The sequence below is a fragment of the Benincasa hispida genome, chromosome 7 (assembly GCF_027475165.1).
Source record: "Benincasa hispida cultivar pf3 chromosome 7, pf3_genome.v1.1, whole genome shotgun sequence".
Lineage (NCBI taxonomy): Eukaryota > Viridiplantae > Streptophyta > Magnoliopsida > Cucurbitales > Cucurbitaceae > Benincasa > Benincasa hispida.
In genome coordinates, this window is record NC_143484.1 from 7,437,047 (window position 1) to 7,581,225 (window position 144,179).

Genomic DNA, 144,179 nt, shown 5'->3' on the forward strand with positions numbered 1-144,179 from the left:
TCTATGGTATTCTAGAGTGTGTGATCTATTGGTGTTAAGGTTATATTGATATCTTGTTTTACAAGAGGAGTAGTGACAGGATGCTCTTAATCAATGTTACCTATATGAGAGTAAAGGTGGGATCGCTTCATGAGAACTTTTCAAATGACTTATGTTCTCTAAAGCTCTCATAAATTCAAGATTTTGTCCATGACCAAAATGAACACAAACGTATAGAACTCAAACAGACAAGATGAGTTGTGTGTGATATTTGTTGTCTCAATTCATCAATAGGAAGGATAGTTCCAGAGCTTAGTCTCACCATTTCTTCGGTAAATTCGATAAATATTCATTAAGGAAGGTTCAAGTCCAGAAGACACCTCTCCTAATGCAGAGCTTGTCTGTTTGCTTTCAACGGTTTTGTTTGGTTTTTTTCACTTTCTTTCATGTGGGGGATTGTTGGATATATATAGAGAAAGAAAGTGAAAGTATGGTGAATATTTGAAACATAAAAAATGGATTTAATTGTTTGAATTAAATTCATTGTTTAGAAACTTTCAAATTGAATTGAAACTTCAAATTGAAAATGAGTTTTCATGTACAAATTTAATATGTATGAAAGTTAAATTTGTACTTTTTTCAATTTGAATGAGTTATGTTTGATTTTTGTCAAGTAACAACTCAATTGAGTTAAATTTGACAAACGTTTCAATTTTTGTATTTATTTGATTTTATTTTGTATTTTGGAGATTTACTAAGTTGCTAGCATATAAATAGCAACTTGGTTCTTCATTTGTAGCATCCTATTCTAAATTGAAGAGTTCTCTCATTTCTTTCTTTTGTTCTTGAGTTGAGTTGAGAGTAAGTATCCAAGGTGTTTGTCAGATTCGAGTAGTTCGAGGTTACAGTTCCACGGGAGTTAGTCATTGTATCTTACTGAAACGATCGTTGTAGTCTGTTTGCAGCTCGTGCAGAGCGAATAATTGTCTTCAGAACAATGCTTACCAAAAGCATGCCTCGACTACGTTTTGAGTCTCCAAAGGTTTTGAAGTGCTTTCAAGTCTTTGGTTATTTTCATATCTAAGTCTTGTTACATCATCTGACTTTCGTTTGAGTTTGAATATTATACACTGAGTGTATTGTTTCTAGTAATTGAGGTATATCAGTTTGCTAGTGTTTTCAATTCTATATGTATCATTTTCCCCCAACAGGTGAGATTCAATCTCAGATCTGCAAACTGATTGCAAATCTGAGATTGGGGGTTTTTAAACCCATCATGCGACGGTCCACCCGTCAGCAGTTATGTCAAACTCCCGACGATTTCATTAATGTGCCGAGAGTTTGGTTCTATCTCCCGGCGCTTATTTGCTACCCGTCGGGAGTTGGCCAACTCCCAACGGGGACTATACGACATCAAGAGTTAGTGAATACTCCTAATGCTCACTTTATAGAGTCAGGAGAGATCCTCTCTCCCAACTATTAATCTCTCGACGATTGTTTTGGACATCGAGAGTATCTCTTTTTCTTGTAGTGTCAATTTTTGCAATATCCAACCACCACCCATTTGCAGGCAACAAAAAGGGTGTTACGATACTCCAAAGGTACCATCCATCATATCTTATTAATCCAACCTTCAAATTGATTAAGCTTGATAGATTATTGTGATGTCGATGGGGCTTATTGTTTTAGTGACAAAATCTATAGCTACATATTGTGACACCATTGTATCATAGACTTCTAGAAAGAAGCATGTTATAATTGCTAAGTCAATCTCTCACGTTAATTGCCTCAAAAATTAGTTGGCTTGAATCACTACTCAAAGAAATAAAAAATTCCCCTTCCCAATACATCCATAGTTTGATGTTATAACATGAGTGCTCTCTCTCTCGGTTGCTTCAAATAGAGTCTCACTCACGAGCCAAATATGCTGAATTTGACATACACTTTCTGCTAAATGAAGTATTAGCTAAACGATTTGATGTTGGTTATGTTCCCTCAAAGGATCCGTTGGTAGATTGTTGGACAAGTTTTTCCGGAGCTTTAAAATGAGTTCAAATACACTTTTGATCAATGAAGTTTGAGGCTCATATCTATTTAGTCCCTAAAATTTTAAAACAAACACTTTAATCCCTCATCTTCACTAAATGTTTTTAAATGATCTCTGATTTAACTTTAAGTTCACGGAATACTTAGTAGACTGTTATGTGCTCACTTGGACGTTAATTCTATTTGATGACATATTAATTGTATTAGATTAGTTTGAAAATCAATTAAAATTTAATTTAAAAATTAAAGAAAAGTTGGTTAAAATATTTTAGCACAACAAAGTTTAAATCAGCAGCAACTTAGATTCACCACAAAAATCAAAATCAGGTAGGCATAAATAAGAGTAGTTTCATAAAGTGTGTTTGTAATGCATTTTCAAGTGTTTAATTTAAAAAATAAGTCATTTTTTTGGGAGATAAATTAGAGTGTCCGACAACTACTTAAAGTAGCTTTTGGAGTGTGTTTTCAACTTTTATTAAAAGTGTTTAAATAAAAATGAGTTTTTTTAAAAACAATTTTTTCTCAAGTCAATCCAAAAGGATCCTTAATATATCACTTCGAATTTCTAGATGCACCTTAAGAAATGATTAGGCCTAATTTCTATGGAAGGCAATTGAACTCCCGAAGAGTTCGAATTTGAGAAGACGGCCATGGACAGATTGAGAACAATGTTTATGGTGATGGCTCGTTGGTTGACGGATTGTTCACCTTCTGAAAATCGTCTAACAATTAGGGCACATGTATTATTTTTAAGTTTTTAACAACATTTAGTAGAGAATCTTAAAACATAAATTTGAAAACAAGAGATTAAATGAAAACATAGTTATCTTTCATGTTTTCAAATATATGTTTGGTAGCAGAAATCATAAATTGGATTCTAATTTAAATAATGGTAAGTTAGTTGTAGTTACCCACTAAATATTAGAGGACAATAAGTTATTATTAATTTATTTACGAACATATTTTATGTTAAAAAATTGTATAATTATTGTTTTGTTATATTATATAATTTATAGGAAATTTTGAAATTTTTAGGTCTTATAGTTTATGATTAGAATTTACCCACTATTGTTTGATAAAAGGTTCCTAATAAATACTCCTTATGATAGGGACTATTAAGAGAATTGAACAAACCACCGAGATTATATATGGAGTTTTATCAAACAATAGAACCAAATTCTAAATTTTAAAATGACTAACTTTATCTAAATCATATGGACCAAACTTGGACTTTAACCTAATTTAATTTATATTATGTTACATAAGACATATTTTAATTTTTTTAAAAAAAGATTGGATTTATAATATGACATATTATATTTCTAAATATTTTTATCTTTATTTAATATAATTCTTCATTTTAAATTTTAAAATTTAAATTCTAAATACAAATAAAATATAAAAATGTTATTTTCAGAATTTGCACGATTTGGATCACACAATCCAAAAACAATTTTCAAAACAGAATTTGGGTAATCTGCCAAACATATATTCGCTAAATTCAGTGAATCTGAATACATAAAGCAAAATCCGGATTGCAAACAAAAAAGACTCTAAAAAATTCTAACTTTTCTTTATTTTTTAAATCAACTTTTAATTGATCTTCTAACTAATTCAATACAACTGACACGATAGGAAATAGAAGTAGTCCAAGCCAACATATAACCGTCTACTAAACGAATTCTGTTAACTTTTAAAGTTAAATCAAGAACCATTTAGAAGCATTTAACAAATATGAGGGATTAAAGTATCTGTTTTGAAACTTCATAAACCAAATAGACATGAGGCTCAAATTTTAGGAACCAAAAATGTCTTTTGTCCTTTATAATAGGATTATGCACATTAAAATTTCCAATTCAAAATCAAGATACACAAGAAAACATAAAATTTTGTAATCATAATTTTCACTATTTTAACTACAGAATCGGATAACAGTTTCCAAAAACACGTTTATCAAACATATGTTTTCTAAACTCAATTAATTGGAGAAGATGAAACATAACTCAAATTACCTATATCAAACATGCATTTGGTACATGTCAGTAAGATCTATGCTTAATTCTGCACATTCTCCCTTGATTTTCCTTGCCTTGGTTCCAATTTAGCCTGCCTGAACCTGATGAAATACTCCACCATCAACATTACTCACTTCCATTGAGCTTAATCTTTACTTCTAAATTATGCTCCACTCTACTTACTAAGTTTTGATTGAAATTATCATACTACAGTCTGTTTGGATTGACTTATAAAAAAGATATTTATAAAATATTTTTTAAAAATTTATTTTCATTTAAACATTTTTGATAAAAATAGTTTAAAATAAAAATATTCGTGTATTTGCCAATGTTTTCTCAAAAGTGTTTCTATATACAAGTTTGTTTGATTTGTGACATATTAAAAGTGTTTTTATTAATGTCAGATTATTATAAAGGACAACTATAAAATACTATAAACTAATAATTTAAAACAATGGTCATCATAATTGATTGTCTGTGGTGATTGTCATCGAAGTTAGTGGTGGTGGTTGTTGGAGATGGTCTCTGGACGGTAGTGGCTAGAAGTGGTCAAAGTAGTGGTGGCCGGCGGAGTTGGCTGGAGATGACCTCTCTAGCAGTGGTGGTTGGAGTTGGCCATTAACGGTGGTCGAAGGTGATTGTCGGAGTTGGTCAGTAGTGGTGGTGGCCCGAGTTGGTTGACGAAGGGTAGTAGTAGCCATGACAAACTAGTGGGGGTGAGGTAGATGACTTTTGAGGGAATTTTCATAATTTTAAGAATTATACAAAATAGGGAGAGGTTAATCATTAAATAATCAAAATTCATTTTTCTAAAATTTTATTTTTCTAAAAGTTGATTTAAGTGTTTATCTTAAATCAACTTATTTCATAATCATTTCTTTCAAAAGCTATTTTAAAGGGTTGTCAAATACTCCAATTTTTTCTAAAATAATATTTTTTTTTTTTCAAAATTAGACACTTAAAAAGTTAAATCAAACATATCCTAATTATAAGGATTAAATTTAAAATTAAATATTAATAATATATAGACCAAATTTATATATTTAAAAGTATAGAGACTAAAGTCATAAAGTAAAATAGTATTTAAATCGAAATTTTAATTACAATTTACTTATTAAAAACTCAATCATTAAACAAAAGTCTAATTTTTCACAAAATTGAGTTGGATAAATGCACAAGCAATTCAATAAATATTTCAAAACTAACAAATTTCAACAAAATCCAACCCTAGCTAGTGTCGATTTTCTTTGAAACCTTATTTGATTTTGCACTCGATATTTTTGTTATTTTCATTAAATGCATATGATAATATTTTCACTGACAATTTATCCGAATGAAAATCTAACACTCATTCAAGTGTAAGATTAACATTTCAACACATTTGAAGTTCAAAGTACATTTCAATGTTTTTTTTTTTTTTTAAAAAAAACAAGGTGCATTTTGATGAAATAAAAAGTTTAGTTTCTCATCTTTGAAATGGGTATATATTAAGGTACCAATTGTAATACGTACCTCATTAGAGTCGACACTAAGAGATGCTCCATTATCTGCAGATGTAAAATTAAGAATCATCCTGCTCGCCTTTACTGCCCTGATACATCATCATCAAATTACGGATTTAGTTGTCACGCAATCTTCCCTAATAATTTCTAACATCTTGTAACTATACATGTATACTTTTAAGGTTTAAAATAACATTTATTCTAAGTAATTTCGAAGCTAAAGGTAAAATTATAAAAGATGAGTATAGCATTGATGCTACGAGCCAAACAACCAAACCCAAAGCAAGACCGAAGCAAGATGAGTGAAGTGACATGGGTCAAATCGAAGCCCATGTCAAAAGGCTCGATTGGCCCATGTCGAGACTGACCCAATGAAAATGCCTGCAGGTGGGGGAGGACCATACAGGAGGTCCAGACCAAAGAAGGAGTTTTAGAAGGAGAAGGCTAGGTCAAGAAAAAAATTATAAATAGAGAAAGGAGACATCAAGGGAAGTAAGTCCATTCGCATCCTAAAGTTCTACACTTGTTACACGATTCTGTTAATTGAAATTAGAGATAACCAAATGGTAATTAATTTAATATAATATTTTAAAGTTTAAGGACCAAATCGAAACTAAACTTGAAATAGTAGCTAAGGTCTAAGGAACCTTTAATTAAATTTATTTGATATCTTTTAAAAGCCATGCAAACTCAATCAACATTTTATGGCTTAGTTTTTTTAAACACTAAGAAATTTTGTCATTGACGTGAATAGAGGTGTACATGGATTAGGTTGGGTTGATGCTAAATACCAAACAAATAAGAATATATATATATATAATTCGGATTGGGTTGGGTCAACCCAGATTGTTTTTAGCAAACTCCCAATCCAACCCAATAAAAATAGAAAAATCCAACCCAACCCAACCCAAGAACATCTCTAGAGGTGAAGGAAAATTAATAATTACCACTCCGGAGGATTTTGGTGGTTAGCAGCCAAATCACCAAAGCACGAGAGGAGCATATCGGTGTTTACAATGCCAGGATGAAGTGCAATAATGGCCATTCCATTTGGCAGCTCTTGTGCAATTGATTTAGTCAAACCCTCAATCGCCCACTTTGATGCACTATATGCTGAAAACTGGTGCCTCAAAAGTTAGAGCGTTTACATAATATACTCCCCTAGTTCGATAACAAATTTAAAACTTTTTATAATCGCATAAAATAATTTGATAATTCGAGCACTCACTCAAAACTTTTGTTAGAGATTTGTAAGAAAATTTAACTAACGTTAGCGCAACTAAGCTTAAAGTAGGACAATTTGAAACCAAAGATATAAATTTCTTGTATAGTGCTTGGAGCTTATCATTTTCTTGAATCTTTCCAATGTGAGACAACCATTCTTCTAATATTTTGGCTATATTAAAAGAGCGTAAGTTGTCCACATTGGAAATGATAAAGCAAGTGATGGACTCCAAGAACTATATAATGAGTCTATGATTTATGTTCAAGTGGTCCTAGTTAGAAATTCTTTAAGCTTAAGTGTGGTAACCCTAGTTAAATTCTCTTCTTGTATTTTATTATCACTAAGAGTGATACAAAAGCTTTGGTAAAGTAGAAAGCAATGCTAACTGTTCTATAAGTCTCTTGGAGTACCTACTACGTGATTTAAATGAGTATATAAACTTTCTAAAATTATGTTGAGGTGTGTAAATAAATACCTCGATAAAAAAGCTCTAGAATTATCCTAGCTTTTCTTTAGACTTTGAGGGAATTCTAGATGTCAATTCATTTAGACAGGGATAAATCTAATAGAAATGTGTAGAATAATTTAAGTCCTATCTATCTTGACCTTTACCTTTTCTTTTTGTATTAAGAAATATTGAATAATACTAATAACAACAGATCTTGTCTCCAACATTCTTTGCATTTTATGAGAAAGAGGAAAAGTTTTGAGAAAGTGCTTTTGCAATTGAGATCGGGTGAGAGTTTCGTTTGATTATAATAATTTTTTATGTACGTAGATTTCTTTTTTTTCGATAATAAAAGTGGGAGATTTTTTCCAACATTTCGTATTACTATCCAAAAGGAAACTACCAAACATACGTACCATAGGAGCACCAATTCTTCCCCACAATGAAGACATGTTCACAATAATTTTCTTCTCCCTTGCAATCATAAGAGGGATGAAATGGCGTAGTACATTTGTTGTTCCTTTGATATTTGTATCAATGACAGAATCAAATTCGTGTGGAGGAATCTCCCAAAACTTGGACTTCTCATTGACTATAGCAGCATTATTCACTACAAAAAAAAAAAATGAAATTCATACATACATAATGAAAATGTAAGAATGATAAGATTCGAAGTGGTTTTGAAATGACAACATTTGAACATAGGTTATATGTGATAAACATACTATGCACAATGTTATAAGATAGCTACTCTTTTCGTTGTCAATTGGTTTTAAGATGGAGTTCATGTTATCCTAATCTTCGTATCAGAGCCCATGAAGCCCAAACAAGCATTCAGTCTCAAAACAAAGACTGGAATCCCATCCAGAATAGTAAACCCAAGGATAAACACCATCTTGAAGAGATATTTTGAGGATCCACAATGATTATAAGATACATAGATCACTCCTCTTATTGTTAGTTTTGAGATGAAACTGATGTTATCTAAATCTAATACGGTATCAAAACTCATGAAGCCAAAATAGGCCTTCAATCTAAAAATAGAAATTAGAATACAATCTAAGAATGGTGAACCGAATGAAACACTATTTTGATGGGGCGTTTTGAGGATCCACAATGTTTATTAGATACATGGGCTATTCCTCTTATTGTCAATTGATTTTGAAATGAAACTCGTGCTATCTCAATCTAATATGATATTAGAGCCTATATGTAGGCCAAAACGGACATTTTGTTCAAAAACAAAAATTGGGATTTAATAATCCAAGAATAATGAACCCAAAGGGGCACCATCTTGAAGGGCATGTTGAGGACACATAATATTTATAAGATACATGAATTACTTCTTTCATTGTCAATTAGTTTTGAGATGAAACTCATATTATCTAAATCTAATATGGTATTAGAGCCTATATAGCTCAAACAGACACTCGATCTAAAAACAAAAATTGAAATCCCATCTAAAAATGATGAGCCAAAGAGGCAACATCTTAAGAAGACATGTTGAGAATTCACAAATTATGTAATTTAGGCCCTGTTGGTAACCATTTAGTTTTTTGTTTCTTGTTTTTTAAAATTAAGCCTATAGATACTAGTTTGGCTTCCAAATTTCTTCTTTTGTCATCGTGGTAAAAAAAACCAAGCCAAATTAAAAACTAAAAAAAAAAAAACTTTTAAAAACTTGTATTTGTTTTAGGAATTTGACTAAAAATTCAATAGTAGTACTTAAAAAATATGCAAATCATTGTAAAAAAAAATAGGTATGAAATAAGTTAGTTTTCAAAAATCAAAAACAAAAAAACGAAATGGTTACTCGACAGAACCGTAATTCTTCTTTCCATTATCTAATAGTTCTGAGATGAAACTACATGTTTGTCTAAAACAGAACACGTATAAGTACCAAGGATATCGGGAACAAGGTTTGTTTGAAGGACAGCTTGAAGTAGGCCTTCAACACCGCTATTGGAGGTCTACAAAAGCAAATGAATTGGTTGGAATGATATATATATATATATGTATATATAGTTGAATTTGAGTGAAAGAAAAGAACAAACCACATCGAGATTAAGAAGCAAGTGTCGTTGTTGGTTGTTTGTAGAGATGGAAGAGAGTTGTAATTGAAGGGAATGAAGGGCGTTGTGATTACGAGAGCACCCAATAATAGTGTGGCCATGTTTTCCCAATTCTAAGGCCAAAGCTCGTCCTAGGCCTTTGCTCACTCCGGTGATCAGAATTACAAGGCCGGACCCATCATCTTCCTTCCTACTTTCATTCATTTTCTTTTCTTAATTACCAACAATAAGAGATAGATGCCTGGTTTTGGTTGTGTATTAGTAGTTTGGGCGTTTTGTGGGTAATGTTATCACCACGTCCACACATAAACTATGCTCCCTACTTGCCTTATCCGTTTGGATCAAAAATTTATAATACTTAGATGCGTCTCCCGTAAATACCTATTTTGTATATTCCACCAAATTATCCGATCATAACTTGTCATGTGCCAAATTTTATAAGTAATGTTATCCCCACGTCCATAAATAAACTATGCTCCCTACTTCCCTTATCCAATTGGACCAGAAATTTATAACACAGTACTCTGTCTTTGGCTCAGTTTACCAAGCCTATATTTACTTAGATGCATCCTTGATAGTACCTATTTTGTATATCTTATCAAATTGTTCGATCATAACTTGTCATGTGGCAAATTTTGTTTGTATTTCTTTTCGAAATATTTTAATATTTTATTATGTGAGTGGTGAGAAGGGATGTACCTAAGTATTCTTTGTTTTTAGGTTTAATAATACTACTATGATTTTTGTCCTTTTAGTTCATTTGGTTCCTTTACTTTCAACTTTAGTTCATTTTAATTTTTGTAATTTTAAAATTTTTCATTTTGGTTTCCTTTCAAAAAGTGATCACTGGGTATGTTCACTTTCATTTTGACTTTATTTTTAAGGGATCAAATAGTCATCTTTCGAAAGCTCAATGGCTGAAATTAACATTTTGGCAGTATAGGGACTAAAATGAATAAAATTTAAAAGTATATAGGGACCAAAATGAACGTTTTAAAAGTATAACGAGAAAAAATGAACCAAAACCAAAAGTACAGGGATCAATGTAATATTTGAAGCTTGTCTTTATTGTTTACAATGTTTTGACAATAAAATACATTTTTAATCCCTAGATTTTGGGTCTAGTTTTGATCCATAACTTTCAAGATGTTACACTTTGATTTCAAGATTTATATTTCTAATATCGATCTTTAGTTAAATACTCACGTTCAATTATTGGCGTTAATGTCTATTAATTAATTTAAATAGTTATGAAATGAAAATTTAAATTTAATTCTAATAATGATGAAAAATAGTTAACCTCAATTAATTTTATTTTAATTTTTTAAAAAATAATTGATAGAAATTATCATACATACAAAATATGAGTATTTAATGAAAAATCGAGTTTAAAAGTGTAACTTTTGAAACAAAACTAAAATATCAAAGGTAAAGTTATAACATTTTGAAATCTAGAAACTATATTAAAACTAAACAAAAATTTTAAGGACTAAATGTGTAATACTTTGAATTCTATAGATTAAAAACGTATTTTCTCCGAGTTTTAATTATGTCTTCGATGCGTTAAACTTTCTGAATTTACCGAAAGAAAAATTTAATTTTGATTCTAAATTTGTTAGGGACAAAATTTTGGACCATTGAAAGTTTAAAAATATTTTTTAAAATATTTTTAAACTTTTTATTTCAAAAAATTGAATCATAAAAGACATTAAATAAAGGGCTGATTTCAAACTTACCAAAATGAATACAAATATTTATAAATATAGTAAAGTGTCACAGTCTAAATATGATAATAATGTATCAGTAATACACTGACATTTTGTTATATTTGAAAATATTTTATAACAGATATATTTAAAACAATTCTTTTAAAATAGATTATTTCAAAAAATATCGTCCCATAGTTGGTAATTGCAAAAAATGTGATGATTTTGTTTGGAATTGAGAATATGAAGGGTTTAGTTGAGCATTAAAGACTGAGTTGTTGAGAAATGTTGAAGGGATTGTGTGATGGATTGAAATGTTGCTGTGAAGAGCAGCCACAAACTATTAAATTAATTGGAATATCATTTAGTTTGCAGACTTTAGAAGACATGCGATTAAATTTTATTAAATTTTAATTTTTTACGATAGAATTTAAATTTCAAGAAATATATATATCATTTAGTTTGAATATTAAGCATTTGACATAAATTTATTAAGGATAGAAATAGTCACAAAAATTATATATATTTTGTTTTAGGTTAAATTACCAATATAAACAAAATAAATTGGATATAGATGAAAATTATTAGAATATAAATTTTTATGATGATTAAATATATTTTTCATTCAGTTGAAATTATAAATATATTTCAACTTAAATTTTGATTCTAAAAATAATAGAAGGGATAGAAATGGAAGAAGAAATATGGATAAAATTAAAATATGTAATTGAAAGAATAGCTATATAAACTAAAATTTACAAAGGGATAGCCTACCAAATTATTACCCACATGTTTTTTTTCTTTGAATTGATTGGCTTTTAGGTGGAAAAAAAATAAGAACGATGTAATGTTGAATTAGAGAATTTTAAAATAAAAAAGTAACATAGACATTAAAATTTTAAATTATTAAATTTGTATTAGTTAGATATGTACTTTGTTTCTTATTTAATGACAAGGGTTATGACTATTTAAAATGGAACAACTTTGTACTTTTCTTTAAAAAATTATTTATTTTTATTTTATGCAAATTTGTACTTAACTTCATAAAAGGATATTATGTGTCATCAATAAGTATTTAATAAATAGTTATATGTTTTAAAGTTTAAAAAATAAAATAAAAAATAATGGTTATGTGATAAAAAAATTCAACATTCATAAAATCTGACATATATTTATTAACCACTAGTTTTAGGTAGAAAAAATCTAAATAGTTTCTGTTCACACGAGATTTTCAAAGAAATGAGTTTCATGGAGTTGAACTTGAGTTGGTGTTGATGTTGGAGTTGATTTGATGCGATGTGGTTAGATCTCTAATAGTTGATCCTCTGATTCTCTCTCAGTTGGGTGAATATGCTTGACTTGGAGAAGGAAAGCACCGAACGTTCTTGAAGTAGAAGTCTTAGAAGCTTGGAGTAGAAGTCTTGGAAGAGTATTTGTGTCTTCAAAGGTCTTCTGCCTTATAGGAGTGCAGTTTTAGGAGTCTTGGAAGCTTGAAGTAGAAGTCTTGGAAGAGTATTTGTGTCTTCAAAGGTCTTCTGCCTTATAGGAGTGCAGCTTCAGGAGTCTTGGAAGCTTGAAGTAGAAGTCTTGGAAGAGTATTTGTGTCTTCAAAGGTCTTCTGCCTTATAGAAGAGCAGCTTCAGAAGTCTTGGAAGCTTGAAGTAGAAGTCTTGGAAGAATATTTGTGTCTTCAAAGGTCTTCTGCCTTATAGGAGTGCAGTTTTAGGAGTCTTGGAAGCTTGAAGTAGAAGTCTTGGAAGAGTATTTGTGTCTTCAAAGGTCTTCTGCCTTATAGGAGTACAATTTCAGGAGTCTTGGAAGCTTGAAGTAGAAGTCTTAGAAGAGTATTTGTGTCTTCAAAGGTCTTCTACCTTATAGAAGTGCAGCTTCAGGAGTCTTGGAAGTCCTCTTCTTGTTATTGAATTCTCTCTAAGTCTTCTGAGTGTAGAAAATGCTGCCCTTACAAATGAAGAGAACTTCTCTATTTATAGATTTCTCAAGTAGGCTTCATGGGCTTGGTTGGTCCATGAGCCAGACCCTTGGGTCCAATTAGTTGGTTTTGGGCCTGATCTGAAATTTGGGTCCAATTCAACTTTTTTTATAGTTTGGACTTTAAGCCCAAATAGTAATATCAAATTGGACCAATTTAATCTCATCTGATTCATCCGCGTGACGTCATCGAAACTTGTCTTCAATTCAATTCGGGACGTGTCAACTTCTAATTGGACCCAAAGTCAATGATTTAGAAATTCGTCGTTAATTTAGCAAATGACGTGGTGACTTGTGATTGGTCCAAAATTTCTCATTCAACAAATGCCCTCTTTTCAAGATTTATGCACGTATATGGGTGGATGAATCTAAAAAAAAAATGTAATTTGAGATCAAAGTATGATTTTTCGACTCTTGTAATTTGATGCATCATCATGATCAAAATATGAGAATTTAGCTCAAAATTTTGATTTGAAATCTTGTTCATTTGACACACTTTCGCTAAGTAAACTTTAATTTGAACTAAGGTAGAATTTATGTTCCACTTTAATTGCAAATTTAATTTAATTCGAATTCGGAATAGAATTTGGGGTGAAATTGAATCTTGATCAATTTTAGTTTGAGATAAAAATTTGGGATATGCTCAATTTTACTTGGAAATGAGTATAGAAACTAAGGTTGATTTAAATTTGAGATAAAATTTGGAATATAGCCAAATTTTGACTTGGCATTTTATTCATAACTCAATATCAAGGTTAACCATTCGAATATTGATAAAAATTTGGGATATGGCCAAATTTTAATTTGGGACGGATTTGACATTTATCTCACCCGATTTGGCTGGCTTGAATTTAGAATAAAAATTTGGATTAGAAGCTTTAGACTGAAATTTGAAATAACAGTTGATTTTAATTCCAATTTGAATGGAATATGAATTTGAACTTAAATGGAAGAAATTTTGGAGAGCCAACGTATTGGAAGATAGCCTTACTAGCGAGATGGCCATTACCAGCGATACCAAGCCATAATCAGCGAGATCAGGCCATTACCAGTGATACCAAACCATTACCAACGAGATCAGGCCATTACCAGCGATATCAAGCCATTACTAGCAAGATTAGGCCATTACCAGCAATACCAAGCCATTACTAGCAAGATCAGGCAAACCAGCGATACCAAACCATTACAAGCGAAATCAAGCAATTATCAGCGATACCAAGCCATTACCAGTGATACCCTACCACCTTCATGGTGATACCCTACCAACTTCACCAGGAACTTAATTTGAAAATCGAATTTGATTCGTTTAACAGCCGAAGAAGGAATGATATTCTGCTGCCGGAGACAAGAAGAAGAAGAAGACGAAGAAGAGTGTAGAAACGTAAAAGATCTACATCTTCAAGGTGCTGAAGCAAGTTCATCCAGACATCGGTATTTCCAGCAAGGCCATGGGTATCATGAACAGCTTCATCAACGATATCTTCGAGAATTGGTCAAGCACGTTGTCTCTGAAGGCACCAAGGCGATGACTAAGTTCACAAATTCCTCTCCTTTCATAATCTTCTATTTGCAGTGCTTGCAATTAGCACGTGAAGTTTGTTGGAAAGAGCGAGATTTTGAGCGAGAAAGTGGGAGAGAGCGACACTGAAGAGAGCGAGATCAACGAGAGCATTTCGAGCGAGATTGTGGGAGAGAACAAGATCAACGAGAGCATTTCGAGCGAGATTGTGGGAGAGAGCGACACCAACGAGAAAGTGGGGGAGAGAGAAAGTGGAGAGAGCGAGATTTTAGAAGAGAGCGAGATCAGCGAAAGCATTTCGAGCGAGATTGTCGGAGAGAGCGACACCAGCGAGAGGATTTCGAGCGAGATTCTCTCTTTTTATTATTATTATTAATTTTTTTCTTTTTTTTTTTTTATCTCAGGCAGCTGTCTGCTTTGTGGCTAGTGATACCAGCCTTAGCGAGATTTCATTCTCCATACTGTTGGCTTATGCTAGATTCTCTCAAGTCTTAAGCTCAAAACTCCTCGCCATTGAATCTGGGGATTCAAAACTCCACCGTGACCTCTAATTCAGGCAGCCTCCAATCGAGTATGATCTTTTTTGTTGACTCTTAACTAATTTCAGCAAGAATTGGAGTTCCACAACAAAATAAATAGTATTCAGTTCGAGTAACCCATGATTTTATCAGATTTCAACTGATTAGTAGAAAAAAATCCCATCGAACTTAACTATATAAATACTAGCAGGACGCATGCTCTTCTTCATCTTGTAGTGTGATCTCCTTCGTTCTTACGTCCTTTGTAGTTCGAATTATGATTCTCTTTCGATCTTACGTTCTTTACATCCTTTGTCAATCGGACTCGGATTGCAAATCAGCCTTGAATTGCAGTAGGAAGCTGTAAGTGAAGAGAAGGGAGAAAGAAGGAAAGATGGGGAATTAGGGCTTCTCTTCCTTTTTGTTTTCATATATATTTTTTTCTCTTTTTTTTCACATGTTTTTTTTCTCTCTCTCTCTCTCTTTTTTTTTTTTTACTAACTTGCCCCCCTACTATTTTTTTTGTAGGAGTACAGTGCAACCAAAGAAGCATAACAAAACAAGTTTTTTTTTAATCTCATCGACTCGCTTTTGGTGCGCTCGTGTATCCTAATCGTCATGGGAGGGGCCCCGCAAAAGCTTACAACTCTCCCATTTGATCACCTTAGGTTGATCCCGAAAAGGTCTACTTTATACCACCGTTCGTACATCTGATCGTCATGGGAGGGGCCCCGCAAAAGCTTACAACTCTCCCATTCGATCACCCTAGGGAGGATCTCGGAAAGGTCTACCTTGTAGCGCCGCTCCTGTATCCTGATCATCATGGAAGGGGCCCCGCAAAGGCTTACAACTCTCCCATTCAATCACCCTAGGGAGGATCTCGGAAAGGTCTACCTTGTAGCGCCGCTCGTGTATTCTGATCGTCATGGGAAAGGGCCCTACAAAGGCATATAACTCTCCCATTCAATCACCCTAAAGAGGATCCTCGAAAGGTTTGCCTTGTTATTTTACTCCTTGATCAAAATTTGAAGATAAGAGAAATATGCCATTGAGGATTTGAAGATGAGGCGGATATACCATCAAACCTTGAAGATGAGAAGAATGTGCTATTGATTTTGAATGGAGTCAGGTTGGCTAGGGTTGATCTCGCATACAAGACGGAGCCAGACGGACCGGAGTTGTCCTCGCATATGAGGTGGAGCCGGATGGACTAGAGTCGTCCTCGCATATGAGGTAAAGCTAGATAAACCAAACTTGATCTCGCATATGAGGTGGAACCACACCCACATTTTTGGAGAGGAAGCGAAGCTACACAAATTTTGGAGAAGAGGAGAAGTTGTACCAATATTTTGGAGAGGAAACGAAACCGCACCACGACTTTGAATATGGAGCGAAGTCGCGTCATCAGTTTGGAGATGAAACGAAGCCACACCATGACTTGGAGATGAAGCGAAGCCGCGTCATTAGTTTGGAGATGAAACGAAGCCACGCCACGACTTTGAAGATGAAGTGAAGCCGCATCATTAGTTTGGAGATGAAGCGAAGCTGCATCATGATTTTGTAGGCCAAGTCATTGAAGATGGAGCCGAGCCATGCACACCGACCTTGAACTTGAAGATGAAGCGGAGTCATGTATACCGACCTTTAACTTGAAGATGGAAGTGGGGCCATGCATGCCAATCTTGAACTTAAAGATGGAGAGGCATCAACGAAGCCTTTGAACTTAAAGATGAAGAAGCATCGATGAAGCCTTTGAACTTAAATATGGAGAACAATCGACGAGACCTTCGCACTTGAGTTTGACGAAGCATGAAGCTTTGGCAGTAGGCTTGATTTTATGACTTTGAGCATGAAGATGAACCATCGATGGAGCCTCTAAACTTGAATATGGAGGAGTGTATAAGTTTACTTTTAAAGAGGAAGCGAAGCGCATTCCACGTTGCCTTTTATTTACTGTGTTGGCTCCTTACGAGGGATGAACATCTTCAACCCATTGTGTTGCCCCAATAGAGATGAACATCTTCAATCTGAAGTGTCATTCTTTGACGGGGATGATCAACATTAATCTTGTAGTATTATACTTAGGTGGTTGTGGTATCTCTTCTGATGGACTAAACTTAAATTTCTTTAAGTTTCCTTCATACCTTTAAAGAAAGGGATCGAATCATGACGTAGTTCAATTTTTTTTTTTTAACTGGACTGAACTTGAAATTTCTTTCAAGCTGCCTACATACCCTTCTTAATGATAGGGACCACGTCATAATGTAGTTCGAAGAGAATTTTTTTTTCTTTTATGCGCGACTGAACTTAAATTTCTTTAAGTTGCCTACGTACCCTTTATAATGAAAGAGTTCAAGTCGTAACATAGTTCATACAAAGTTTTTTTTATGCGTAAAACTTTTTGAGAAACTTGCCATTGATTGGGCCAATCCTTAGCCCGTCCTTATCGATTATCTTATATGCGCCGTTCGTGTACACCTCCTTGACGATGTAGGGTCCATCCCATTTAGGTGTGAACTTATTCCCCGTATGTCTCGTTGTGATAATGGGTCTTCTTACGGCGAGCACTAGATCACCTACTTGAAAGGACCGAGGCTTTACATGTTTATCGAAAGCCTTAGACATTCATGCCTGGTAACATTCCAGCGCTTGCTGAGCTTCTAACCGTTTTTTATCTAATGCTTCCAACTTTTAGAGCCGCAGTTTGGCATTGTCTTCCATAGTCAGCCCTTCTTGCACTGCCATTCTCAACGATAGAATTTCTCTTTCCAAAGGAAGGACAGCTTCTACCCCATAAACGAGAGAGTACAGGGTGACTCCTGTAGGGGTACGGTGAGTGGTGCTAAGCCCACAATGCTTCACCGATCTTCTCCTGCCAATCTTTCTTCGATTTGGAGACAATTTTCTTCAGCATGTTGCACAATGTCTTGTTAAATGCGTCAATCCATTTGCGGCGGCGTTATATATGGATGGCTTGTACTGCTTGAATTTGAATTTTTCACACAACCTGTCCATCAAACTATTGGAGAATTGTCTTCCATTATCTGTTACGATCCGATGGGGAATACTGTACCAATAAATGATATGAGTGCGAATAAAATGCACCACGTTTTCTTTCTTAGCTTCCTTTAGCGTGACAGCCTCAACCCATCTTGAGAAGTAGTCAGTGGCTGCGAGGATGTAGGAGTGCCCTGCTGTCTAGGTGTTATAGGGCCGACCAGATCGAGCTCCCATGCTTCAAAAGGCCACGAGGCTATGGTCGGATGTAGAGGCTTGGGTGGTTGGTGAATGAAAATCCCATGATATTGACAGGCTTCACATTTCTTCACATAATCCATTGAGTCCTGGATCATTTCCGGCCAATAATAACCCATTCCTTTCAGCTGGAATTATAGCTTTAGTCTTGCTTGATGCGTGCCACATACGCTCGAGTGTACCTCCTTCAGAGCCTTCGCTGACTCTTCTTTACTGAGGCACCGAAGAAAAAGTCCCTCATAGGATCGATGGTATAAGACCCCTTTGTAGTAAATGAAATGTGTTGACGGTCGTACCACTACCGGCGATTGACAGATGATCTCTTTATTTTCTTCATTTAGCAGAGTTAACCTTTGAAAGACTGAGCATCGAGTATCTCTAGGAATAGTATGTGGGCTTCCCCTTTCTGTTTCTGTTATGCTTCATCTTTTGAAGACCAGGGCTCGTGCGGCAGGTGGTCTGATACGGTCGAAGGCTGAGGCTCTTTTATCTTTGCCCTCATTTTCTCCTGTATCATGAACTTCTTCCGTAGTGATATGATTGTTGTTGGCCACTTTCCCCTTCGCTTTTCTGATTATGTGGACTGGCTCTAACGGCTCATATCCAAGACCTGCCCTCGACGTGGGTATAGTGTGTCCCTCTTTCAAGAGCTTCTTTTGGGTTGGTGAGAGTCGGGGTTGCTCGTAAATCTTAAAACTTTTGAACTCAGTATGAGTTGTGAAATCGTAGCCCGCCTTCGTCAACATCTTGTAAGCTTTGGGATCGAATCCGTCTTCCGTTCGCTTCTCGGGTAGCTTTGACCCTGTCGCTTCTGCCTCCGGCATGTGGACTTCCTGCCTCGTTATCGGCGTGAGGGGTGTGACGAAACTCTCCTTTAGAATTTCTATGTCACCGACATGCAAACCCTTTGAGCATTCCGCAAAAGGCGATTCACCCTTGTTTTGTCTCGATAAAGGGACAGCGTAGAATTGGAGGTTTTGAGGCTTTCCCGCCCCTCACCATAGGGGTTTCTCTTACGCCAAGGGACATTCTGTCCTCTTTTGGGGGTGGGGCTCATACCTTGCCTACGTCTACTGGCGACTTCGATCTGGATCCATCTATTTTCTTCGTCGGAAAATTTCCCGCTGGCATAGTCTCACTGAAATTCTCGCTCTTTAAGTAAAACTTTCCATCTGCAAAGTGAGACTCGACTTCAGAAAACGGATTAGAATCTGCTTTGACCTTCTTAATCCCATCCTGGTAAAACTTGAAACACTAATGCAGTATCGACGTAATCACACCATTCCTATGAATCCAAGGGCGTCCCAATAGCAGTTTGTAGGTGGGCTTTGAGTCTATCACATGAAACAGTGCGTCGGCCTTTAGATCGCCAATGAGGAGCTCCAAGCGTATCATGCCTATCGCCCTTTGGCTGCCTTGATTGAAACCCTGAATTACTAATTTGTTGTTTGATAGTTCTTCCATGAGTATGCCCAACTATTTCATAGTCGTCTTAGGCATTATATTGACAGTGGATCCATTGTCGATGAGGATTCGACCCATTCTCTGTTCTCGCATGTATCCAGAGATGTACAGAGGTCTATTATGAAATTTGGATCCCAACAACAGACCTTCGTCTAAGAAGCCTATGGATGTGCAACACGAGGCATAAGCATGTGCTGTGGGGGTCGGTGCGCCAGAGGCATTGGATTCTAACAGTGCTTCAATCAAGGTCGTTTTAGCCTCTTGCGAGAGTGAAAGCAGATCGTCTATGTTGGATAATGACGAACCCTTTCGTTCTCTTGTTGACCTTAATGGGCCTAGAATAGTATCTTCCTCCTCTCTGATACTTACAGCAGAACATGCGGCAATCTCTAGTATATCCTCTGAACCCCAATTGCAGAAGTTCTTCGAGAAGAAATCTGCTAAGGTTATCTATCCTCTGGGACGAGAAACATCCTCGTCTTCCCCCTTGACAGCCTTGGGCCTTTGAGCCTTTTTTCTATCCTTCCTTTTTTGTGTCTTGCTCTCTTTCTTGTAGCTTCTATGAGAGCGTAGCTCTTTTTGGGTAGAGTTCAGTCTTCCCTTCTTACGGCGTGTCACAAGAATCCAGCCTTTGTTATCGTCATCGTCAGCGCGCTCTCCTCCGTTTTGAGGATCTATAGCTTGGACCTCCTGCTGAAACTGCACTACCATAGGTTCGAAGGTCCTTTCTTCATAAGATATGGTTAGTGGCGCCACGCTCGGAGTTACTGTCACTGCAGCATGATTCGTTTGGACCACCTCGTCTAGATCCAGTTCTATTTTCCTTTCACGGGCCAATTTGAGGATCAATTCTTTCAGTATGAAACATTTTTCGACCAGGCGACTGATGACCCTATGATACTTACAGTAATTGGGGTCATCCACCTTGCCGGCTTGTTTTGGTCGCCTACATTCTGGCAGTTGGATAAGGTGGTTCTCTAGTAATTGTTCAAGCATGTCCGCTACGTCAGATTCAGGGAATGGATAAACCTTCGCCTGTCTTTCTTTCAGGGTTGGGCGACGTATCTCGCCTTCTTGGTCTTTCTTCTCTATTATCTTTTCTTTCCTTTTTGAGGAGAACTTCAATGGGGTTGTGTTAATGACCATTGATTCCTTCGTGACACCTTTCACTGTTTTCTTGGCGCTCTTCACAATTTTCTCGGTGCCCTTCACCTCCTTCTTGTCTTTCCTCGGTTCGTGGTTCAAAAAGTCCCACGTTCCTCTATTGGAGATACTTAGCTTCATTTCGTGAGCACGGGTCGCTAATTCTTCAAAGGTACGGGGCTTAATCCCTTGTAGAATATAGAGGAGTTCCCAGTGCATACCTTGCATGCACATTTCCACAGCAGACAACTCGGTGAGTCGATCTTTGCAATCCATAATCAGAGCTCTCCATCGATTGATGTAGTCGATGACTGGTTCCTCTTTTCGTTGTTTGGAGTTTGTCAGCTTCATCATGCTGACGGTGCGTCTGGTGCTGTAGAAGCGATTCAAGAATTCTCTTTCAAGTTGCTCCCAGCTGTCAATCACCTCAGGCTCTAAGTCTATGTACCAGTGAAAAGCATTCCCTTTGAGGGTTTTGACGAAATGTTTGACCGGTAGATCTCCTCTTGTTCCCGCATTTTCACATGTTTCTATGAAGTGGACGATGTGTTGCTTTGGGTTGCCCTTTCCGTCGAATTGTTGGAACTTTGAAGGCTGATATCCAGTAAGCATTCTCAGGTTGTCGATCCTCTGAGTGTATGGCTTGGAGTACATGAAAGAGGTTTGGGCCGGCCCTCCATATTGAGCTCTTATGGAGGTCATAATCATGTATGTAGTTGTTGGACCGATAAAGAGGCCACCGAGGTTGACTATTACGATTGGCTTTCTTGTAGCATGGTCTTCCCCTTGTCGATTTCTTTCATCGTGGGTGCTAGGCTTGATTGAGCAGCCTCTCGAGACTGCATTTATTCCTTCAGGGCAGCGATCTCGTGGTCTCGCTCCTCGACGGCTTTCATCAGGAAGTTAATCTTCCTTTCTATTTCAACCATGGCCACTTCTGCTGTCACATCCGCCATCATGACAGAAATCACATCTGGCGGTGAATCTCTTTCCAGTTTGTCGAGCGCGAAAGTAGAGTTGTCGAACAAAGGGTTTTCCTTAATGACAATCCCACTTTGTGGGGATTCCATCATTTGTTTCAAGATGTCGTGGGCGATGGGGGAGCTCTGCTCTTGCTCTTGCGTGATTTCTTTTGAGCAGCCGCGGGTGACCGGTCCTTTGTATGAGTCATTTGTGGAGGAAGCTTTGGATGCCATCTTCTTAGGAGATTTGGATGCCACCTTCTTAGGCACCATTTGGCTTGTTTTAATGTTGAGAAAGAGATGAGAGGTAGAGAGGTTCCACTGGACGTGCCAATTTGTTCACACGAGGTTTTCGGAGAAACGTATTTCGTGAAGTTGAATTTAAGTTGGTGTTGATGTTGGAGTTGATTTGATGCGATGTGGTTCGATCTTTAATACTTGATCCTCTGATTCTCTCTCAGTTGGATGAATATGCTTGACTCAGAGAAGGAAAGCACTAAACGTTCTTGAAGTAGAAGTCTTAAAAGCTTGGAGTAGAAGTCTTGGAAGAGTATTTGTGTCTTCAAAGGTCTTCTACCTTATAGGAGTGCAGCTTGATGAGTCTTGGAAGCTTGAAGTAAAATTTTTGGAAGAGTATTTGTATCTTCAAAGGTCTTCTACCTTATAGGAGTGCAACTTCAGGAGTCTTGGGAGTCTTCTGCTTGTTAGTGAATTCTCTCTGGGTCTTCTGAGTGTAGAAAATGTTGCCGTTACAAATGAAGAGAACTTCTCTATTTATAGAGTTCTCAGGTGGGCTTCGTAGGCTTGGTTGGTCCATGGGCCTGACCCTTGGACCCAATTAGTTGGTTTTGGGCTTGATCTGGAATTTGGGTCCAATTCAACTTTTTTTTGTAGTTTGGACTTTAAGCCCAAATAGTAATATCAAATTGGACCAATTTAATCTCATTTGATTCATCCGCGTGACATCATCGAAACTTGTCTTCAATTCAATTCGGGACATGTGTCAACTTCTAATTGGACCCAAAGTCAATGATTTAGAAATTCGTCGTTAATTTAGCAAACGACGTGGTGACTTGTGATTGGTCTAAAATTTCTCATTCAATAGTTTCTTTTATATTTAACCTCGTTTTCAAGTAAGTTATAAATAAATAGTCGTATCTTTAACAATAAACAAATTAAAAAAAAATAGAGTAATTTAGCTATAAAATCTTGGCGTGAAAATTTGAACATTCATAAAATCTAAAAAATAATAAACATATTGAAAAAAAAAGCAACTAATTTTAATTTTAGTTTTAAACTAAAAGTAAAACCCTTTTCATTTAAATTCAGCCAATGATTAAAAAAGAAAAAAAGGAAAACAATAAGGCTAAAACATCACTTATGTTTTTCATTTTCTTAAAATCTTTATAAAAAAATTAAAAGTTCATAAAATGTATGAAATAAGTTACATGTAGTTTTTTTTAAAAGGAAAAATTCAAAACAAAAAAAAAATTACATTTATACATGTTCCAACCCATAATTTTGGGATGAAAAATTCCAAATATATATATATTTTTTTTGCATTATATTTAAATTCATTTGCAAATAGATTTATCAATAAACAGTTATATCTCTTTAATATAATTTTTTTATATATATAATTGTTTGAAATACACAATGTTGAATGAGAAATTTTGGACCGATCACAAATTGCCACGTCATTTACTAAATTAATGACAAAATTCTAAATAATGGAAGTCGAGACTAATTAGAAGTTGACATTTGTCCCAAATGAAGTTGCAGACATAAATTGACGAAATCCGATATGCCACATGTTTCCTTCATAACCGTTGGATTGAATAAAAGTACTTCGGACCAATTTGATATTATTATTTAGGCTAAAAGTCCAATTTAGCCCATAAATAGGCTTAATTTGACCAAAATGTCAAATAAGACCCAAATCTAATTAGTCAGGCCCATGGACCAACCAAGCCCAAGCCCATGAATTCCAGAAGAGAACTCTATAAATAGAGAAGTTCTCCTCATTTGTGGGGGCAGCAATTCTATACTCTAGAGAGTTTATAGGGAATTCTTTACAATCAGAATACTCTTTGACTTCTGAAGCTGACCACAACTGAAGTCCTTTTAAGATGCAAGCATTTTGAAGACTAAAATTCTTTGAAGATACAAGCCTTCTGAAGACTGAAGTCCTTTGAAGATACAAACATTTTCTACATTCAGAGAGCCTAGAGAGAATTCATCAACAAGCAGAAGACTCCCAAGACTCCTGAAGTTGCACTCCTAGAAGACAGAAGATCCTTGAAGACCCAAAGACTCTTCCAAGACTTCTACTTCAAGAACGTTCAGTACTTTTCTTCTTCAAGTCAAGCACATTCACCTAAATGAGAGAGAATTAGAGGATCAAGTACTAGAGATCGAACCATATTGCATCAAATCCACTTCAACATCAACACCAACTTAAGTTCAACTCCACGAAACAAGTTTCTCTAGAAGCCTTGTGCGAACACTAATCCTCCAAGAAGATCAACAAGCCCTAAGGCCGATCATCCAAAAAGATCAACAAGTCCAAAGATCGATCATCCAAGAAGATCAACAAGTCTAAAGGTCGATCATCCAAAAAGATCATCAAGCCCGAAGGTCGATCATCCAAGAAGATCAACAAGCCCAAAGGCCGATCACCGAAGAAGATCAACAAGCTCAAAGGCCGATCACTGAAGAAGATCAACAAGCCCAAAAGACGATCACCCAAGAAGATCAACAAGCCCAAAGGTCGATTATTCAAGAAGATCAACTAGCTTAAAGTTTATAGTTTATTTTAAAAGCATCAAAATATTGTGTATTAGAGATTGTACTCACTTTCCACAAAATTAATACAAATACAAAGTTCAAGTTCCACGAATAAATTTCTCTTGAAATCTCGTGCGAACAAACTACCGTCGCACCAAAGAAAGTTACATCCAAAGCTACCGTCGCAAGCAACACTTACATAAGCTCTGTTATCACGGAGGAAATCTGGGGCCAGCTGATGGAATTTCCTAGAGGCAGGATCGTCATTAGAGAAAATCCCTTGTTTGAAAACTATGCTTCTATTACTAATCTATTAGAGAAAGAATCACATTTTGATGTAATGTCTGTCATGATGACTAATGTAACGACTGAGTCGACCATGGCAGAGATGGAGGTAAAGATAAATCTCCTAATGAAGGTTGTAGATGAGCAAGATCATGAAATTGCTGCTTTAAGAGATCAAGTACAGGCTCGAGATACTGCTGAATCAAGTCAATCCCCAACTACAAAAGCCAATGACAAAGGAAAGATTGTCTTGCAGGAAAGTTAACCACCACAATCCACCTTTGTTGCCTCCCGTTAGTTCAACAGCTCCAGGATATGATCACAAACTTCATAAGAGCTAAGTACGAAGGATCGTTGCAAACCTTCTTTATGTACTCCAAGTTATACACCAAGAGCATCGACAACCTGAGAATGCCAGCTGGGTATCAACCTCCAAAGTTCCAGCAGTTCGATAGAAAGGGAAATCCAAAACAACATATTGCACACTTCATTGAAACCTATGAAAATGCAGGAACCAGAAAAGTCCAGTTAGTCAAGTAGTTCGTCCGTAGCTTGAAAGGAAATGCTTTCGATTGGTATACTGATTTGGAGCCAGAAGTGATTGACAGTTGGGAACAACTAGAAAGGGAGTTCCTGAACCGCTTCTACAGTACAAGGCATACTGTTAGCATGATGGAGCTGACAAACACCAAACAGTGGAAGGAAGAGACAGTCATCGATTACATCAACCGATGGAGAGCTTTAAGTCTGGATTGCAAAGATAGACTTACTGAATTATCTGCAATGGAGATATGCAGTTAAGGCATGCACTGGGAGTTTCTCTACATCCTATAAGGGATAAAGCCTCGCACGTTTGAGGAGCTGGCAACACGCGCTCATGATATGGAGTTGAGCATTGCCAATAGGGGAACTAAAGATTTCCTAGTCTCTGAAGGGAGAAAATACAAAAATGATGCTAAAGGCACTGAAAAGATCGTGGGTAGTGCCACAAAAGAATCTATGGTCGTTCATGTGACCCCACTGAAATTTTCCTCCAAAGAAAAATAAACAAAATTTGAAAGAAGGTACAATGAGGGCGAGAAGCGTCGTCCAACTCTTAAAGAACGACAAGAGAAGGTTTATCCATTCCCTAACTCTGATGTAGTAGATATGTTGAAGCAACTACTAGAGAAGCAACTTATTCAGCTACTGGAATGCAAGTGGCCGGAACAAGAAGGAAAAATAGATGATTCTAACTATTGCAAGTATCATCGGATCATTAGTCACCCAGTTGAAAGGTGCTTCGTGCTGAAGGAACGAATTATGAAGTTGGCTCGTGAAAAGAAGATTGAGCTAGATTTGGATGAAATAGCTCAGACAAATCACGCTACTGTAGCGTGAATTCAAATGTTCCAATACTGTTTGTGTTCCATGCTCAAAGACAAAGTCCGATCCAGTTTGGAGAATTCGAGCCTGTAGTTGTTCAGTTTCAACAAAAGATTCAAACAGCAAATTCCGAAAAGAAAGATGAGCTTGTTGAAGATGACAACGAAGGGTGGATAGTAGTGACTCATCGAAAGAAAGACAATAAACTCCACCCAAAAAGAGTCGCGTTCCTATCGAAGCTATAGAAGAAGAAACAAGACTCATAAAAAGAAAGGAAAAAAAGATTACATGGAAGCCTAAGCCTACTAAGAAAGAAGACAAACACTTCCCTCAATTTCGACGGCCGGCAACTTCGGCAGAATTTCTCCAAGAAGTTTCCTCAATAATCATCCAGAGAAAGTATCAGAAGTTATTGCATGTCACACTGTCGGCATAGTGGAAGTCGACAACAATCATGTGACTACTGAAGAAGTCAAAGACTCAGAAGAAACGAAGTAAATAACTTCCGTCTTCGATCATATTAAGCCTTCAAGTGCTCGATCTTCAGACTTTCAAAGATTGAGTATGGCCACGGTAGGAGAAGAAGACCAATGTCCAACGACTACTTCTGCTCGAACTTCAGCCTCCAAAAGGCTAAGTATATCCACATCAAAGAAAGATCAACCTCCAACATCTACTTTTGATCGTCTCAAGACAACAAGTGATCAACATAAAGGAAGGATGAAAATCTTAAAGCCAACGTCATTCCATGAAGAAAACAACGACAAAAAGATTCACAATTGTGTCCCTTCACGCAAGAAGAGGAAATTTTCTGTGGACATAAGTATAGAAGGTTCCTTGATAGTGAAGCCAAAACTCATTATATTGACGAATCCTACAAATGAAGAGGATAATCAAAACCATGATGAAATAAGAGCTTATGAAGTTTAAATGAAGAAGCTCCTCATCGCAAGAGCCTAATCTGCATGATGCTCCTGGCCCGCATGAGCTTAAAATGTGAATGGCCCAAAAAAAATTGTATGAACTACGTTACGACTTAATCCCTGTCATTATAAAGAGTACATAGGCAACTTAGAGAAATTTAAGTTCAGTCGCGCATAAAAAAAAAAAAAAAAACATTCTTTTCAAACTACATTATAACTTGATCCCTATCATTAAGAAGGGTATGTAGGTAGCTTGAAAGAAACTTCAAGTTCAGTATAGTTATATATATAAAAGGCTTGAACTACGTCATGATTTGATCCCTTTCTTTAAAGATACGAAGGAAACTTAAAGAAGAAATTTAAGTTTAGTCCATCAGAAAATGTACCATTACCACTTAAGTATAATACTACAAGATTGATGTTGATCATCCCCGTTAAAGAATGACACTCCAGATTGAAGATGTTCATCCTTATTTGGGGCAACACAATGGATTGAAGATGTTCATCCCTCATAAGGAGCCAACACAGTAAATAAAAGGCACACACTTGGAAAGCGCTTCACTTCCTCTTTAAAATCAAACTTAGATGCTTCTCCATCTTCAAGTTCAGAGGCTTCGTCGATGCTTTCAATCTTCAAGTTCAGAGGCTTCATCGATGCTCCTCCATCTTGAAGTTTAGAGGCTTCATCGATGCTTCATCTTCAAGCTCAAGTCTGGAGGTTTTATGATGCCATATTCATGCTCAAAGTCACAAAGTCAAGCCTACTGCCAAAGATTCATTGCTGCTTCATCAAACTCAAATGCGAAAGATTCGTCGATATTTCAAACTTAAATGCAAAGGATTCGCCGATACTTCAAGCTCAAGTGCAGAGGATTGGCTGATGCTTTTTCAAGCTCAGATGTCGATGATTTATCGATGCTTTATCAAATTCAAATACGAAGCATTGGCTGATGTTTCATCAAACTCAAATGCGAAGAATTTTCCGATGCTTTGTCAAACTCAAGTGCGAAGGTCTCGTCGATGCTTCTCCATCTTTAAGTTCAAAGGCTCCATTGATACTTTCCATCTTCAAGTTCGGAGGCTTCGTTGATGCCTCTCTATCTTTAAGTTCAAAATTGGCATGCATGGTCCCACTTTCATCTTCAAGTTAAAGATCGGTGTGCATGACTCTGCTCCATCTTCAAGTTCAAGGTCGGTGTGCATGGCTCGGCTTCATCTTCAATGACTTGATCTAAAAATCATGATGTAGCTTCGCTTTATCTCCAAAGTCTAGCGTGGTTTGCTTCATCTCTAAACTGATGACGCGGCTTTACTTCATTTTCAAAGTCGTGGCATGGCTTCATTTCATCTCCAAACTGATAGCGTGGCTTCGCTTCATCTCCAAAATGTTGGCGCAGTTTCGCTTTATCTCCAAAGTCTGGCGTGGTTCACTTTATATCCAAAGTTGTGGCGTGGCTTCGCTTCATCTTCAAACTAATGGCGCGAATTCGTTTCATCTCCAAAGTCGTGGTGCGGTTTCATTTCATCTCCGAACTGATGGCGCAGTTTCACTTCATCTCCAAACTGATGACGCGACTTCACTCCATCTTCAAAGTCGTGGTGCGATTTTGTTTCCTCTCCAAAATATTGGTACAACTTCACCTCTCTAAAATTGGTGTAGCTTTGATTCTTCTCCAAAAATGTGGGTGTGGTTTCCACCTCATATGCGAGATCAAGTTTGGTTTGCCTAGCTCTACCTCATATGCAAGGACAACTCTGGTCCGTCTGGCTCCACCTTGTACGCGAGATCGACTCTAACCAACCTGACTCCATTCAAAAGCTTGATGGCACATTCTTCTCATCTTCAAGGTTTGATGGAATATCTGCCTCATCTTCAATACTCGATGGCATATTTCCTTATCTTCAAATTTTGATCAAGGAGTAACATAACAAGGTAAATCTTATCAGAATCCTCCTTAGGGTGAAAGAATGGGAGAGTTGTAAGCCTTGCAGGGCCCTTCTCATGACATTAGGATATGCGAATGGTGCTATAAAGCAAACCTTTGGATCCTCCCTAGGGTGATCGAATGGGAGAGTTGTAAGCCTTTACGAGGCCCCTCCCATGACGATCAGGATGCACAAATGATGCTACAAGGTAGACCTTCCTGGGAGGATGATCAAATGGTGATCGAATGGAAGAGTTGTAAGCCTTTGGGGGGCCCTCCCATGACGTTTAGGATACACGAGCAGCACTACAAGGTAGACCTTTCCAAGATCCTCCCTAGGGTGATTGAATGGGAGAGTTGTAAGCCTTTGCGGGGCCCCTCTCATGAGGATCAGGATGTACAAACAGTGCTACAAGGTAGAACTTTTCGGGATCCACCTATGGTGATCGAATGGGAGAGTTGTAAGTCTTTGCGGGGCCCATCCCATGACGATCAGGATACACGAGCAACGCTACAAGGTAGACCTTTCCGAGATCCTCCCTAGGGTGATCAAATAGAAGAGTTGTAAGCCTTTGTGGGGCCCCTCCCATGACGATCAGGATACATGAGCGGCACTACAAGGTAGACTTTTCCGAGATCCTCCCTAGGGTGATCGAATAGGAGAGTTGTAAGTCTTTGTGGGGCCCATCCCATGACGATCAGGATACACGAGCAACGCTACAAGGTAGACCTTTCCGTCCCTAGGGTGATCAAATAGAAGAGTTGTAAGCCTTTGTGGGGCCCTCCCATGACGATCAGGATACATGAGCGGCACTACAAGCTAGACTTTTCCGAGATCCACCCTAGGGTGATCGAATAGGAGAGTTGTAAGCCTTTGTGGGGCCTCTCCCATGACGATCAGGATGTACGAATGGTGCTACAAGGTAGACCTTTTCGGGATCCTAGTGATCAAATGGGAGAGTTGTAAGCTAAAAATAATAATAATAAAAGGAGAGCCAAAAAAAAAAAAAGAAACTTCTGAAGAAAAAAAAAAGAGAAGAAAAGAAACATGCGGAAAGAAAAGAAAAGTGTGAAAAAAAAAAGCAAACAGAAGAGAAAAAGAAAGATAAAAAAACTTTGAAAAAAAAAAGGGAAAAGAAAACAAAAAAAAATAATGAAAAAAAACAATCAAAAAAAAGAAAGCAAAAAACAAACTTTGAAAAAAAAGAAAAAAGAATCGAAAAAAAAAAGGAAGAGAAGAAATTTTGGACCATAGAAGAAGAAAAGGGAAGAAAAGAAATTAAAAAAAAAAAGGAAAGTGGCTGAAAAAAAATCAGAAAAAAATAAACAACAAGAATAATAAACTTTGAAAAGAAAAGCTAAATCCTAAATTCCACTTTTTTTTTTTTCCTTCATAGTGCCACCACTCACCCCCATTTCCTCTCTCTTTCATCTTTCTCAACTCCCTCGATGCATTGCCCGCTGCCAATCAATGCCCCACCACTATGATGAGATTTCCGACAGTGTTGAGTCCACATGGAGTGCCAGATCATGACGGTAAAAAAAAATGTTGAATGAAAAGTCAATTCTGATGAGGCTCATATGACGATGACCTCAATGTCCAGTGCAAAAACACAAAAGGAAGCCCCGATTAGGTGTTGCAAAAATGGAGAAAAAAAGAGGCATTAAAAGTAAAAGGATTTTTCGACTGTGGCAAAGTTATGGTAGCAGCAGAAGCCATTCATGGCAACGCTTAACACCAACAATTGTGGATTTCCCCTTTCAACCATAAAAACAAAAAAAAAAACAAAACAATTAAAAGCTTCAAAGAGCCAAGCTTGATTTCTAATGGGTTAATTCCATCCCAATTTATAGGAGGAGAAGTGTGGTTTAGAGAGATTATGGAAAAAAAATCCTAACTAATATTAGGGTTTAACCTTCCACAAAATCCTAACTAATATTGAGGTTTAATCTTCCATAAAATCCTGAGGAAGTTAAAGTCAGGCCAAGTTTGACGGTTTTAGACAATTTGAAACTAAAAAAAAAAAAAAAAAAAGTGGGATCATTGAGGCAAAAGTAAAAGCCAAGTCCAAAATTATTTAGCTTCAAGGCCAATTGGTTAAATAAATTTAAAGTTGGGAATTGTGAAGTATATTCCAACTTTTTTTTTTTTTTATAGAGATTGGAGTTAATCCAAATCCAAACCAAATTTTTAGATTGAATACAAGTTATATTTGAAATTCAAATCTTTTTCAAGTCAAAATTTGGCATACTCCAAATTTTATGCAAAGTCAAAATTGGAACAAAATTAAAATTATATTCCAAATTCAAGTCAAGATTCGGAATTCTATCCGAATTTAGTCTTCTATCATCAAAGCCAAATTAAATTAAAAATAAAACCTCAAATTGATGTAAAATTTGAATTTGGGCATCTTCCAAATTTTTATTTCAACTTCATCCAAATTTAGATTAATCTAAAATTTCTTTCAAATTAAAATTTAGGTATATCCCAAATTTTTATCTCAAACCAAAATTGATCACCTCAAATTATATTCCAAATTCAAGCCAAGATTTGGGTACCAACAAAATTTCATCCTAATGTCAAGATCTTGGCATAATCTAAGTGTTATCTCAAATCAAAATATAGACTCATTTCAAGCATCCACCAAATCAAATTTGAAGGAAAGATAAAGACAAAATAACAAATTCTACTTCAAATTCACGTGAAATCCAAAAAAAAAATGATTGTTAGAATTTGAAATATTAAATTAAATTTGAAATTAAAGTGGAACATATTCTACTTTAGTTCAAATTAAAGTTCACTTGGCAGCAAGAAAGTCAAGGAATAAAATTCATCTTTTGTTTACTTGGCGAAAGTGTGTCAAGCAAACAAATTTCAAATCAAAATTTGAACTAAATTCTCATATTTTGATCAAAATGATACATCAAATTAAGGGAGTTAAAATCATACTTTGATTTCGAATTATCTTTTTCGAGATCCACTCACCGTATAAACGTGCATAAATCTCGAAAAGGGACATTTGTTGAATGAGAAATTTTAGACCGATGATGCCACATGTTTCCTTCGTAACCGTTGGATTGAATAAAAGTATTTCGGTCCAATTTGATATTATTATTTGGATTAAAAGTCCAATTTAGCCCATAAATAGCTTAATTTGACCAAAATGTCAAATAAGACCCAAATCCAATTAATGAGGCCCATGGACCGACCAAGCCCAAGCCCATGAATTCCAGTAGAGAACTCTATAAATAGAGAGTTCTCCTCATTTGTGGGGTAGCAATTCTATACTCTAGAGAGTTTATTGGAAATTCTTTACAATCAGAAGAAAGACTCTTTGACAGTCCTAATATACAAACATTTGAAGATACAAACAAACATTTGAAGATACAAACAAACATTTGAAGATCTTTTCTACCCAAAGACTCTACCCAAAGACTCCAAGACTTCTACTTCAAGAACGTTGGTGTTTTTCTTCTTCAAGTCAAGCACATTCACCCGACTCTTCCAAGACTTCTACTTCAAGAACGTTCGGTGTTTTTCTTCTTCAAGTCAAGCACATTCACCCAACTAAGAGAGAATCAGAGGATCAACTACTAGAGATCGAACCGGATCAACTACTAGAGATCGAACCTGATCCAAGAAGATCAACAAGCCCAAAGGCCGATCATCCAAGAAGATCAATAAGCCCAAAAGATCAACAAGTCCATCATTCAAAGAACCAAAGTCTGATCATTGAAGAAGATCAACAAGCCCAAGGCCGATCATCCAATCAACAAGCCCAAAGGCCGATCATTCAAGAAGATCAATAAGGCCAAAGGTCGATCATTAAGTTTATAGTTTATTCTGAAAGCATCAACATGTATTAGAAATTGTATTCATTTTCCACAAAATTAATACAAATACAAAGTTCAAGTTTCACGAAATAAATTTTTCTGAAAATCTCGTGTAAACACACAATAACTTGTTTTCAAGTTTTGAAGGTTTATAAAAGCTACAAAATAATAAACGTAGTCAAAAAAATGAAACACCTATTTGTATAAATATTAAAAATAAAAGTCTTAATTTAGATTCAATGTTAACACAGCTACATTTTTTTCTTAAATCTAAAAAAATTGTTTAGATACACAATTTGTATTTATTGGAAAAAAAAATTAAAGGTTCATATTATCATATAAGTTAATGTTGTTTTTTAAAAAATATTTTTTTACATTTTAAAATAAGTAATAAAAAAATAATTATATTATAGAGGAATTTTCAAAAATAGAAAAAATAAGGGAAACTATCTACTCAAAATAGCAAAATTTTAATCTTATTTGATAGAGGCAAATAGAGACGGGTAGAAGTCTACCATTGACCGACGCTAATAGATTAAAATACTGATAGAAGTCTATAAATAATTTGACATTATTTATATCTGTGAAAATTTTTCTATATTATATGTTCTTAATATGTTCTTAAATTAAGAGAATAAAACAAAAAGGAATAGTCTAGATACAAAATCTTATTTCATTTGCAAAAGAATATTGAACATTCATAAAATTAAATTCGAAAAGGAAGAACTCCAAATAATTTTTTAATTACATTTACATGCATTTTAAAATAGATTATCGATAAATGAAAACATCTTCTTAAATTGTTTAGATACATAAACTTGTTTTTAAGATTTGAATATTTATAGAATGTAAAATTATAAACATATTGAAGTGAAAATTCAATGCGAAAAATAAAACCCTTAGGCAAAACTTGGAAAATAAATAAATAATTAAAAGAATATTACAACTAAATACTGGTTTGTTTTTAGAATAATTTTTTTATAGGAAAACATTCTAGAAAATGTAATGATCAATTAAACTTATCACATGAACTAAAAAATAAATATTTTCGATGGAATAAAATAGCTTTTTTGTGAAAAGGAATAAAAATGAAAAACTTCTTTTGATATTTTTCTTCACTATCAAATCCTAAAAAAAAATAAAAATAAAAAATAGTTCTAGTGTTTAAAAACAATATCAAAATAAAATGATTTTTTTAAATAAAAATATAATTGTTTAGATATAGAATCTTGGTTTCAAGATTTTTTAATCCAATCTTAATTTCAAGATTTGAACGTTCAAAAAAGTTTTTTAGAAAAAAACAAAACAATAAACATATTCAACTAAATCAATCAAAATTTGAATACAATGCCAAAAACAAACCATTTGTTAAAAAATGTTCACTCAAATCTTCAAAAAATATATATATATTAAAGAAAGGCCCACCTAGGGTTCCAAGATCAAACACAAACAAATGAATATCAAAATAAAACGAATTTGGAATACACATTTGACTATAAAACTATATTAAAAAAAGAAAAACAAATAGATGAAATGTCTTATTTGATGATACGGTTGTCATTTGAAAAAAAAAAACCTATGAGTAAAGAGAGGCACAAAAAAATACAAATTTATTGGTTGTTCTAAGATAAAGAAATTTGAACACATCATAAAATTCAGAGAGATGATAAACAATATTTAACAAAAGAGAAAAATATATGAAATACCTTATTGGATAATATTGTTGTTGCGGTCAAATCTCTTGAAGAAAAATCTAGTGATTAAAGAGAGACACACTGAATAATACACACACAAAAAAAATACAAACTTATTAGATGTTCCAAAATGTATATGAAAATTTTAAAAAAAAATTATAAAATTGTTGAATGTATTTCAGAATGTTCCAAAAAACAAATTTAGACAATCATATTTAAGAAAAAAGAAAAAAATAGATGAAATACTCTAATTCACAATAAGTTTCACTCTAAAAAATCTCTTAAAAAAATCTGGTGATTAAAGCAAAACATACATAAAATAAACAAAAACTATCCATCATTATATGCTTTACTAAAAAAAATATAGATAATGCACATTTTTCCTTCTTTGATGATACATTTTCAATGTCAAATGTGTACATCTTGACGAAAAGATTGTTTTGTTGGAGAAAATGAGATCATGCATTGCCCTTAAGTAAAGGGCAATCATCAATGGTAGTTACTTTCTACATTTTCATGCTCATAAAGATGTGTTTTTAATCAGGATGAAGAGTAAAATAAGGGGCAAAATGGAGAGAAAAGATTCTCTCTCATTGTCCATTTTAATATGATATAATTTTATTTGAGTCATTTAGTTTACCAAACCTATGAATAATTATGAAGGAAAATGACATCTTGATATTTAAGGTGGCAAGTAGGTTGTATTTGAAGGATCGAGATGATGTCACTACTCTCGCCTCCTTAGTGGAAAAGACCTAAAGGAAGAGGGAGAACGTGGAGAGAAGGGAGAAAGATGAATTGGTGATATGGAAGGGATAAGAAAGTAAAAAAGCACTCAAAAAGTGCTTTCTTGGACTTAGAATTTCATTAGTTTTATTGTTAATTTGTGTTCATTGATACACTTTTATGTTTAATTTGTAGAAATCATGCATTTGGATAGAAAAAATGAGTTAATTTGAGTATAAAATAACGAAAATATCCCAAGGAATGTCAAAGTTTGACCTAGGCCAAGAGAAGTGGTCAAAGTTGATAAAAATTGATGAACAAAATTGGGCACGGATAGCGCATTATGGACAAAATGGAGGAAACATGGTAGTGCTGCAACATTGTCCCGTGGCGCCACAATGTTACTAAAGTTTTTTTTGCCACACATCTCTTTTTTTTTTTTTTTTTACAAAGTGCCACAACGTTGCTTATGGTGCCACGGTGCTTCGACTAAAAGTATAAATAGCATGTTTATCATCAATTCAAGGGAGGTCTTCTTATGAGGCTAGTTTTAGGTTTTATTTAGAGTTTGTCAAGGGCCTCCACTGAGAGCTGAATTCTGGCTAGAGGTTGTTGGGTGAAAATTTAATTTTAAAACATAAGAGGGAACTAACTTTTGGTTGGAGAATCCCACATTGGAAAATTTTGAGTTGGAAACCTCCTTTATGTACTCCGACCTTGAGTTTTGGATTTGGGCCCCAAGGGATACCCATGTTTTGAAGGGAGTGAAAAGATAGACCAATGTAAGTTTGGTAGATGTCCCACACGCATGCCAACGTCCATGCTGAAGGCCTATAAAAGGCGTGACCTTTAGCATTTCATTCACACAATTCTTTTTTTCACTTCCTTTTGAAAGTTCTCAGTTCTTCTCTCCTATTTTTCCACTCCACTTTCCATTTTTCGATCGAGTTTTATTTTTAGGTTTTTTTATCCTAGGGACGACGTGGCAGTATTCCGAACCTACTTGCACACTTGAGGCAAAGCCGCGAAATGTCTTAAAGAGAGTGAGCTCCGAAACTCGGCCGATAACGAGCTTCTGTTTTGCAGGTTTTATTCTTTGCTCGACCGCTGTGACCTGACCGTTTGCTATTGTCCTGTTCTTCATCTGAGGGTCTTGCCATTTCCAATAATTTTAAGACGGGTGTACCACCACATCACTAATGTCCCTCACTAAAAATAATGACGTTATGACATCTGACCTTAACCATCCATTCCAGTTCGAAGAAGCGAACTTCAAACGGTAGAAGCAAAAAATGCTATTCTTTCTCACCATCAATAAAGTTGCTGAAACTTGTACCAAAGATAAGCCGATCGTCCCTTTAGAAGAACCAACTGAACAACAGATAAAAGAAGCTGCTGACTAGGAGGAGAAAGACTTTCTTTGTAAGAACTTTATTTTAAATGGTTTGACTGATGATCTGTATGACTACTACTATACAATGAAGATAGCGAAGGAAGTCTGGGATGCCCTGAAAAAGAAGTACGACACCGAGGAGGCCGGGTCGAAGAAGTATGATGTTAGCCATTATCTCAAGTTCCAGATGACGGATGAAAAATCCGTGGAGGCCCAATCCCATGAACTCCAGAAAATAGCCCACGAGATAATTACTGAAGGTATGCCTCTAGACAAAAAATTCCAAGTTGTTGTTATTATTAATAAACTACCCCCTTTATGGAAGGACTTTAAGAACACTTTGAGGCATAAAACCAAGGAGTTCTCTTTGAAGAGTCTTATCACCCGGCTAAGGATTGATGAGGAAGCTCAAAAGAAGGACCAGAGGGAGGAGGTGAACGCAGTACATGGGAAACCCGCCTCTGCCGTGGTAAAACCTGACAAAAAATCTAAGGGGATAAAGAGGAAAGGTCAGAACCATGACTCCAGCAACCAGTGACAACAAAAAAAATAGAAGCCCTCTTCAGGAGAAACAATATAGTTCCTCTTCTTTAATTGTAATAAACCTGGGCATATGGCTAGGAACTGTAAGAACAGACGTTGTCCAGCTAATCAGGCTAACCTGACAAAAGAATCGTTAGTCGCCATGATCACAGAAGTAAATGTGATCAATGGTTGTGAAGGGTGGTGGATAGACACTGGCACTACGCGCCATGTCTGTCACGACCTTGGTCTGTTTAAAACTTATACTGAAACTAAGGATAAAAATATTCTGTTGGGGGATCACCACTCCACGAAATTTGTTGGAACCAGCAGGTGGAACTGAAGTTTACCTCTGGGAAGACCCTCATATTGAAGGATGTCCTGCACACTCTGGAGATAAGAAAGAATTTGGTCTCAAGCTATCTCCTCAACAAAGCCGGGTTTACTCAAACTATAGGGGCAGACCTATATACCCTTACCAAAAATAATATTTATGTAGGGAAAGGGTATGCAACTGAGAGAATGTTCAAATTAAATTTAGACCTCAATAAAATGAAATCTTTTGTGTATATGCTTGTTCTACAAATGTTTGGCATACTAAACTATGTCATGTGAATAAGAACTTAATTAGTAACATGACTAGGCTGGAAATGTTACCTAAGTTATCCACGAATGATTTTGATAAATATGAGTATTATAGTCAGGCTAAAATTACTAAAACTCCGCATAAATCTATACTTAGGATTTTTTATCCTCTAGATTTAATTCATTCTGATTTATGTAAATTTGATGGCATCTTGACTAGGAACAGTAAAAGATATTTCATTACTTTTATTGACGATTGCTCTGATTTTACTTTTGTATATTTGTTGAAAAACAAAAGTGATGCTTTTAATGCCTTCAAACTTTTTGTTTCTGAAATAGAGAATTAGTTTAATAGAAAGGTTAAAAGACTTTGTAGTGATAGGGGAACCGAGTACGACTCGGACAGTTTTAATGAGTTCTTTAACTCACATGGAATAATACACGAAAAGACCGCACTTTATTCTCCTAAAATGAACGAAAAATCCGAAAGAAAAAATAGAACTTTAATTGAGCCAGTAGATGTTATTTTAATTAGTTCAGGAGTCGCGTCTTATTGGTGGGGTGAAATCATCCTTACTGTGTGTTATGTCCTAAATAGAATCCCAAAGTCTAAAAACAAAACTTCACCTTATGAAATTCTCAAGAATAAGAAATCAAACTTGTCCTACTTTAAAATATGGGGTTGTCTAGCCTTTATAAGGATTCCATATCCAAAAAGGAGAAAGTTGGCTAGTAGAGCTTACGAGTGCGTCTTTATAGGTTATGCGTTAAATAGTAAAGCCTATAGGTTCTATGATCTAGTGAACCAAGTGATCATTGAGTCAAATGATGTCGACTTCTTTGAAGATAGATTTCCTTTTAAATCAAGGAATAGTGGGCTCGGGATCAAGTGGTTTAACCCTAGTTAGAAATCCTAACCTTAGAGAGAAAACTGACCCAAAACCTAGAAGAAGCAAAAGAGCTATAACTGCCAAAGATTTTGGAAATGACTCCTGACCTATAATGTAGAAGAAGATCCTAAAGATCTGAGGGCTGCCCTGTCCTCAGTAGATGTCAACCTATGGCAAGAAGCCATAAATGATGAGATTAACTCACTTGAGTCAAATAGGAATTGGCACTTAGTAGATCTACCCCCAGGTTGTAAGGCAATAGGGTGAAAATGGATCTTAAAGAGGAAACTTAAACCTAATGGAACTGTTGACAAATTTAAAGCTAGGTTAGTGGCAAAGGGCTTTAGACAAAGAGAAAACATAGATTTCTTTGATACCTTCTCCTCTACCATTAGAATTACCTCAATCTGTGTCATGTTTTCTCTCGCTACCCTTTATAACCTCGTAGTACATCAGATGGATGTAAAGACTGCTTTCCTAAATGGTGAACTTGAAGAAGAAATTTACATGTGACAATCTGAGGGTTTTGTAGTCCATGGTCAAGAAAATAAGGTGTGTAAATTAGACGAATCTCTCTATGGACTAAAACAAGCTTCTAAACAATGACATGAAAAATTTGACGACTTTATCCTATCTAAAGGTTCAAGGTTAATGAAAGTGACAAATGCATCTACTATAAGTTTGAAAATAACCTCTGCACTATCTTATGTCTATATGTAGATGATTTGTTGATCTTTGGGTTGAACTTGCACGTTATAAATGATGTGAAATCAATATTAAATGCAAACTTCGACATGAAAGACTTAGGAAAAGTTAGTGTAATCTTAGGTATAAAAGTGAATAGGTCTAAAAAGGGAATTTCTTTGGATCAATCTGACTATATAGAAAAGATTCTAAAGAAATATAATTACTTTGATTGTAAACCAGCCTATACTCCTTATGATCATAGTGTTAAGTTGTTCAAGAACATTGGTGATAGTATTAATCAATCTGAGTATGCGAGCATCATAGGCAGTCTTAGATACGCTGCTGACTGCACTGGGCCTGACATAGCTTATGTTGTAAGATTACTTTGTAGGTTTACAAGCAGACCTAGTAAAGAGCATTGGAATGATATAGAAAGTGTAATGAGGTAGTTGAAGAAAACCCAAAACATAGGATTATATTATCAAAAGGTTCCCGCTGTGCTGGAAGGGTTCAACGATGCTGACTGAAACTCTCTTTCGGATGATTCAAAGGCTACAAGTGGCTATATCTTTAATATAGCAGGCAGAGCTGTCTCTTGGAAGTCCAAGAAACAGACTATTTTAGCCCAATCTACAATGGAGTCAGAAATGATAGCACTAGCGACAGCTAGTGAAGAAACAGACTGGCTTAAAAGTCTGCTACCAGAGATTCCCTTATGGGAAAAGTCGGTACCAGCCATATTGATCCATTGCGATAGTACTGCAGCAATCGCAAAAGTCCAGAACCATTACTACAACGGAAAGAGATGACTAGAGATGTCCACGGGGCGGGGCGGGGCAGGGCCAGGGATGCCATTCCCTATCCCCATCTCCGCTCCCCATTTCATTTCCTATCCCTGTGAAATTCTCCATAGAGATCAGACCGGGGATTCCTCACGGGGAATTCACGGGGATCGGGTTCCCCGCAGGGAATTTTTCTTCGTTACTTTTTTTTTTGTAAAAAACCAATTAATTTAAATCACTAATGTGGGCAAATTTTAATTAAATAATTAACTTTATCACTAAATTGTTTATTATGGTTAGTTTTATATTACAATTTGAATTTAAAGATGAATTACTCAAATTTTGGTCTAAAAAGCCTAATTAATTTTTTTAGTAGAAAGAAATAAATATAAATCAAACTATTCACATATATAATCTAAATTTAAACATTCAATTTAAACATATTCATTGTGTTTCCCAATAAATAATCAAATTTGAAATTTAAATGTAATATTTATATAATAATAATAACACATAACATTATATAACTATACTAAATAAATATGTAAAACCTAATCGGACGGGGATGGGGAATGGGGCCGGGGTGGGGATGAGGAATGCATTCCTCGTCCCCGTCCCTGTTTAGCTCACGGGAAATTTTTTTCCCCACTCCGTCTCCCATTTTCCACCTAATCGGGGAATCGTTTGGGGGCGGGGCCCCGTCCCCGTGGGGAAATTGGATGTCTCTATAGACAACAAATACGGCATAAGCACAATACGATTAGAGAGTTTCTGTGGATCATATACGAACTGATGAAAATTTGGCAGATCCTATGATTAAAGGACTGGTCAGAGAGAAGATTTTCAGAACCTCAAAAAGGATGGGACTCATGCCTATAGAAAGATGAATCACGGTGAGAAAAATCCAACATGTAGACTGGAGATCCTAAGAAACAGGTTCAACGGGTAATAACTGATCATGAGTGATATATAGTGAATCATGCTAAACCAAACATAGAGTTCCATTCCTATGACTTATGATCTGAGCATGATATCCTGAAGCGTAAAAAATGTTGAACTCAGTTCTTAATGAAATCTATACTTGATGACAAGTGGGGTACCTAGCTACAGGAGTACTCTTGATAGATTCACCTATGTGAATGTAGAAGTGAGGGTCGTTTCCTATGGAGTTTTTAGGCAAACTCTCTAGTGCATTCACTAAACCGGGATACATATGCTAGGACTTAAAGTACAGGCTTTCGTACTACACCCTAATAACACTCTGTGTGAGATGCTGTTAGAGATAGAGTTCAAAACTAAGGGTTACTCTAGTATATTTTGAATCATCTACACTACGTATAAGTCGTAAGTCATCTTTGCTTATGCATAGTGTTGTATAAACTGAAACTGCTCGATGAAAAACTTTTTTCTCTTTTGTTTAAATTTTCAAGTGGGGGATTGTTGGGTAAAATTTTAATTTTCAAAAATAAAAGGGAACCAACATTTGGTTGGAGAATCTCACATTGGAAAATTTTGATTTAGAAGCCTCATTATGTACTCCAATCTTGAGCTTTGGGTTTGGGCTCCAAGGGGTACCCATGTTTTGGAGGGAGTGAGAAGATAGACTAATTGTAGGTTCAGTGGACATTCCACATGCGTGCCGCCATTGCCTTCGGTCGAGCGTGGCATGGCGTGGCGAGGCGCATGTGTGTGATTATTATTATTCTCTTTAATAAAAATATTATCATTTTATTATTATTATTATTATTATGTTTTAAACTTGGTCCTTCGCGCGCGTCTTCCGCGAGTCTTCTGGCCCCTCGCACATTTTGAGGTCGTCTGTCTTTTTCTCACTCGACCGTTCTACGCTGAAGGCATATAAAAGGTGTGGCCTTCAGCAGTTCATTCACATAGTTCTTCTTTTCACTTTCTTTCGAAAGTTCTCAGTTCTCCTCTTCTATTTTTCCACCCCATTTTCCATTTTCCGAGGAGTTAGTTAGAAAGGTTGTATGTTTCGATCGATGATGGTATATTTTCGACCGGGTTTTCTTTTTAGTCTGTTTTGTCTTGGAGACGACGTGACAGTATTCTTGACCTGCTTGCACACTTGGATAAAGTCGCGAAACGTCTTAAAGAGAGCGAGCTCCACGACTTAGCTTATAACGAGCTTCTATTGTTGTCATGTTCGTCGTTTGACGGTCTTGTCGTTTCCAACAAAGGCAACTTCTTGAAGCTTTCAAAGGAGCGGATGATCGAGGAGATTATTAGAGGGTGATTCTGAGCTTGAAGACGACAGTCAAGAGCTTTACTTGCATCTTTTTCCCTCTTTAATCTGCTATTTCTTTATATTTTGGATATGATATAGATTGTATTTGTTTGTATTTGTAGCCATGAGTTGCTGAGTTTGTAATCCTTAGAGTTTAAGGATTTGTTTTTGGATTGTTACAAATGTTGTTAATTGTTTCTTGGAATTGATTAATGCATAAACTATTTTAGCATGTTTAATCTTAATGTTTTTGAACAATTAATCACAGTTTGAATGATTCTTACTTAATGTCTTGCTTGAGAGAGAGCATTGGTTGGATCTAATATACTAAACTATTGATCAATTATGCACAAAAGTGATAGGAGATTGATAGAGATTGATTATGAAGGAACTTAGTGTTGCACTTAATTAATTAATTGTATGAAAATGATTTGATAATTGGGCATTACAAAGGGTCGAACTCGAAAGAGAAAATACTTAGATAAAAGACTTCTAGGTCTATAGTAAGCATAAAGTCAATCCAAGTTTAAAACACTTAACTTGGTTAATCATCAACGAAGTCATTATCCTAGGATGTGTTTTTGCTTGGTTTCACTCTGTTGCTACATTTATTTTCTTTCTAGGATTAAATTATATTGGCTTTCATCACAGTTTGATCCCCTCGATAAAATTAGAAAGATATCTAAATGTCCCCTTTGAAACATAGGGATCAAATAGACTTTACCTTTAAATTTCAAGGATTAAAAGTATATTTTATCCTTCTTTTATTTATTTTAGTCATTACAAACATGTTTGACCATTTTTTAAAATAAACTGCCCTTTGTCCAATTTTTCCAAAGATCTATTAAATAATTTTCCAAATTAACGATCTTTTACTCACAACTTACACACAAGCATATTTAAATTGACATAAGATAGACCAAAGTAAACTTAACTCATCGAAATTGGTATGACCTTCCTAAAGGTTGGACTTTTGATCCCTCATCCCCACAGTTATTGTACTAAAACAATCTGGCATAAAATTGGGATTTTTGTATATATGAAGGGGCCCAAATGAAAATTAGTCCAATGTTTAAAAATCAATGAATTTTAGTCTTTTGCTTGTGTCGGTGCCATGTGAAATTACTACTTTGACTCAAGAATGCACATGTCAGGATTTTTGCTCTTACTTCTCACTTCTCGCTCTTTCTATCCTCCTTTTCAATTCGTTTTTCTATGGTTAGAGTTCTTTTCATTTCTCGCTTCTCACTTCTTACTCCTTCTATTCAACAACTCAATTTTCTTTTCTATGGTCAGATATCTCCTCTTTTTCAAAGAATCGAATTGAAGGAACCGATCAAAGAAGAAGATCTAATTGAAGAAGAGGCTTTAGATTGAAGGCGAAGAATGGTTATATTTTTTCTATATATGTATATATATATATAAGTTGTAAATTAGATTTAAAAAGAAAAAAGAAAGTTGTAGACTAAAAAAGAATGAAGGAGCATAAAGTTGGGGTCAAAGTGGAAATTTCAAATGTCGCTGACGTAAGCAGAAGACCAAATTTCCCTCAATTTAAAACTCATAACTAATTTTCATTTGGATCCCTAAAAAAAACCCTTCTTACAAATTTTCTCCATAAAATTGTACCATTAATCTTCTCCAATGAGTCCACACGTTTCTTTTTTGACTGATTTCTTCTTCTCTCCCTCTTTTTCGTTGTGTTTGCATAGCAAGAGCCAAAAAACGAGATCGAGCATGGAGCAAGACCAAGTGTCGAAGAGCAAAACTTTAAGAGAAAAAGAGAGAGGAAGTGATCTGTTAGAGGAAAGAAAACGAGAGAGCTAGAAAATAAGAGAAGAGAAAATGAGAGAGCCAAACCACGTGCATGCAGGAGTTTCGTTTTGATAATTTTACCCAAATTTGATGTCAACAAAGGTAAAAAAAAAAATCATTTTCAAAAGGCAGAATAAATCTCATGTTTTTAAATTTGGATCTTCCATCCAAAAATCCCCGCATTTCTAGCGAGGAAAAAGAAAAAACCCTGTTATAAAAATAAGAAAAAGGCCCCCGAACATTATTACTAAAAGAATTAGTTAAAATGGGCGCGCTCTAGAATGACCGTTGGCTTCTGGACTTCACTCAGTGTTCAGTTGGCGTACGCAAAGTTCCTTCAAATTCCTCCACACAGCCTCTTCCCTCTCTGCTAGCTGCTTCCATGGCTTTTCTTCTCCACAACCACAGCCATCTTCACTACAATTCTTCTCTCTCCACACCCATTCCCAACCTCCATTGGACCCGAAATCTTCTCCCCTCCCGCCGAAGACCCAAGTTTTCTCGGAAACCTAGGGTTTTAACTTTCCGGGTAAATCATAAGGGTCGCCTCGGCGTATCCTCTTTTCCTTGCTTCTGCAGATCAGGGACCGAAGTTGAAAATTTACCTCTCCTAGAAGAAACTGAACGACGGCCCTTTGATATCAATCTCGCCGTTATTCTTGCCGGTTTCGCGTTTGAAGCATACACTAGCCCCCCTGTAATTTGATTACTGCTTACTTCGTTTATTTTTGTTGTTGTTGGTATCATTTTTTGTTTATTAGGAGAGGGTTATGAAGATGCATTTTAGTGTTTAAGTTCGATGAAAGATATTGTTTGAAATTTTTTGTGATCTTTTATTTATATATTTTTCCTTTTTTTGGTATAGGAAAATTTTGGGAAGCGTGAAGTTGATGCTGCAGGCTGTACGACTGTATATCTTTCAGAGTATGTAATTGCTATAATAAACTTTAAATTGACGAAAATTGTGCAGAAGGAAGTCTTGGATGTTTTAGTTGCATATTGGTCTTCCTGAACTCGTAATTGTTTTTGCTATTGAATGCATATAAGTTCTTTTGACTTCAACATTGGACGTGCCAATTTTTATTCATGAATCCAAATGCAGGTCATTTGTTCGAGAGATATATGATGGTCAACTGTTCATAAAATTGAAGAAGGGCATTGATTTACCTGCAATGGATCCGTGGGTAACTCCTTTCCCCTTATTATTATCATTTTTTGTTCTTTTTTGCCATATGAAATTTAGTTTTAATTTTCTAACTTCCGTGGTAAAGCAGGGTTTTAGGAAAAATTAAATTTTGTAGTGGTTCCTCCTCATCGGAAAACATAATTATGAAAAAAATGCAAGCTCTTTCACCGTTTCACCTAAACCCAGAATGACTGAGATTGCTTTATGTGAAGGAAAAAGCCAGAAATGCTGACACAGTTCCCCAAATGGCTTGAGCAGACCATAATCATCTCTTCTTCCATGTCAACCATTTGGGGAATTGTGTTAGCATTTCTGGCTTCTTTACATTTCTGCCATTGGTTCTGAAACAGGGACAAAGCCAAAATCGTCTTTGATTGACGCCATCTTTCTAGGAAGTTTGGAAAGAAACGAATAGAAATATTTTTTTTTGCACTCACTTTAAGAGTTTTTAACCCTTAAACACTTATTCCTTTTCATTATATTAATGAGAAGTTGTTTCTTGTTAAAGAAAAAGGAGAAAGAGCTTGTTATTCTTTTTCTTCTAAATTTTTCATTGTTTCTTTTGATCTCCAACACAAAACAAGGCACAATCCTTACCATCAGTATCACTTAACTATTATCAAAGTGTTCTGATAAAGAGCTCGTCCCTTTCTTACCCCTGCCCCCCCCACAGGTGAGAAGAAAAACATTTTTTTTAAAGAAATGTCTCAACTTTATACAATCACCACTTATTGTTTATCTTATTTTATTTATTTTAGTGATAAACATATTTTTTTCACTGATGAAATGGAAAATTACAGAACCATACCAACCATACAAAAAAAATAAAAAAACTAAAACTTAAGTTCTATTGCACCACTTTAAACCCAAACTTAGAACTAAATAGAATGATCTTAAGGATAACTCAAGACATCTATCCCTACTAAACAAAAGGCACAGTAAATGACAACTGCTAGATCTTTTCTTGACCAATTACTACCGTGGTCTTCTTTATAGACTTCTAATGCTTTACGTTCTTTGTATTTCCTATTTGATTGTATTTGTTCCTCATTTTGACATGCTTTCAGGGAACGAGCGATCCATATGTGGTGTTTCAATTGGATGGTCAGGTTGCTAAAAGCAAGACAAAATGGGGGTGAGCAATGTATTCATACTGAAATCCTTCATCGTGTTAAAGTGGTATTTCACGTCGTGACAGTTAACAAATAATATTGCCTTAGTAAGCAAATAACAATGAATGAATATCAGTTGGTCTTCAAGTCTTCAAACTTTGGGTCTTGGAAGAGCTTTGGTAAGGGTTTTTATGGTATGAAGCTATGTAGGTGTTCAAATGAGAGAGCTGCAAACTTTTTCTCTTCAAGGAAATGTAATCAATTTAATATATTTCATACAATCATGAAGAGCTAGATTTTTTGTGATATTTATAGCAGCATGATTATCATTGAAGAAATGGATAGAGGCTATGCTCTGAAAGTAAAAAAAAGGTTCAAAGGTAAAATATAAAAGCTTCCTAATTCAGACATATTCCTGCAAATAAAAGCCTAAAAAAATTAGACATATCTCTGAAATTAAAGCTTTGACTACATTGATCCACATAAGGTGTGATCTTGGAGGCAAGTTAATCCTAGTGAGAAGATGAAATACATTGCCCTTTTTGGGAAAAAAAAAAAAAGTGAAATACATTGCTCTCGGTGTTATTCGAAAACACCCAGTTTTGTTGTGTTAAAGATTTACTTAAGAACACACCAGAGGATTCCAAAGCCAGCTCCTTAATTCATCGTGATTATTTTACTTGGCAACTTCCAGATCTGTAAGAAGAGAATAAATCATCTATTTCTTCTTCCTTTAAGATCCATTCACAAGAAATATTCCAAGGAAGGCATGAAGAATCTTTTTTTAACAAGATACCACACTTTTCATTAAGAGAATGAAAAAAAACTATTGCTTAAAGATACTATTAAAATATAGAGATAGAGCACACAAGGTTTACGTGGAAAACCCTAGTACAAGGAGAAAAAACTACAGTAGAAAGTCTCTTTTATTATTTTTAACACACACTGAAAGTTACAATAGAAGTCATATTTATAGGCTCTAGCAAGCCCTAAAATGAAAAAGGAAATAAACCTAGGGTAAAGTAAAATACTAAAATACCCTTGAGACTATAAGCTATCAACAAAATCCCTTATTTCCAATACTCCCCCTCAAGTTGGGGTGTAGATGTAAATCAAACCCAACTTGCTAACACGAGTCTAAACTTTGCCTGAGTAACCCTTTGATGAGAACATCAACAACTTGTTGACTAGGTGGAATATACGGAATATAGATACTGTCATTGTCCAGTTTCTCTTTTATAAAGTGTCTGTCAATCTCCACATATTTCATTCTATCATGTTGTACAGGATTATTGGCTACGCTTATAGCCGCTTTATTATCACAATAGAGCTTTATAGAACACTGTCTTAGTGTAGATCAGATAGAACTTCTTCAACCAAATTTCTTCATAGATTCCCAAATTCATAGCTCTGTATTCAGCTTCAACATTGCTTCTAGCAACAACTCTTTGCTTCTTACTTCTCCAAGTAACTAGGTTACCCCATGCAAAAGTGATGAAGAAAAAGACAGAGTAGAGATAGAAAAATAGCACACACATAGTTACATGGAAAACCCTAATAAGGGAGAAAAAACCACAGGATAAAGAATTCTTATTAGAATTTGATACAAAGTATACACAGAGACTACAAGCTTAAATAGAAAAAAAAAAAAAGGAAACCCTAGGGTACAGTAGAAAAGACAAATATGCCCTTAGGGTAAAAACCCTATTTTCAACACTCTCCCCCAAGTTGGGGTGTAGATATCAATGAGACCCAACTTGCTAATACAAGAGTCAAACAATTATCTGGGCAGCCCCTTTGTCAGGACGTCTGCAATCTGTTAACTGGATGGAATATAGGGACACAAACGTTGCCACTGTCAAGCTTCTCCTTGATGAAATGCCGATCAATCTCCACATACTTTGTTCTGTCATGCTGTACTGGATTGTTTGCTATGCCTAGTGCGGCTTTGTTATCACAATAGAGTTTCATCAGACCATTGTGACCTTGATCAAGATCACTTAGAACCTTTTCTAGCCAAATTTCCTCACATATCCCCAGACTCATGGCCCTGTACTCGGCTTCGGTACTACTTCTAGCAACTACCCCGTGTTTCTTACTCCTCCATGTGACAAGGTTACCCCATACGAAGATACAATATCCTGATGTCAACTTTCTGTCTACCACAGAACCTGCCAAATCTGCATCTGTGTATGCCTCGATGCACCATCTATCGGATTTTCTGAACATCAATCTTCTACCTGGAGATGTTTTCAAATACCTCAGGATGCGTTCCACTGCCCTCATATGTTCTTCGTAAGGAGACTGCATAAACTGACTAACTACGCTAACCGCATATGAAATGTCGAGTCTAGTATGAGAGAGATAGATCAGATTCCCAACAAGCCGCTGATATCTCTCCTTATTAACTGGTACACTGTCACTCACATTACTTAGCTTAGCATTCACTTCCATAGGGGTATCAACTGGTTTGCAGCCTGTCATACCTGTCTCCATAAGCAAATCCAGAGTATATTTCCGTTGAGAAACCGAAATCCCTTCTTTCGATCGAGCCACTTTCATTCCAAGAAAGTACCTCAGCTTTCCAAGGTCATTGATTTCAAATTCCTCAGCCATTTTCGTCTTTAAGCGGTCAATCTCTGAAGCATCATCACCTGAAATGACAATATCATCTACATACACAATCAAAATTGCAAGCTTCCCGGATACTGGCCTCTTTGTGAAGAGAGTGTGATATGAGTGTCCCTGACTATACCCTTGTGACTTTACAAAGGTAGTGAATCTGCCAAACCAGGCACTTGGGGACTGTTTTAACCCATACAAGGACTTCTTTAGTCTACATACTCGGTGATTGAACTGTTTCTCTAATCCTGGGGGAGGACTCATGTAGACTTCTTCCTCCAACTCTCTGTTAAGAAAAGCATTCTCACATCAAGGTCAGTCTTTGTTAACTGCAACTGATAGCAGAACCCGTACTGTATTCAACTTTGCTATTGCTGAAAGTCGCGGAATAATCAACTCTGAAGGTCTGAGTAAAACCTCTGACAACTAATCGGGCCTTGTACCTATCAATCATTCCATCGAGCCTATACTTAACCATGAACACCCATTTACATTCAACTGCTTTGTGTCCATTTGGAAGAGTAACTTGGTCCCACGTATTATTTTTCTCAAGCGCCCCCATTTCTTCCATGATTGCGGCTTTCCATTTGAGAATCTCCATTGCTGTGTGTATACTGTTCGGTATTACAACTGTGTCTAGGCTCGTAGTGAGGGCCTTGAACCCTGGAGACAAGTTGCTATAAGACAAGTAACTCTACAGTGGGTACTTTGTACATGATCTGGTACCTTTCCTCAAGGCAATAGGGAGGTCAAGGGATGCATCACAGTCTTTATCCTCCTCGGACTCCCTACTGCACTCAACCTCCCGCTCATGGGTCTCACGCTCTGACATACCTTTTCCACTTTCAACAGTGTTCTCTACTGGAACAAATGTCCCACAATTATCACTACCTACCTCAGCCACATTGTTTTTGGTGCACTCATTCATGCTATCATTGTCTCTCCTGTCTTTGCTCTCATCATTTTCAACACAAGCATCAGTTTCAACATAAATGTTACCATTGTCAGGAATAGAAGTACTAGTACCTAGAACTGATACCTGTTCTGACTCAGGACTGGAGCCGGAGAAATAACAAGCAACACTTTCCTTTCTGAGATTCCTCCTATAATATGGGATCCATGAGACTTGTTCAGTAGGCAAAATGGGTTTGTTGATACTTATGTCAAGAATAGGTTCAGGTAAGATGGACAGACTTGGGCCCCAATTGGTTTCTTCACTAGTATTCTCCCCCTGAAGAGAACTATTGGGAAAGAAAAGATGATCTTCAAAGAATGTCACATCCATTGAGACAAAATACTTTCGGGAAGGATGGTAATACTTGTACCCACGTTGATGAAGAGGGTATCCCACAAAGACACATTTCTGGGCACGAGGAGTAAACTTGGTTCAGTTAGAACCATGAGTATGGATGAACACGATGCACCCAAACATCCGAAGGGAAACATCAGAAATAAGCCAGTTATTAGGGTAGGACTCTTTGAAGCAATCTAAGGGGGTTTGAAATTTTAGAACCCGGGACGACATTCGATTTATCAGATGAGCTGCTTGTCAAACAACATCTCCCCACAAATAGGACGGGAGAGAAGTTGACAACATAAGGGGCCGAGCAACTTTGATAAGGTGACGGTTTTTTCGTTCGACCACTCCATTTTGTTGAGGAGTGTACACACAGGAGCTCTGATGGACGATTCCTTTAGAGATTAAGAATTCCCTAAAGGAATTATTAAAGTATTCCTGACCATTGTCACTATGAAGGATAGCGATTTTTGCATTGAATTGGGTTTCTATAGAGCAATAAAACTGTTGGAAGACTGATGTGACTTTGGATTTGTCTGTTAGAAGAAAAACCCAAGTTAACCTAGTATGGTTGTCAATAAAGGGTTACAAACCACCATTTGCCAGTGGCGGTAGTAACAGGTGACGGACTCCAAACGTCGCTATGGAAGAGGGTGAATGGTTTGGAAGGCTTATAAGGTTGAAGTTTTAATGATGCACGAGGCTGTTTGGCTTGGACACACACATCACAATTTAATTTAGAAAGATTAACATTGTGGAAAAGATGAGGAAATAGATAATTCATATAATGGAAACTAGGATGCCCAAGGCGATAGTGCCATAGCATATAATCAGTTTCAGAAATAGAAAAACGAGATGAAAGTAAACTAGTCCTATCACATATGAAAGTAAACTAGTCCTATCAAATATCCTAGATGAAGCTTCTTCCATGAAGAAATAGAGCGCCCTATCATGCCGGGCAGTGCCAATCGTCGTCTCCGAGTTCAGATCCTGAAAAACAACTTCGGGTGAGAAGATAACTCGACATCTCAAATCTCTTGTAATTTTACTAACAGATAAAAGGTTGTAAGAGATTTTAGGCACTTGCAACACATCTTGACGAACTAAGCCCTCAAAGTCTGACAAATGTCCTTTTCTGGCAACAGGGGCAAAGGACCCATCAACAATTCTGATCCTCTCGTTCCTAGCACTTGGTTGATATGAAAGAAACTAGTCGGAAGAACCGGTCAAGTGGTCTGTAGCCCCTGAATCTAAAATCCACGGTTTACTACCAGTTATACTAACAAGGCCAAAGGAGTGAAGGGTACCTGATTGAGCGATTGCACCTTACTCCCACTGTACTAGAAGTGCTCTGACTGTTTTCCTAATTCTGAGATTGCAGACCTCCAGTTGCTGATTCACCTACCAGTGCTCGACCCGACTGTCGTTTTTTACCATTCAGCGGACGGCCATGCAACTTCTAGCACTGATCTTTCATGTGTTAGGGCTTCTTGCAATGTTCACACTAGAGTCGGCTTACTGTTCTGTTTATCATGGACAGGACCTGAGGTTTTGAAGGCAACGAAATCTGTCGACGACACCAGTGTATTATTCATTGCCTTGGACTTGTCTTCCTCGAGACGTACTTCAGAGCAAACCTCCATTAGGGATGGTATTGGGCGGGTTCCCAGTATACGACTCCGTACTGCATCAAACTTAGAGTTCAGCCCGGCAAGGAAATCGTATACTCGATCAGTTTCCTCATACTGATAATGCAAGACTCCTCCACATGGACAATTTCAGATCATCTCATGACATAAATCCATTTCCCAGAGAAGCGACAATTTATTAAAGTAGGCTGTAACATCCATTGCCCCTGCTTACACTCATGGACTTGCTTGCGTAAGGTATATAACCGGGAAGCGTCCTATCTTTTGGAGTAAAGCTTTTGGACTGCCTCCCAAATGTCTCGAGCCGTGGCGGCATATGGTAAGGGTTTCCTAATCTGAGGCTCCATACTCCCTGCCAAAATAGACCGAAGTAGAGAGTCTTCTCCCATCCATATTCGTTCTTGGGGGTCGCCTGGTCTTAGCTTTGGTATCTCACCCGTCAGATACCCGAATTTGTGACGACCTTCAAGGGCCATTTTAATGGATTGGGACCAGGAAAAATAATTATCACCATTTAACTTTTCTTCTACAATAAAGCTAGCAGAATTTCCTATTGCTTCAGAAAATAAATTTGAAGATGAGATAGGAAAGGAGGTTACTGAATTTCCAGCATAATTATGTTGATTCGGGTTTAGATTTGGTTGGGCACTGGATGTTGATCCCAGTGCTTCCCCAATGGCAGCTATCTGTTGCTGGAATATCTCATTTTGCTGCTTGATCTGGACTTGTAATTGAGTAAACTGGTTTTGAATTATACTCCCTTGATCTCGATGGTGAGACGATGATTCCCCACCTTCGAACCCACCGATGACCGGTGACGATTGACCCAAACTACTATTCGAATCCGGCTGGAATAGAGGATTTCGGTTGATGAAGTGGCAGCCACTGGTTGGATCAATTCTCGGCTGGTTTGGCTGATGAGACCTGCTGTGGCTCAGACCAGCTCCAACAATATTGAAGGCGGCGTCGGTCAGAGGTCTTCGGTTCGGTAGCGGCTGTGGGACCAGTGCCGATCGAGTGAGAGATACCTGATGGATTTGCGCCGACTGGTTGCAGCGGCTGGAACTGGCCAGAGAGCGTCGATCGACTGGACCGCACGTGAGGGATTGCGCTGGTCTGGAGCTGCATGACCTGGAAGGTATTGACCGGCTGAAGCTGCGTCGAACCCGAACTACGCGGCACGGAAGGGATCTGCCGCAAGGTGTCGATCGTCTGTTGCTGTAAATGGCTGCTCGGATGATCTGCTACACCGATTAATGGCGCTATGGTCACGTTGTCACGAAGCTGATCGGCTCTGGTCGGTTGATTGTCACGTTGAAGGTGTGGAAGAACGGATTGAAAATAACGATCGATGGCATTTTGGATAACAATGGCTATATCTATACCATTGGTTTCACATACTGGTAATTGGGATTCTCCCATTGGGTTTTCCTCAATGGTGACCAGGGTTTCGTTTCTATGCTCTAAACCATGATGAAAAAGACAGAGTGGAGATAGAAAAATAGCACACATAAAGTTACGTGGAAAAACCCTAATAAGGGAGAAAAAACCACGGGATAAAGAATTCTCATTAGAATTTGATACACATTATACATAGAGACTACAAGCTTAAATAGAAAAAAAGGGAAACCCTAGGGTACAGGGGAAAAGACAAATATGCCCCTAGGGTAAAATCCCTATTTTCAACAAAAAGTACAATATCCAGAGGCAAACTTTCTGTCAATAACTGGTTCTGCCCAATCAAAGTCAGTATAGGCCTCAATGCATGTCCTGTCAGTCTTTCTGAACATCAGACCTTTACCTGGTGAGCTTTTCAAATATCTTAGAATCCGATTCACAGCTTCCACATGTTTTTCGTAGGGTGCCTACATAAACTGACTAACAACACTGACAACATAGAAAATATTTGGTCTAGTGTGAGATAAGTAAATCAACTTTTCCACTAGACGTTGATACCTCTCTTTATCAACAGGAACTTTGTCAACAGAATCTCCCGGTTTCGTATTGAATTCAATAGGAGTGTCAACAGGTCTACCTCCAGTCATACCTATTTCTTTTAACAGGTCAAGAGTGTATTTCCGTTGTGAGACAGAGATCCTTTCCCTTGATCTTACCACCTCCATTCCAAGGAAATATTTTAGATTCCCTAGATCTTTGATCTCAAACTCATAAGCCATTTTCTTTTTCAGCAGCATCATCTCCTGACAGGACAATATTATCATCATACACAATTAGAACAACAATTTTCCCAGATGTCAACCTTTTTGTAAACAACGTGTGATCAGAGTGTCCCTGAGTGAAACCTTGGGACTTAACAAAGGTAGTAAATCTATTGAACCACACTCTCGGTGACTGTTTCAAACCATACAAAGACTTCCTGAGTTTACAAACCTGATGATCAAACTAAGCTTCAAAGCCTGGGGGTTCATATACACCTCTTCTTCTAATTCACCATTCAGAAATGCATTTTTCACATCAAGTTGATGGAGAGGTCAATCTTTATTGATTGCAATAGAAAGAAGGACCCAGACCATGTTTAACTTTGCTACAGGGGGGAAAGTCTCAGAATACTCTATCCCATAAGTTTGAGTATACCCTTTCGCTACAAGTCTAGCCTTGTACCTGTCTAGAGTTCCATCTAATTTATACTTCAAAGTGAACACCCACCTGCACCCAACTATTTTATGCCCTTTAGGAAGAATAACAAGGTCCCACATATTATTTTTTTCGAGAGCTCTCATATATGATGGCAGTCTTCCTCTCAGGAATTTCCATAGCCATATGTATGTTTTTCGGTATTGTTACTATATCAAGGCTAACAGTGAATGCCCTGAACTCAGAAGACAGATTATTGTAAGACATATAGCTATACATGGGGTACTTGGTGCAGGATCTGGTGGCCTTTCTCAATGCAATGGGCATGTCAAGAGAGATATCATAATCCTCTGATTTGTCTGATTCCTCATCTATAATGGGATTTTGATTACATTTTCCAGCCTGATGAAGAATCTCACCCTCTTGACCCTCTTGTGTTTCTGTCGAAGTCTCATTACTGCTTGCAACCCTGTTGTTCTCTGGAACTAACATATCATTCCTGTCATTTTCAGCCAAATCAACAATATCATCCTCAACACACAAGTTAGTATTATCAAGGCCAATAGTACCTTGAGCTTGCGTTGGTTTAGATTTATGGATCGGAGCCGACGGAGCAATATGGGACACCATTTCCTTTTTGAGATTCTTCCTGTAGTATGTTATCCAAAGGACTTGTTTAGTGCGTAAAATAGTGTCATGGGTACTCAGGATGGATTCATAAAGGAGTTCAGGAAGGTCAGTAGGGACTGAAGATGTGGACCAGTTAGTCTCTTCACTAGTACTCTCCCCTTGAAGAAAACTAATGGGGATGAAAGGCTTATCTTCAAGGAACATTACATCCATGGAGATGAAGTATTTTCGGGAAGAAGGGTGGAAAACATTTATAACCTCGCTGGTGAAGAGGATACCCAACGAAGACACATTTCTAAGCATGAGTGGTAAAATTAGTTTGGTTAGGGCCATGATTATGGATAAAGGCGGTGTGTCACGGTCATGCTTGTCCAAGGCCTGTTGCCCATGGCCGCATGCCCGATCCAACCCCCTTCTAGCATACTTTCATATCTTGTATTGTATTAGCTTAGTTAGCTTGCTTTCTTTACATTTTCATTGTAAGTGACCACTCGCCCTTTTGCATATGCAAGGGCGCCAGTTGGCTTTTTGTTCAGAATGCACTATATGGGGATAAGACTAACCATCACTTCCTCATACCCGGAGTAGTACTCTATAAAGCTGTTGTTGTTGCTTATTGCTTTCTAGTCTACTACAATCTTTCTTTCTTTATTCACACTCACAAAAACTTCTTACGAAAACCTTTTCTCCAAACCCGTTTTCTAAAACCGTTTTCCCTAAAACGGGGGTGGAGGTTGCGAGAGGCACTCGGTGTGCCATCGGCAGTCCGTATTCGAGTTGGCTGACTTGTTCGTGAGCGGGAACAAGTGCCGCACAATCGCTAAGAGAAGCTTCCGAAAGAGCGATTGTGACAGTTGGTATCAGAGCCAAGTCGGCTTATAGAGGGAAGATCAGTGATCATGTCGGCGACGAAGAACCTGAACAAGTCCCATGTGGACAGATTGGTAGAGATGGAAGAGCAAATGCTCTACCTGAGAGAGGTCCCAGATAATGTCCGTTTCCTAGAGACTCGGCTACAAGAAGTTGCTGAGAAAGCCGATGGAATTGATGCGGTAGTAGGCCGCCTAGACGGATTACCCGTCAGAGAATTGATGATGAGGGTAGAGACCCTCGAGACCAAAACAGTACGGTCCGGCAGCTTTGAACGAGGCGATAGCTCCTCGGGCTCTGTTGCCCACATAGAGGAGCGTGTCGAAGAGCTGGACAGCTCCCAAAAAGCAATACTTCAGATGGTAACCGATTTGTCTGAAGACTCGGTCCTTGACGTTGTCAAAGCCGAGATAGCGGATGTGAGTGCTAGGGTGAATCTCACCATCCGAGCGGTAGGGAACCAAGCCCCATCTGGGGGAGCAATGGCAGTAAGCAGAATAAAAATCCCAGAACCGAAACCCTTCTGTGGGGTGCGAGAAGCGAAAGCCCTGGAAAATTTTATCTTCGACCTTGAGCAATACTTCAAGGCGACGAACACAGTGACTGAAGAGTCGAAAGTCACACTAGCAACGATGCATCTAGCTGAAGATGCGAAACTGTGGTGGAGATCACGATTTACAGACATACAGGAAGGACGCTGCACTATTGATACTTAGGATAGATTGAAACAAGAACTTCGCCCGTAGTTCTTCCCTGAAAATGTCGAGATCTTGGCTCGACGAAAACTCCAAGAGCTGAAGCAAATAGGTAACATCAGGGAGTAAAACAGTTTGCACATGTTGATACGAGATCTGAAAAAGACAAGGTCTTTTGCTTTGTTGAAGGGCTGAAACTGTGGGCGAAATCAAAACTATATGCGGCAGCTGAACGAACGGCTATACGACCTTAGCACTGACTCACAAGATGTGAGGAAGCAGTCAACTTCCTCAAATGGGGGAAACAGAAACAGTCGTTCCTGTCCTCCCAGACTTGGGGGAGGAGACAAGAACATAGGAGGGACCGTAAATCATCCCAACCGAGATTAGGAAACAACTGGCGGGGGCCGCCGCAACAGCATAACAATTACAATCGCCCCCTGTCTTGTTTCATATGTAGAGGACCACACAGTGTTGGCGAATGTCCAAATCGAACCGCGTTCAATGCTTTTCAAGCCACGTTAGCCTCTACCTCCGAAGACAAGGCTGAACTGGAGGAGACGGTAACCGAGCCAGCTGCAGAAATTGAGAATCCCAGGATGGGAGCATTGAAATTCTTATCTGCGCTCCAGAAGAAGATGGGAAAGGCGACGGAGCCACTAGAGAAATGACTCATGTATGTGGACGCTTGGGTCAACCAAAGATCGGCCAAAAACACTATGGTTGACTCTGGGGCTACCATAACTTCATGGCTGAAACGGAAGCTCGCCGCCTGAATTTGACTTGGGAAAGAGATGCAGGGAAGATGAAAGCTGTGAATTCCGCAGCCCTACCAATTACGAGGATAGCGAAGAGAACTCCGGTGAAGTTAGGAGACTGGAAGGGCTTCGTTGACTTCGTGATTGTCAAGATGGATGATTTCGACGTGGTACTGGGGATGGAATTCCTACTTGAACATAAAGTCATACCAATGCCCCTCGCCAAATGTTTAGTCATTACCGGATCTACACCCACCGTAGTCCAAGCCAGTATCAAGCAGCCAAATGGGGTGAGAATGATCTCAGCCCTCCAATTGAAGAGAGGCCTGGCCCACGACGAACCCACGTTCATGGCCATCCCGATAGAATCAGTTGAGTCCACTGAAGAGGAGATCCCCCAAGACGTTCTATTTGTCTTGGAAGATTATCGGGATGTCATGCCGAAAAGCTTGCCCAAGTCCTTACCCCCACGAAGGGGGATTGACCATGAGATTGAGTTGTTACCAAGGGCAAAGCCGCCTGCCAAGAATGCATATCGGATGGCCCCGCCAGAATTGGCCGAACTCCGGAAACAGTTAGACGAGTTGTTAGATGCAGGATTTATCAGACCGGCGAAGGCCCCTTACGGAGCCCCAGTACTGTTCCAGAAGAAGAAGGATGGGAGCCTCCGGTTGTGCATCGACTATCGGGCCTTGAATAAGCTCACAGTCAGCAACAAATATCCCCTTCCTATCATTACTGACTTATTTGATCAGCTTCACGGTGCTAAGTATTTCTCAAAGCTGGACCTACGGTCTGGATATTATCAGGTCCGAATTGCTGAAGGAGACGAACCTAAGACGACCTGTGTCACGAGATATGGAGCCTTCGAATTCCTCGTGATGCCCTTTGGCCTCACCAATGCTCCAGCAACTTTTTGTACCTTAATGAACCAAGTGTTTCACGAATACCTCGACAAATTCGTCGTAGTGTATCTTGATGACATTGTGGTCTATAGTGCCTCGCTGGAGGACCATCGACATCACCTCCAACTAGTCTTCGAAAAGCTGAGGAGAAATCAGTTGTATGTAAAGAGAGAGAAGTGCTCCTTTGCCCAAGAGCGCATAAATTTCCTCGGCCACGTGATTGAGTGTGGTCAGATTGGTATGGAAGAGGGCAAAGTGGCCGCGATTAGAGACTGGAGGGTACCATCATCCGTGACCGAACTACGATCCTTCCTCGGACTAGCCAACTACTATAGGCGGTTCGTAGAAGGATTCTCGAGAAGAACAGGGCCATTAACCGAACTGTTGAAGAAGGATAGCCAATGGAGCTGGACTCCTGAATGTCAAGCCGCCTTTGAGGGCTTGAAGAAAGTGATGATTGAGGGGCCGGTCCTCGGAATTGCCGACGTGACCAAGCCATTTGAAGTAGAGACTGATGCTTCTGACTTCGCGTTGGGTGGTGTTCTCCTCCAAGACGGACACCCCATCGCGTATGAGAGTAGGAAACTAAATGATGCCGAACGGAGGTATGCCGCCTCCGAGAAAGAGATGTTAGCAGTAGTTCACTGCTTGAGGGCCTGGAGACAGTATCTCTTGGGGGCCAAGTTCGTGGTCAAGACCGACAACAACTCCATTTGTCACTTCTTCAACCAACCGAAGTTGTCGTCGAAACAGGCACGGTGGCAGGAGTGTCTAGCGGAGTTCGACTTCCAATTCGAACATAGACCGGGGAAAAGTAACCAAGCGGCCGATGCTCTTAGCCGAAAGAGCGAACATGCGGCCCTGTGCATGTTCGCCCGCCTACAAGCAAGTACGTTGAGTGCAACAGTACGAGAAACTGTCAAAACTCACTTGACAAATGTTGTTGGCCAAAGAGGGGAAGACACGCCAGTTCTGGGTGGAAGATGATCTACTATACACCAAGGGCAATCGCCTCTACATCCCCAGATCCGGGGAGTTACGAAGGTCGCTGATGAAGAGTGCCACGACACACCGTGGGCAGGACATAATGGTTGGCAGAGGACTTATGCCCTTCTGAAACAAGGCTACTATTGGCCAAGCCTTCGGGACGATGTCATGCAATTTACCAAGACTTGCCTTGTCTGCCAACAAGATAAGGTCGAAAGGGCGAAATTAGCGGGTCTGCTGGAACCCCTACCTGTGCCCTCTAGACCATGGGAGAGCGTGTCTCTCGACTTCATCACCCATTTGCCCAAGGTGGGAGAGTTTGAATCGATCCTTGTTATCATCGACCGGTTCTCAAAATATGCCACTTTCGTCCCAACGCCGAAAATGTGCACAGCCGTGATGACTGCCCAGCTGTTCTTCAAACACATCGTGAAATTATGGGGTGTCCCCGCGAGCATTGTTAGCGATCGGGACGGAAGATTCACTGGGACATTCTGGACAGAATTGTTCAAAATATTGGGGTCAACACTGATATCTCCTCTAGCTATCATCCCCAAACTGACGGCCAGACGGAACGCTTCAACAGTATGCTCGAGGAATATCTGCGTCACTTTATCGACGCTAGGCAGAAGAACTGGGTCCAGTTGTTAGATGTGGCTCAGTTCAGCTTCAATAGCCAGCAGAGTTCCGCGACCGGAAAAACGCCCTTCGAAGTGGTGTGCGGCAGACAGCCACTCATGCCACACTTGGTGGACCACCCTTATGCAGGCAAAAGTCCTCAGGCACATAACTTCACTAAAGAGTGGAGCAAAACCTCTGAGATAGCTCACGCCTACCTAGAAAGAGCATCAAGAAGGATGAAGAAGTGGGCTGATAAGAAGCGGAGGGCCCTCGAGTTTCAAGTCGGGGACAAGGTCCTGATCAAGCTACGACCGGAACAGTTTCGTTTCCGAGGCCAGAGAGACCAACGGCTAGTAAGGAAATATGAAGGTCCAGTGGAGATAATTGAGAAGGTCGGGAGAACCTCATATAAGGTTCAGTTACCCTCATGGATGAAGATTCATCCTGTCATCCATGTGAGTATCCTGAAGCCCTATCATCCCGATCCCGAGGATGAACAACGAAACATGCTAAGGCGCCCACCGGTCACGATGAAGAGTTCTGCTGAGAAAGAAGTTGCACAAATCCTGGATAAACGTACGCGCCGTATTGGAAGACCCAGACGAGAACTGACAGAGTTCTTAGTGAAATGGAAGGATCTCCCAGACGAAGAGATCAGTTGGGAGCGGGCCGAAGATTTGAAGAATGCAGCTCCAGCCATCGCAGATTTTGAACAAGGTCAGTTGACGGGGACGTCAACCAATTAAGTGGGGGAGAATGTCACGGTCATGCTTGTCCAGGGCCTGTTGCCCATGGCCGCATGCCCGATCCAACCCCCTTCTAGCATACTTTCATATCTTGTATTGTATTAGCTTAGTTAGCTTGCTTTCTTTACATTTTCATTGTAAGTGACCACTCGCCCTTTTGCATATGCAAGGGCGCCAGTTGGCTTTTTGTTCAGAATGCACTATATGGGGATAAGACTAACCATCACTTCCTCATACCTGGAGTAGTACTCTATAAAGCTGTTGTTGTTGCTTATTGCTTTCTAGTCTACTACAATCTTTCTTTCCTTATTCACACTCACAAAAACTTCTTACGAAAACCTTTTCTCCAAACCCGTTTTCTAAAACCGTTTTCCCTAAAACGGGGGTAGAGGTTGCGAGAGGCACTCGGTGTGCCATCGGCAATCCGTATTCGAGTTGGCTGACTTGTTCGTGAGCGGGAACAAGTGCCGTACAATCGCTAAGAGAAGCTTCCGAAAGAGCGATTGTGACATAGTGCACCTAAAGACTTGGAGAGGGACACCAGGAATGAGTCGCGTGGTAGGGTATGACTCCTTGTAGCATTCAAGAGGGGTTTGGAGTTGGAGGACATGGGAAAACATTCGATTAATAAGATGAGTTGTAGTAAGAATTGTATCCCCCCATAAGTAAGATGGCAGTGAAGTAGACAGCATGAGAGACCGTGCAACCTCAAGGAGGTGACGATTTTTCCTTTCAGTCACCCCATTTTGTTGAGGAGTAAAAGCACACGAGCTTTGGTGGACAATACCTTTAGAAGGCAAAAACTCATGAAGGATATTACTAAGGAACTCACGACCGTTATCACTGCGAAGAATAACAATTTTGGTGTTGAACTGAGTCTCAACAGTAGTGTAAAATTGTTAAAATATCGAATGAAACCTCAGATTTATCAGTGAGAAGAAAAACCCATGTAAGACAGGTATGATCATCAATAAAGGTCACAAACCAACGTTCCCCAAAGATGTGGTAATACTAGAGGGACCCCAAACATCACTATGAATAAAGGTGAAGGGCTGAGAAGGTTTGTAGGGTTGAGACGGAAAGGTGACCCTATGCTTTTTTTGCACGAATGCACACATCACAAGACAGAAAAGAGACATCAACTTTATTGAATAAATGAGGAAATAAATATTTCATATATTGGAAATTTGGGTGACCAAGGCAAAAATGCCACAACATACGATCTTTTTCGAAAGTTGAAAAATAAGAAAACGACAAACTAGTCCTATTACAATTCCTAGAGGAAGCATCATCATCAAGGAAATAGAGTCTCTTATTGTGTCGGGCAGTGCCAATCGTTTTCCCCAAGTTTAAGTCTTGAAAGAAAACATTATTTGGTGAGAAGGCAACTTGACAATTCAGATCTCTAGTTATCTTACTAATAGATAGTAAATTGTAAGATATTTTGGGTACATGCAACACATTTTGTAAAGTTAAACCATCAAAAGGAGAAATATGACCCTTGCCCTCAATAGGAGCAAAGGACCCATCTGCAATCCGAATCTTTTCACTACCAGCACTCGGAAGATATGAAAGAAAATTATCAGACGATCAAGTCAAATGATATGTAGCCCCTGAATCAAGTATTCATGGTTTCTTACCATTTACACTAAGGAAACTTAAGGATTGAGAAGTACCTGATTGGGCAAGAGCCCCAACGGTCCCAACAGCACCAGGGTCACTCTGGCAATTCACCTGGGGTTGTGACTAGGAGGCAACACTTGCAGATTCACTTACAATAGCCCATCCAGGATTGATCTTGTCATTCGGAGGACGACATATGCCATTCGGTAGTCGACCATGTAACTTCCAACACTGATCCTTTGTATGCCAAGGTTTCTTGCAATGTTCACAAATAGGAGTTTGTTTTCCATTTTGCTTGTCACCATCAAAACCAGATAATTTTGCACTTAAAGCAGCAAAATTAGGAGCAGCTACAACAGTGTTGTTCATAGCACTAGATCTATCTTCCTCTAGACGAACCTTAGAGCATACTTCCATAAGAGAGGGTATAGGTCTCTGTCCCAGTATACGGCCTTGCACTGCATTAAACTTGGAGTTTAGACCAGCAAGAAAATCAAAAAACGCAATCAATTTCCTCAATTTTCAATACTGAACACCTCCATAAGGATCCCAAACAATTTCACGACATAGATCCATCTCCTACCAGATTAGGGACAACTTATTAAAGTAGAAAGTAACATCCATCATTCCCTATTTGCACTCGTGAACCTGTTTACACAGAGTGTACAAACGGGACGAATTTTGCCTCTTAGAGTATAATTTCTGAGCTGCATCCCAGATATCTCGAGCAGTCGCAACATACAGTAATGGTTTTCCTATCTAAGGTTCCATACTATTAATCAGTAATGATGATCGAAGCAGGGAGTCTTCTCCTCTCCAAATGCGCTCTTGAGGATCCCCTGGCCTAGGTCTTGTTATCTCATCAGTTAGATACCCAAACTTGTGATGTCCCTCGAGAGCCATTTTAATGGACTAAGACCAGGAGAAATAATTCTGGCCATTCAACACAATTATCAATGGATATAATCCTTTTGGTATGAATAGTTTATCTTTTCTCAAGCAATGAGCCCTATGGAATTTTCCATAGATCCAGACAAATAGTTTGTAGTAGTTAAAGTAGGGAAAGGGGTTACCGAATTCTCTTGATACATCGATAGATCGGAAGAGATATCAGAATTTACTGGACTCGATTGGAAGTTTGTGGAAGTGTCGAGGGCTGCCCCAAGGGCGGCAATCTGTTGTTGAAAACTTGCCTGAAGGTTAGCCAACTGTTGTTGAAACACTACCGGAGACAGACCCACCGAGCCTGGATTTTCATGGCTAAGTGGCACATGTTGAAGGAAGTTTGCCGATGATAAGTGGGGAAAGAAGTTGGCGACACGGCTGGCAGACGTGGCTGGATGCTGTCCGTCATGGTAGGAAGATGATTCACCTACTTCAAGGAGAGTCCTTTGACTGCCGGCAGCAGGAACACCCACGAGATTGGTGGCGCTAGGGTAGGCAACACTAGGGTTAGCAGCGCTAGGGCTTCCATGGAGGAATTGTAGCGGCAGCAGGGTTGTCAAACCAATATGCAGGGATTGGAGGTATTAATCTATAGCAGCTTGGATGGCACTTGCGGTGGCAGCAGCGTCATCCATTGTCTTGGTAGAAGCGGGGTTGATGAAGACCTAGAGTTGTCTTGCACCGGTTGGTTTTCGCCGACGGCGGCTAGGGTTTTGTCACCATGCTTTGATACCATGTTAAAATATAGAGATAGAGAATACAAGGTTTATGTGGAAAACCCTAGTATAGGGAGAAAAAATCACAGTAGAAAGTCTCTTTTATTATTTTTAACCCACACTGAAAATTACAATAGAAGTCATATTTATAGGCTCTAGCAAGTCCTAAAATAAAAAAAGAAATAAACCTAGGGTAAAGTAAAATACTAAAATATCCTTGGGGCTATAAACTATCAACAAACCCCCTTATTTCCAACAGATATAAACTCCAAAAGGAGCAAAAGAAAACGAATCTGAAAATAGAAGGAATAAAGCATTAGGAAAGAAAACATAAGGAAACATAAAGTGAAAACTAAAAAGGATCATTGAAAACAGCCCCAGCTGCAATAGATATCCTGAATAGAAACCCCTGCAAACTTGCCAATAAAATCTGAAATCGAACCATCGGGTAATGAAGATATATTGAAGGGATGCGGATAACAAGATTTCCTGACCACTTGCCAAAAACTCTCTTGCCATTTCCAATTTTGAAATGATTAAAGCTTTCCTTAGGTGCTGATCCACAGGCGTCTTTCTTTCTAGCAGTATCCCAATCAAAGTGATCAAAAGATTCCAAACCATGTACACTAGCCAACACCTTTCTCAAAAGATAATTAGGTTCATTTTCTTGTCTACTTGTGGTGATGTTCAAATTTCGTCTGTTGAATCCTTAGAACTTTCTCGGTTAAATCTTTATCAGGTCATTTGGCGGCTTCATCTTTTTTGGATGATGACTTGTTTACAGCTATTTGGAAGACAAAAGTGGGGGAATCTCTCAACCACATCTTCGTTGAATGTTTATACTCTATGAAATTCTGGTTTTTATTTTTTGATCTCTTCAACCTCAGTTGGGTACTCCTAGTGTCTGCGAAGGGAAATCTGTTCTACCTTCTTTGTGGTATTAGGTGGAATTCACAAAAGCTTATTTAGTTGGGTGAATGTTGTCAAGTCATTCTTTCTGAGCTTTGGTTGGAAAGAAATCGATGCATCTTGTATTGTAGAACTCTTCTCAAACTTCTTGTGTTTGATTCAATTTGGCTTGATCAAAGTCTTCTTCATGGTGTTCTCTTACTAAGAAGTTTGAAAGGTTTTCAATTCAAGATATATGTCGTGGTTGAAACACTTCTATTGTGGCTTTTAATTTTCTAGTTTTAAATCTCTGTTTCCGTTCTGTTGCGAGATCTATGTTTTTTTTTTTTATTTTATATTTTTTATATGGGGGAATTTTGATAGTCCCAGAGCAAGTTGGTAATTTTTAAATGTATTCTTTCTTTTTTATTGGTTGGAATCCCTATATTATTTCATTTTTTTCTTAGTGAAAATATGGTTTTTCATACCCCCTCCCCCCCAAAAAAAAGAAAATGTTTACATCTTGGTGTTCTCACCATAGCTTTTGATGGATAACTTTGCTCTCATTACCATGCTAAAATGTTATGACAGGACAAAGCAGCCAACATGGAACGAGGACTTCACTCTTAACATCAAAGAGCCTTCAACTAAATATGTTCAGGTACACTAACTTGTGTCAGGCTTCATGGCAACAAATTTTTGCTCAACCATTCCATTCTTAGAAAGTATATCGTTCTGTACTTGATAATTAAGATGTTCTATGTTTGGTATTGCCAGGTAAAGTTGAGAACATTCATTATTCAACTGCTATGAGTTAACGGGTTGCCTACTTTATGATATATGATTGTCATCGGGGTATTCTGTGTCCTATCAATTACATGTTGTCTCAAGTGGTTCAAAATCCTAGGTCTTATGGTTAAAATTAGTAGAACTTTTGTCTGTTTTTTGGAAAATTGGAAAGAGATAACCAGAAGGAATTTTGCATTGTTTTGAGATTTCAGTTTATCTAGTTTATTAAAGGCATGATCAGTAGTACGTCTGCAATGAACAAGTATTTAAATATTGATCCAGTTGAGGAATCGATTGTCAGCACTAGTAGTGAAGAATCAGAGTCAGATTCTCTAAGAATAGAGATTTCAGAGCTCATTTTGGAATATTTATATGAGGAGGATTTTGAAAATTTATATGGCGGATGAAGTTGCAAATCATAGCTTAATAGAATCAAGGGTGGAACTCCCTTTCTATCCCCTTCTCAAATTCCGTCCAAATTTTCTTATTTGGTTGACATTTGTGGGCTCCAATTGAGAAGTATATCACCCAAATCTCCATCAATATCAACTTGAAAGTGCAAAGCTCTTCTAGCATGACTTGGAATAACTTCTTGGATCTCTCATGGTCTTGGGGTCAATTCAATTCGTGTAGCTTTAAAGAAATTCTCGCAAATAAGAAAGCTGTTAATTTGTTTTTGTTGCAAAGTTTCTGGATTTATGCATTGTAGGCCTTGTTCCCAGTAATTTGGTTTGCTAGGCCTGAACAACTTTTTCAAGTTTAGCTCCTCGCTTGTTTTGATCGTCTGGAGTCGGCTAGTCTCAAATTTATTCCATCATTTGCTGACTTCTCTATTCATGTTTTATGTCTTATTTGGGATGCTTAATATTCCCTCTATCAGTGTTGTATTCTTTATCATTATATTTGTTGCTTTGTGCTTCTTGTTTTTCATCTTCTTATCTTCCTTCGAGATTTATGTAAGTTGAACGTTTGTCTCTTTTCATTTCATTAGTGAAACATTTTGTTTCCTTTTCAAATAATAATAATAATAATAATAATAATTAGAAGAAGAAGAAGAAGAAGAAGAAGAAGAAGAAGCTTAATTTCCAGTAAACCATTTACATATATGTATGTATATAAGCCTATTGTACTATATAAAAAATAGATCGATTCGTAAATCTTGAATGTTTATGTATCAAGCAAATCTTAGGTTGCTGCGTGGGATGCAAACTTGGTGACTCCACATAAACGAATGGGTAATGCAGGCATCAATCTGGAATCTCTTTGTGATGGTGAGGACTTATTTCAAATTTATTACTTTATACATTTTGGAACTGGAAAAAAAAGAGAAAAAACTGAAGTTTAATATATTCTATGACTAACATCATAGATTGAATGTTGATATATGGCATTCTATAACGAGTTTTGAGATTTCAATAAGCTTTTTACTCAGCTACTCAAGTTCTTCTGCTATCAAGTCATTAGAATCATGGATTTAAATAGATTGTATTGTTGTTGAAGGGTTAATATGTTTAATTTACTGTAATTCATCTGCTAAAGCTTTTGGCTTATTGGTGATTAAACATGGTATTAGAGCAAGAGGTCCTGTTATAGTTTCCACCAAGTTGTGGTGCGACTTGCAAGCAATCTTTCATATTGCATCCATATTTCATAAACATATTGAAATTAATTGTCAATTTGTTCGTGAAAAAATACAACAAAGTTTGGTGTCTTCTAGATATGTGAACAATTAGGAGATATTTTCATGAAAGCTTTAAAAGGGGAGCTCGAATAGGTTACCTTTGCGACAAGTTGGACATGATTAACATAATATATATGTGAATATTGGAGCATATTGGTCTTTTATCCTTTCTATTTTCCATTTAAAGTTTTACATTTTGCCTATTCTGTGTCAAACTCGTGGTATGCCATAATATATTAAACTCTAAAACTCGAATGAGTGAAATTCTCTCATATTCTGGTCTCACCTCAGCTCATTCATATTTATATCGATCACTAGTATTCTATTTCCTTTTCTTTTGGCCTCTTGTAACTCTTAGTTAACTTACTTGCTGACCTCCTGCAGTATTACTTTCATATAGTCACCAACCACCAGAAAAAAGGTTTCATTTCTCCTTTTTAATAACCTTGCGCTTCTTCTTGCTTCCTTCTGTATTTTTCTAAAAATTATATTTGTTCCTTCTATCTCCCTCTGAAAATCACCAAACATTTCCCAGGGAACTTCCCAAAACGTGTTGTTTCTCTAGCATGGACTATATTGCCACTGCTTACCCCTTTGTTAAGTGGTGGCTCTACATACCAATCGTGTTGAGTTGAATTCTTCTGTTGCTAACATGTATCCCAGCAAATTTAGGGTGCTTTTTTTCACTGGTCTGAAAACATAAATTTGAAAACAAGGAAATTCAATGCAAACATAAGTTGTATTTCATGTTTTTCAATGTGTTTGGTAATAGCTTTAAAAATTGGATCCCAGTTTAAATAATTTTTCAAAATATATTTGATAATATGCTTATTAATCATGAAACTACCGGTAATTACCAACTAAATAATAGGTTGAGTTTAAAGTGTTATTAATTAATTAATATTTAAAAAAGTATCATTAATTAATCCATGGTGGTCACCTATCTAGAATTTAATATCCTACGAGTTTCCTTGACATCCAAATGTTGGAAGGTCAGGCGGGTTGTTCCGTGAGACTAGTCAAGGTGCACACCTGGACACTTACAAATATTTAAAAAAAAAAAAGAAGCTATTAATTAATTTATGAACGTTGCCTGGACACTCACAGATATTAAAAAAAAAAGAAACTATTAATTAATTTATGAACGTATTTTATGCTATAAATATTGTAGAATTTTATTTTATAATATCATATACTTTATAATAGGTTATATTATACATATTTTAATTTAACAAAAATGAATTGAGCTATGGATGTGATGAGGGGTGTTAAGGGGATGTCAACCTAGTTGAGATGTCCGGGTGCACCTGTTGATCCTTATGACTTCCTTGTAAATTGAGCATTAGTCGCACTTCATTTTCTTAATGAATAAAGAGACTTGTTTCCTTTAAAAAAAAAAAAAAACAAAAGGAAACAAAAATGAATTGAGCTTATAACATAAATACTATGTTTATTCAAGTTTTTATCCTTTTTTAAACATAATTTTACATTTTATAAATTTCAAATCCAAAATCTAGAAACACCGAAATCGTAAAAACGTTATTTTCAGAATTTTTACAATTTGAATCACAAAATTCTAAAATAGCTAATATATAGATTTAGCAAACACAATCACTGAACTCAATGAAGCTGAAACTATAAAACTGAATCTAGTTTCCTATCAAATAGACTTTTAGCATGATTGAATAACATGAAATTAATAAAACAGCATAGCAGGTCAATGAAGGCTTCTTTCAGCCAGAAGATCTTCTCTTGTGCAAGCAAATGATGAAAGCAAATAATGACGGAAGAGAATCTCATCTCTTCCACCTTAATCACACCCTAGGATCATTATCTAATATAATTGAAAATACTTATATTCATTTATACACTGATGGAAATCTATTGAATATCTTCAGCTTATACTTCATTGTTGCAATGACATGAGCGAGCAATAGAGAGAGAGCTAGAAAAGAGAATCGTCTGCATAGTGTTGTTTGTGGTTCAAGGAAAATAAACCTGTTAAACTGGTGACAAATGTGTGTTTTGCAAGGAAATTTGCATGATGTAACAGTGGAGTTAGAAGGGATGGGTGGAGGTGGAAAGTTGCTGATGGAGGTAAGCTACTCTAGCATTTTATAATAACTAAATATAGCATGCTCGTGATGTTTTCTTAATATACTGCTACTTTGTAATAACTGCTGGGTTTAGGAGCTGTACTATACTTGTGTCTGTTTTCTATGTTTGTAACTTAAGTGGTAAAGTTTCTTTTCCAATATCTGGTAGGATAACAAACTTTTGAAGGTTATTAATTTTTGTTGGTTAATTAAGTCTTGCTTTCTTAAAACCTGTTTGTTTTTATGTGATTGATATTGGTTTGTTAATGGTGTCTCTCAGATCAAGTATAGGACTTTTGATGAAATTGAAGATGACAAACGATGGTGGAGAGTTCCCTTCATTTCTGAATTTCTTCGCAGCAATGGTTTTGTATCTGCTTTAAACAAGGTTGTTGGATCTGACACCGTGCCTGTGCGTCAGTTTGTAGAATATGCTTTTGGAAAGTTAAAGTCATTCAATGACGAGTACCAATCAAGTCATCATTTATTAAGCAAGCAAAACAACGCAGAGGATATACCCTCATACGCGCAGACGAATACCAAAGTCTCTATAACTGATATAAAGTATCCCAATGAGGGAAAATCTGATGAGGTTGAAATAAATGATAATACTGTGGAAAGTGGACAGTTGCTGAAAGAAGTGACGCAAAGTCTCTTAACAAAGCAATTCGATAAACAATTTTGGACAAACTTGGCTGATGTAACAAACCAAAATATTGTCAAGAAGCTAGGTCTTCCTGCTCCTGAGAAATTCAAGTGGGATGGATTTGAGTTACTAAATAAAATTGGTTTGGAGGCACGAAAGAGTGCTGAAGCAGGTTATATCGAATCGGGGCTTGCAACGCCCAAAAGTTTGGATGTTGATCACGAACAGAAGAACATTAGAATGGTGGACTCAACACTAACTGATGTGAAGAAAGTAACAAAAGATCTATTAAGTCAAACTGAGTCTGTTTTAGGGGCATTGATGGTTCTGACAGCAACAATTTCTCAATTGAACAAGGAAGCGCGGCTTGTAGGAAAGAAAGATACTAAAGATGAGGGCTCTAAAAAAGAGGGAGAGAAGCTTGGTAGTTCAGGGGATGGATCATTGTTGGATAATAGGAATTCTGAGGAAATGAAAGCACTTTTTGCAACTGCAGAAAGTGCGATGGAAGCTTGGGCAATGCTTGCTACATCACTTGGCCATCCTAGTTTCATAAAGTCGGAATTTGAAAAGTTATGTTTCTTAGATAACGAGTCTACAGACACACAGGTAAAGTATTTGGTTTCCAGAATGGCTCTTAACATTTGTAAAGTTGTCTCTATTTTCAGTAATTCAATGACATCGCATTAGCAAATTGTCCCAAAGTTATTGTTTTCATTCCTAACTGTAGGAGTCTACAGGTTGCAATTTGGCGTGATTTTATGCGGAGGAGACTAGTTGTTGCCTTCAGGGGCACAGAACAAGTAGGTTATTATGTTATATCGATATTCTGTTCTCTGGAGAATAACTTTCCGTGTAATAAGTTCTGACCTTTTGACTTCTCCAGTCAAGATGGAAGGACTTAAGAACAGACCTGATGCTAGTCCCTGCAGGGTACTTATTTTTCTTTCCCTCGAGGATAATCCTTTAACCGTTACTTTGAATTTTTATCATTCTCCTTGTTTCTTATGGAATGATGGATAATAAAAAAGAACGTTATGCATGGGACAAAACTTTCGAATAGAAAGCCATATACCATAGAAAGGAAAACTGTGGTAGTGCAGTTTGAGTTAGCTAATTTAAATCAAGGGGAAAAAGAACTATTGAATTTTAAACGTGCTTAAAATCTTTAGCCTAATTTTCGCAATGCTTTACACTATATCTGGTTGTATATTATTTGACCAATGGATCTCAGGAGGGGCTATTTGACCCTTCATCCTTTGGTTTTAAGATAGGAAGACCCACCCTTGCTTTTGAATTTTGGGTAGAAAGAAGCTAATTAGAAAGACCCACTCTTGGTAGAAAGAAGCTAATTAGAAGAGTATATCTTTCTCCATTCCATAGTTGGCATGGTTATAACACAACTTGGATATAATATTTCAGCAAGCAAGGACCAAAAAACGGTAAATGAGTGAGCATGTGGATCTCTGAAGGCTTAAAAACTTGTGTGAATAACATGGCGTTTTGTTATGGTTTCATATCAGCTTCATTTTCACAAAATTTTAACATGTCATCTATTTTCCTTTGACTTAGGTTAAATCCTGAAAGGATAAGTGGAGATTTCAACGAGGAAGTTCAAGTAAGAAATATTTTTATTATATTACAAGATATGTATTGTTCTGAACTCCATGCACTGTAGTCTTCGTGTAATGTTTAATGATGAAGATCTGACTATTCCAGGTTCACAGTGGGTTCTTAAGTGCGTATGATTCAGTACGAATGAGAATTATTTCCCTCATTAAAATGGCCATTAATTATAAGTGAGTCTGCTTCACTTTTTTTTCTTTTACAAGAAACCAAACATTTCGTGGAGGACTGATGCTCAAATGATACAGACTTAGAGTGAAAAGTAAAACTTTAAAAAGAATTACAAAAGACTAATAAAAACATTCAAGTTTAAATAAATATCTTACAAAGAGAAATCATTGAAGGTCTATTTGTTTCACAGGTTTTCACATGAAATTTTAGACATATTTAATATCTTTGTTTAAAAGAATTTTAATTTTTAAAACTCAAGGTATTATTATCTAGGAAATTTCAAAACTATCTGACATGGGTTTTTTAATTCTCTGCAAAAGTGTGGGATTTTTATGCCTGGGAGATGACAAGTAAAAATATAGCTTAATTAATTAGTTAACATCAATGACTCATTATTATTGATTTTAATTAATTATGAAATATAAATATTCTAATTAATTTACAATAATTTAATTATTTTTAGTAATTAATTTAAATTAATTAATTATGTTTAATGTAAAAGTATTCATTTATTTTTATTTTTATTGATTAAATAATGCTAAATTTATTTGATGACTATAATAATTGGTCTATTGTATTTAATTAAGTAATTATTTAGTTTTGGTTTCCACAAACAAAATTGTAAATTTAACACACATATTTAGCTTCCAGACATTAATTATCATGCATATCCAAATACAAACATTAATTGTTCCAGACATTCAAATCCCAGATATTTGTCCTAGTGCATTTACTAATCCATTTTGTACTTTTTAGAGTGCTTGTTTGTAGTGCACTTTTTGTTTGTTTCCTTCTTGTCACTTGTAACATTTTTCATTATCTTAATGAAGTGGATTGTTTCTTGTTCAAAAAAAAAATATCTATACCCATGAAATAATGTCTACGATCCAAACGGGCTCTAAAGGTCTTAGCAAGACATTAATCTTGTGGAGGCAGTAATATGAACTGACTCAAAATGGTCCATCCAAGAACTACGCTTGTCTTACAAATTTGATTTCTCTATAACCACAATTCTTAAAGTAACAATTTGACTTCATCCATAATAATTGTGACCTCGAAGGTAATGATACTCCCTTACGAGCTGAAGAAGTCTTTAGCAAATGAGAACTCCCATTGCAAATTGAAGACTTGGATGATCTTATACTAGCAAGCTATTTAGAAGAAACAACCAATAAATAAGTGATTAGATTCCCTATCTGTATAAGAAAGACGGCAAAGAGAAAACATGATATAGGCATCTTCTAAAGCACTTCCCAAGTATACTGACTACTATTAAGTAAAATTCATGAAAGAATATTGATTCTTCTAGGACTCTCTTGTTTCCAACTAAAAGAAAACAGGTCTTTAGGCATAATCCTTTTGGGGTGAGAGGAACACTAGAATCTTTCGAGGGAAGAAGATTAATCCTTTTGATGTTTGGCCCTTGCTTGATTCCATGTTTCTTTGTGCGCTTCAAAGTTTTTTTTTTTGTGTAATTATTCTCTTTGTTTTATTTTTCTTTATTGGAGGTCTTTCTTTTAGGTAGCCTCCTTTTTTTCGGGCTGACAGGGTTCGGGCTGACAGGGTTACGGGAGATTTGAACAGAACTACAAAACCATAACAAACTGTTAGGCTTCCTCCTCCGATTATATATCAATACAAGAGGAGGGGTAAAAAGGTAACGACAAGGGAAGCAAGTAATTAGTTACGTGGGAGTGAGGAAGTGAAATGATAATGTTGGTGTGGGGATCATCGATAGTGATTCTGAAGGGTATTAGTAGGGTTGTTATTTCCTTTCGTAGTTTCCATATTATTATTTTTTTTAGTTTGAGTTCTTCTCGAGAGTGGGAGGAAGAGGGCCATATTGCCTTAGAGCAAACTATTATCATATCAATACATCTTGAGGAACCCTACATAAACCCTCTCCATGTGAATACAAGGACTCCTCCATCTGGAACGAGGAAGGCACTCATGCTTTTGAGAAGCTGAAGCAAGCGATGATGTCCTTATCCGTGCTAACTCTACTGGATTTTAACCTGCCATTCATAATTGTAATGGGTGCTTTTGAAACAAGGTTGGGAGCTTTGCCATCTCAAAATCATCGCCCCATTGCTTACTTCAGCTATACTCTTTCGGCAAGAGCGAGGTTCAAATCAATTTATGATCGTGAATTAATGATGGTTGTGGTATTGGCTATTAAAAAATGATTATATTTATTTGTTGGGATTGAAGTTTACTGTGATAGCTAATTAGAGAGCTATATAATTCTTGTTGGAACAAGGAGAAATCGAACCTCAGTATCATTGGCAAGCCCATAAATCCTTGTGATCCAAAAACATCAAACAAGCCCATAAATCCTTGTGATCCAAAAACATAAACTCTTCGACAAAATGAAGAAAATAGATAAAGAATAGACACCTTGGGTGACGTTTGATGTATTGAAAGAGGCATCATTTATTAGAATTAGAAGATTCCCTAGCCCACCATGGGCATCCCATGCAACCCAATTGGAGCTCTAAATTGTCTTGATGAAAAATTGATCAAGACTTTGAACTTTAATTTCTCAAAGGATTACAATGGCAACAAATTTTGATGAAGATAAAATCTTCCTCAAGTATTTGGCTATCTGTGTTATAATATATATTTAAATTCATATGTATAGTCGTCCTTTATCGTAATTTTGTATATCCTATACTAGGTCTTCTCATTCACCTATATGTGTATATATATATATATCTTTTGTCTAATTAAATGATAAGAATTTCATTCTCTGAAAATACAGAATACATGGTATTAGAGCATTCTTTGTTTAGGGTTTTAGAATATTCTTTGGCGGCTTTGTGAGTTAAGAGTTTGAGATTGGGTCATCAACTTTGAGTAGCTGTTTGTCGACACCACTCACCTCAGGAAGAGCACTACCACCGTCCGCCTCAGTCTGCGTTTGCTGTTCATCGAATACAGCCACACGTGAGGTACACGCACAGCCAGATCAAGTCTGTTCCATCGCCACGTGCCAACGTGTGGGAGTGCCTGAGGCCATTTTCTTCGCTTCTATCGGTTGGGTTTGTCTCAAGTTGCCTTTTCTGGTCAATCTGTGCCTTTGGTTCTACCAACATCTACTTGAGTGTGAGGCTGTTTAGAAAATACCCTTTTGTTCCTATGGTTTGTGACTGTTTTGTTCTAATTTGGGGCTGTTTTGCTCTTTGGTTTACCTTTCTTTCGATTCTCATTTGTTTAATTCTACTTGTGGGATCGTGTGTTAGTTCTTAATGGATGAAATGAAGCATATGATTGTATCCAATGTAATTCCCTTAGCATCAAAGATAACAAAACATAAGTTAAATGGAGCTAATTACCATGATTGGCATTGCACGATTTAATTTTATTTACTTAGTACTTATATGGATGATCATGTGACTAAGAATCCATCCCAAGATGATAAGAAAAAGGGTTGAATTCGTGATGATGCTCGAATTTATCTTCAGATTAAGAATTTCATTCAGAGTGAGACTATTGCTTTGGTAGATCATCGTAATTCTGTTAAGGAACTCTTAGAGTTCTTAGAATTTTTGTACTCGGGAAAAGAACACATCCATCGAATGTTTAAAGTTTGTATGCAATTGATATCTGAGCCATGCCCCGTTGGTAAAAATCTTCAGTTGTCAAACAAGATGTAGTCATGTTTAGAGTATCCGTTCATGGTTAAGCCTTTAGACGAGCAGTGTGCTCAAGTGTAATTCGAATGGATGACTAGTCTGTGGTTGAGTTAGCACGGAGATCAAATGATTGTTTGAAGGAAGGATCGGTGGTCCTTTATTCGAGGGGAGGACTGTTGGGTGGGAATGCGATTAAAGTCCCAAATTGGTTAAATAAGGGAATGATCTTGGGTTTATAAGGGAGGAAAACTATCTTCAATGGTATGAGGCCTTTTGGGGTGGTTCCAAAAGCAAAGCCATCATGGTTTATACCCAAAGTGGACAATATCATATCATTGTGGAGATATGTGGAGGTCTATTGTCCCCAACAAATTGGTATCAGAGCCATGCATCGTTAGTAAAAGTCCTCCGTTGTCGAACAAGATGTAGTCATGTTCAGAGTATCCGTTCGTGGTTGCCCCGATTGCCCTTTAAAAAGGTAAATGCACTTGTACTTACCCTATTTCTACATTTATTTCTTATGATCGGTTGTCTTCGCCCACTTATTCCTTCATTACATCTCTTGATTCCATCTCTATTCCTCACTCTGTTCATGAAGCTTTATCTCATTCTAGGTGGCGTAGTGCAATGATTAAAGAGATGACTGCTTTGGATGATAATGGTACTTAGGATTTAATCTCGTGTCCGACAGGAAAGAGGCTATTGGATGTAAATGGGTGTTTGCTATAAAAGTCAATCCTGACGGAATAGTGGCTCAGTTGAAAGCTCGTCTTGTTGCCAAAGGTTATGCCCAATTTATGGGACTGATTATTCTAATATATTTTCTCTCATTGCTAAATTAACTTCCACTCGACTATTTTTGTCCATGGCTGCTACTCACAATTGGCCTTTGCATTAACTCGACATTAAGAATGTGTTTCTGCATGGTGATCTTCAGGAGGAAGTTTACATGGAGCAACCACCTGGGTTTGTTGCGCAGGGGGAGAGTGATAAAGTGTGTCGTCTTCGAAAATCTTTGTATGGACTAAAACAAAGTCTTCGTGCATGGTTTGGTAAGTTTAGTCAAGCACTTGAATGTTTTGATATGAAGAAAAGTGCTTCTGAACATTCTGTATCCTATCAACAATCTTACAATGGTATTACTTTGCTTATTGTGTATGTTGACGATATCGTTATCACTAGAAATGATATATCAGGTATATCTTCTCTCAAGACTTTCCCTCAAGGTCAATTTCATACTAAAGATTTGGGACAATTGAAGTATTTCCTGGGTATTGAAGTACTAAGAAGTCTGTCACAACGGAAATATGTACTTGATTTATTGTCCGAGACTGGAAAACTAGGAGCCAAACCATGTAGTACTCCGATGATACCAAATTTGCAACTTGCTAAAGAAGGAGAATTATTTAAAGACCATGAGAGATATAGAAGATTAGTTGGAAAGTTGGACTATTTAACAGTGACACGACCAGATATTGCTTATTCTGTGAGTATTGTGAGTCAATTTATGTCTTCTCCTTCAGTGGATCATTGGCCTACAGTAGAACAAATTCTATATTATCTAAAAGCTGCACCTGGACATGGGATCTTTTATATAAAGATCATGATCATACAAGGATTGAATGTTTTCAAATGCTGAATGAGCTAAATCTCGAGAGGATAGGAAATCAACCTCTAGATATTATGTTTTTGTAGGAGGAAACTATGGAAAAGTAAGAAACAAAATGTAGTTTCTCGTTCGAGTGCTAAGTCAGAATATAGACTATGACACAATCTGTGTGAAATAGTGTGAATACATCAACTATTATCTGAGATGGGTTTCAGTATTACCATGCCAGCTAAATTATGATGTGATAATCAAGTTGCACTTCACATTGCATCCGATCCAGTGTTCTGTGGACGAACTAAACATATTGAAGCGAATTGTCACTTTGTTCACGATAAAATACAAGAAGGGTTAATATCTCTATAGGATATGTGAAGACTGGAGAACAGTTGGGAAATATCTTGACCAAAGCTATAAATGGAGCAAGAATAAGCTATCTATTCAACAAGTGGGCATGATTGACATATTTGCTTTAGCTTGAAGGGGAGTGTTATAATATATATTTAAATTAATATGTACAGCCGTCTTTTATCGTAATTTTGTATATCCTAGATTAGGGTTTCTCATTTACCTATATATATGTATCTTTTGTCTAATTAAATGATAAGAAATTCATTATCCAAAAGTATAGAGTTTGCACTCACCAATATTATCACTTCTCAAAATTAGAAGGGAAGCATCAAACTGTGTTCAAATTTCAGCTTGAAAATTGTAAAAGTGAACACAATTTAGAACAATTTTTTTTATAAAATATAACCAAGACTTGCGAGAGCTTAAGCTTAAGGGATGACATCAAAGAGATCTTTAATTGCAAACGAGGTAACTTTGGCTACCAAGATTGAGAATCAAAATGAGTTTTTAATATTTTGATTGAAATATCATATAAATATATATAGAACATGATCATTTGAGTGGGGCACGCTCCCCTGCCTCCAACGTGGATCCCTTTGTACAAGGGTAACCTTATGTAAGAGAGTAAAACAACATTACTAAGATCTTTGCAATAATATAACCATACTAATATAAGCACAATAACAAAAACAAACAAACTAGCGAAGTTGTAACAAACCCAATAGACACAACAAAAAGCTATGTTTGCTGCATCCCTTCTATTGTTCGATTTTCTTTGAGGTTCATGTGGGAAAACACTATTTTTTCTACGCAATATTCGAAAATCAAGATGGGTTATTCATTCAAAACTCTTTTTGTGCACTCTGTTTGACTTATATCCCTTTTCTTGCAGTGATGAATGTGCTGAGCCACCAGTCAAATGGCATGTTTATGTTACAGGTCACAGTTTGGGTGGTGCATTAGCTACACTTCTTGCTCTTGAACTTTCGTCAAGTCAACTTGCAAGGTGAGTGTTTATTTTCTACATGAATAAGTGATGCTTCGTGGGCTTTGGACGTTGTCTTGGACAACTCTCAACATATAGCATAGAAAAAGGAAGTAAAGAACATGAAACACTTAACTAAACAAATGAACAGTACAATGAGATTGTAAAAGAACAAAAGAATGAAAAACTCTTTAAAGCTTACTCCTTTATTTACGTTGATTCAATCTTTTTGCAAGATGAATTAGACCTTTACACTTGTTCGCATACAAATTTACATCAGGCAATAATCTTAGTCTGAAAAGAATGGCAATGTTACAAAAAACTAAGGATTTTGGGTCTATTCATGTTGAAATCGCTGAAGAAGACAAAAGGAGCACGATACCCTATTCCAATATAGAAAAAACAGAGCATGGAGGACATTAATTTCAGCAAGTAGTATGCCCCTATTTTAGCATCCGATAAACAGAGCAAGTTGTTTTACTGGATTCAAAAGAACTTTGACGTTTTTAAGACAGATTTTAACAATCTTTGGATTGTATCACGACTGTTTGAGTTTGATGAATGGCCAAAAATAGCGAACACACTAAAGTTATACTTTGATACAGATGTCATTAGCAATCCTCGGTCCGCGGAAAATGTTTTGATTCATTTGGATCAAGGAAATGTGGGAAAAATAATTGATTACCCCGGGAAATGGCAAGAGTGTGGTCAGTTTCATTTGAAATTTGAAAAATGGAATACGCAAGTGCACAGTCGACCGAATGTGGTGAAAGGATACAGTGGGTGGACCTCGATTAAAAATCTTCCATTAGACTATTGGAGCCAACAAACATTTGAAACTATGGGGTCTTATTTTGGCGGTTTAGAATCAATTGCATTTGAAACATTGAATCTTATTAATGTTGCTAAAGCAAAAACTCAAGTTAAAAGAAATTTTTGTGGTTTTATGCCATCTACTATTGAAATTATAGATAAAAATGGAGGAAACATTTTTCTGAATTATGGTTATATAGAATTTTTTTACCCTCCGATCAAAGTTAAAGGCGCCATGTTTCTTAAAGATTTTTCCAACCCAATTGATTTATTTCGACTAAAGCAAGTTATAAACGACAAAGAAATAGATTCTTCTAGCTTGAATCTAGATTGGGCTTTTCTTGCTGCCCCCAGTAATCCACACAATTTTTCAAGAAACCCGTTTGCATCTTGTTTGAAGATAATGCAAAAGGAAAAGTTGACACAGGGTCCACCGGAAAGTAATAACAGAGATTATCCGGCAAGTGTCTCCCTACTACAGACGAAAGAGCAAGTCAGTAGAGATCCAATCTAGGTAGATGTGAACACAGATAACATTTTAATGAGGAGAGAGATTTTGGCTGCACTTCAAAGTTTTGAAAGTAGTCCAAGGGACGCCCTTGATTGTGGTGTGTGAAATTATTTTCAAAAAATGTCCATTGATAGCTATTCGAAGGAAATCCAAAAGATAAAGGCAACTGAACACACAATTGTCCATGTAGATTGCCATTCACCTTTCAGTAATAGTCTGCAAAATAACAACACTCAAGCTCCCCCCTCATTCCTTCAAAGGTCGCAAATTGTGCTTCTTTCAATGCACCTTCTCATCTTCCTTCTATTTCGTAGTGATGTTCAAATTTTTTGAAGCTTTATCCCAAACATTTTCCTAGTAAAAAGAGAACCATCTTTAAGGCATGTGCAGTGATTAAAAATTCAATTTCGTTGATGAATCGTGGGGTCAGAGCACAAATTCCGGCCTTTGCTAACAAAAACAAAAACAAAAAGAAAAGACCTATCTTCAAGTCAAGTGTCACAGATAATAATCCAAATTTGTTAGAAGAGTGTCGTGCCTGAGCTCAGGCCCCTGCTCTTTCTAAGAGAGAGACCATACCTTCCTTCAGATTCTTTTCAGAAAAGGAAGTCTGAATTAGGTCTCCCAGCTAATCTTCCACGTAATACTCATCACAAAAAGCAAGATTCAGATTCAGATTCAAATGAAGAATCAATAGTAAGTGCTAGTAGTGAAGAGCTTGAAAGTTCTAAAATAGAGGAATTACTAGATGAGGAAGAGACAATTGATGGGTTTGGTAATGATATTTTTCAATTATTTCAACCGGAGGAAGCTCAATTGATTGGTAAGACTGATGTTTCTTTATTTACTCCTCTCAATAAGGAAGATATTCCCAAGCATCTGCATTCAATAATCGATGTTTGTGGTGTCGTTCTTGGTTGAGTTTTGGCTATAGTTGTTTGTGAGATTTTGGGGTCTCTATCTTGCTTTATCTTCTTCTTTGAAGTCCTGCCATGGAACTCAAGAGATCTTGGAGGTCTTTCTAGTTGGTGGGTGTTTTCATGTTGCTTGATAAATTATTCTGGTCTTGGAAGTGGCTTCAAATTTTATTCTCTGTAAGATGGCTAGTTCGAGAGGATTTATCGTCTTTTTGGAAGCTTCAGATGGGAGGGTCTGGTCTGTTGTTGCTTATCTGATTGTTTCATCCTTGTGTTGTCTGTCGAAGTCCTTGGATGTCCTTCTCAAGACTTCTTGTTCTTTTGTACATGGTTGCCCAGAAAGATTGGTTGGCTCTGTTTATAGGGGGCTTCTTCGATGGCAGATTTCTAGTCAATCTGGTTTAGAGTTCAGCTTCACGCTTCAATTACTTTAATCTGCTTTCAAAGTTCTTTGTCACTGATGTTTTCAAGCTTCGGTTCTTTGTCAGAATTTTTTGCTTGGAAAAGTTTGTCCCCTCCAGGAACTTGTTCAGAAATACTGTAATGAAAGGAAGATAGTTGTCGCTAGGTATTTGACCAAATAGGATCGTGTCTGTTTTTAGTTTAGTCTCATTTGTCTCTAAGGATTTGTCCTTTGTATTTGTATTTTGTTTCTGTGTATTCTTTGAATGTTTCACTGTACTCTGAGCTTTTGACTCATTTCATTATATCAATGAAAAAGTCTTGTTTCTGTTTCAAAAAAAAATAAGGCCGGGCAAGATAATAGAGAGGATGGTGCACCAACAGTCCACTAAGGATCTCGAACAAAAGAGGCTAAAGTGATGGATTTTCAAGAGATTCCTCCAAGGACTAAGCCTGATGATTTGGGGGAGTCTTGGCTGCTTATTATAGATCTCCTAGAGCTAGGATTTTTTCCAAATCAGCGTGGATATCTTTCCTTGTCGGTTCAGCTGAGAATGAAGGTGATTTGATTTGATTTCATCAAAGATTCTACAAATCTCATGATTTCTTTGTTTTTTTGTTTTGTCATCTATCGTGATTGCGGCCGCAATATGAGCGCAATTTTGACAGTTTACTGCAACACAAAAACATAAGAATACATTAAAATCCTTGACACCCAAATGTTGTACAGTCAGACAAGTTGTTCCGTGAGATTAGTCAATGTGCGCATAAGCTAGCCGTCTACTCACGGATATATAAAAATATATATATATATTAAAATAATTTGACTCTATGTACACTTTTTTTGCTCCATTTCACGGCTAAGAATGCATGCTTGTTTTATTTTTACCTAAATTCGCAATATGATATAGAATATTATGTTCAACACGTGCTTTCCAAGTAATAAACTTAGTTTTTAAGGTTCAATAACTCTCGTAGAGAACTATACAATATGATATCAGCTGTACAGAAAATTGGGTTTGCAGACTAAATAAAAAAAATTATCCTACTTGATCTTTTGATTGGCAAGAATTGGAAGTTAATCCTCTTTTCAATACCCTGCAATAGAAAGTCTTTCTTATCCTTTTCTTTTCTATTTTTTCTTTCCTTCTCTAAATTAGGCACGAGGCAGTAACTGTGACCATGTATAATTTCGGATCTCCTAGAGTTGGCAACCGGCAATTTGCAGAAATTTATAACAAGGTATGAAATTCCCTTGTTTCCTTTGTAAAATAGAAAATTCTTATCGTCTTAATTTGTTCATGTTGTTGGCTTCCGTCTTCTGGGTGGAAGTCCAATATATTTGGAGAAATGATTTTTCTTATTTCTCAAAGAACCCATTAGTAGGTAAATATGATACAAAGAGAAGTTTAAAATAAAGAAACTAATTATAAAAGGAAAGAATATTAAAAAATATTCAAAGATCAAAGAGCCCATCAAAGGTTCATCTTTAGTAATTTTAAAAGTTAGAACTTGATATTCAACTTCTGAATTACTTATTACTACAACTGTTTGCCTTTTTCTTCTCCAAATGACTAAGTTGCCCAAACATAAAAGCCTCATCTAGATGCGGTCAATTAATTTTCCAACTCAACTAGTATCAAGGTAGAGTTCAACATTATGTTTGATGACTGTTTAAACATAATCCATGATCGGCAAATGGGTTATAATTGGAGTAGTACACTGACTTCTAAAACTCTCTCCCCAATGGCTTCCCTCCCCCAACCCATCCCTAACCTTTCAACCTAATCCTAGTCTTCATCGTCAAAGTCTTCGCCATTGTCCATTTTTTGGTCTTCGTCTATCGGCTCCTTCATCCCCCGATACCATCCTCGTCAAAAACAAAACAAAACTTTGTTAAAGCTTTGGCCCATCCCCGTCAGAACCCAATCTTTCTTTCGTTGACCTTTTTGCTAAAGCCCTTAGCTCTCTTCTGTTGTCCTTTCTCGTTGCCGTTGTCGTTTGTGTTGATTTATGCAAATATTTTATTTTATTTGGTTTTATTTGCTGTTATTATTCTATAGGATTCTTTCCTTCTCTGTCAATATTTTCCTTATTTCATTAAATTTGTATTCTATTTAAATTAGGGCTTTGTACCCTTGTAATAATAAGAGAAAAAGTTAAATAATTTCATATGGTATCAGAGCCTCAAACAAAAAACTCTAACCCTAATTTTTGCTACCGTCGTACCCAGCCCCCGCCATTTTCGTCATCGATTCGCTCATTTTCTCTCGTCGTCAACTTGTGAATGTCAATTTTGCTTAGATTTGACATGATTTCGCTCCTTCAGATCTTCGCCGATCGTTGTCTCCGATTTCGCTCGTTCAGATCCGACGTTGATTTCGTCGTTGTCAATCATTGGTTTCGCTCCTTCAGATCTACCATTGATTTCGCTCATTTCCACGCCATTTTCACCTACCACCTCGGATCTGACGCAAGTGGAGGTGTTTTTCTCTCGCGATTTTATCTTAGGTCTACTCATCGACACCACTGAACGACTACCTTTCCTCTTCTATCGTCGTCAATCGTTTTCTTGGCCACCAAGATCTGATCTGCCACGAGTATTCTTGTTCTCTTCTAATGAGGCTATTGTTTCTGTGAGTAATTTTTATTTTTTAACTCTATTTTTTGTTAGTGGTGTTGTTATGATCTGATAGCACACGTCCGACAAAAAATCATCAATGGCCAAAGTTTCCAACAATCGTCAACTTCCAAATGTCCAAATCACCACAATTCGACTTAATGGAGACAACTTCCTTCGTTGGTCACAAAGCATTCAGATGTATATTCGTGAACAAGGAAAGATTGGGTATCTTACCGGTGAAAAAAAGGCACCGACCAAGACATATCCGTTGTTTGCTAGTTGGGATGAAAATTCCATGGTCATGATGTGGTTGGTCAATTCCATGAATGAGGAAATATGTTCCAATTACATGTGTTATTCTACAGCAAAGGATTTATGGGTCAATGTCAACTAAATGTATTCAGACCTTGACAATCAATCACGAGTACTGGAGTTGAATCTCAAGCTAGGTGATATCTGACAAGGAGGAGATATAGTTACACAGTATTTTCACAAGCTGACAAGAATTTGGCAAGACTTAGACCTTTTTGAAAGTTCTGAATAGGAATCGACCAAGGATCAAGCACACTACAAGAAGGCGGTGGAGGACGATCATGTTTACAAATTTCTCACTAGCCTCAATGATGAATTTGATGAGATTAGAAGTAGAGTTACTTGTAGAAAACCTCTCCCCTCCATCAATGAAGTTTTTTCTAAGGTTCGCAGGGAGGAAAGTCGTCGAAGTGTTATGTTGGACAAGAAAAGCACACACTGTTGAGACATCTGCTATGATGATTGAAACCAAAGCCAATAATGCTTCCCTGCCACCAAACAAACCCCGGATATGGTGTGATCATTGTAACAAAGCCCGCCATACTCATGAGACCTATTGGAAAATCCATGGAAAGCCTGCAAACTGGAAGAACAACAAGCCAGGTGTCAAAGGTAATAATCAATCCACACCCCCATTGCTAATAGTACCGACTCCAATCATCCAGTAAAGAGCAAGTTGATTAACTACTGAAGCTGTTGAAGATCAATTCGTCATCGGCTAATCCTAGTACCTCCTTGGCACAAACAGGTAACTGTCCTCAAGCTTTTTCTTTTCTTAATTCATCTCCTTGGATCATGGATTCCAGAGCTTCAGACCATATGACCAGTACATATCACTTTTTTTATTCATGTTTCCTATATATAGCACAGAGAAAATTCGACTTGCAGATGGTAGTTTCAATTCTATTGCAGGAAAAGGAACTATTCGTCTGACAGAAAAAATTACATTACACCTTATGCTCCATGTCCCTAAATTAACCTATAATTTTTTATTTCTGAGTAAACTTTTTAAAGACACTAACTGTCATATCATTTTCTCTACAACTCACTATTGGTTTCAGGATCAGGACTCGGAAGAGATGATTGGAACTGCCAGTCTACTTGATGGTCTTTACTACTTTGATGACTCTCTTACTAGTGATAAAAAAAATTCAGGGCTTTAGCACATGGCATTTGTGAGGGTATATGGATAAAAAGATTATTGGAAGAATTGAAGTTTATCCAGGTAATGCCTATACGGGTTTATGTGACAATAAGGCCGCCATCTCCATAGCACACAACCCAGTCCTACATGATAGGACAAAACATATGGAGGTTGATAAATACTTTATAAAGGAGAAGATTGATACTGGAGTGTTATGCACTACCTATATCCCTACAGCAGAGCAAATTATTGATGTACTGACAAAGGGGCTTCCAAAATTACAATTCGACAAATTGATTAGCAAGCTAGCAATGGATGATGTCTTTAAACCAGCTTGAGGGAGAGTGTTGATTTATGTAAATATTTTATTTTATTTGGTTTTATTTGTTGTAATTATTCTGTAGGATTCTTTCCTTCTATGTCAATATTTTCCTTATTTCATTAAATCAGTATTCTATTTAAAATAGGGCTTTGTACCCTTGTAGTAATAAAAGACAAAGTGAAATCATTTCACAGTTTGCCTCTCCCACCATGTCTGACTGCTGCAATTGCTACCTTTGACCGCCACCTCGGCCATGCAGATCTTTGTTTCCAATTCTCTTTCGATTTTCATCTATTTCATTTTTGTCCTCACTCCTTCACCTTCTTTCTCATGCCTATAACCTTGGGCCTTCTCGACCTCTCTCTTTTCCTGATGAGAATCCGATTTCTGCCATTTTGTGATGATGGAATTTCAAAGTTGTTGCATCTGTGATACTTTTTTCATATTTGGTATAAGGAGAGCGGGTATTTTGGTGGACGATATGAGCTACAAGCATAAGATTTTCCTTTCTTTCTCCCTTCTGGGTTGGTTTGAAGCTAGTTTGGATGAGCTTTGAAATCTTCCAGAGCAAGCCTTTTTTTCATAAGAAAGATCGTGGAGCTTCGGGAGTTATCCAATTATTTAAGGGTGTTTAGTATGTGATAAAAGTAGAGAGTTGAGTTGAGTTGAGTTGGGTTGGTAATTATTATATGGAGAGTTAAATTATCTAGGAAGTTAAATTGTCTGTGTTTGTTGTGCAGAGTTGAGTTGAGTTGGAGGATTTGATGCAGTTTTTTTTTAATGAGATTAGTTCTATTTTTTTGTTTGTTTTTTATTTCATTCTTTTATTTTTTTTAGTTTTATGCTTTGCTATTGTTGATTAATTTTCAAATATACACGTATTTTCTCAAATCATTTATGACATAAACTGGACGATCTCAATTTTTTTTCTCAATTTGTAGAACATAATAGATTATTTTTCATATATTCTTTTCAAAAGCTGTAATAATTCTAATTCTCTTCAATCGGTAAAACATACCAACAAAATATATTTCATATTGCTGCTCAATTAATTGGTATATTGTATATTGTATGTATATATATTGAAGGTATATATATTTCATATTGAATGTTTGTATGTATATATATCCAAAAAAAATTTACAAAATATATGTTCTTTTCGATACTTATAATATTAGTTATATTTACAAACACAAAAATTACATATTTTCAAGTATGCAAAAGTTATCATTATTTTCGACATGACAGTCCATTGTCCATTTGCTGTTATCCAAAAGAACTATAAACAAAATATAGGGTTGTGGTCAATCTACATGTTTCTTCCTAGTAGACGGAGGCAGTACCTCTTCCGTGCGTGTTCTGGTACTGCAAGGAAGCAATCTGTCTTCTGAATGTCTGTGACAACGAGGTCAATAAGGGTGACCTGATCATCCTCATCCAGGCCATCAATGCTGTATATGGCATTTACTACTTCCTTCCGACGCCCGAACTCTAGCTCATACTTCTCCTTTTGCTACGATGCAAGTCTACCCATGTGTGTGCTCTGCATTTCAACAGTCGATCTCATGATGTCGATCATTTCAGCTTGGAATGATGACCTCTTCCTCTTACTGCCTCGAGATGACTCGGTAGATACACTCGCTCTACCTGTAGATTGCTCTGCTGGCTCTTCATCTATTTCATCTTGATTTAATGGTGATTCTGTCTGGCGAACCTCAGGGATGTGACAGTCCTATGATCCAAGTTGAATCTCATCTTCAAACTCTCTGAATGCATTCGTCACCATCACGTATGGGTCCTCACTGGATTGCCCTACTGCTCTGTCTTTCCCAAATATGGTGGAGAGGTCATCGTAATGTGGGAATGGCTTGTTCCACATCCCCTTCGCATTGGGATGACTCTGCATTGATACACATACACATTATTAATATTTATATTATAACACGTATCCGTACATTTTTTTTTTCTAGAATCTTACCCGAACCCAAAGATCGAAAATCTCCCTCTTGACCTAGACACATTTGAACTCCTTGTTCCAGCCGAACCCTGACTGACTTAACATCTCTGATACTGCGTTGTATTGTTTCTTCAGACTCCTCTCCTTGCACTCAATGGTGTTCTGATTCAATGCACACTCAGGCACTTTCTCATGCAGAATTCGCTCTAAGTGTTGTAGGTATCCTGGTCGAAACGTCCCATTATCGGACCTCCAACCGGTCTCCACCAAATACAATAGAGCTTCCACCAACTTAGCGTCCTCCACCTTCGACCATACGTGTTTAGACCTCTTACCATTACCCGCCATTATGCTGCATGCATACGTTTGTTGAATGAAAAGATGCTATAAATTAAATACATGCACAAACAAAGGATAAACTGCTGAAATTATATGTTCCAATTTAACTTGTTCACACAGAGACTTGGCACAAAACATTTTCACGACATACTTGGAATGTTCCATAATTAAATTCCATTCAATAGTAAAAGAAAAGTAAGCAATGAACATTGAATAATCAGGCTCTTTGCCATTGAGTAAACATTTCGACTGCTAAGTCATCCCTGAACTTGGTCCATTCCTCTGATGATTCAACAAATTCAATATGATCCCCATCAAGATCAACTGATGCAGAATTCTCCTCATCGGGCACGTCAAGCATTGCACCGATTCCCATCTCCCTTGTGATCAAGTTGTGAATAAGGCAACATGCAGTTATTGTTTGACATTGGACTTGTATTGGGTAGAATGATTTTCCCCTAAGAATAGCCCACCGCCCCTTTAGCAACCCAAAGCTCGCTCGATAACATTCCTTGCTGAAGAATGTTTCATGTTGAAAAATTCTCTTGCAGTTGTCGGTACGTTTCTTGCTCCACGTCAATCAGAGAGATGGTATTGTTTTCCTCTGTACGGCGCCAAGAATCCTTCAGCATTGGGGTATCCAGCATCACATAGGTAATAGTATCCTGTACACGTTTCGAAATGTCATGCACATGTGTTGTGGCAGGTACGCATGTTTAAATAACGTATACGGTTATTATAATACCTTTTGGAACCCTCCATCCGTACGGTCGCGAAACCGCATCCCTAAGAACCCTTGAATTGGCTGCAAACCCTTCCCACCCTGGCAAAACAAAGACGAACTCCCCATTTTGATCACACACCGCAAGAACGTTTGTGGCAATCTCTCCCTTTCTCGTCCTATATCGAGGTCGATCAACGACACTAACATTCACTTTAACGTATGTGCCGTCTAACGCACCTAGACAATTCTGTTTCTCTCAAATGATCAGAATGAATTAAAAAAAAAAAAATCTATCGTTGCATGCATATTTATGACGTATTCATGTAAAAAACTGAGTACTTTTTGTACCTGAAACCACTTCTATCTTCCATCGGTGCATGTATTTGTGATCGGTTCTGGTTTTCTTAACAAAATAGTGTGAAGTTGTAAGACTGCCCAAAGAACTGCGTTGAAATATCTCGAAACTGTCTCACCAGACCTCGAAAAGTTTCTGCGTACCACTCGATTCTTGACATCGTGTGCAAGAATGTGTAGGAATATCACAACCATCTCTTCTACGTCCATACATCTTGTTGGTTTCAAACAACCAGTCGACCGTAGCATATTACATAGAATCGTAAAGGTACATCTATCCATTCGGGTGCTTTCACGACATGCCAAGTCACTCTCGTAAATTAGGCGAAAGAAGGTCAACTGCCTAATGCAGTGCCTAGCATATGTCGGTTGTCTCTCTATCCTTCGGTAGTTGTTCAATAACGTGGTTAGTGTTATGAACAACTGTATTTGAGAGTGTGAAATAATTCTCATGATCGAAAAGAGGTCTTCAACAGTATCCATCTTTATAGGGAAAGGGATACACAAGTTATTCCTGAAAGGGTAACGTATTTGGCGGATTATGTTTCATGATTAAGAAAGAATAGCAAACGATGTCAAGCGTCGGTATTGGGAATATTGGGTTATAGTTTAGATTTATGGTGTTATTTCCCAATGAGGATCTCGCTCATGAGGGGGATCTCGCTTATGAAGAGCGAGATCCTCCTCATGAGCGAGATCCCCCTCATGAGCGAGATCCTTATTGTTTTTCACCCATTGAAATGAACTTATTATTAGATAAAAAAATTACATAATAGTACTATTTCACCCATAATTCATAAAAAATTTGAGAAGTATCAGATTAAAAAATATAATGTCGCCAACCATTAATAAAAAAAATTGTGAACTAGTATTTCAAAAAATGTGACTAACAATTAACAAATAACATATTTCCATAAAAAAATAAGTCCTAAAAAAAAGGGAGATACTCTTGAACCTCAAAATAACAAACCTCCTCAAACTAATTAGGAATGATTTGTGCAATTAGTTTAGACCCCACAAGAAACACAAAATAATGATAGTTAGATTAGAAATAAAATAAAATAAATTGAACTAAGAAGTAACCAACAAAAAAAAAAAATAAATTGAACTAAAGAGTAACCAACAAAAACATACCTTTTTTAGTGGAGAAAGACAGTGGAAATATAAAACGTATGAGTGGGAAGTCATCTATAAATAGAAGAGGGAGAAAGAAGTGGTTGTTGGAGAGAGTTGGGTGCATTTATTAAAGAGTGAAATTAATTTAAGTGTTAGTTGAAAGTAAGTAGCAGCCACGTTGGTAGTAAAGCCAAGTAAATACAAATAGTAAAGTCAAGTAAATAGAAATAACATATTTCCAAAAAAAAAAAAAAAAAAAACAAAAAACAATGAGGATCTCGCTCATGAGGATCTTCATGAGCGAGATCCTCATTTCTAGCGAGATTTCCTTTAGAGCGAGATCTTCATCACAAAATTAGCGAGATTCGCTCATGAGAAGGATCTCGCTCACGAGGCTGCTCTCGCTCTCTCTCACTCTCGCTCTCTCTCTCAACTTTCTCGCTGGTCTTGCGCTCTCTCCCACTTTCTCGCTCAAAATCTTGCTCTCAATGATCTCGTTGGTCTCGATCTCAATGATCAACGATCTCGCTGATCTCACTCTCAACGATCTCGCTCTTAGCTCATACTTCTCATTTTGCCACGATGCAAGTCTACCCATGTGTGTGCTCTGCATTTCAACAGTCGACATTTCTAGCGAGATTTCCAGAGCGAGATATTCATCACAAAATTAGTGAGATTCAGCCCACATTTCTAGCGAGATTTTCTTCCATAGCGAGATTTAGCCCACATTTCTAGCGAGATTTCCTTCTAGAGCGAGATCCTCATCACAAAATTAGCGAGATTTCACTTGTACAAGGTTGAAGTTTCGACTTATGTACAACCCTTTATACATATTGTTTCCAAGTTTTTTTTTGTTTGTCGAGTTAGTTATGTCGAAACTTCAACCTACGACAACCTTAATATATATTGTTTCCAAGTTTTTCTTTGTTTATCGAGTTCTCAACGTTCAACCTCTACATTAATCCAATCCTCAACCCTCGACTTCTAGCAAAACAACAATATTTCTCTAATATAATAAGTTTTGAAAACAATCATATTAATATAAAAGGTCCTAGTTTTGAGGGGATAAAAAATGAGAGTTTTGAGGGGATAAAAAATGAGAGTTTTGAGTGGGTAAAAAAGGGGGTTTTAATAACCCAGGTTTTCTTTATGGGCTTAACAAACATGGGTAATAAATACCCACCCAACTCAACTCAACTCATACCCATTTATCAAACACCCCCTAAATTCAAATCTTTTTATGGAAGGTTTTATGAAAAGAAGGTTTTATGAGTGTGTTGTTTGGCTTAGTGGTGGGGGAAGAATGAATATCCATGTCCTAGTTGGTATTTGGGGAAATGGTTAGAGATTTTCTTTCTAAGGTTTACAAGATGAGAAACTTGAACATCAATTTTGTTTGAACCTTATGAGGATTTGCAGACTAGCTAGTCAAAGTTGTGAAGTTTTGCAGAAGCAGTTTGCCAAACTTGTGAGTCGAGGCAGTCTATTGGTCTAGTTGAAGCAAATTCTCACTTTCCTTGTTTTCAAGAGTCTTCCTTTTGGGTTGTGGATTTTTAGTTTGACTCTGTTACTGTAGTTATTGGACTGTTCGCACATTGTTTTTGGAAGGAAATTCATTTTGCTTTAGAGATTATTTCCGGTATCAGATTTCCATTAATCCCTTTTATGGATGACAAGGCCTTGATGAAGATTGATGAAGATTTTGCGAATCTCAGATTTATGAGAAAATGACAACTTTATAGGGACTTACATCTAGATGGGAGCATTGGTCAAGTAAGTCTCATTCTCGTATGGAATTTATTAGGAGTTACGAGGGTTTGATTAGTATTAAGAATTTACCTTTGATTTACTAGAAGAAATCAGTCTCTGAAACTATTGGCATCATTTCGGTGGTCTAGTTAGCTCCTCGTCACAAACCCTCAATTGTTTGTTCCTATGCAGTGATAGAGGTGCAAAAAACATTTGTGATTTTCTTCCTGCAGAGATGCTAAACAATTGAGGGTGATGGAAGCACAACAATCTTTGGTTCTTTCTCTCGAGATTGATGAACAGATTTTAGATCCTTCTAGGAGGTATGTTCTGACTTTTCCTCTACATTATACTCGGAGAATGGTTAATCAATTTCTTCCAAAGTTTTAGTTGATAATTCTGACTCGTTAGTGGAGAAGTGTGTACGAGCTCAAGTTCAAGTTCCTATAGTGTCTGAAGGAAATTGTCTTCACAACTCCTCAAAGAGTCATCATTCTTCAAAGGTTTTCAGTCATGACTCTTTTCATCCCAGGTTCTAAGACTCAATTTACTGGAGGTATTGCTTGTCATTCTTCATCCAATGATCTCTCTCGCTCCAATGATTCTGATGAGGACTCAGTTGTTAGTGTGAGTCTACGGCTCCTAGGCTTTTGCATTCCAGGCTCTAATTAGACAGAAAATCTAACTGGTGGCATCTGTAAGTGTTGACATTGTCTAATGTATTATGTATAAACTCATGGAAACCACCCAAATCGTAATCCCTGAATGATTAAGAGTCTGTTTACAAATTGCAATGACTTGTCAAGTATTTAAAAACTGTTCTTTTTCACTTAAAAACATTTTTCTACTTAAAATGTCATTTCAAACCGATCTTTATTCAATCTTAGTTACCTTTGCAACTTCATGAATCATCACTAAATATTGCAGAAAGTGAAAGACAGTTGGAGAGTTGTGAACCACAGAGACATTATACCAACAGTTCCTCGTTTGATGGGTTATTGCCACGTGGCTCAGCCTGTGTATCTAGCGGCTGGAGATCTGAATGACGCATTAGTGAGTACTATTATGGCCTTCTTTCTTTTATTATTATTACTATTTTCAATTTTTTTTGTGAATTTGACCTCATGGTAATAAGGGATGCATGTGATAAAATTTTCAAATCTGATATATTTGTTAGGTTAAAGAAGAAGAAAAGGGAAAATTGCAAAAAAAAAAAAAAATGATAGTAATAATTATACTCTAACCCTTTCAATTTGTATAAAATAAACCCTCGTACTTTTTAAAGTGAAATTTGTATCCATAACCTTTCAAATGTATAAAAAATAAAAAAATAAAGAATAAACTTTCAAGTTTACAAATGAAACACACTCAATCTAGATCTAAGTGCTAAACCAAAGCGAGCAAACCAATGAACAGTTAGTTGATGTCAAGTTCAATGACCTTCCTGTTTAGACTCTCATAGAAGCTTGTGAAAATCTTTTTTCAATTGAGGATAGAAAGCATTCAGATACGGCTTTATAATGAGCAGGATCAGTTGAAAAGTGTCCTTCAATCCCACCAAATTTCATTCCTTAATTGCATGTGTGCTCATAGATGAAAGAAATCATGACCACAAATTAAGATTTAACTGAGACTTTGGGGTCAATCGTTTTGTTGATCTTCAGTATTCTTTTGTCGTTATAAGCTATTCAGTTGAAGCATCTTTTGAAGCCTTTAGATTTTGCTTTTACACTCTGCAGAGGAAGCTTCATCTCTTTGTTTGTCTCGATCTATGTTTCGCTTTGCATGGCTAATTTTTAAGACCTTCATCACCTATTTATTGAGTGCAGACTTATTGGGCATTGGTTCTCCATTTTTCGCATTTAGTGGAGATTTGGTAGTTCATTTAAGAACAATGATTTTTCAGTTTAGTTGGCCATTTTAGAAGTCTTATCCTTAGATGTTTTGATCACTTGCAATTACAGTTTTTCTTGGTTTTTTTTTTTTTTTTTTTTTTTTTTTAATAAGAAACGATTTCATTGATTGAATGAAATATCCAAAGATGACAAAGGAAAATTCATCTAGTTTTTCAAGACTAGTCTAGTTTGCTTGTTTTTAGATCGCTCAAAGTTTCATCTTCTCATGGTTTTCTCTACAACGATGTTACATTTTGGTGTTCTCTCTCCAAGCGTTGTGCATTCTACTTTTTTCAAGATTTTTTTTTTTTCTTTTCTTTTTTGTATTATTTGGATTGCTATAGTTTTCTCTACACATATTTTACACTTTCTTGTATAAGGGTTTGTCAATTTGTTGTATAAGGGTTTGTCATCTTTGTATTTCGAACATGTGTCTCTTTTCATTATTTCAAATGAAAAGTTTTGTTTCTTTTCAAGAAAAGGGAAGGGAGTAAGCAAGGGAGGAAGAGGTGGAAGGTAGAGGTAGAAATTAGAGTGAGAAAAAAGAAATATGAGAGATATTGAGTAAAATGGATTTGATTTCCTTATCATGATTTGAGGGTTTATTTTTTTACATTCATCATAATTTGAGGTTTTAATTTGTACACATGAAAGGTTAATGGTACAATTTTTACACTTTTGAAAAATTTGAGGACTTTTATAATGGAAAGTTAATTATTGTACCCTTGAAAGGTTAAGGGTGTAATTCTTGTTAAAGTTAATTATTCAATAAAAGATACAAAATTAACATGGTAGCAGAGCTTTAGGGTTGTCTCATTGAATTCTAGCCACCATAGCCCCGTCTGATCTCTGCCTCAATCGATCAGCCGTCGACGGAGGCAGACTCGTCGCCCATTAAGGTTTGAGTGTAGTTATTCCTACTGTCAATCTGCCGCCTCAGATCCACGCATAGATCTAGCACCACTCAAACTATCAAGCATCACTCAGTTTTAACGTCATCGTCACCTGTTCTGACATCGGCCACATCCAGATTTGTTGACTTCTACCCAGGCCACGCAGATCCTGCCTCAAGTTCGATGTCACCTATTCAGATCTGAACAGGTCAGATCTACGTAGATCTGGTGCAACTCAACCACGTCCGTGCCTCGTCTCTGTCAGTTCGACGTCTCACCGACGTCCAAATCCACGACCAATGTCCATCCATCAACCAAATCCACTGCAATGTCACTTTGTTCACGCACAGTCGCAATAGTTCATCGTCTATCTCTGCTCCGCTGCCTCAGACCCGCCTCCTCAAATCCATGGCCACTTAGATCCTGCACTACACTGCTCCGCCCACACCGCCACTGACAAGATCCACGCCTTGATTCATCAAATTTGTATGCCCTCCACCGTAAGCCTTATACGAGGAAGAAGAATAAAACCACGTTCAGATTTTGTATGCATGCCGGTTTGGTCCAGTTGGTTTAGTCAACATTGGTTTAGTTTGGTTTAGAAGGACTAGTTTAGTGTCATTCAGACCGGTTCGGTTCAGTCAAGACTGATTTGGTTGGTTTATTCAGACCGGTTTGGTTCAGTTTGATTCACCTGCTTAGTTGATTAGTTTCGGTACGTTTTGTCTCTAGTCCAGAAGCTTTTTGTGTAAGTTCTTCATAGGTTCTATCTCTAGCTCAGATCTGTCGTGATTTGATTTGGGAGTTTCCTTCAGTTTCCATCATCAGCTTCAATCGGTCGCTTCACAAACTCAAGTTGTTTGTTACTCTACCACCTTGAGTTTGAGGGAGGGTGTTAAAGTTAATTATTCAATATATTATACAAAATTAACTACCTCCACCATACTTCAGGCTGTTTTTTGCAATTTGTCCAGAGGAGAAAAAAATGGAAAACGAACAAATAGGAATTGTAATCTTCCATATTTGGGATCAAGAAACATTCTACCTTTCCCCTTTTTTCTTTTAATTTTGACATGATTCCACTTTTTCCATTTATGAAATATCGGTGTGAAGTTACATGAGCATACTCAAATTTTATTTTCTAACGAAGCATTAGATTCTATGTTGAATTGACATTCATTTACTTCTGTAACTAACAATTGAAGTGGATTCCAGTTGTAATGCGAGCTAAGAATCCCCAAAATAACAGTAGGAAGAAACAGATTTGAGTTCAACTGAAAATTGATAAAAACAATTTCCACGTTTAATCCAGGAAAATGTGGAGCTTCAAGCAGATGGTTATCAAGGGGATGTCATTGGGGAGTCCACACCAGATGTTTTAGTCAATGAATTTGTAAGTTTTTTGCCTCTTCTTCATAATCTTGAAATGGACTGGCATTCTAATGTTCTTACTATCAATACTTCTTGGTTATTAATCTAACCATTTGCAGATGAAGGGAGAAAAGGAACTTGTTGAAAAGCTTTTGCACACAGAAATTAATATATTCCGTTCAATTAGAGATGGAAGTGCGCTAATGCAACACATGGAGGATTTCTACTACATTACATTGCTGGAGGTAAATCTCTCTCTCTCTCTCTCTCTCTCTTGCATTTGACCTTGTTAAGAGCTAAAGAAAACAAGTCCCTTTTTATTTCTTTATTAAAATAGGAGAGATCATTCATATCAATAGTGAACCGATAGAGATACCAAAAATTAGAATGTAGAGTTTGAGACTGAATTAAAACATGTAAAAATTTAGTGACCGATACGAAATAAATATGAAGTTTATGATCAAAAATAACATTAGTAGATCCGAATGCCTTCAAAAAAGTGTTTTTTTTGGCCTCTGAGCTGTTCTTGTGTGTTCAGAATGTGAGGTCAAACTACCAAAGTGTTGGCAACTTACGATCGGACCAACAGGCTTGAGTAAACTATGCATTTACGTATCTACAGTGAAGTTTTTTGAGGCATTATTCCAATTCAGCCGTCTGTTATATAGTATTGTGGCCTAGCTGTTTCAGCTTATAGCAGCATTATTCAAAGCGGACTCTTCAAACTAGTTTACAATTGTCTATGTAGCTTGTCTATCTAACATTGAGTGTGCGTGTTTTTTTTCTAAATATTGAATGTACATGCACTTTGTAGTTGATTAAAAAAAACATGGCTTAAATAGGTTTTGGTTTTGGTAAAGAGGTCCCCTCTAAATTTTTTGTTTGTTTGTTTTTGCTCTGGTGTTGATGATCATGATGCAAGCGTGGAAAACTTTGGTCAAATTGCTTATATGCGCCCACTTCATTAGATACAATAATAATTCATTTCGACCATCAATTTACCTATAGTAAATTTAATTATATAATACTTAATTTTCCTTCACTTGTGGGCCTAACAAGTAGAAATCGATATCAATTGGAGATAAAATGGGGTTGCAAGGGTTTGAGACATATCTATCCAATTAAATTATTGATTGACTCAAAAGGTTAAGTAGATGGGTTATGGTGCATTTAATTGTATCAACCGTTAATAAATCCTTAATATTTAATGGAAATTCTAGACCTATCACCTTGCTAGACTTACTTTTTTTTTTTTTTTTACACGAGAAATCTTTGTAATATTCCTTTACATATTCACTTTGCCAAAGTTTTTGAGTTATTGAGGCTTTCATCAACTTTTCTTCCATGTACAATGGTAAATAATTCATATATGGGAGCACAATATATCACATGCCTCAAGTAATTTAATCTCTCGTCAGATAAGTTTTCTTCTTTTGAAGATATAGAAGTTGGAGATATACTTATCTAAAAATGATATATGAGGTTGTTTGTTATAGCAATGAGATAATACTTTGAGTTTAGGGTTAAGAAGTTGAACAATAAATTGTACACAGCGAAACAAATTATTGAACAATGCAAATGCAAATGGAGGTTTCGGCCATTTAATTAAAGTTTTGTGATATATTTAAGATTTCTAAGTATTGTAAATTTCATATATGCAAGGATAATAATTTGACCCATGACCACAAATGTCAGAAGTTCTTGGTCAAATAATAAAGTTGAAGTATTGAAGATCTTGATCATTCTTATAAATCAGAAACATTGTGAAATACATTGTGCAAGAATTTGTTGTGAACTTAAGTATGACAAGACATGACAAACAAAATAAGAAAGTCTTAGTTTTTGTTAGGGGTCGTTAGAAGAACACGACAATTGTTATTGAAGTTTGGTGAACCTCGAAACTATAAAATTTAAGTATAGTCAAAAGTATGTAATTATGATATTTGGTGCTTCTGTTAGAGGTTTCTTGAGCTGCATTCGCATAATACTAATGTGGATGGATCCTACTCATGAAGAAAATATAGTAGTAACTTTTTACTCGCAAAGAATACTTATAGCAAAAAACCTAATATACCAAGTCAATATTAGGTTCGATGATAGAGAATTGATGCGTTGTGTTATTTTTAAATTTCGTGGTCTTATGCACTGCTTGGGTGGAAACCTATCATCATGAATGTGGATGCAATAATTGATTCATTAAATGTACATGAAGGAACTATTACAAGAAATAAGGTAAAGAAGATTTAAGAGAATTTTATATAATATTTGAAGGTTAACTAATGTACAAGAAGAGAAAGAATTCCAAGCCTAAATTTATGTAAAATGTTAGTTCAACGAGTCATGAAGATATTAGAGTGAAAATAACACTAGAAAAGTCATATAATTTGAAAGTTGGCATGGAGGACAAAACAACTGTGCAAAAATTGTGAATAAAGTGTTGTGAAGTGTGCATTGCTCGGAATTCTTGGTGTCAAACCTTATCAAACTTGTCACCTTCTAGAGGAGTTATTTAAGACTATTTAGAGCATTTTTACATTTTTAGTTTTGCAATTTTGACTTCTCAATTAATATGCAATTAAGTTTCATTTCTAGGTCTTATTTTCTACAATTTTCATTTATTAGCTTTTGAATGACTTTTGAGTTCTTAGATCTTTGAACGTCCTTTTGGTCTCTAAAATGGCTTGTAATGCTCTTGAGAACTCGAAATCTCATTAATTATATTAAAAACCTTGTATTTCTTCGACTCCTTTGGTGTTGTCTTTTTCAAATCTTGTTTAGATTTGGTGCTTAAACCGATTCGTTGGATTATTTTTATTAATCTTATTTGGGAGTGAATTATCTTTGGATCAAAGATTGGTTATCATAGATTCTAAATTCGATCTAAGAGTTATTCATCCTTTTAAATAAACTCTTGGTTGGAATCATTCATTAAGTTAGCCTTATTTATAAGGGTTAAGCTTGACAGGTCTCCAAGTCCACAAAATACTTAAAGAAATGTTGGTGTTGAATAGGGATTAAATCATTAACAATTGAAGTTCATAAACTAATATGTTAGTTTCATGAAATTTAGAGATCGAAGATGTTTTTTTAACCAGAAATTGAAAAGATATACTACATTATGGAACATTAGTAGCTAAAACATACATTTAATTGAACATATAAACTAAAAAACGTAAATTAAAAATACATAAGAAATTATTTTAAATAACAATAATCTAAAAATATTATAACTAATAGCAAAATATAACAATTTAGATGTGATTTCTATGTCTATATGTGTCATGATATTTTGCTATTATTTGTAAATATTTTGATTTATTATCCTATACCTGAAAAAACCTAAAATACATTTAGTATATGGTGTATGTACTAAAAATTCATAAATTATTATCTTCGAACACCCCAGAAATTGAAAATAAAAATAAAAATTCAAACTGAAATAAATTACTGTAGTATGTAGTAAGGTTCTGCAATCCGAAAACAGGGGCAGAAGCATCCAAATAATTTCATCCCAAAATCACCAACATATCCACAAACCTGGAAGCTTCTCGATCTTTCTCTTCTGTTTTCCGTTTGCACAATGATCGGAACGCCGAAGACCGGCTCCGGCGCCAAGTACTGCTGGTACGACGGACCGGCTACAAGCGGCGGCACGACGATTTCATCTCTGACTAGAGGTTCCGATTGCGTTGAAGGCGGCGGAAAGGTCGGATCGTCTAGCCATGGCGGAAGAGGTGGAGCAGAGGGCTGGTGGGTTGCTGCGGAGGAGCAATGGCAAGTGCAGCAATGGCACGGCGGCGGAGGGAAAAGGTATGGATTTTGGGGTTTCTTTGAGTTCTTCTTGTTTTTGGACCAGAATTTGATTTTCTTCTTCGCGGCTTTCAGCATTCTTTGGATTTTGATTTGTGAAGGAAGAAGAAGATTGGTTTTTTTGGGTTCGGATTTTGATTCTTTAGGAAAAGGGGGAATTCATTGAATATTGATTGTATTTTTTTTTTTTTTTTTTTCAAATCTTATGACCGTTGTTTTCTTCTTTTGTCTACTTTTTACACTTTTATTCTCTCTCTTCACAAAACGCTCCACTCCTTTTATTCAAACTTTGAAAATATTTTTTTATTAAATAAATGCAAAGAGCCAATTGCATATAATACAAAATCTAGGACCAGAGGATGGAGCCCATTGTTAAAGTTCTAAAATCAATACTTGAACTACTCAGCTATTTGCCTTAATTAGAAATGAATAAATTTTATCTCGTGAAATTATGTTTTTCAGTTTCCTATTTAGTCAAGAATCTAAAATGATAGGCTTATTAAATCGACTACTAAGTTCATTCTCATCCATGTAGATCAGAGATCAAACCCTTACAGACAAAAGTTCATACTCACTTAGGATTAAGATTGATTTGTGTACAATGATTATTGGAATATTAATCTTCTCAATTAACATATTTATAAAAATTTATTAAATATTTTGCAACTAGAGATGTCCACGGTAAGGCAAGGACAAAAGAGGCTTCTCCATCCGCATTTTCGCTCTTACTTCAATCCTCATTTCCGCGTAATTTCTTGGGGCGATCGGGGTGGGGAATTCGTAGGGATTAGGTTCCTCGAAGGAAAATTATTACTTTTTTTATTTAATTTATTTTCAACTAAATAAAATTTTATATATTTAAAAATAAGTATTTTTCAATACATTTTTTACTCAAAGAAAGCACTATAAAATTTCCTAATAGAGACCATAATATTTTATATGCAAATATATAATTAAAATATTTAATTTCATTATTATAAAAGTTCAAATTTAAATATTACAATATCATAGTCTAACCTTCAACTTAAATATTACAATATTCGTTGTCACAAAAGTAAGAAAGTCTTAAATATTAAAACATATATCTATACTATTTAAAAGGGGCTATGGGGAATGTTAATAACCAAAATAAAAAGGAGAAAAGAAGAAGAATGAGACAGCCTCTGAATATGTTTTTCCTTACCTCTTTTGGGTATATATTTTCACACAATGCACACACTACAGTACATTTCTTATATACACAAATTGGGTGAATAAAGACAAATAATGAAGGAATCTTTTGCAGAAAAAATAATAGCGGAGGACCGTTGCAACAGAATTGATATTTGAGAGAGAGAGATCCATGGTGGCAGAGAGGTCCAACTTAGCATCCCTGTGGCGCCTCGTCAACTGCTGATTGAGTTGGGTATTTATTCTTATCATCTCCCCTCAAGCGAGAAGGTAAGGCAGTTAATCCAAGCTTGCTCTGAAGATATGCGAATCGATCGTGAGGGAAAACTTTGGTTAGGCATCAGCAAGCTGTTCACGAAGGGAACACACCGAACATCTAAGTGACCCTGAAGAACTTGATCGCGGATATAGTGCACATCTATTTCTATGTGCTTCGTTCTCGCGTGGAAGACAGGATTAGCGGCTAGAGCGTCGGCACCCAAAGTATAGGGACACCGGTCGGGGAGAAACCAATTTCAGAGAGTAGATTTTGTACCCATGTGATTTCAGCAGCAGCGTGAGCAAGAGCTCTGTATTCAGACTCAGTGCTCAACCGGGCAACGGCCACTTGCTTTTTGGATGACCAGGAAATGAGAGTGGAGCCAAGGTAAGGACAGTAGGCAGTGGTCGATTTCCTATCATCAAGATTGGAGAGCCAATTGGAATCTGAGAAGGGAGTGATGGCGAGATTGGAATTAGGTTGTATGGTGAGGCCATGGTCTAGGGTGCCGGTGAGATAGAAGTACACGTTTAACTGCAGACCAGTGTGTATCGGTAGGAGCTTTGAGGAATTGGCTGAGTTTAATAACGATGAAGGCAATGTTTGGTCTGGTATTGGTGAGGTATTGTAGTGCACCAATCGTGCTTTTGTAGGTAAATGGATCAGCCAAGGGATTGCCACTGTTTAGGGAGAGCAGAGCACCTGGGACGGCTGGGGTTGGGCATGGTTTCAGATGTTGGAGGTATAATTTGGATAGAAGATCAGTAATGTATTGAGATTGATTGAGATGAAGGCCAGAGGGTAGATAGATGATTTGGATGCCAAGGAAGTAATCAAGTCAGCCAAGATCTTTGAGGGAGAACTTGGCATTCAGGGTGGAGACAATGTGATTTATTTAAGTTGTGTCACTATCGGTGATGATAAGATCATCGATATACACAAGCAGTATAGTGATGGAGGTGGGAGTACGAATGTAAAAAAGAAAAGTGTCAAGGGTGCTCACTTAGAAGCCAGACCGGTGAAGGAAGTTTTTCAGTTCATCATTCCATGCCCTTGGGGCTTGCTTGAGGCCATATATTGTGTGGTTGAACTTGAAAACATGATGTGGTAGGGACGAATTCTTGAAACCAGGAGGTTGGGTCATGTAGACCGTTTCTTTCAATGTGTCGTTCAGGAAGGCATTATTGAAGTCAATTTGTCGAAGTGCCCATTTATTTGATACTGCCAAAGTGAGGACAATCCGGATGGTGGAAGCCTTAACAACCAAACTGAAGGTGTCGAAGTAATCAAGACCAGGGTATTGATGGAAACCCTTAGCAACTAGGCGGGCCTTGTGCCGTTGAATCAATCCATTGGTGTCTCGCTTTAGGCAGAAAACCCATTTGCAGCCAATGACATTTTGATAAGGGGTAGACGGAACCAACATCCAGGTGTCGGTGCGTTGCAGGGCTTCAAGTTCATCAATCATGGCAGAACGCCACTGCGGAATGGCAAGGGCTTGAGAAACAGTTGTGGGTTCAATTTGAGAGGGATCGGTGATTAACGAGGCAACCCAAGCTTTGGGTCGGAAAATGCCAGACTTGCCCCTAGTGATCATAGGGTGATTATTTGTAATAGGCCGAGAGGTCGATGGCAGAAGTGGCGGAGGTGAGGGCAATGGTGAGTTTGACTAGGAAGACAGTGGATTTGGACTGAAGGTTGAGGATAAAGTCGAAGGAGGGAGAGGTAGACTGGGGGAAGATGGGGAAATGGAGGGTGAGTTTAGAGGATTTAAGTTTGAAGGCAATTGGGAAGTGATTGAGTTTGGATCGGGTATTGGTTGGGCCGGTGGAGGTTGAGCCTGAGAATTAATATTGGATGTACCATGGGCTGAGGGTTGTGAAGACGGGAGGTCCAGAGAGGGTAAAATTTGGGAGTTGGATGATTGAGACCGGGGGAACCAGGTGGTAATTGATGGAGTCGAGGATGTGGAAACTTGGGTCGGGCAGGATCCAAAACCCGATTGAAACGGAAAGTCACCTTCATTAAATCGGACATGGCGAGAGACAATCACCTTGCCGTCATTGGACAGATAGCAATACCCTTTATGAATTGGTGATGGTCCAAGATAGACGCATTTCTTGTTGTAGAAGTCGAACTCGTGAGTCTGATATGGTAGTAGATTCGGGTAGCACACACAACCAAAGACCCGAATGGATGAGAAATCCAGTGTGGTATGGAGAAGAACTTCCATGGGGCTTCTGTCCTGAAAAACGGGTGAAGGAAAAGAGTTAATTAACATAGTAGCTGTTTGAAAAGCATACCACCATAGATGTAGGGGCATTGAAGCTTGGGCAAGGAGAGTGAGGCCGGTTTCAACAACGTGGCGGTGTTTTCGTTCAGCACAGTCGTTTTGAACCGAAGTATATGGGCAAGAGACTCTGATCTGAATACCCAAACACTCACAAATGTATGCTACTGCTTTAAATTCGCCACCACCATCCATTTGTAACGACCGGAGAGTTTTATTGAACTGAGTGTGGACAAAGGATTGAAAGTGCTGAAATGCAGAGGCAGTGTCACTCTTCTGTTTCAACGGTTATATCCATGTGAATTGACTGAAGTCGTCTATAAACAGAACATAATATCGAAAGCCATCAGCGGATAGCATAGGAGCAGGTCCCTATAAGTCAGTGCGAACCAGATCAAATGGTGATTGTGCGTGGGAGGGAAAAGAGGAGAAGGGAAGATTATGAGATTTTCCAAATTGACAGGCTTCACAAAAAACAGAATTCTCATTATCAAAATGTTCAAATTACATCCACTAATTAATTTAGCCAAAATCTTAGGGGATGGATGTCCAAGTCGCCGATGAAAAAGCAATTTGGGTATTGATGTGCTGGTAGTGAAGATGAGGAGGAAAGTTGAGCAGTCGAGCTAGTACTTGGGATCCTTGGGCTGTTAAGTGCATTATTTATCGATGGGCTGACACTATCCACCTGGTAGAGTCCATCCTTAAGCTTATCTCTCAGAAGTTTTGCCCCCGATTCCTTGTCCTTAACTACACAAAATCAGCATAAAATTCAACAAAGATGTTATTGTCTTTGGCTAGCTAAGAGACACTGGCCAAATTTTTAGCTATGGCTGGAACATAAAGTATGTTTAGTAAAGAAAGAAAACCAGATTTAGTATGTATGGGTGAGGATCCATATTGAGATATATTCAGTGGAGTCCATTCCCAACAATGACTCTATCTGTACCTGTGTAGGTGGTAACTGCGGTTAGGAAGATGAGATTGCTGGTTACATGAGTCGAAGCCCCATTATCAACATACCAATTGGAGTCGGCAATAGTTTCAAGGGAGGCAATGCTGGAGTAGGTGAATAGCGTTGAAGTATTCTGTTCTTGAGGTCAACTGGCCGGGAGTTGGGTAGACTCAGCTCTGGTATCGGTTTGGCGGGGATTATTGAAGTCTTTGTTGTAGCAGAAGAAGCAGATGTCAGCGGTGTGGTCGAGCTTTCCACAGATTTGACGTGTTGGTCGACTGGTTGAAGCATTATTCCAGCGGCCCCTTCCCTTGTTTTGGCCTCCTCCTCCTCTGAAGTTCGAGGGCTGGGAATTTCCTTGAGGATTGCGGTACAAGTTTGGAGGAACGTGAGTGTTTCCTTGGACGACATTGACCGAGACTGAGTTGGGAGAAAAGGAGATGTTGGATATTCCAGATACCCCTATCTTGATTGCCAGCTGATATTCAAGTCGCTTTTCATATGAGAGAAGGTCAAACTACAAATCGGACCACCGGACTGTGCCTTTGCTTTGAATCGTCACTACCACGGGGTTATATTCTTCATCTAGTCCAGACAGCACCTGCGAAACAGGATCAAATGGGGAGACTAGGAAACCTGCAAAAGCAAGGCCTTCAGAATACTGTTTCATTAGAGTCAAATACTCACTCATCTTGAGAGCTCCTTTACGTGTTTGTTGAAATAGCCACTTGAGGTAATTAGTTTCAGCCCTTGATTGTATCCCAACCAGCTCTTGAACGGCTTCCCACAGGTCCTTGGCGGTTTGGAAACCGATTACCTGAGTTGCTACTTCCTGAGTCATCGAATTGTAGAGCCAGCCTAATAAGAGATGATCTAAAGCAATGCACGCATCATAGGCTGGATTTGGTTGTAGTTCGGTTTCAGGTGTGGCCACTACAGTTGGGTCGGAGCTCGAGCTCTTGCCGGAGTGTTCATGGGTTTGTTTGGCAATAAAACAGTTGGGATAGGGATTTTTTCCTGTTAAGTATCCCTCTAGTCTGTAACTTCTGAGGATGAGCCAGGCGAGATTTTTCCATAAAAGGAAGTTTGATCTGTCCATTTTGATGGACGTCACTTGATTTATTAGTTGATTCAGTGGGGGGCCGGTGATGTTGCCATTGTTTATAGTAGCGCCAGGGAGCATGGTAGAAGACAGAGACGACGCAGTGTTCACCATGGTTGGCTCTAATACCAAGTTAATAACCAAAATAAAAAGAAAAAAATGAGAAAAGAAGAAGGAGACAGCCTCTGAATATGTTTTTCCTTACCTCTTTTGGATATATTTTCACACAATGCACACACTACGGTACACTTCTTATATACATAAATTGGGTGAATAAAGACACAAAATGAAGGAATCTTTTGTAGAGAAAATAATAGTGGAGGACCGTTGCAATAGAATTGATATTTTAGAGAGAGAGATCCATGGTGGCAGAGAGGTCCATCTCAGCATCCTTGTGGCGCCTCGTCAGCTGCTGATTGAGCTGGATATTTATCCTTATGAGGGAGAAACTTTTGATCTCCTCTTTTGTCCTTTTTAGATAATGATCCTAGGGTTATCTTAGATAATTTAACATTTAGGTAATATTTTTAAAAAAAATCACTTTTTATTTTTAACTAAGGTCTACTTCACAGGTTAAATAAAGAAATTTTTTAAAGGAAAAAAAAAATCAATCTATCTAAATTATTTTTTAAAATCAAATTAGGATTTTAAATCTATATTTTTATATAAATAATTGAATTAAACTTTTAGTTTTCATCTGTATCTCCTATCCTTTTTATTCTTCTTTTTTATGATTTTGATTTTAATTTTATCAACCCACTCTCCCTAATTTTTAATGAATTTTTTTGTAGTTTACTTTCTTTAAGCGTCGTTCTCACATTTTTATAATTTTTTTCCTATTTTAGGACCATAAATATGTTATCTTCTTTTTTTTTCCTTCTTTTTTTCTTTTCTTCTCATCATTTAAGGTGTTTTCTTTAACATTCATGTGCGATTAAAATTTAGATTGAATAATATTTTCAACCCATATTCAATGTTAAACTAATATCTTAAAAAGCTATTAAAGTATGAAAAAAAGTAAAGTTGAAAATTAGAAGAAAAAATTATAAAATATCAAATAACTAACAAAGAGATAATTGAAGAAATAAATAAATTTCCTTTTTTTTTTGGTGGGTGTGGGGTGGGGTGGGAGAATAACAAGATAATTTAAACATAAATCTCCTTCGACCAATAGAAAAAAGCGCTTGCGTTTTTCCAATTTTAAAAGAATCATTTCCCTTTCGTTTTTAAGTTTTCAATCGGTCAAGCATGAAAGCACGAAGTACAGACACTGGAACTAAACTTGAACCAATTTCACAGTACAGGAAAGCACGAAGTTACTTTTGAAACTATGAAGTGATTTTTATAACCTAATCTTATTTACAATAATTGCAGAATACAAACCATCAAAACCATTCTAATATACAGCTATTGCAGATTGCATTAAAACCCAACACATCCATCAATATTCAACCCACATTATTCTTAAAACACATGAAAAATCCTACTTGTCTGCACCCATTGACCAGTTAGCAGTACCTCACTACCTCCAAAATCCAAATCAATACATAATCATAAATATTACATTTACATTGGAAGGATGGAAGGTGTTTTGAGCTTCTTCCTCCTCCATTGTCATTGACAACCCAATACAAAAAGAGACCCCTGCAATCAAAATGGTGAAAAAAGACAGCATCATATTTCTTATGTACAAAAATGCAACTGAAGCTGACTCACATGGTTTGAAATTCAGGAGACAGGGTAAAGCCCAAAATTAACCGAACCGAACATTATTACGTAGAAGTATTCGTTTCAACGTCTTAAAACACAGGACAGTCTTTTCTGCTAACCCACATTCCATATCGAAGTCCAAACAACTCCATTAACATATTCATTCCTCACTCTATTGATGAGCTCAGAAAGGCTTCACCAGTTACCGCGCACCACCCCCCCCCCCCCTTCTCCTCTTTCATACATGTAGCAGCACCTGCAGCTAGCTTTTCGTCGTCGGAACCTTCAGTACTTCCAAGTGAAAATACAACAACACCTCGTTCCGGATTCCACTCCATTGGCGGTCAAAAGAGAGCAGCCAACCCCTGCAAACGATACCTATCGATAAAATCTTACCGCTATATAAACCATTCCTTTTCTTCCACTTCTCCATCCCCCTGGTGAATATTCCACATTTTCTTTCTCCTCTGCCAATGACTATACGACATAGGATACGTCTCTATCAGCAATCTGATCCCACGATGGATGATTGATCATCTGTGTGGTTGGCAAACGTATCGGAATCTGGCTTGCTAAGCTTTGCCTCTCCACCCAGTGGGAGTTTTATCTTGGGCGAAAGTCTCTTCACTTCTTCTGTTGTGTAAATGAATATCTTCCTCACCATGCTGCAGAACTCGCTGCAATCATTTAGGAAAGGAATACATAAATCCAAGTCTCACACATCCACCAAAATCTCTCATTTTTTTTACAATACCACAGTCAACATTCTTAATGGAGACCGCACATGATTAAGATATCTATCAGAAAAGAGAACATTCGATTTAAGCAACTATGGCAATTAACTTGAGGATGAAAGCAAGATCGATAGTGATAGCATTTGATTTGTTCCAATATCTGTATTACTATTGAACAGGCAAAAAAGATTTCGGAATATCATGAATTTGGGTGTGTTCAAATGTACTTACTTCCAAGGATCATCTCCAACCATCATCATATCATCTTCATCATCGGTGTAAACAACCTGCCATTTCTTCGAAGAGCCACAAAGCTCGCCCTCTATGTCAAACATCTCCTCCAGTTTCTTAAGTAGATCATCATACTGATTGAACCGGGTTAAATCTACAGCCCTCCCAACAGCAATTCCTTGCATGTGAACCTGAAAATATATGCAACCTTTTACAAATTTCATATATAAATGATTGTTCTTTTTTCAAAAATAAAATATATATATATAAATAAATAAATCAGAATTGCACTAGAGCAATTAGAACAGATGGGGCAAAGTGATAAAAAGCCAATGGATTGAACCTTTGTGCAGCTGCGGATTTGTCTGCTTTGAGACTCTAATGGGGAAATCAGGCATGATTTATCAGCATCACAGCTTACTGAAGGAATATCTGATCGGTGAGCATTTGATGGTTCAGAATGGTGGTCAAATTCTGTGTCCAAAGGTGGAACCAGTCTATCCTCGCTGATCATTTTAGGTGTTGAAACAGGAGAAGCTTCATCTACATTAGAATTTCCAAGAAGCTGGATCCCAAAGAGCCTGCATCCGCTTCTAGTGTTCTGTTTCTTTTCAGTGGGTTCCCTGTTTGCTCCATGAGATGAAGTGTCCATAATATTTTCCACCCTATTGGTATTAGACCAGTAAGTGTTGCTGGACACAGCACCAAGAGAACTATTCGCATTAAAACCAAGTGAATTTGAAGCAGCAGTACTGAACTTCGGTGATGAATATAGGTCCCTTCCACGCTGTGGCTCAGTATATGAGAAAGCAGAAGATTCAACCGTAGGTTTCCACCCACCTAGTACATAAAGATGGATATCAATAATGTTCCATCTGAAAAATCAACAGTGATTACTACTATACAGAAAGGTTGTACCAAGTACAGTTGCATCTGGTGAAGATGAAGGCAAAACAGTAGGCCGTGGACGCTTGTTCCTCTGTGTAGGCTGAGAGCTTAAAGGGTTAGAAGCAACAAGTGGCTCCAATTCCCAAGCCGACACTTTATCTGGACGCAAGATGGATGAAGGTTCATCCCATTGCACCTTTATATCAACCAACAATCAGAAGTGAGTTCTTGAATTATAAATAATGCACTGATGCGAGTGAAGAGTATATCAAAACACACCATGGCATAAAAATTGTAAAGAAAATAAGGAAAAAAAAAAAGAAATGTAAAAAATTTCCAGTATACCAGGGAAGGATGACACAACTCCAACTCATTGTTTTCCATGAAACAAGGCTCGGTTGAAAATATTTTAACGCCAACCATATCAGGTAAGTAGAGCCATACATTACATGAAAATGATGAATGAGTATCTACTACCATTGCCAGAGTCATGTCTGAGAAAATAACGCTCAAGAATTTCAATTCTTTCTTATACATTTCTGATCTATTTTTTAATTAGAGTTAGTCTCAAAGTTTGGGAGGATGTACGGTATGGAAATAGTTGTTCTGCATCTCCTCCCCATATTTCTAAAATACAATTTGAATCTTTGATCACTACTCAAAAAATTAGTCCTGCGCCACCATCATCTAATTCTAATCAGGCATCAACCTTCAGAAGGAACATTAAGGTATCAGAAAGTTCTATATCTGTCAATAATATAGATCTCTCTAAAAATTATTGTGACAGAAGTCGTTAATTCTCCCAAGTGGACAGTTTTCATGAAAATTTATTCTTTTTTTACTATTCTTTCTAACATTACAAGGACTGAGGTTAGCATTTGATGCATATTTGATTGAAGGATTGTTATCAAAAGGTTACCATTCCACATGCTTATTAGTAAAAGAAAGATTCGTACTCAGCGAACCCACTATCTTAAGTCTTCCACATTGCTTTATGCACATCATGTGGCATGAACAATTTAACACTTGTTTCTCAATTGTGAGGTGGCGTAATTTATATCACCTCACGATAAGGAGTTCCTTTTTGCAGTTCTTTTTGTGTGTGGCAAGATAAAAACAAAACCTTGCTAGCATAACATAAAAATATTCAATATGCAAGCCACCATATTATTCGGTTTGCTATTTGCTCATTCCGCAAAAGGAATGTCATTCTGGGAAACAGTAGCGAAAAAGATAAATGGGATCCTAGTAAAGAGGAAGAGTGAATGTTTATGTCAAAAGAGAGTACCCTTTGCCCAAACAATATTATCTACCATAGCAACATACTATTTTTCAATCTTCAAAAAAGCAATTTGGTGATCTTTGACTCGATAACTTCATCTTACACAACAATTCTCTAATGACAAAAGGACCCGTCATGTTTTCCTCCAGAATAAAGATTTTATGCCATAAGGTGGTAACTAAATATGCAATGCAGAGAAATCAAGCTGAAGTGTGTCCTTTGTGCCATAGAGATACTGAAACTCTTGACGGTTGTATTCATTGCCTGTTCACTAGGAGGGTGGAGTTGGGTACTAAAGGAGTTCGATGTCCGTTATTCTACCACAGAGTGGAAGATTGACCGATCGAAACGCTGCAGGGTTGGTGTTTCAGAAATAGGAGAAAGGTGACGTGGTCCATGGTAGTAAGTACTACGATGTGGGGACTTTCTAACTTCGGTTAGAAGGAAACCAGACTTTCTGAAGATAAAACCTGCCTGTTTTGAGGCTTTTTTGTAGCAATGAACAGCTTCTAGTGTGTTTCTTTTGTTACTACAGCTTGTCCGTGATTCAAAACAATTGGAAAGCCCTCCATTTAGTTTTCTGGAGAGGGGTTCTCTTCCCCCTACACCCTTAGGCTGCCTCATTTGTTGGCTCTTTTTGCTGTCTAGATTACATATCCTTGTTTCTTATAAAAAATAATAATAAATAAAATAAAATAATCAAGCTGAAGCATGACCTCTTTTTCCTTTTCCTTTTTTTCGTTTTTTTTTAAACAATAAACAAGAAAATTTTCATTGAAATAACGCACGAGACTAATGTTCCAAAGATACAAGGCTTCACCGAAGAAACAAAGGAAAAAACAGAATGAATACAAAAGGAATAAATAACAACAAAGATAAATCCTCCATGAAGAACCAAAAGAAAATAATCCAGATAAAACACCAAAATAAAGGCCAAGAAGATTAGCCTCTGAGCAAATAGTTATTTATTCCCTTTAAAGTCTTAGAAACCTGAGGCACTTGCAAATTTGTGAAAAACATGTGAAAAGATTCTTGAATCCAAGGGAGTCGATAGTCCAAAAAGTTTCACACCATGAGCAATCAGCAATTAGGAAATGAGGGAAAAATGAAAAAGAAAATTTGTCCCTGAAAACTTCAGTGTATCCCTATTCCTTCCTTTTGCAATCAACTTACAATCATCCACAGTGATAAGAAGAAAAAAGAGCGAAAGACAGCATATCTCTACAGAGAAAGCTGAAAGTTCACCAATAGGATTGCTACATATAGCTAGCATATGATGGGCATCCATAAATATCTCCTCCGACTTAATTCAGAGAATTTTTTAATAAAGGACGGGTTCCAGAAACATCCACTCAACCAAAATATACACATTATCAGGCCGTAACAAAAATCTTCTCTTTTTCTTACCACCATCAGCCATTTCATGGATGCTTGTCTATGTTCAAACATGCATCTTAATATAAGGTATTGAATTCACAGAAAGAGGACGTACTCCATCAATACACATCATATCATGTTTCTAGACTGAACTTTGGAAAAACATGAGAAGCATAATTATAGGACTAGACTAGCTAACCTTTAAAGATCGCCACTCAGAATTCGCCCACCCAGGCGACGCATTATCTCCAAGACCGACAATTGTTCCACTAAAACTGTCAGAATATAACAAAAAATAATATATTAAATAAACAGTGAAAGGAAAAAAGAGCCTGGAAGCTTGGCAGAGTTACCTTCTCTCAGGTACTTCCTCGCCCTCAAACCTCATTTTGAACCTCATGCCAACAGAGAGTTTATGGTTTTGAGCTTCAAGGTACTTGTTCAGACTTACAAGAAATGTAGACCTGCTTGTTCTGTCATAAGGAAGAATATTCAATAATTTGCTAGTTGCAGGAACTTATCACAAACCAATGGCAAAAGTGAACAGCTAACTTAAATACTTACAGTGCCGAGATACAAAAGCCAATTAGCCATAAAAATAAAATTATTTTACTTGGCGAAAGGAAATGACTCACATATCATGTGCCAAAAAAAAAAAATGAGGAGCAACGTATAGATGAGAAACCTTGGCTTGTAAAAGACAGAAAAGAGTGTTCCAGTTGCAATAGCATGAGAAGCAGTGGCTAAAACTCCAAGATGCATACTGTGACTTGATATAACAGAAGATGGCATATTGTTCAGCTGTCTCATGAGTCTTCTGACCCCAACGCGAAGCTCTCCATTTTCACCTCTGTGAAGTAAATACAAGTATAACCAAAGTGATCATGCACTCGTTCATCAAGAAATCTATATCCCATAAGAAAATAGACATTCTTCTTCAATGGCATACCACAAAATTACCTTAAAAAGATAAAAGCATCTCCAGCTACTAGCTTTTTGGAACTAACAAAGACGCTCCACCCAGTTGTTAGCAAATGACGCCTTGGTTGACCTGCAATTTTGTGTACTAATTTAATATCACGATCAAGTGTGTGACAGGGGGGATGCAAAATGGACATGCTGTATGTCACACGACAAAATTTGCCAGCAACAATAAACAATATAAACCCATATAATTTTGTCCCCATTAGGTGCTAATTTTCATCAAGGCCTACCCACCTCAAGGTCAGCTTTAGGAGACACTAAGAAGCAGGGAAATTCAATTAATTCTCCTTATCTCTACCACCTGCAGCTTGAACTCAAGGACGTGAGGTTACCCAATTCCAAGTACTTGCGCAAGGACACTTCTTGAGGGGCTTAAACCCATCTAGAGTCTATCAACTCCAAAGTGTAGAAGAACATATAAAATGGAAGAGATGGAGAAACTCTTCTGGCCCAGAGAAAAAATGTGTGGCCGTGTGCATGTATGAATGTACGTATGTATGTATTTTCGTGTACATGCATGTCTAAGAGATCTTTATATGCCACGATGGCAAACATCTATAGCTAGACATGGCTGACAAGTTATACATGTTCAACTTTATTATACCTCGGAAAATGTGCCTAAAATGCCATTGATTCCCATGTAAATCAGTCGCAACCAATTCTTGCCATGGTGGCTGCTGAGACATATCCTGAAAAACAAAGAAACTTTATAACATGGAAAGACAGAGAAAATGGACGCTAGCTTGCAACATCATTTATATGTTCTAACCAGGGGTGGCAGACAGTCATCCGCATGCCTCCTAAGAACAGAAAAGCCACCATGAGTGCTAGTGTCGGAAGCAGTGAGCGTCTTACAAAATGAGTGGACATTACATCTTGTAGGCTCAGGAAGGGGAGGATCTGGGCTCATTACTTCACTTTGCTGCTTAAGAAAAATTATAGGCAAAAAAGAAGTTAGAGATATCAACAAAATTGCTATTAAAAAAATGAAAGGGATTGAGCATCACAAACAGTTCAAAAATATAATGCAAACACTGAAAATGCTTGGCTGTACATCCAAAGAGTGAAAGACTACAGAACTAACATTGCTTTCTGGTAATAGAGTAATCTGAGCATAAACTTCATCCGTGTCGGATTCCGCCTAACATCCAAAGCAGTAGACATTAGATATGATACAATGAGCACAGAAATTTCATTCAATTAGCCCAAGATATGGGTTATGTGATAAAACTCACCCGAAGAACAACATTGACAACTTTACAAAGTATTTTTGATGGAAGGTTGAACGAAGGCATTTGTTGCTCCAATCCTTGATGCATTGAGGCTTCCAGCTAAACATACAAGATAAAGCAAACTATGTGAATTTCTAACATTTTCAGCATCGATATTTTTTAATCAGAAATACTTCTCATTGATATAGTGAAAAAGCAATTATATGGTACAAGAAATCAACAGAACACGTTCTAGGAGTCAACGAGTAAAGACACGAATTCCAGTAAGTAAATTGTGAAGAAATTAATGTTACAAAGTTCAGCACTCAATGTTAATATAAAAAAGACAAATATTACTCTGGAGATCGATACCCTTTCTTTTTTACTCCAGGATCAATAATAACATGATAAATTTTCCAGCAACGAAAGAGTAATTACTGGAAAATCTGCTTAATCATACCCCACAATATTAAACTATTTCATTAGCAAAGAAAATTATTATAAATTAGTACAGAACTTATTTGAAAGTTAAAAAGATATACATATTATAAATTAATCTAGAAAAGTTGGAAGTTAAAAAAATAACAAGTTTTGACAGAATTGGCCCAAACTTTCATACAGTTTTTCTTTCTGAATATCCATTACTATATCATGTTTTATTTATTAACTAATAAGAAAGGTCCAGGCATCCAAGAAAAACACTAAGATTGCACACTAAATCCAGTTAGACTTGGGGTTCTGTTGCCTCAAGACTCCACTGGTTAACTTGAAGATGTCAACTCAGTTCCCCTATATAGTCTAAAAATCAAACAGTGAGTATACATCACCAAATCAGATACCTGTTCCATGTGACCCTGAGGAAAGTAGTATACTCGTTCATCTTGGCGAGGAAGGGTGACAAGTGGTCCTGCACAGGCATGCCATAATTCCCTATACAATGCATCGGAAGAGGGCCCTGGAAATAGAAAAACAAGGTACATGTTCCATAAGGCAACAGAAGGTTGAATAATTGCCATGATAATGGATTGAAAATTTTAAGAACACCAAATAGTTGTAACACAAAAAGCATGCACAATTCTGTATAGACTTGTCTTATAATTGATTAAACTTAAAAACATTCAACAAAATGTGATCCTACATTCTGGACTAACATAAATCGACATTTAAAATGCTTCTTGAAATTAAAATAACATTCACATATGCTGTAAAATATCATCTAGATACCATCTGAAATTAGGTGCAGCACACTCGTCGCACTTGAAAATTCAACCTGCACCATGATGTGACATTGAAGCCTGTGCTCCACAACTTAGCTCCTGCGCAACCACATATCACAGACATACTCACCCAAAGAGAAGTCTTGTAACCTTTGCTGGCAAATTTACACACCCCATCGAGACAAATGAAACATGGAAGAAGCTCAGGGCCTCTCAATGACAACAATGGTGTAATCCCACCTTCCCACAAACAACCACCATCCATGCAGAGAACCTAACCATTTACAATTTTCAGCTTCCATGACAAAGATAGAAGGAAGGGATTGCAAAGATGGAGACGGAATCAAGTGAACGTGCCTACTATAAGGCATCAATACCAATCCAACAATCCTGCCTCCTTGAAACCAATTCAACTACCATTTCCTATTCCTATCAAGAAGTTGATGACACCATGAACAGAAGATGGATATACATACTATGGAAAATAGCTTTCAACAGGTTCCTCTAGATGCCAAACAAAATAGCATTAGCATCTTATGCATTTAGCAAGTATTATACTTATGTTAATCCGGTACCATTAAGCTTAACCCTCGTAAGGAAAATACCATAACTACTGGGAAAGGAAAGCAATTTTCTAGCACTCCATGCTTACATCTGAAGGATCTAGAAGAGTGCGGCTCAACTTTTCATCCATTGGAATAATAACAAAGAACCCAGCAAGGCCATCCATGCAGAATATCCAATCTTAAGTGTTGACATGAGCAACTAAAGTTAAGATCCCAATATAAGTTTGAAGCATTTAGAACTTGCATGATAGAAAATGTTATACTGATAGAAGTACAATTAAGACTTGGATAAAGGGTTAAGAGAGTTCCACTTCCTTTCCCCAAGTCATTCCAAAATCAGGTGTTTTTTAATTTTTATACTGCTCACTATATTTCAGAAGCTACTTCAGCTTTAATAGTAAGACGTACTTCCAGAGACCGTTATTTCTTTTTTTTAATGACGAACCGAAGCGACCAAGGATACTTCCAGAGACCTTTAGAGTGATTAGCATCCAATAAGGGATAGATCACCAGCCACCTTTGGAAACTCTATATTTAGTTGCCACAAAAGGACAGGCATCTTTCTCAAAGAAGAATCTCCCCAATCAACAAAGGAGAATGATTTTTGCTGCAAACGTTGTTGAAGGTCAAACCCAAGAGAAATTTACCCAGTTCCACAAACTTATAAAATGGAACTGTCTTCAATATTATTGCACAAAGCCAAACTATCAAGCTTACTCAAGGATTCAGATTTCAGACATTCCACGTAACAAAGAAGGCAAGAATATTCATTTTTTGCAGAGTACCAGGCAAAACTATGATGTGTTAATTTTAACAGAAGATTATCCAAAACTGAAAACCCAAGGTTCATTTTTTTAGATCATCAACAACAAATCCCTCACCAAAACCAACAGTGACTAAAAATTTAATAAAATGGTCCGAACTCCCTAAACAATAACCACAAACCTGAATGGGGTCCTCCTGAGGGAAGATTTGAGGCAGCTGAAAAGGACATGATGATATCAGAGAGATATTTATGTGCCACCAATCAACCCAATCGCCGACCTGCAAAACCGGTGGTAGATGCGTTAAACAAGAACATCACAAGAGTCAGATTAAATGTCTTACCATCTACACAGAACACTTGGGATAAAGCAAAACACATTTATAACCAGGAGAACTCCTTTCAAGATATTTATTACTAACCCAGAACAACAGCAAATAATATCTATTAGATAGAGGCGGCCTTATAGATCAATAAATGCCTCAGACACTTAGCTTAGCCACGCTGTCAGCGAGGTAGCCGCACCTTGTTTTGCGTATCTTAAATGAATCAACAAAAGGCAGCCGCTATTAAAACTTTAACACCACATCCAAACAAAACAGCACGAAATGTTCACTATGTCAAAGATAAATTTGCAGCCCAACAAAGGAACACATCCATTTTGATCAACCAAAAAACTCAACAAAAAAAAAATAATAATAAAAAATAGAAGTGGATCGTCTCTTGATTCAGCAAAATAGAAGACTACCCAATTCAAATTAACAAAGACTTAAAACAGAACATTCACAACACAAGGAATTCGATCCCCATGTTCCGGATCCAAGAAAAACAACAAAAATCACAACCCCCCATATAACTTCAACAGATTCACCTAACCTCAAACGCCCAGAAACCCACCAACAAAAATTGAAACAAAACGCCCCCAAAAACTCGATCCAACACAGACCCAGTTGGGAAAAAGATAGAATTAAGAAGCAGGAACATGAAAAAAGCAAAAAGAAAGAAAGAAAAAGAAAACCCAGAAGCAAAAACACCTTAAAAAGAAGCTCCAAATCACAAACCTGAAGAAGAGAAGCAGGGAGTTGATGAAGTAAATGGAAGAGTAGTAAAAAAAGGAAGATGAGAGAGTAGGGTTTGAGAGAGAGGAAGAAGAAGCAGAAGAAGAAGAAGAAGAAGAAGAAGAAGAAGAAGGATGAAAGGGATCGAAGAAGAGAATGGAATGGAAGGGGGAAGAAGAAACGATAAGATGGTGTTTGGTCCAAGCCGACAAGGAAATTTCTTTGTTTGTGTGTAAGAGGAAAGAGAAAAAAAGGGTATATTGTTTAATTATAAAATTACAAATTTTTTATTTGTTAAGAGTAATGGGTCTATGTCTATGTGCCCTTCTCAAACAGGTGTAGACTTACTTTCAATTTACACCACAAAAATACACAAAAGAGAGAGAAAATATTATTTGGAATTAAAAAAAAAAGGAATAATAAGAATGATGATTATTTATTAATTAATGAAAATAATAATAATAATAATAATAATAAGAGGAACAGGAGAGAAGGGGGCGCCCCGAAAGGGATACATCAATTCCTTAGTCTTCCTTTACTCTCAACACCTCCTTCCGTAATCTCCTCTCTCCCTAAACTTTCTTTTTCTTTTTCCTTTTTTTCTTTCTTTCTTTTTTTATTTTCTTATGTTTTCTCTCTCTCTTTCTTTTTTCTTTTTCTTTTGCCCTCTCTTCTTCCTCTTATTTACGTCTTTGCCATTCCAAGTCCAATTTCTTCTTTCTTTCTCTTTTTTCTTTTTTTTTTTTTTAACCGTGGTTCCACGTCTAAAACATGTCAATTTTATGCTATTCTTTAGATTCTTTACTATGATTATCTCTAAAAATCACCCATGCAATTATACTTAAACATGTGTAGACTCCTTTGATTGTCGCTTTTACAAAATGAACGATTACGATAAATACGTGGTCAATTTTTAGATGAAATTTTCTCTAAGAGTCTAAATTGATTCACTTATAGATTTTAGGAGTTTAATTTATATAAGTATAAGTTCATGTCAGGTTTTTCCAAACAAACATAATGGATGGTATAATTGATACATCAACAAAAATTTATAATTTAGATTGATATGATTATTAGTTTAGGATTTAGATCGATATAACTCCAAAAGTTTAGAGACATAAATTGATATTCTTTTTTTTTTTTTGCAACTTGTAGAATGTAAGATTGAAACTCAATTCTCAAAGTTGATAATATAAATGGATGTCAATTAAACTATGGTCATACTGACTAATTCCACTTGAGCTTAACTTTTATAGAAAATAAAATAAATAGCGGTAAATGTACTTTATAATTGATTTTTGTTCATTTTAGTTACTGGTCTCTCAAAATGTCCATTGTGATCCTTGTGCTTTCAACTCTCTTTCGTTCTGATCTTTGTACTTTCATATGTTTTGTTTTGGTCCTTGTCCAATTAACTTTAGTTTATTTTTGTCCCTGCAGTTTTCAAATGAAACTGTTTTGGTCCCTTAAAAATGAAATAAATAGACTAAAATAGTCATTTTTTTAAGAAACATAGGGACCAAAACTAAAGTTTTGAAAATATAGAGATAAATAAATAATAGATGTTGATGTGTCAAAAGTAAATAATACTAATAAATTGAAGGCTATAGGTTTCAATATATAATTGAACCTCAAACCACAAGATTGATAGTATGAACAGCCAGTTGAGTTACGTTTTTGTTGGTCTAGAATCACAAAAATTATTGAAAATGACAAAAAAAAAAAAAAGCATATTAAATGAGATCATCATAATGTGCTTAATGTATTTGAGAACTTTTTGAAAAAACGTATTTGACTAAAACTTAATAAATATATCAAGATGTTATTTAAGAGAACAAGATTGATGTTATTTAAGAGAACAAGATTTTCTAACAAATATTAAAAGACAGTCGGTCTTAAAAAAATATATTAAAAGATAATTATATTGCAACAACTTCGTTGAAAACTTTCAAACAACTTACTTACATCAAAGCAAATTTTAAAAATTAAAAAGGATATTATTTCAAGAAAACTGCTGAAAATATTTATAAAATATAACAAAATTTTAGAATTATCAATAATAGACGTTGATAGACATTAATAGACTTCTATAAATGTCTATCAATGTCACTATAAACACTGATAAAAGTCTATCAGTGTCTATCAGCATCTATCATTGATAGTTATTAAATTTTTGCTATATTTTGTAAATATTTTGGTTAATTTTTTATATTTAAAAACAGCTCAATTATAAATAAATAGAATAACACATGATTTTAGATACGTATGAGAAATCTTTCTAATGGATTGAAATGAAAATTTGATCGAAGATGTAAATTGATACATGTATCCGAGTTTGAAGTTTAACTCAATGTAATTAAAAGTTTATAGTTGAAATTAATTCAATTTATCAAATTTAAATTTTAAATTGATGGAATTAAAAGATTAAATTAAATTTTATCAACCTACCAAATTCGTGGTAACTTTTTTTTCCTTTCTCTTTTGAAGTCACCTTTTAAATAACTAATTATTATTGTGCTTCTCATGTACGAGTATGAATAACTTTTTAGCATGTTTTTTACTTGCTTCTATTTAATGCGTTTTCACTCACAAATAAAGTTATTGTTGAATGAGTTTGTAAAGAATAATTTCAATATGAACAATAACATTGTTCTTCCGAAATCATTGAATCACAATTTTGAAAAACAACACATAATGCTACCGTCTAGATTTTGAATTTTAAATTTCAATCATATGCAAACATATTCTTATGTCTTGTTCACTTACCAAGAATTGGAATGAAGTGAAATTAGAATGACATCGATATCAATGAGAATTGTTGAAGCGTAGATCTCGTTGTGGGTTTGATTTCGTGGACAAACCTCCTTTTGGACTTGTGAATGTGTCTGGACCGACCTGCAAGAGAACTCACATCAATATATATGCTAAGCCAAATACACTTTGATGCTTAAGTTGTTAGATGATATAATGTTAAATTCGTGTTCACCCATCAGCTTAAGCTTTTGGGTTTATCGGTGATTTAAGATAAGTTAGTATAAGAAATATTTAGGCGAGCCAACACTTATAGTATTGTTTGCCCCTTGACGTGGTGGTGAGAGGCTATTAATAGTGTCCATTGTTTTACATCTACTTGAGATATGTGTCATACCAGTGGCACCGACACATTGGTATCAGCCTCGACGTTGCAAGCTTTCAATTGTCGAGATCAACTTGGATATTTTCCTTTTAGTGATAAGGATCGAGTTGAACATTATTGACCTAACACTCGAGGCTTTGACTTTCTCCTTAGGGACACATGGATCTCTATGCATACTCTATAGGTACCTTGGGCTTCGGCCTTACTTGGGGCAACCCTCTATTGGCTCTAAGAAAGAGCTAATATTCCACCCTTAATTCCACTATTATTTAGTGGTTCTTATGCATAATTTGTCTATTTTGTAGGTAAGTTGATCTCGAGGAGCAAAGAATTTATTTGGGTGTAAAACGAGCCACAAAGAAGATGAAATAGGGGTTGGATGCATTAAATTGAAAGAAGTCAGAAAAATTACAAGTTTGCCATCAAGGCCAGCGTTGCAACCCTCCCTTGACCCCGCGTGACGCTGAAGGGAAGTAGGAACCTCTTTTAGAACAGGCACACAGCATTGCAATGCCCCTGCAACACTCCAACGTGACGCTATAAGATAGAAGCATCAGATACAAGCCAGCGTTGCAACGCTGGTCAGGGTATCGCAACACTACGACTTCTAACTAACATGGAGCTTCCACGCACACGCAACGCATTGGGCCAGTGTTGCGCCTCTACCTCAACGCTTGGGGTCTGCTTCAACAAGAGCATTGCAACGCTCTTGACAGCATTATAACGCTACGATCCTGATATAAAGAGAAATTTTATTTTCTAGTTGAAAGGGGAGACGACTTTGAGCCGCAATTGGGAATGAATTGGAGAATTTTTCATCTGTTTTTTAGAATTCTTTCTTCCTTCCTTCCTTCAATTTCTTTCATTTTTACTTTCAATTTCTAAAACTTTAGTTGTTGATCGAAGACGATGTAATGCTAGGTAATCCCTCTATCTTGGGAATAGTAATTTAGTTCAAATTCTAGAGGATGTTAAATTGTTCATGTTGAACTTTATGAACTTTTGGGTGTGATTTGAATTTATCTTGAATGAAATTTGATAAAGTTGAACTGAAAAATCAAATTGGATTCTTGTATGCAAATTTTGCACAGCGTTTTTGCATAAGTGTAGAATGGTTGCGAGAATTAGGAATCCTTGTGTTGGCTAAGACTTTTTCTGAACTTACACTTATGTTCCCTAATTTAATTCCACCCAATTAATCATGCTATGAATATAAGCTTTCTAATTCATAGAGTGTCACAATGAAGTAACCCAATTTTTAATGGGAATTATTGATTCACCCATATTACTTCATGCCAATAATATATCATCTACATATAGTAAAATATAGATTTCTTCCTTATTCTCATACTTCCTTATGTTGACACAAGAATCATAGCTACTTCTTCTGAACTGTAGGCTCGATATAAACTCATCAAAACCCCTATACCAATAACTGGGAGACTGTTTAAGCCCATATAAGGACTTTTTCAGCAATCAAACTAGATCTTCTGACCCATTTTTCTTGTAATCTTTAGGTTGAGACATATAAATAGTTTATTCTAGCTTTCCATGTAGGAAAGTCAAGGAACTCTTATACAAGAGTATCCATGGGCGCATTCGTATCTTTCCTATTTCATTGTGATCGAATTACCACACACACATTCTAACAAACAGGTATGATATTTAACACTAATTATAGGCATGCTTTAACAATTAAATAACAACAGATTGAGTAAACGTACAGTTGAAGACTATCTTCACTCAGACTCAACCCAGCAAAAGTGACTCCTCTACTGTTCTTATCGCCCAGTAATCAGTTGGCTACCAGCACCACGATCGTCTACACTGATAGCAGTGCACAAACAAGCAACAACCGGGGTCGACACCATCACTTGAAGCCCTTGGTATTCTCGGAGTGAGAATCCAAAGAGTGGACTTTGATGGAATTTGTAGAGGAAGGAGGAAAGGGACGATCATGTAGAACGACAAGCAAGTGGGAGATAGCTATCGTATAGCTGGATGCTTATCGTTTAGGAAAAGGTACACAATTGTGTAGGTTTTACTAAGCGATCGTTTAGAAAACTCGGCACGCTAAGCGATTGTTTAGAGAATGCGTGTGATCGTTTAATGCGCGGGGTGTGCGATCGTTTAAGCGATAAGGCGCTATCGTATAGGCTCTTAGCTAAGCGATCGTGAAATTTCCATACCTTGAGCGATTTGTTCGAACTCTTTGCAAAATGAAACCAATTTTCATTTTATTCTTCAGTTACAATAACCGAAATTGATTTTCCCACTAACGCACGATTCAGGAGAAATTTCTGGCCAATTATCACATAACCAACCAATTAATTAATAAATGAATATAATCGTATTATATTCTTAACCTATAGTTTGATATTATATATCTACTATAGTAATTTCTCCTTTACTTGATATAAATCATATTTATATTTAATTTTCTCCAAAATAATGTATCTCATATATTTAGTCAATTATATCATATATAATTAACCAATTCAATTATATCATATATAATCGAACTCCCTTTTGTCAATTTGAACATTTTAAACTGACCCAAAAACCGATTCTCGACTTTATCCAAGCTACCTAGGGGACCTTGTGGACCTGTAGCTCGAAGCTCCAACGTTACGTTAATAGCTGACTAAACTCTTTAGCCACGAGATCCACCATCCGTTAATTGCCAGGCATTCCACTAAAGACCAATATCTGAACTCTTCTTACCACAGATATATTTATGTGTCCATCAAATATAACCAATTATGAGTATGATGACCCTTCACATATGCTCGTAAGTACAGCTGGGCCAATTTACCATTTTATCCCTGTAGTTACATCTCACTCCTTAAGTACCACTGATTTCTTTAATGAATAATACAACATAGTCCAACTATGTGTGAACACTTCTCGGGCCAAGAAAAGATGTGTGGCGTCACATCGTTCAATCCCTAGAATCAGCCCTTAAGGGAGCTATCTATCTACTTACCCCTACTTCGGGGAAGGAGTGAATTTCATCTTATGTAGCTGAGTTTCCAGCTCCCAAATTAGACGAATTCCTAAAATGATAGGTTTGAGTCAACGACCTGGCCACTCGCAACCATACAAATCAAATGACCGCCCTCAATAGCAGAAATTCCCAACTCACTCAGGATTGAGGTCATGTTCCTATGGTCATCCTAATGAAATGAAGTCTCTGTCATGAACGGTGTTATATAACGAGATGGTAACACTTCATGGACAGGTCTTATACAAACTCTTTATATAGAACGCCCCAGCTAGCATGTCCCCTACACGAATGATCAGGATCAGACCATCTGTGATAAGTCACAACACTTGTGACCATTTCACAAAGCAGACCGCATCTGTAGCGTTACCAGGATAAGATTTCCCTCCTATATCCATATACTACAAACCATTTTGGTTATCACTTAAGACATGATCCACTTGTATGTCACTACATACATGCTTAAGTTACATATAGATAACTAAGGCTTTTAGGTTTATTGGTTTGTGGTAAAGAAAATAAAACAATTAACTGAGCAAAATCATGAATTGAAATAAAATATCATATATTATACATCACAAACGTTCATACAAACTATTTACAAACTACAGGACACGAGACTTTAGGGCATCAACCCCAATAGAAAGTTGTGGTCACATCTAGCTGTTTTAGCTCTAAGTTTCTGCAAGCTACAATAGCTAAGAGCACTCTTATAGAAGTATGCTTCACCACAAAGGAGAAAATGTCTTTGTGGTATAGTCCTTCACTTTGAGTGTACCCCCTAGCTACTAGTCTAGCCTTGTATCTCACTCCACCTTCATCTGTCTTCCACAACTTTTTCTTAAATAACCACTTGCAAGACACAAGTTTCTATTTAGGAGGTAGAATGGTCAAAGTCCATGTCTCATTTCTATACAAGGAGCTCATTTCATTGTTCATTGCCTTTACCCATTGTTTGCTTTCCTTGTTGTTAACTACAACTTCATAGCTTTTAGGTACATCATCATTTAAGTCATCACAAAGGTTAGCAAAAGCAACATAATCATCCTCTTTGTACCTTTGTGATGGCCTTCTTTCTCTTCTACTTCTGTCACTTGTTAGAGTGTAGTCTGTTAAGTTCTGAGGTTGAGGTTCTTGGGTTTCTACCTCTATTCCTATCTGTTCTTTAGGTTGATCCGAGTGATCAGTTTGAATAGGATTGAAAGGAGTTTGAGGAACATTAGAGAATTCCATCTCATAGTGGTCTTGAATCACTGTTCCATTACTAGTTTCAGTTGGTCTAGAATCTTTAGAGTCCATATAGAGTACTTCTTCTCTGAATACAACATCTTACTAATTATGCTTTGATTAGATATGAAATCCCACAACTTAAACCCTTTAGTTCCTTCTGGATAGCCAATGAACATACATTTCATAACTCTAGGTTGAATCTTCCCCTGTTTGACATGAATATATCCCATATAACCAAAAGGCTTTAAGAACGAGAGGTTAGGAGGATACCCTGGCCAAAATTCCTCAGGTGTTTTAAAATCAATAGTTGTGCAAGAACTCCTATTGATAGTAAAACAAGCTGTAGCCACTGCCTCTGCCCAAAAATAATCTTCCACTTTAACTTCTGAAATCATGCATCTTACTCTCTCTAGGATAGTTCTATTCATCCTCTCAGCTACTATGGAGTGTAGGTTACTGTTCTATGCCTTGTAATTCTATTCTCAGCACAGAAACTATTGAAGTCATTGCGTAGGAATTGTCTATCCTTAAGTATTTTACTTTCTTACTAGATTGATTCTCAACAATAGATTTTCAGTTTTTAAATTTATCAAGTGTTTGGTCTTTAGATTTGAGCAAAAACACCCAAACTTTCCTTGAGTAATCATCTATTAGAGAAAGAAAATACCTTGAACCACTCCATGAAGGAATCTTTGTAGGTCCCAACAGGTCAGCATGTATGTAGCTTAGAATTTAAGTGGTTTTGTGAGTCCCTTTCACAAACTTCTGTCGTTTAGAGTTCCCATGGATATAATGTTCACAGAAATTTAGTCTCTTAGTACCCTTTGACTTGATCAGCCCCTATTTCTGTAGCTCTTGAATTCCTCTCTCACTTATATGTGAGAGTCTTCTATGCCACAGATCAATCTCATCCTCTTCAAGCGTCTGTGCTACAAGTGTTTAAGCTGGTAATAAAACATTTCTCACAAAGTATAACCCATTAGACTTCATCCCATTAAAGATAGGTCTTCCATCCTTTGAAATCTTTAGGCTTCCATTCTTCCCAACAAACACACAGCCTCAGCCATCAGGCATTCTCATAGAAATCAATTTCGTCTAAGTTGTAGAACATGCCTTACTTCTTTAAGGAGTATGTCTCTATTGTCTTGGATTTTAAGCAACACTGAGCCTATTCCAACTACCTTGTAGTCATGATTGTCTCCCATGAATACTGATCCATCATCCCATGATTTATAGGAGATAAACCATGCCTTTGATGATGTCATGTGATAGGTACTATTGGGATTGGTATCCTAATTCTCCCGGAGTCTCGTAGTTTGTAAACATTGTACACATTGTTATGAATAAAATAAGAGTTATTTTATTTTACATTTTTACACATTGTTATGAATAAAATAAGAGTTATTTTATTTTGCATTTACTCATATCCAATAAACAAAGCTCCATGGTTATTGTATGTAAACTTAAGCATGTATATGAGATATACAAGTGGATCATGCCTTAAGTGATATCCTAAAAGGGCTGTAGTATAATGATATAGGAGGGATACCTTATCCTGGTGACACTACGGATACGGCCTGCTTTGTAGAGGTTTACAAGTGTTGTGAACTACTACAGATGGTTGATTCTGACCATTCATGTGGAGACATGCGAGCGTAGGTGTCCTATACAAAAAGTTTGTATAAGACTGGACCACGAGATGACTAGTCTCTTTATATAACATCATTCATACTTGAGACTTACATCTCACTTAAATGACCATAGGTGATACGACCTCAATCCTGAGTGTTTTGGGAACTCCTGCCTTTGAGGGCGGTTCTTTAATAGTGTGGGTGGGAGTGGCCAGATTGTCAGCTCATGATTGAGGTCCGCCCTCAAAGACAGGAGTTCCCAAAACATTCAGGATTGAGGTCGTGTCACCTATGGTCATTTAGGTGAGATGCAAGTCTCTAGTATCAATGACGTTATATACAGAGTCTAGTCATCTCGTGGTCCAGGTCTTATACAAACTCTTTGTATAGGACACCCCCGCTTGCACATCTCCATATGAATGGCCAGGATCAACCATCTGTAGTAGTTTACAACACTTGCAAACCTCTACAAAGCGGGTCATATCCGTAGCGTCACCAGGATCAGGTATTTTACCTTAACCTTTATACTACAGATCTATTTAGGTTATCATTTAAGGCATGATCCACTTGTATATCACATATACATGCTTAAGTTCACATAAGATAACCAAGGAGCTTTGTTTATTGGATACGAGTAAATGCCAGAATTAAATAACAATTATTTTATTCATTGAACAATGTATATCTTTACAAAACAACGAGGCTCCGGGAGAATTAGGACATCAATCCTAACAATCCTCATGTGTGATTTCCTTCAGGTACAACCTGAGTCTAACACTCGATCTTCTTTAGATTCATGGCCATTTTCTCTTTCCTCAGTGATCACAAGAATTTCTGTGAATTCAAGTCCATCCTCCCTAATAGAAACATCTCCTCTCTCATGTTACGAAAACCGAATTGGAACTTCCCACTAACGCACGGTTACAAAGAAAACGGTGGTCAGTTATCCTATAATTGTCCATTTAATAAAATAGTAAATATAATCATATTATATTCATAACCTATTAACCATAGTGTTTTCTCCTCCACTAGATATAAATCATATTTATATCCAATTTCCTCCAATTAACGTATCTCATACATAAAGTCAATTATATCATATATAATTAACTAGTTCAATCATAACATATATAATCGAACTCCTTTTTGTCAATTTGAACATTTCAAATTGACTAAAAACTTACTCTTAACTTGAATCCAAGCTACCAATGGGACCTTATAAACCTATGGCTCGAAGCTCCAATAGTATGTGAATATCTGACTAAACTCTATAGCCACGAGATCCACCATCCGTTAACTGCCAAGTATTCCACTAAAGACTGACAGTCGAACTCTTCTTACCATAGATATACTTCTATGTCCATCAGATATAACCAATCATGAGTACAATAACCCTTCACAGATGCTCGAGTATAGCCGGACCAATTTACCGTTTTGCCTCTGTAGTTACATCTTACTCCTTAAGTACCACTGATCCCTCTAATGAACAATACAACATAGTCCTATTATGTATGAAAACCTTTCGGGCCATGAGAAGGTGTGTGGCGCCACATCATTCAAGCCCCGGGATCAGCCCTTAAGAGATCAATCTTTCTACTTACCCCTGCTTCGGGGAAGGAGTGAATTCCATCTTGTGTAGCTGAGTTCCCAGCTCCCAAATCAGACGAAACCCCAAAGTGGTAGGTTTGAGTCGGCGATCTGGCCACTAGCACCCATGTAAATCAAAGGATCGCCCTCAATGGCAGGAGTTCCCAACTCACTCAGGATTGAGATCCTGTTACCTATGGTCATCCTAGTGAAGTGAAATATCTGTCATGAACAGTGTTATATAACGAGACATTAACACTTCGTGGTCAGGTCTTATACAAACTGTTTGTATAGAACGCCCCGCTCGTACGTCCCCACACAAATGATCAGGATCAGACCATCTGTGGCAAGTCACAATATTTGTAACCATTCCACAAAGCAAGCCATATCCGTAGCATTACCAGGATAAGGTTTCCCTTCGATAACCATATACTACAGACCATTTTGGTTATCACTTAAGACATGATCCACTTGTATGTCACCACATACATGCTTAAGTTACATAATGACAAACAGGGATTTTAGTTTATTGGTTTGTGGTAAAGTAAATAAAACATCCAATGTGCAAAGTCAAGTAGTGAAGAAAATATCATATATTATATATCATAAGCGTTTGTACAAACTGTTTACAAACTACAGAACACGAAACTTTAGAGCATCATCCCCAAAATCTGTATGGTTTCTTCTTTCTGTCAGGACAATCTATTTTGAAATGTCATTCTTTATGGCAAAAGAAACATTTCAAAACATATTTATCCCTTTATGCACGATTACCTTTCTAAAAGATAGATTTCCCCTTTCTTGATAAAGATTTTCCTTTTGGAAACAGTGCTTCAACATCACTATTGCCGTTAGATTCAATTTTAAGCTACAGCTCCTTACTTCTCAATGTTGTGATTACATTATCAATAGAAATCCAATATCTTCCATATTTCAGTGTTGCCTTCACATCTTTATAACTTTCATGTAGAGAGTTTATCAAAATTGTTGCCTCATTGTTTTTTTCTAGCTTGTCCCCTGTTTGAGTGAACTCATTTGTGAGTTTCTTGAACTCGTCAAGATTCGCATATAAGGACTTTGAAAAACTCATTTTGAAGGAAAACAATTTCTCCCTCACATATAGCTTTTTAGGCATATCATTCTTCATATAGAGCTTCTTCAGCTTCTCCCATACCTCATAGGTTGTGTTCTCCTTGATGACTTGTCTTAGCACACCATCTGAAATATTCAAGATCAGTGTTTCATAAGCCACTTGCTCCACATTATGTCTTTTCGATTTAGTGAGAGTTTCAGACAAGGTTTTGGGATCATCAAGAGCCCTTAAAACCTTTTGTAAAGCCAGAAAAGCTTGAATTATCTTCATCCACAACTGAAAATCCTCATTTCCTATGAATTTTTCCACCTCATATCAAGCTACTATAATTTTTTACTCTCTTGATGTTCTCGACAGATTTCTTGAGGAATCTTGGAGTTTTCTTGAAGAACTAGCTTTGATACTAGTTGTTAAAACAAATTAGTTTTCTTTAATAGGATTTCCTTTCTTTACAGGAGCCCAATAAAAAGAGTACCACTTTATCTAGCCTAGAAACAAAGACAAGAAATTTTCATATGTGATTCACCTTCAACCATGTAGCAGAGAAAAACAAATTGAGTAAAAATTTCAGGTATTCAACTTTATCTCCTCGTTCTGCCAATTTCATTCTCTCACTTAGGATTCTAAAACTCTCTAACTTCTCTCTCTTGTTCTTAGTCATTTCATGTAGATCGAAGAAGAAATTTTTTGAAGAAAATGAGCATGCAACTTATGAGATGAATAGAGAAGAAGAAGATTTGCACAAGGATTATAATGGTTTGGTTTAATAGACTTACATCCATTGTCAGAGGTATAAGTTTCTTCTTTTATCCATTGCCAGAGGTATAAGTTTCTTCTTTTATTCAAAAGATTTTTTTAAGGTGTTTCAGATATTTTCATATTTCTTATGTCATCTCTATTTTTCTTTCCAGGCCTGTTTTATGTACACAAATATGTTTGTAAAGAGGTTACAAAATAGGTAAGCTAAAAAATAACTTTTTTCGAATTATTTACTATTTCAACAAATAGTAACAATTTTCTATTTTCTTATAATAAGTATAGATGAATTGTAACTTCAACTTTGAAGTTTAAAGGTAATTGTTTAGCTCAATTTCTTTTACACATTTTATAGACACATAAGTGTAATGGATACATGTGTGCCATACAATAGTTTGGCATGTATTGAATTCTTGTTAAACATGCCATCAAAATTGGTACGTCAAATGCAATAATCAAAATAGACCAGAGAAAATAAAAATTAAAAAAAGTAAATATTACAATGGAAAATTGAAATAAATGAACGAAAAATTAATAAAATTTAAACTTGTTTTCTATCGCCAATTTAATACTGATATTCCAAACGTTTGATTAATGTATGAATACAAAAAAACAAAGGAAATGAAATAAATAATAGGGACAGTTGCAAAGATAAACATTAGACCAAAAGTATTAGCAAATATAATATAATGTAAAAAAATGCAAATATAGTCAAATTTAAATGGTTTATCAGTGATAGACTATATTATTGGTAAGAGTTTATTAGAGATAGATCATATCACTGGTAAGAGTCTATCAACGATAGAAGTTTATTGTTAACAGACTTGGGAGTGTATCAACGGTAGAAATCTATTATTGATCGACTTGTCTATATTTACAATTTTTTTAAATGATGTTATACACTTGGTTATTATTCCTAAAAATGCTACCAATTACAATTATCTTAAATAATATTACCAACTCCTCCTCTGTTGGATGAGGACACGCGTCAACCATGTTTACATTCTTAAACTTTGTGAAAAGAGCATATTGTATTCCAAAATCTAGGAATGATTTTTTTAAATTTGTTAATATAGTAAAAAAACATTAAATTTAACTTCTATTGGTTTATTATTCTAATTTTAACCTCATTTATATATTAGCATGTATATATATACTTTATATTTAAGATATCAACCAGCTTATGAAATATATCATTTATACAAATTGATATACCATAACTTTAATTGTATTATAGTAGATTTAGTTAGTTTGATTATAGTGAATATTGTTTTTTTTTTTTCATTTTAATATAAAGTTATTTTCAATGGTCTGATTTAGGTTTTGACATTAGTTATGTTATGTTTTAATTTTTTTATATATTTTTTAATGATAATGTCTTAATTGTATTAATTGTGCCAATCGATATGCCAAATATAAAACATACCATTATTTTGTTTTCTTTTCGAAATTTTGATATCATTTTGATGGCATAAGTTATATTTAATTTGTTACATTAATTGTATAATGGATATACTTCATCTTATATATATATTGACTAATATACTAAACATGATAATACTTCATATTATTGATATACCAAACATTTGGTATATCATTTAAAATGCTATACTTAAAGTATAACATTGATATTTCAATGATATATTAGTCCTAATTCAAATTGCATTTCAAGTACATTAGTAATGTATCAGTAATATATTGACATTTATTCTTAATTCATTTCGAGTATAAAATTAGTGTATAGATAATATATTAATACTCATCGAAAATGTAATTCGAGTATATTTATAATATATCAAACACTCGCTAAAAATACAATTTTCAATTATATTATTGGTGCATTAATAGTTTATTCGCACTCATTCAAAATTTATTTGAAGCATATATTAGAGTATCAATAGTGTATTAATAATCATTAAAAACTAATTCATGTACATCAATAATGTATTAGTAGGATACATCAATTCTAAATAAACTCTCAAGTATTACACCGATATATTGATATGTCAACGATTTAATTCAAAATTCATTTCAAGTATAACATCAGTGTATCATTAGTATATCAATGCTTCTTAAAAATGCAATTGTTCGAGTACATCAATAACCATTCAAAATTTAATTTTAAGCATAACATAGTTTATCAACATTAATTTAATATGGTTACCGACGGGACAAATTGAACCATTATAAATTAATGATATGTACTAGAAGATAATACTCTCAAACAAATGAATAGTGATTTACTAGATATACTACTTATATCTGTGTGAAAAACTTCAACAATATGTGAGATTGGAAAATTGAACATCTAATTTCGAAGTTGATAGTATAAATACTATACTAATTGAATTATACTTATTTTAACTATATATTTTAAAGGTAAATAATAACGTAAAATCAAAGGGAAATGTCGCAATCAAGTGGTTAGTACAACTTTTATTAAAATTGGTGTCTTCATATTCTATTCTTCATCTTATTTATGGTGAATTAGGTATTAATTTCTCTAGATACTCGACGAGAAAATAATAAATCATTGTGAGATGGTCTAAATTGATTCATTTTTTAGAGTTTTAGATGATACAATCTATAAACAAAATTTTAGTATAATGGAAGAGAGGAGAGTCAAATTATATATCTCTTGGTTGTTAACCCATATTGTATATATGTCATTTAGTTACGCTTGATCTGGCGATAAAGTCTACAAAGTTTAAGGTCGTAGAAATTGATTTTTTCTTTTCAAGGAATGGATTAATGTTTAATAATTGAAAAAATTAAGCCCTAAAACAAAACTACATTCAGACTTCATTAAAAATAATAATAATAAATAAAATAAACACAGTTAAACCATTAGTGGTTGAATGTTTGAATTTCCACTCGACTTCATGGAGCAAAGTGAAAAGCGCGTAGTTTCTTAGTTAAATGCATTGGATGCATTTAATATCTTTTGTGGCTAAATTACTTTAATTTACGGCTAGTGGAATGTTTGGGATAGTGAATTGGTTATTATAGTCAATATCTATGGATTATGATAGCTTATATTTGACGTGCAAACTATTTTAGTATGAACTCTAATAGTCGAATTTAGGGTACAAACTATTTTAGTTGACATAAAAATTAATAAACATATTGTACCAAAGAGAAAAATAAATAATGAGTAGGAAATAGTAAACAGAGGGATTTGAATTAGGTCATAATAGTTCGAAACACCAACTATTATAATTGGAACTCTAAACATGAAGTGGGTTATAATTGCTCACTCCATCCATGAAGTTAGGATCCAAACACCCCTTAATATTTAATAGACACATTTGACCGTTAATAGTTAAGCGTAATAATAATAGTGGATACACGTCATATTATAGTTAAACAACTTACACATAAACCTAGCACTTATTTGACATGTATTGAGCACTTGCTAAATACTATAAATACACATTAATAAGTTGTTTATATTTTGAGGTGAAATAACACACATATATTTGAGCATTATTATTGACCATAATGGACAAAAGGTATAAGTGAAATGCAACTATCTTTGGATTATAAATTGACCCTACAAAACAACACGTCCTTTCAACATGGTTTGTCTTCGCTCATATACTTCATCGGAGAGAGAGTTCCTTGTTATACGAAGAAGGGAAAGTGCGTATGGATAATTTTTCCCTATTTGATAAATGGGAATAGACATTAACAAAAATTATATTTCACGTTCGCGCTCCACCATGTTTCTTTTAATTTTTATTATGCGCATGAGTAAATATTTAAAATGTTATATTTAAATTGAATACCTAAGTATTTGAGACTATGATTTCTACTACTCAAATTAAAGATGATGTATTGTAATATTAAGTTGTAAACTTTTATAAATTATGGTTGAAAATTTTAATTATACATTGGCATATGGAATATCCTTTTTATTAGGATATTCCAGATTTTTTGTTTAAATAAAAATTATAGTGGAAATGACTCATTTACATACTAGAAAATAGTAATGTGTGTTGGACGTGTAATGATTACTATCTAATTTTGAATTAATATTTGTTTATTTATTTTAGATGAGTTTTCTGCTTATATTGAACAAATTAGCATTAATAACTTGAGTAATTTTTTTAACACTTGCTTTTAAAATTCAATGTTTTGAAAATGTTTCATACAATCATGTATTTAGCATATTATTCGTTACATTAATATGTCACGGAGAGTAATTCAAAATGAAATTATAATTTTAGGCAGCCCCTTTGTTGGCTCTTCGAGACAAAAGCACTCATAGGAATGGGGCTAATTCCCATGTTCTTTCGAGTCTCGTTTGGTGATATTAGGAGTTGGGTGCTTGAGAAGGACCAATCAGAGGCAGGAAATGCATCCATCCCATCCATGTAAGTTCGTTATTAACTAATTTTCACAGCATAAAAACATTCCTCCGTTAGTCGCTGTTAATACGAAAAGGCAGGCTAGCCTCTACTCCTTCTTTCTTCTCCTTCATCGTCGTTGGTCCTTTTTTTTTTACATAACATTCTCGGCTGCCTCCGGTCCGGTAGGAAAGAAACCTGTAGCCAGTGACTAGTTCCGCTATGAAGCTACGTGTTCTGTTTACGCGCTACTAAGCACGTCGAGACTCTCTTTTGAAAGTGAGATCACCACTGGCTTGAAGAAGAGGGAAAGATCACTCCTAAATGCAGCCTTTCTCTTATATACGATACCAGCAGACGCACGCACCCCTGCCTCCCTCGTTGTCAAAACTCTCCTCTCCAGTGAGACCAGCCACCTCCTTTCCTTCGACTAATTCGAGCGATTTCGTCAGTAGGAAAGTCATCACTGATAGAAAAAGCCGTCGATTCCCTATAGTCGAGCTTCTCATTCTGTCATTATACCCCGAGAAGTAGAAAGAATTACAATGCCCATTCCGCCTAAAATTCTAGGAATTTGTTGATAGTTAGAATATATTCGGAGACCCGGGTAATTGATGGAATTACCAATGCGGTTGGTATTCTGAATTTTTTTTGTCGTCCACGGAGGGTGAGTCAAGGCCTAAGATCGCTGTGGGAAGAGCCGCTTCTTTCTTGATAGGGGGGGCTTCTATTCACCAACGCAGACTAAAAGTGCTCTCCGAACCGTGTAAAAAAATAATATTTTTTTTTATTTTCGAATATTTTTTATTTTTTAGGCGAAGAGCCGACATCGAGGTGCCAAACCTTCCCGTCTTGGACCATCTGCTCGAGATGTTCGAGTTTCGCTTCTCTAGAGAAGATGAGACGCTAAAAATGAAAGTGTTCCGAACGCATACCGAAAAGATACCAATGAAGCCGACCATTAATGACTAGTTTGAAGACCAGGAGCGGTCTGATCAAATAAGGGTCAGTTATAGCTATTTCTGCGCCTTCCGATCGACCTGAACAACATATACGGATCCCCCTGACCTTTGAATAGGAAAAGGAGTGGATCTGCAAGGAATTGGCTTATTCGAAAAAATCCTTGTTCTTTGGAAGATCGAGATCGTGTCTGGTACTGCACGGTTCCACTATGCAAGAACTCCGAATCATTCTCTTGAAGCTCATCCTCTTCATCATAAATGATCTGCTTGCCCCGAAATGACCTAGCCCAATGGAAAATTCTAGTAATATTTTTACCTTACTAGATTAGGCCAAACCTTGTTTGAATTCTTGATGCGGAAAAAAAAAAGTCAAGTCGGGTCGAATGAATAAATGGATAGGGCACTATGCTCCAATTATAGAGAAATAAAAAGTAACGGGCTTATGTTCTTAATTCGAATGATTCCCCGATCTAATTAGACGTTAAAACACCTAAGACAATTCACTCTTCAAGGCTTACTGAGAGGTTCGCTTCCAGTTGCTGTATCCGATGCTGCTGACAGAGCAGAAAATAGAACGTTGGGTGATGATGGGACTGACAGCTCCGGTCTTGAAAACCGGTATTCAAAGAAGGCGGTCCTAAGCAGATGATCTTCGGATTCCATAACAGCATGTCCGACGGCTATTCAAAGTTGGCTCTCCATGACGACTGGGAGCACGATATCGATGACCGTCTGCGGCATTTCCGTGTGCTCAGACACGACTTCTGAACATCGCGCTGTTCTTGATGGAATATTTTCATTGATGAGCTCAGGGGTTTGGGAAACCCGCAGGTCAACCCCCGACATTATATCGATTAGAAGTAGAAGACGGCCTCTCTCGGGAAACATGGCCTACCGGGCTTTAGTCTTTCGTTGTCATCCTTGAACCAATGGTTAGAAGGGCCAACTATGTATCAAAATGGAAGTGGAGATTGCGTATGGATGGATGAATGTATTGTGGGCTAAATATTAAAAAATGTGGAGTTATCCATTATGATGAACTTGGACACATCAAGAACTTTTTTTTTTCTTGAAAATTTCAAACATTTTTTGATAAATAATACTTGAGTTTAAACTTCAATTCTTTTGAAAACGTCTTGGATCGCATATTATCATATTCTTAATTATATTCGTAATTTATGAACAATGATGGTTACAAATAATGATATTAAAGATCAAGAGACTGAATGCTTTAATCTTACCGCGGAAGCGATGAGATCATTTGCTTTGACATTAGAATTAAAACCACACAAAAACAGTAATAAAGTTAAGTATATAAGAATTATATCTATGTAGAAATATAACTGTAGCAAAATTCTTCTCTAATTGATGTTTTCCTTTACAAGGTCTTCCTCATCATGACTAAATAAGGATTCCACTTTTGGGAGTCTTCTCGAAAGAATTGGAGGAATCGAGAGATTAGAAAAAATACGAGAATCACGTGTTTTGGAAGAGTTGGTAGAAAATGTGAACTCTATAATGCTTGTAGTGTTTTTTATAAGGTCCTATTTATAGAACCTGATTAGGATAAAACCTAATTAATTATAATTATCCATATATTATAATGATTTAGATAATTAGGATAATCCTAATTATAATTATAATTATTCATCTTAATATCACCATGCTTTTGATAATTAGAATAAACCTAATGATAATTTTAATCATTCATTTTAATATCTCGTATTAAAATGATTCTTTTTTTAATTCTCTTACATTATCTAATTTGAATTTGAATTTAATTCAACTTTATAATAATAATGTATCACAATACAGTAATACTTATATTAATTGTATCAAATATAATAAATATATTTTCCCTTAATAGATAAATTTGAACACTTCAATTTTTTTTTTTCAATACCTTTGATCCATGTTGGTCCATTGTGAGCTAGCAAGGAGATCTTATAGATCTACATATTATAAACTCCAATGATATAAGATTAATTGACTAAACTCTTGAATTAATTAATCTTCATTCATTAGCTATAGGAAAAACCAATATATATTTATAGTTGCATTCTTATGTATTGCAGGACAAGTTGCGTCCATGGATAAAACCATTACAAGCAAATCGATCCTTCACGAATTGTTTGTAAATATAGCTTGGTCAAAAGTCTGTTTTATCCTGTAATTACCTCTATCTTCGTATGTACCACTAATTCTCTAATGAACAATTTATTTATGGTCCAACCATAAACCAAGTCCATCTCGGCCCAATGAAAGGGTGTGGCACCATTGTTTAAGTCTTGGAGTTAGCACTCAATGAAACTATTTGTAACACCTTAGGCCCATAATTCAGACCATGATTCAAAATTCGTGAAATATGCCTTGCTCAATTGGTATATATGTGTTAGCAATCATCAGACTTGAGATGTTACACTACTCATCTACTTTCTCTATATTGGAATGAGTGAATTTCATATTGTGAAATTATGTTCCCAGATCCTCGTTTGGTCAAGTCCCCAAATAGCAAGCATATTGAGTCGACATGACTCCACTCTCACCCATGTAAATCAAAGGACGAACTCTCATAGGTAGAAGTTCATAACTCACACATGATTAAAATTAAGTCATATACGATCATCCTATGATCAATCTCTTTAATTAGCATATTTACAGAGAGAGATTAAACACTTCGTGGTCTAGTCTTATACAAATTCTTTACCTGGGATATCCCCACTCACATGTCTCCATATGAACAATTTGAATCAAATCGATTGTAATAATTACAAATTAGGTTGCATCCATAGTGTCACCTGTATAAGACACCCAACTTTGTCCACATACTATAGACCATTTGGGTTATTATTTGAATGTGATAAATTTGTATGTCAACCACTTGTTATTCAAGAATATATACACTTAACAATCTTAGATTTTTAACTGTAATGAATAATTTAATATATTATATTTAATAATTAAATAACTAATAAACTACACAACTTTATGGCACAAATCTCAACCATATATAAATTGAAATTAAACGAAATATTATAATTCTAATTGTGGTCTAAGAAGAAAGATAAAAAATTGACTTTACAAATGCAATATAATAGAAAATTTTAAATCATAAAATAAGATGAAGGCAAACAAAAAAAAGAAAAAAATCGAGATATTCCTTGAATCCAATAAAATTGACACAACAATTAATGAGTTATCTAATGAGTTTCTTTGACAATGCATTTGCGTAGAAAAGACAATATATATATATATATATTATAAGGAAAGATTTATTATTTGATTATGGAATATGAAAATATTAATTAGAAAATATAGAAAAAAAATTAGGGAAAAATATTTTAAAATTTTCCTGTTAAAAAAAAAAAAGAAAAAGAAAAAGAAAACAAAAGTTTGATTAAATCAATCAACATACACGTTAGAAAGGAAGAAAATGGTATCAATTGCCTATTTACCAACGTCGAGATTAAATTAAACTAAAATTTAAAACTTAAAAATTAAAGATTAAATTACAAGTGTAATCTTGATTGTTTATAAAAATTTATAATTTTCTCCACTTATGTTGGTGAAGTGAGTTATTATAAGTCATTTGAAGGTCGAGACTCGTTATAATAATAGAAGTGTTCACAATTATTATGACGCACACTTCAGATATAATAAAATTATTTGAAAATCTTTACTCTATAGTATTTGTATTTTGTAATCTCTCTTCATTTATAACTATGATTAAATGAGTTTGCACCACTAATACACTATCACTAACACACTATTATAACCACAAACTACCATAACCTGCTATAGTAAATGAAGAATTTAGTCTTCACGTGTTGACGAAATCTCATAACTAGTTCCTATTGTTTGATAAAAATCTCGTTAGTTGTCCCTAGTACGATGGTTTTTATTAAACCTTAAGGATAAATTCTAATTATAAACTATATGACTAAATTCTAACTTTCTTCGTACCATAGACACCAATTTTACAATTCAAGTCATGTTTACCCCATGGGAAATGTAATAAATCAATGGGAATTTGAAAAATGGATCCCATTTAGTTACGTTTGGTGTTGTTTACTTAGATTCCATAGCTGTACTAACATCTAAAGATCACTTCCAAATATATCATTAAAACACACAAATTGATTGACAAGAGAATGACGCTCAATCTAATTCCATTTGGAAATTATCCCGATATTGTTATAATTACTGTTATTATTACTGTAACAATATGAGAATTCTAAATTTTCCATATTTACTGTTATCATCATCGATCGACCTTAAATAATAACGGTAACAGTAGATATGACAGAATTGTAATTTTAAATAAACGTGATAAAAAAAATACGTTTGCGATAGTTGCAATTGTGACCTATTATAATTGATCTATTAATAGAAATTCCATTACGATTATATCAATTTTGATTACGAATTGGTGAACATGACCACAACCAAAGGTAAATAGGTAAGATTATAAAATAAGAAAGTGGATGGAAAAGTAGGTATTTTTGTGGAATTACGAAATTTTGGTGACGTAAAATAAAGGTTATAAATGAGGAGAGGAAGCCGAGTTGGTATGAGGAAGGTGAAAGGCGTGTGGTTTGTAGAAGGGGAAAGGAAGGAATAGGATTGGATGCATTGAATCTTTTCTGTGCAGCCACTGCCTTCGCCACGTGGAAAGTCAGAATACAGCATCTTATAAATGTGGGACAAAATTAAATGTCAATTCCAATTGAATTTTATTATTATTTTTTACATTGATGTGAAATTAATTGAACTTGACCATTCTTTTACGGTGGAAAATTGGGCCCACCACTCCCATTTTCAATTTTTCTGTTTTACCGATTCAACGTTCCACGCATTTCTCAAAATTGTTTTTTTAATTATTAAAACTTATTGGATTCCATTTTCAATATATTTTTTTTTTTTTTCATTTTTTGTTTCTCATTGCTTATTTACTATTTTCTGTTTTCACTTTTTTCTTGTATATTATATCTCGATGGATAACCATTTGTTTTTTTAAAAAAATTAAACTATTTTATTTACGTTTCTTACAATGATTTTCATATTTATTGAATATAATAGTTAAATTCCAAAAAATAAAAATAACTTTTTGAAAACTGATTTTTTAGTTATCAAAATTTGCTTTATGTTTTCATCTATGATATTTAAAATCAATGGTGTTTTCATTTTATTATTATTATTATTAAAATAAGATAACAAAAAAACCTTTAATCTCATATTCTTCATTATCTTTTACTAAGTCGCCTCCCAAAATCTCTTTTTCTCCTTCTCAATCTCATGTCTGCGATCATTGGTTCAACAACTCTTTTTTGAATTTTATTGTCTTAGCTAGTTTTTGACGACCACCCTCGCTAGGTCGTCGACCTCATTCGCTTGCACACATGTTCCCTGCTTTTGTTTCTACTTTGAACATCGTTTTGAACAATGACGTTATGGGATTGATAGTGCTTAAAATTGCCTTTCAAGATCCTATGAGCAAAATGGTCATATGGAATGAAAACGATGAAGCTCCCTACAACTGATTTGGTGTCAAACGCAATCATATTTCCAACAGTCACATCGTCTAGAAGTTGTAATTCCTTCAAATGCTCACCTACCAACAACAACTTCACTAGTACAATCAACTTTACTCTTTCTCACATTAGAGGAAGTCCATCGTTATAGAGATCCATAAGTTTCTAATGACCTATACTGCCTTATCGTTATCTTCACTCGCATACATGTATTTTATAGGCAGCTAGAAGTGTTAATGACCATATAGAGTGATTTTTAATTTTTGCTTTTGAAATATTTAGATAGTGTGTATTTGTGGTTCTATAATGTTTAGGTAGATTGTATTTGTGGTATTGGGGTTGTTTTTGAAGCTGTGTATATTTACATTCTCGTTTGTACTTAATTTTGTTGTTTTAGGATAGTTTTGTCATTTATCAAATAGTATTTTCTATTATATAAATCCGTTTGACTATTTTTATAATTTTGAAATATTTTTGTCATTTTTCCAAATGAAACTTTAAAATTCTCGTTTGGCTAAACTCAACCTAGCCCATTGATTTAACCCACTACCTTAGAGGCCCACAATTAAAAAAGCCCAAATTCATATACCTTTACTAACATTACTCTAACTTTGACTCTATTCGAACTCCAGCCGCTGTCAAACCCTCCCCGTCCCTTCTCCTCCTCCTCCACCCACTTTGAGTTTCTACCTCTTCGACACTGTCCCTCTCATGCCCGCCAATTATTGCTACCTTCCCTTTGTCGTTGCTCCTCGCCTTCTTTATCCATTGTGAGTATACACAACTGATTTCAACCATCCCCTGTTGCATCAAGTCATCAATAAATAAATGAATTCCTCTTTCATGTAGTTCGTGGCAAAAGAGACATAATTTTTTTTCCTCTTTAGTCATAATTACAAGTATGCGAGACCATGTTACGAAGTTACTCATGACTTGTTTTAAAGTCTTTCTCTTTTTCCCCCTTTGCATGAATTTGTATGGCCACATCTTCTCTCCTATGACAATATCTATCATTACGGTCGAACATTCAACATCATCATCAAATATTGTGGTTATCACAAACAATGTTATCCATGAACAAACTGAATTTCTCGTAAAAGCGTGTGAATGTCGTGCATTTGGTTTCTAATTCTGAAAACACACAAAATGTAGATAAGTTTCATACACAATGCAAAAGGATAAATATTACTAAAAGGCTATAAGTATGATTTCTAATTTGAGAGGAAAGGAAGAAGAAATGTTATATACCCTTGAAGAAATTTCTTCTTCACGTATTCCTCCCCAAAGGTCACGAACAATGTCTTCCTCCCGCGAATAGTATAACACGAACACTGGAGTGACAGTCCCCTGGACACCATTATGAAGTTACCTTGCTATTCTTCGGCAAGGGATGAAGTTGTGGGACTTCTTTAGTGCTTTTAGTAGAAGGGAAAAGCAGAGAGAGTTTTTTTGGAGAGTTATCTGTAAATTTTTTTTCACGTGTGACTCATATGTTTGTTCACAACAGACTAATTAAAAAGGAGGGAAGGGAGTTACAATAACTCCCTCCCATATGTGCAGATATTGTTGGGAATGTCCTAAACCTCACATTACGTAATATATGAAACATATTCTATTTTTCAATAAAAGTATTATTGAAATTGCATTCTGTTATAAAATCCAATAAACGAACTCATGGCTATAGTATGAATACTTTAACTTTATGTAGAGATATAACAAAGGATCAAATTATAATATATAGCCTAAAAAGGTCTATAAGTATATGGATGAAATTGGATACCTCATCCTGGAGACACTATAGATGCAGCCCACTTTATATACTGATATAAACAATGTGATCCCAAAATCGTTCACGTGGAGACATGCGAGTGGGGTGCAAAAGACGTTTGCATAAGATTGGACTAATCACTTTTCTTTAAAACGACCGTTTACTATTAAAACTGACTATTTCAATTCGATGACTTAGGGTAACTCGATCTTAATCCTGAGCTAACTATGAACTCGTGTTTATTCGGGATTATCCTTTGATCTGCGTAGGTGAGAGTAGTTCAACAACATTGCTCAATAAGCCTCACATTTTGGAATAAAACTGGATAGATAGTTAGGGACATAGTCTTACAAGATGAAATTCACTCCTATCTAATTTAGGATTAGCAGATAGGTTGTTCTCTTAAGTACTGATTTCTGGTCTTAAACAAATGAGGCCTCACCCTCTCATGATGAAGAGGGACGTGGTTTATTAGTTGGATTATAAACCAATTGTTCAATAGAGGATCGGTGGTGACTTAATGAACAAGATGTATTTATAGAGGTAAAACGATAATTTTGACCTAGATGTAAATATGAATGACCTGTGAAGAATCGACTTTCTGATCATGATTAAATCAAGTGGACAGGAATATATCTACAGTGAAGAGAGTGAAACTATCGAGCTATAGTAGTATGTTACGGTAGTTAACGAATATTGATTAATTCGAATTAAAGAGTTTAACGATTAATCTCAAACCGTTGGAGCTCATGATCTGTAGGTCCATAAGGTCCCTCTACTAGCTCGTAAAAGATTAAACACTGGATTAAAATATTGAGTGAATTTGAAATGTTCAAAATTCATTTTTAGGATTTGGATTTGAAATGTTCAAATTTAATGTTAGGGTTTGGATAATTATATTCGATATAATCAACGTTTAAATTTGTTGAAATTAAACGTAATTCGAGAGTTCAAAATATTTAAATAATGATCTAAATATTAATTACATGAATATGATTCATGTTTGAATTAGGTGTTTTATTAATTTAATATTTAATATTAAATTATTATTTAATTAATTAAATTTATTTATTTATTTAATTAAATTGATCTTCAATTTCAAAAGAAGAAATTCAGTTTTAGAAATTGAATTTAAATTAGATTTAATTTAATTTTAAATTAAATTAAATTTTATTTTAAAATTGAAAATTAATTTGGGTTTAGTGGAGTTATCCTAATTTCATTCTTCAGAGTGGATTTTTTTCACAAAATAACACCTAGCCCACTTTAATAATGTTGTTTGAAGTGTCATTCAATTGATTATTAGTGCTTGCATGTTAATTTTGATTAAAAGGCTGAAGTTCAATGAGAT

General features: G+C 36.3%; 3 protein-coding genes and 1 pseudogene across 13 annotated transcripts; 1 reads left to right on the forward strand and 3 right to left on the reverse strand.

Annotated features, from left to right (window-relative positions):
- Positions 1 to 3,818: 3,818 nt before the first annotated feature.
- Positions 3,819 to 9,636, reverse strand: LOC150034893 (NADPH-dependent pterin aldehyde reductase-like). Its single transcript, XM_090315425.1, has 6 exons — positions 9,270 to 9,636; positions 9,116 to 9,185; positions 7,632 to 7,825; positions 6,490 to 6,662; positions 5,553 to 5,631; positions 3,819 to 4,141 (listed from the first exon to the last, which is right to left on the reverse strand). Exons 1-6 carry the CDS (start codon positions 9,489 to 9,491, stop codon positions 4,127 to 4,129), a joined length of 753 nt encoding a protein of 250 aa, XP_090171551.1. The 5' UTR covers positions 9,492 to 9,636; the 3' UTR covers positions 3,819 to 4,126.
- A 10,552-nt stretch (positions 9,637 to 20,188) lies between these two features.
- Positions 20,189 to 22,116, reverse strand: LOC120068954 (uncharacterized; annotated as a pseudogene).
- A 22,432-nt stretch (positions 22,117 to 44,548) lies between these two features.
- LOC120068939 (putative triglyceride lipase) lies at positions 44,549 to 97,033 on the forward strand. Of its 9 annotated transcripts, none has more exons than XR_016530612.1 (21): positions 44,549 to 44,998; positions 45,167 to 45,225; positions 45,404 to 45,485; positions 46,555 to 46,622; positions 65,738 to 65,807; positions 67,125 to 67,206; positions 69,649 to 69,713; positions 69,993 to 70,967; positions 71,099 to 71,161; positions 71,245 to 71,291; positions 71,931 to 71,976; positions 72,078 to 72,157; positions 78,640 to 78,753; positions 82,536 to 82,617; positions 91,944 to 92,039; positions 92,120 to 92,338; positions 92,548 to 92,642; positions 92,943 to 93,068; positions 96,116 to 96,196; positions 96,294 to 96,419; positions 96,713 to 97,033. XR_016530612.1 is itself a non-coding variant. In XM_039020577.2 (18 exons), exons 1-18 carry the CDS (start codon positions 44,684 to 44,686, stop codon positions 96,767 to 96,769), a joined length of 2,538 nt encoding a protein of 845 aa, XP_038876505.2. In that variant the 5' UTR covers positions 44,550 to 44,683; the 3' UTR covers positions 96,770 to 97,033. The 9 variants fall into 9 exon arrangements, 2 of the variants coding, with proteins under 2 accessions (XP_090171575.1, XP_038876505.2); XR_016530610.1 differs by having other exon boundaries at positions 92,208 to 92,338; positions 92,548 to 92,712; XR_016530611.1 differs by having other exon boundaries at positions 92,249 to 92,338; positions 92,548 to 92,712.
- Positions 97,034 to 107,283: 10,250 nt separating this feature from the next.
- On the reverse strand, positions 107,284 to 118,046 carry ARF1 (auxin response factor 1). 3 transcript variants are annotated; one of them, XM_039020580.2, is made up of 15 exons: positions 117,785 to 118,046; positions 116,906 to 117,004; positions 115,017 to 115,132; positions 114,202 to 114,297; positions 114,051 to 114,107; positions 113,736 to 113,888; positions 113,571 to 113,655; positions 112,943 to 113,033; positions 112,668 to 112,832; positions 112,336 to 112,455; positions 112,182 to 112,257; positions 109,354 to 109,519; positions 108,779 to 109,275; positions 108,436 to 108,626; positions 107,284 to 108,147 (listed from the first exon to the last, which is right to left on the reverse strand). In XM_039020580.2, the coding sequence occupies exons 2-15, from the start codon at positions 116,952 to 116,954 to the stop codon at positions 107,973 to 107,975; spliced, it is 2,037 nt and encodes a 678-aa protein (XP_038876508.2). In that variant the 5' UTR covers positions 116,955 to 117,004; positions 117,785 to 118,046; the 3' UTR covers positions 107,284 to 107,972. The 3 variants fall into 3 exon arrangements, with proteins under 3 accessions (XP_038876508.2, XP_090171577.1, XP_090171576.1); XM_090315451.1 differs by having other exon boundaries at positions 117,758 to 118,006; XM_090315450.1 differs by having other exon boundaries at positions 115,402 to 117,004; positions 117,785 to 118,004.
- Positions 118,047 to 144,179: the final 26,133 nt, after the last annotated feature.

Excerpts from the sequence above, each read along its gene's own strand:
- LOC150034893 (XM_090315425.1), bottom strand. The coding sequence starts at position 9,491 with ATGAATGAAAGTAGGAAGGAAGATGATGGGTCCGGCCTTGTAATTCTG. Across the intron at positions 6,663-7,631 it reads GAAGAATTGGTGCTCCTATG|TTTTCAGCATATAGTGCATC; the intron begins GTACGTATGTTT and ends TTGAGGCACCAG. Across the intron at positions 5,632-6,489 it reads CACCAAAATCCTCCGGAGTG|GGCAGTAAAGGCGAGCAGGA; the intron begins GTAATTATTAAT and ends ATGATGTATCAG.
- LOC120068939 (XM_039020577.2), top strand. The coding sequence starts at position 44,684 with ATGGCTTTTCTTCTCCACAACCACAGCCATCTTCACTACAATTCTTCT. Across the intron at positions 70,968-71,098 it reads ACGAGTCTACAGACACACAG|GTTGCAATTTGGCGTGATTT; the intron begins GTAAAGTATTTG and ends AGGAGTCTACAG. Across the intron at positions 93,069-96,115 it reads GAGATCTGAATGACGCATTA|GAAAATGTGGAGCTTCAAGC; the intron begins GTGAGTACTATT and ends CGTTTAATCCAG.
- ARF1 (XM_090315450.1), bottom strand. The coding sequence starts at position 115,456 with ATGGTGCAGGTTGAATTTTCAAGTGCGACGAGTGTGCTGCACCTAATT. Across the intron at positions 115,133-115,401 it reads GCTGCACCTAATTTCAGATG|GGCCCTCTTCCGATGCATTG; the intron begins GTATCTAGATGA and ends TTCTATTTCCAG. Across the intron at positions 112,456-112,667 it reads TCTGTCTTTTACAAGCCAAG|AACAAGCAGGTCTACATTTC; the intron begins GTTTCTCATCTA and ends TCCTTATGACAG.